Source organism: Embiotoca jacksoni, unplaced genomic scaffold (assembly GCF_022577435.1).
Source record: "Embiotoca jacksoni isolate LCO1_2020_lvr unplaced genomic scaffold, fEmbJac1.0.p SCAF_14, whole genome shotgun sequence".
NCBI lineage: Eukaryota > Metazoa > Chordata > Actinopteri > Embiotocidae > Embiotoca > Embiotoca jacksoni.
Genome location: NW_027185274.1, coordinates 8,588,106 through 8,709,771, shown reverse-complemented (window position 1 = coordinate 8,709,771; position 121,666 = coordinate 8,588,106). Strand labels below are relative to the sequence as shown.

The window sequence follows — 121,666 nt, the reverse complement described above, 5'->3', positions numbered from 1 at the left end:
GGTGACTTCGGCCATTAGAAACAGTGATTGGGTCGTATGGTGTGACTGAATAGTTGATGGTTGCACAAATCCAGCAAACCAGCAAAAACAACAGTTATTCATAATAAGTAAGACATTGACACCTAGTTTGTTTCTGGAGTTAAAATAAATTTAACCACAGGTGTTTGTGCTGATTAACATTTCACTTACAGGCTGTAGTGCTAATGTTAACTTGCTGCTCACAAGCCTGTATTTGGTTCTCGTTGAATAAAGATTCGACTTTCTAAACTCTGCTTTATCATCATGTGACTCCGTGCCAACGTAACAACCAATTACAACAGAGCCTCCCTCCCGCTGATCCAATCTAACACCAGCCGAAAAAGTCCACCAAATATCCAGCTAATATCCCGGTTATAGGGCACATAATGTACTTTAGGGGTTGTTAAACAGGCGAGTGATCCGTGTTTAGGGTTTGAACTACATACTTATAACATCAGAACTTGGGAGCGTGGAGTTAAAAAGATGATAAGAGTCACTTTAAGGGAAGGGTCGGATTAGTATGGAAGTAGTATTTTTGGAGCATGATTATTTCTAAGGACTAAAGTCAGGATATTTGACTCTCAAAAGACACACAACTTTAAGGATGTGCAATACCAATATTCTAGGATGGCCCTTTAATTCACAAATCAAATAGTTTAGGCTGAGAAACAAGGAAAGTGAACAATGACAAATTCAGCCTCAGTAAAAAAAAAAAAAAAATAAAAAAAAAAAAACACCGGTGTACTGCTTCCTTTCAATATGTAGAATCTTAAATTACAGCAGTCCACAACAGTGTTGTGTTTATTTCAATCGCACTGGCTGGTGTAAGATGGACAACTTAAGACGAGCGATAAACATAAAACCTGGTAGTTAATGACATGTCTGCTTAATAGTCCAGCCTCAACTTTCTCATTTCCACGACTCTTCCCGCAGTGCAGTCACCACCAGCTCACTGTGAACACGGGTACTGCAGCACACGGCAAACTCCTGCAGCCTTTTGCTGGTTGATTTCAGAACAGACCACTCGGTCCATCAAGACTCACTTTAGAAGATACTGGAAATGTTTTCTGTTGTTAACAATAAGAAACAATTATTCTGTGTCAGAGAAAATCCATTAGGGTCAAAGTATTAAGTCAAGCTGAGAACAGTAGTCCAGGGAAAATGGGTTTATTACCGTTTCGTATTGCTTTTTTTTTTTCTTCTTTTCTTTTAACACCCACAAACATCTTATGCAATGTTAAATCTGAGGATAAGCTTTCTCTTGTTAGTGCGAGTCTGGAGTGGTGGGCAAAGATCCAGTGTTACGGCCAATAATGTTGTAAAACCCTGCAGAAACCTAAAGAGCAACAGTCCAGGTGACTCAAACAAATAGCTTTTGTCATTATCTCCATGGCAACTCACCTAAACCTGTCCACAGTGGATTCCCATGGAGAACGAGTGTGACACATAAAAAACATACTTTTAACTGATTGAAAACTTCAAAACAACAATGTCCAAAATGGTCAACCTGCTGCAACGTGGCAAAGCAATGAGAAATGAAAGTAATGATGAACAAATATGAGTCAAACAGTTACTTTATTTATGTTCAGGTAAAAACATGAACCTGATGCAGTAAATTATTGCAGATCTTAGAAACCAGCACATGAACGATTGGGCCAAGAGAGCATACAGTGGCGCCCTCCCCTGGCCACAGACTGCAGGTGCACACCACGGTTTGTTCCAAGCCAGCAGTGCAAAGAAAAAAAAAAAAAATAATAATAATAATAATCAACTACAGCAAGAAATAAAGACAATATAGAAAATTAAAAAAAAAAAAAAAAAAAAAAAAAAAAAAAAAAAAAAAAAAGGTAAAGCAGACATTCCCACCTCAAACAGGGTGTGAAACTGCATATATACTTTATTCCATAAATGAACTTGAAATGCTATCTGGCCATGAAACAATAAAATGAGGCCAGCCAAATTTTGTGCCCAGCTACATTATGTGTTGAGGGGTTGCTCAGAGCTTGGTCTACCAAGATAAACCCTACACATCAAGTAGGGCCCAACAGAAAGACACTAACTCTATCAAAATAAGAGCAAAAGAAAATTTACCTGATCAACACATTGGTTACAACTCTTCATTTGAGCTGAAGCTCTCTAGAATAGGGAGGCCAGAACACAATCTCAACTTGGGTAGGGGAAAAAGAAAAAAGATAATGAACTCGCCACTACCCGCATTCAACCAACTGCAACTCTCGTTTCCACAACTTGAAGCAAAGACACACGGGGTGGGGGGGAAGCCGAACCAAAATGCAACACACGAACTGGGGCCAATATAATACAGAACAAAATGCGAACAGACAAACTGAAGGGAGACATGAAAACAAAGAGCTATTCTATCAAATGTGTAGAATGAGCAAAGTCTGCAAATTTGTCTGTACAAATGATCTTTGGAGCTAAAGTAAACCTAGCTTGCTCAATGGACCCCCCCCCTCCCTCCCCTTCCTCCCCGACACCCAGTGACGTTGTCCACCACTCTGGAGAGGAGACATCCCTTTTTTTTTTTTAAATATCACATAGCAATGCAATTTAAAATGTCACCCAGATGTTTTCATCTTTTTAACATTACTCAACTACTGATATAAGTTTTACTCTCTCTTTTTTTTTTTTATATGTTAAGTTCTGAGTCATGGAACACCTTTCCACTTTTTCATTTTTTTATATTTTTTTTTTTTGAGAGACCGGGGCAGCAAATATATATTTAAAGTCTTAATTTTTCTGCAAGCTGCTTTCTCTAACAAGAAGGCTGTACACGTAGCCTTAATGTATGTGATTACAAAAAAACTAAGAAGGAAGTCATGATTTTCATCAGTCGCTGTAGAAGGCATTTGAATGTGAGATGTGGCGAGATCAGGAAAGGTGGAAAGACTGCTGGCCCTCGCGAGCCGCAATCAACAGTTTCTCTCGCATGATCTCTATGCTGGAGTAGTCAGGCAGCTTCAGGTAGTTGACGCAGGTCATGACTGAGGGGAGGAAGTCGTCCGGGTTCTCCGTTGACTCGAATGTCTTCCTCACAATCGTCAGAGGGGGATTCAGGCTCCGGAAACCTGACGGGACAAGCGCAACACCCGGGTGAGTGGGCAGCAAACGTACAGTACAAACATGTCCGAGCCTACTTGGCTACATTCCGGATATTGATCACCTCAATTATTTATTTCAACTTGTGAAAGGACTCACCTCCGACAGGCAGTCTTGGACTTCCTGTGACAAACTGCAGAAAGAGTCTCTGCTGCTCGGCATCGAAGCTGCTCAACACCTCAAACAGGAACCGAACTGCCCGGCTGAGGAAGCGTGGGATGAAATTAACATCAGACATATGGATTAACTTAAAAATCAAGAAGACATATTTTAATGGTACTCTATTCTAAAATTGTGAAAAACATAGTTCTAGTTTTGGACAAGGCTTTCTGTTTGTAGACTGAGGAAGTTACAAAATGTCCCGTTAGTGCCAGAAGTTACTAAATGTGGCATTTCTGATGATGGTTTGCCGTCATCAGCAAACTGTCATACTGTTTGCATAAAATAGCAAGGAATGCTGAGATTCACAGATTTAATCAGAAACTCTTGAGCCACGAAAACGACGGAAGCTTATGTAACTTTGGTATTTCGAGGCAGCTCTTTTCCGTTTGCGGTTCGTCAAGTGCGTCACAGTTTGTCCTCACCTGTCATGTGTGTATCCGTGGTCCGGTCGACAGCACTCCATCAGCGTCTTGACGTCCCACGTCTCGGATTTGCTGCCACACAGCAACTGGTCAAGCTACAGAAAATGGGAGAGATGACGAGCAATTTAAAACGAAGGAACAAAAAGTTTTGGTTTTATCAGTTTGTGAAAATGATTCATTCTTTAGGAACCAGGACAGAGTGAATGAATACAGATATGTCCAATAAAATAACCCGCAAGAACTCTTTAATTAAAACATTAAATGAGCTACTTCGAAACCAAGTAACCTTGTATGCAATGCCCCTTAATTAACACATTAACCAAACCCTTAAATATTGCTGAATGTTTGAGTACAAAACGATTAAAAAGGAAGATTAAAAAAAAAAGAGAATTAACGAGAGAAACTTCCTTACCTCCTCTGGATAGAAATACTGCAGGTGATGCAAGGGGAAGACCGACTCAAATCCTTCTCTAAATGACTCAAATTGTCTGGACACTCCTTCATTTAGAGTCCAGTACACCACCAGCTGAAGGGAGAAAGTGACAAAAAAAAACAAAAAAAGGTTAATACTTGGGAGAACAAGAATAACAGTAAGGAAAGGCAAGTATATTTGTATAGCACATTTCAACAAGGCAATCCATTAAAAGCATCAAAACATCAGGCAAAAGAAAAGGATATTTGAAAACAATTTAAGAATTGTAAGAAAAAGTATGAGAGAGCAAAAAAAAAAAAAAAAAAAAACTTGTATCGCATACCCTGAGGTATTCCTCCAGGTTGTAGATTGTGACCGGGACATCTTTGCCACCCTTTTTCAGCTCAATGTTTGGGAATCCTGGAAGGGTGAAGTCCAAACCCAGGTCCTCCACTGAGCAGCCGTTCATGTTCAGGCTCTCTAGAGCCTGCTGCAGGGTCTCCCTCGTCTGACGAGACACGGACACGCTCGGGTTAACAGATGAAGAAAAGGTGATGGAGAGCTGCTTTAAATGTGAACACGTGAACAAAAATGGGGCCTGAAGTGTGATCTAAAGGATCACTTTTAAGGAAAGCTGCCTTCATGAAACGAGGAAGACGACCAGGAGTGCGCGGGATCGCAGTCTGGTACCAGGGTGTTACGACAGAGCCTTCCTCTGCGCCGTGCGTTACCTGCGAGCGGTCCTGTTCCAGCCTCTTCTTCTGGCGGATTATATCCTCCAGGTGCTGGATGGACTTGGCCACGCTGGGATCAATGTTCACCAGGTCGTGGGAGCTTATGGACATCTCCTGCCTCAGCATCCACTTATAAAATGGTAGCCCTAGGGGGAGGTCCAGCTAGGAACGGGAGGAGGAAAGTGGTCAGCTGAGTCAGTTGAAAGAAAAACATATTGCTGCATAAATTCATTAAATAACATGCGATGGGTTTTTTAAAATGCTACAACGTGTGGTGGATGTCGACTTGGATCCAATAATCTGCAAATACGCGTTTCAAAAATGAACATATCTCTTTAAAAAAAATTAAACAAAAATGCATAAAAAAAACCATTCAAAACATATTCAACAACCATTTAACAGGCAGCATGATTTCAGCTTGTCCATTAAGATTACTCTAACACTGGCAGAAGAGCATTCTTAATTGCCAGTGGTCAGTCTATGAGTCTATTGACAAAGAGCAGAAAATAGAAGTCGTTACCAGTCTGAAGTCCATGATGGCTTTGGCCATCAGCTTCCCTAAGAAACGGAACTTCATTTTGATTTTGGCTATGTGCGCTGGTTTGGTTGTCCTGCCAAAGGGAACGGCAAACAGTCCTCTGGAGCTGAACATGTACTTCGTTCCCTCTTGGTTTCCTGTTGAAGAAGGAGGAAAGAAGGGTCAAATAAATGACTGCATACAGTATACTGTGACATTCATAAAAAAATAAAAATACAAAACACATTTCTTTCTTGTGTACAGTGCAGTCATATTTAGAAAATTGGCAAAATTGATTCATTTAATTACCAATGTCTACAAAAAGCAGTTGGCATCTAAACCCGGTGATCAGTGTGGGACAAAGAATACATCAATAGTGAATTTCCCTGCCTGTCATTATATTTTACGAGTGGGATCACAGTTAGAGGATATACGGTGGTACCTTTAGGATTGGCCAGAGTAACCTCTTCGCCTCTCCACAGGCCGAGATCAGCTCGCTGAAGCTCCTGAGACACCAGAGCATAGAACTCCAGAGTGGGTCCAAGACCTGTGCCCACCTGAGAGAAAAGAAAAAATGATGAGTCTCTTCTTCTTCGGGATATAATACAAGTCTGTTTTTTAAGTATTCAGGTAACAGAAACTAAAAAAAGGTACCTCATTCTCATACTGGATCTCCAGCATTGCCCTGGAGCTGCCAAGGTCCTGCATTACAGACTCTGCCTGTTTTAGGAGCTCGTCACGGTTTATCGTCCTCTGAAAACACACACACACACACAAAAGGGAATGACATAACCGACGCACACTATGATGTAACACGGTCAGCAGGTTGCAGGGCATGAAGGGCATAATTGGACAATTTCATTAGATGTGCCAACACGAGTACAGTAATCAAATGAGGGAACGCCATTCCCTGTTAAACACACGGCACCTTTTTCCTGTCGAGGCGTGGTGCAACCCTACTGTCCTGAGAATCTGATTGGTTGATCTCAGGGTTTGTGTCCAGCAGGCGTTGCATGGCTCTGTCGCGATCAAAGGCAGTTACATAGAATAACATCTGCCGGGTGTCAAAGGGGAAGAAGAAGGGGCTGCAGAGATGGAGAGAAAAATGGGTTGCGACAACCAATCCATATCACCCGAACGCATCCCCCCCCTCCCCCCTTCATCAATATTTGTTTCGTAGTCAAACCGGGTGTTACAGGTGAAAAGATCGTATTCCAGTTCCTCTTTTCATTCAGCGGTATGAAACTCTTACCAGGTCTTTCCAAGCTCGATGAGCCAAGTAGGGATGTTCCCCGTCATGATGACCAGCGGGTCTTGTAGCTGACGGTTGGCTTTGGCTGTCAGTTTACTGTTAATGAACTCGCTGGTAGGAATAATTTCCTTACACGCAGCATTCTACAAACCAATGAAAAACATTCACGTTAAATATTCATGTTACTTGTGCGTTTCATGTCACAAAAGTATGAACAGTACTACGCACACACTGGGACAGCTGGAGTCACTCAGTCTTTAAAGCAATATTAAAATGCACACTTGGGATTCCGTCAACAATTTAAAGTTTTGAATTCAAGGCAACAAAAAGCAACCTGGACAGAACCAACTGAGATACAGTCACTGTGCGAAGGAGACGTACATCATACAGGTAGAACCAGTATCTACTGATGGAGTGGAGGACCCTCAGCAGCAGGTTGACCTCTAAGGAAGGGTCATCAAAGGTTATGGTCTCTGGTGGCTCCGAAGTGAGGTATGTCTCTAAGGGATTGATGACGCTGGGACAGACACCATCTGGAAGCAATAACAATGAACAGCTTTAAAGGGAACCGACTGTACCGATTAAGAGTTGTGACAATCACACAGTAACGACAAGCTGTCAGATCCCAAGGCCTCACTCAGATGAGATATTCAAGGCTCTCACCATGCCACAGCTCATCCTGCTTCTTGGCGTTGCGAGGTGAGGTTTTGGTGGGAGCAGTCTGTGCTCGGCCTCTCTTTCCACCCACGGCGTCTTTGCTTCCGTCCTCGTCCTCTCTCACGGGCTTATACCTGTCAGGAGACAAGGCACAACATTTGGCCTCAGTACGCTTTTATGAGCGGGTTTGTTTAAAGTTTCCCATTTCAATAAAAAAGAAAAACCGCCATGAAATAAAAGTATTTTGAAAGGGAGCATTCTACAGTGCTGCAAGTCTCCGTGAAACAGCACCTGGATATTAAAGATGTGATCGTTCTAACTCTTTACCTCAGTGACTACTGAAATGTTGGGTTCCTCTCCACAATGTTGTTCTGTTGTAAGGACCTCGCTCTGTTAAGTGCTCCGAGATGACTTGTGTTTCGATTTGGGGAAATATAAACCATACCGAATTGAATTAACAAGGATGATACCGTTTTGCATATTCGCACATCCAAAGAAAAGAAACTGGTTAATGGATTTGCTAGAGACCAGGAGAGTAAAGAAATCACAGTTCAAGGTCTGGCTAAGACTCAAACAACCAAACCCGCCAAAAACGTTGCTCTTTTGTTTCAGAAGTCACAATTAAGGTTAAGAAAGATGCGGAAAAGAACATTTAGGAGGCCTTCTGCAAGAAAAATACAACACCCAGATGAGATTTAAAAAAACAAACAAACATTTTTACCATATTGTGTGTGTTTTGGTCCAGATGCCAGCTCGCCCAAGCGGGTTTGCCTCATCATCTGTCGACTCCCTTTCTTCTTCTGCTTGAAGGCTGTACTGCCGTACAGCCTGGTAGACTGTCATGTTGTATGGTAGCAGGTGGTCACCAATGTAGAACTGTAGTCTGTGACGCACGCTGCCAGAGTTCAGGAACTGTGCCGCCTGAGTAACCAAGAAGTGACATATGGTTTGTTAATAATCTTAAATGAAAGTTAGATTAGGGCGTATTTACAGAAGATCATGCACTTATTGTCAGTCGCTTTGGACAAAAGCGTCAGCTAAATGAAATGTAATGATAATCTGAATACAAATAAAAAGATTAGCCTTATTTGGAATTAATAGATTCACTCACCAGCGATTCATCTATTTCGTCATCTGAGCCGTCATCGTCACTGTCTTCGTCCTCTTCCCTGATTCGGCCGTATCCTGTAGAGACAAATTTACAAGTTAGCAATCCAACAAAGCAGCAAAATAACAATAAACATCTCAAAAGGAACAACTTTTGGCCACCTGGAAAATACAGAGGAAACATGAGGTGGTCTACAACCTCTCCAAAGCTGTGCAAACAGTCCCTCACCTCTGACAACAAGGTATCGCTCAATGGCTTGCACCAGGGCCAGCGGGTCAATCTTCACAGGGCCGCCTTTCCACTGTTTAACATTGGTGCAGTCTGGGTGTCTCTGCAGCTGACACTTGAGCTGATGTGTGTTGAAGAACTTCAGTGCTTGAGATCCCCTGCAGAGAGAAACTCATTAAATCAACAGAATGTGTACCAAACCGTGTGACTTCAAAATGATGAGATGTGTAATGTAGGTAAAGCCACAGACCTGCTGCCATTGCCGTTGCCACTGGGGAAGTCATGCACCTTGACAGGGAACTGCTCCATTTGGCTCAGACAGCTGTTCATCTTGTGCACCAGTGCCAGGTAAGGTGCGTTTCCTGTTGGGTCCAGACGACCTACAGGCTCCATTCCTGGGACCTGCAAACCACATAGAAGAGTATAAAATGAACCGGGACAATGTTTGCCAACAAGAGATGGCAAACATGGAGGAGGTCCAGTGTGTGTGCACATCTCCCAGCCGCGCAGAAAACTGTCCACAAACCTAAGACATATAAAACGGCGTATCACATTCAGAGTTTTTTTTATTTTTTTTTATTTATTCTGGCAGTCTAAATATTTTCTCACCGGACAGCCAGCGAACACGTGGAGGAACCTCTTGAGCCGTACGTCGCGACTCAGCAAATCCCTGTCTGCGCTGGAGGTCAGGTAGATCAGGAGCTGCTTCACCAGCCCACTGTGCTGGATCTCAAAGGACGACACATCAGATTCTGATACGATACTGGAGATCTCCACGAGGCACTCCATGCCACCGTCCACCTGGGAAACACATCATAAAAATGTCTTAGTCCCAGTGTGTACCATTATGTAATGTAGTCACCATGAGCTAAACAAATACGATTTCTAGAAGCCTTTATCCATCTTGCATCACCAGGATGATAGTAGTCGCTTTGTTTTTTTACCAGCTTTGTCAATTTTTAAAATTTTTACATTTTCTTCTTTAAATGACAACCTCTAAAACAGCAAGACATGTCCTTTAATTAGTTGGTAATTTTGTTACTTTAAGCTTACTGCTCAATACTGCATACGTTTTTCCACAAAGTGTATATTTACCTGCAGGTTGAGCTGCTCGGTTGCTGTGCAAAGTCTTTGGAGCACATTCAGCGCAGGGTTGCTGCCGTCAACATTTTCAGAGTTGAAGTAGCGCTCCACAAACTTACTTGCCTGTTCTTTGATCCAGGCCTTTATTTTGTCTCTATAAAATATCCAAAAATATACAAAATGTGCTGATTACATACAGTAGTCCACGCATTGGTCAGTGACCGATCATTCAGTATTAACACTGAAAATGAATTACAAGAAAAAGCGAGTAATTTAGATGACGGAGGAGTCTCGTCAGCGTACCTGTTATTTGAAATGGAGTCCTTGGGCGGTGCCCTTGCCAGGCCACTCACCCCCGCTGTGCGTGAGGGCTCCGAGTTGGCGTTGTTGGTCTGGGCACCCAGCTTCCCCCAGGTCTTGGGATTGAGACTGGCCAAGAAGGATGATTTGGGTGACTGGGTACTGGTAGGGCTTTTGGCTGCAAAGACGGTTAAGAGGGGAATATACCGAGTAAGAATTGAACCAAAACCACAAAATGCCATTTCAGTTCATGACCGCTCATCAATCATCAACAATTCACTCTGCCACAAAATACTGAACAGTGACAGTCAATGAAATACTCAGCACTACTAATGCAGGTATTAGCAGGCTGTTGAAATTGGAAGATATGCATCTATATAGTAATTTAATTATGTGGAAAAAAAAAGAAAAAAAAAACATGTAAAAGAAACTAAACAAAATAGTTACAACATTTTGCAACATATTTTGTGATGTCACTCCTTTGAGATGTGTTTTGGATAAAACATGGACCCGTGTTGGCCTTTTCCCAAACTGTTACTCTGCTGTATAGAAAGAATGAACTGTGCTTTAAAGCTGAAGAGGGACATATTGAACAAAACAGCTTGTGTGTTGATGTGTGTCCAAATGTGCCTAGTGGAGATCTTTAGACATAATATAAACAAGGACAGTAACACTTACCCTGATTGTCTACTTTATCATCATCTCTTGGGGGAGAGTATTTGGGTCTTCTGGGCCCTCTTTTAGGTAGTCGTTTCCTCTTGAGGACATCGCTTAACCGCCTTGGTGGAGGAGAAAATTATTTAGGTAATGCTCACAAGATGTAAAAAAAAAATGTTACGCCCTTCATTATATTGACAAATATACATGCATTAAAATACACTGATAGATATCGGCAGTCATGAATAGATGACTAAAACACACTACTATGTCTAGTGTGTGTAGACTTTCAGTTTCTGATAGAATTTGTGAAGGTAATAGTCAACAAAATTAGCGTAAACTGACTTGAGGTGATTCAACACGGTGCGATTTGTGTTTCTGAGCTGAATGTGGGTCTGTGCTCAAAATGTATTTTTAAAACGACTTCTTTAAACAGCCAAACCAAATCCACTCATGGCCTCAGACTCACCCCTGTGGGCTGAGGTCCAGTGAGTCGTCCATGCTGTGCTGGAAGCTGGGTGATCCCAGGTCAGGAGTTGCATTATTAGCAGAGGTGGTGGATGCAGTGCTGATGGTGGTAGTGCAGAGACTAGCGGTGCCACTCTGGCAAGCCTTCGGGGGACTGGTGACGAGAAAGCTCTCAGACTCTGCCAGGTTCTTCACCTGGTGCATTACACCTGGAAGACAAACAACAAAGAAAGGCATCAAAACAAAGCTTTAAAAAGACGACACTACTCAACAACTCTATGGCAGTTAGGCGAGAGTCCCCCTGGATCTGGCGGAGGATTGTGGCTTTTATAAGGCGGGCAAGGCAACAAAAACAAAATGCACAGGGAAGCACATGCAAAGAAAAACTGTTTCTGAACTGCAGGAAACAACTAGTCCAGTGGATGACGGTACGCTTTAGGTAGATAGCTACTTTAGAATATATTGTTAAACAAAACAAAACATCATCTTTTTTTGGTGAATTTTGACAACTAACGCTTATATCATTTGCATGGGGAGGGATGTTGCTTTTAGCCCTTCCATTTCCCAGAAAGATGATTCAATACAAAAAGTGACAGGATTATATCAACTGTGCAATACTTATTCCACTAAAGAGCATCTTTATCATGCATCTCAGAAGATGCTCAGATTAACACGGATTTCTATCAATGCGGGCCATCTACTCTAGCGAGCAGACCGTTGCACGAGTTTTACAGGCTTTATACACTACCTTCTCTTCTGAAATAGACACTGAAGACATCAGGCAGCTTCTGCATAAGGATCTCAGCCATCTGCAGAGAACCCACTACAATCTTCAGGTCCTGGCTGGATAGCATGGAGGCGATGTGACTGTAAAGAGACAAAAGCCGTTAACTTTTAACTCCAAGACTGATGCCAGTAATGCCTTTTTTCTTTCAAATACTGGAAGTTTTATAAGGAGATCATCAACCTCCTCAAAACCTTCTGATCCTGCTTAACGGCAGTGTGACAAGCAGCCAACAACTCGGGCAGTGTTACCTGGACACGGCATGGTTCCTCAGCACATCCTTTAGCAGCTCTGCATCAGCAAAGTAGATGATCCTGAGGATGGCTCTAAGGCACTTGTGTCTGACAGCAGGGCCAGCCGATGAGCTGTACACCTCATACAAGACCCCAAACAGAGTTTTGATAAAGCACTTTGCCAGTTCAGGATCCTCCTTCATCAACTGGGCTCGTGCATCTTCCCGGCGGACCTCTTGGTGACCGCCTGGAGACGGACATTGAACGGGTAAGGTTTATTTCTTCAACCACACTGGAACTTTGGCAGCTCAGCTGCCTCTTTATAGAGAACTTGTGGCAATGCACATTTGATAAACACGTGTATACAACTGGAAAAGACATGTCTTCATGCATGCTCAATAATTAAGGCAGAAAATCCCATAAAGTTTCAAGCAGTTCATGTGGACCTAAAGTGGAAAAGAAACTGCATCTTGCTGCTGACTGCTTCATCTCCGATAACATCAACTTATCCAAGTGTGAGAAATGGGCAAATAGCAAGAAGCTATGTGACTTCAGTCTACTAACTTGCACTCATTAATTGCATAACAGTTAACCTTATTGTCGAATAACTACAAAATACTGTCATTGACATAATAATGATAATTGGCATTATCTTGCCATCATATTGTGTCACAGTTATATAACTGCCACCCTCCTCAGAGAAACAAGCAAAAAAACCACAAAAAAAAAACAATCAGAGTCACTATTTAGGAGCTCAAAAGAACTTTCCACTCAAAGCTGAAGAAACAGGTCAACCCAGCTGGTGTTTCTGCTTCTTCGTATACAAAATACAACCTACACAAAAATATAATTTGTGAAGAACTGTATTACCTGTGTTGGGGTTGGCGAGAGGATTGGGCTTCCTCTGGATACCACGTGCTGTTCCTGTGTCTTCATTGATCTGCTGCATAGAGTTGAAGTCAATTGTGTACACGCGGCCCAGGGTCGACAAGCTGATCTCATCTTCCCCGTTCTGGTGCGCTGTCTGCAAGGCAAGATGATCCCCAAATACATTCAATGCCAGTATCACACATAGAGAAGCCCCACATAATTGTAAGTGTGAATACATATGCTGGTGCCAACAGACTGTAAAGAGCCTGAATGTAGTCAAGTGACATCAATCCATTTATCATCCTACAAATAGTTGACCAGTAGTGTAACCGAGGCCCAGTAAGACGGATCAAAAGGAATTCTAATATTTCAACATTGACCGAAACTAACACTAAAACACATTACAATACGGTAACAAGGACGGTCATTTCTACCTCAATAATGCGGCTGTCAATGCGGTTGTAAGGATGCCAGAGTCCTCGGTCATCCCTCCACTGCCAGATCGCTCCCTCGGTTGTCTGGGCACTTCCCTTCTTCAGCATTACATCAACTGCAAAGATGCCCTCTCTGGGCAGGCAGGGCATCAGCTCACTGTAAGAAAGAATACAAAAGTTTCATAAAAGGTACAAAATTCTGTTTAATCCCCTCAAATGACTTAGAGACGACATGTTTTATTTACAGACTTTGCTTTCTTTTGATTTGGCATTGAACCTACAATAGAGCAAAGTGAAACGGAAATTGACTGATCAATTGTGAACTGATTATTGTGGCTAAATGATCTCGTGTCTGGGGTTCAAGGTCTGGGACAAGCAGGAATAACTGGAACAGTTGTAGGCCACACTGACATGAGGCCCACACTTTCTGTAAATTGTGCAGTGGACAGAATATTTGCTAGGCTCCCATAGCTTGTCATAAAATCAGTTGTCGTATTTCCCAAACCAGATGACACGTTTTCTTTCAGGCTGCCTAAAAATGCCATTTTCACCATACTATCCAGTGTGATCTTAGCAAATAGATGTTACCATATGAGGGAGGTCAGTTCATAGAGTTCCTGGGGGCTCCGGGGGTACCAGTTCAATCTGCTCCTGGCAGCTGCCGTTTGATGCTCCACACAAGAGGAAACGCAGAGTTTCGGCTATGTCTGTTGAGCAAAAATATCACAGAAGACAGTTCAGTTGTTAGTTTCCCTGTTGCCCACTTAGCACTGATGCTAAAAGTCAGTTAGGCCTGTATTCAAACCAAAAGTTCAGAAGCAGTTGAAGAAATGTGAGTTAATGAAGAGACACGAGTTCCAAGATTTGTCTGAACTTAAAAATGGTTTGTGATGATCTCTAGCATGTCTCCACATATTCACAGTAATACACGGTTGATAGAAGTTGTTCGCAAGAGACAAGCTCCCGTTTATAGTGTCACATCTGTCAGCCGTGTTGGATAAGCTCTTAAATTCACCATACAATGAGAAACAACAGTTCCCAGCAGTTTAAATGTACTGCTTTAATGATGATGGCCAGGAAACTTGTCAAGACAACTATCAGTCTATAAATAAAAGCTAATTTCTTGAAGCGGAAAAAAAAAAAAAAAAAAAGTGGTTGTTCTTTCTAAGAATTTGACCGAGGACATTTTGCCTTAATTCAAAAATTAAAGAAATGGAATCAGACTTGTATCCCTTGCTACTAGACACTTATTGTACACCTTATATTTTGGAGGGAAAAAAAACAAACACTCAAAAGTTATCAAGTATAAATCAAGTTTTAGTATTTAAACCATTTAGTAAGAACAACACCTTGTGCGGTACTGTATTTACGTACCGCACAAGGTGTTGTTGACCCACAGTGGGACTCATTGGAGTGTGTGTGCGAGGGTTACTCACTCTGCTTCATAAGCTGGACTGCCAGGCAAGGGCAGTTGGAGCACATGAGCGAAAACATGCGCACGACCATGATGAACATCCCCGAGCTGAGCACAGGCGGCGTCACGACCAGCAGCTGCTGAATGTTGGTCAACAGGTCCCGCGAGGCCACCTCCTGTAACAGGTTCTGTATATTTGAACACATGTATGCACATTATTTGAGGTGCTAGAGTGTATATAGAGGTGTAGAAATATCAAATATGATGATGCCTTTTCTGGGGTACAGACCTCTTCATGTTGAAAGTTGTCTACCAGTCTGGCGAAACAGAGACAAGTGCTTTCGACAGACTTTTTATCCTGCGACACAGAAAAGTGAATACAGTCATCAGCGTGTGAGTATGAATTCTTTGAATAGTTATCAGTCAAACAAATTAAGTTAAATGGTATTTTAAGCACCAACGTAAGGGAGGTATGACACAGAAGATAAAACCTGAATATATCCAAGATGTTGGCTGGTGAACACATGGAAATGAATATGAATGTGTTATTTGGCATAAATATTTACCAATATTGCATGACTACTATCACTTTAGTTTTATTCAAGTCACATCCAGCTGGATGTTCTCCCATTTTGTTCCCCGTGTATTTATTTTCAACTTCATTTCTGGGATGTGAAACTTGCTCCACAGGAACACAACTAAGTACAGCTTTACTTCTGCTGTAACGTTGCTACATCGGACAGTTTCATCATTGTCTGACATGGTGAAAACATACCTGGTGTGTGAGTCTCTGAGTCAACAGTGGCAGAGAATCAGCGACAAAGTGGAACTCATCTGGAGTAATGCTCTGGCAGCAGTTAGCTGCAATGGCCAAGGCATTCCTCTGAGCATTGATGCTGAAGAACTCCAGATAGAGGAGGCAGTCAGCAAGCCCACCCTGTGAGATGACATGTTAACATTAATATGGTGTATAACCGTGGCGAGCGGAGAGGGGACAATTTAAAAGGTACAACAAAAAGACACAATGCAACACTCACAGCCTGCAAAATGGCTTTGCTGTGTCGCCGTGACAACATCTCCAAGGCAGTCAGTGCCTGCTCTGCTACGTCAATAAACTGGATCACCTGAAGCTGCATACAAGAAGGTGGAGCACGGCATTAGCATATCAAAAGGCCACCAGTGTGAAATAACACGAGGTTTGGGATGGTTAGACTGCAGTTTTTTTTTACCTTCTCCAGGAAGACAGGAATAGCATCGACCACCACAGCAGAGGATCGAGGGAGAGCCTCCATCATGTAAGTGAGTGCACGTGACGCATGATTCATCTGTGTGCGTAGAGCGCAGGCATATACATAAAAATCAGTTGCATCACAAAAAAACTGAATGAGCTAAAAGCTCAAACAAAAGCCAACTACATTTACAGCTCTAAAAGTTCATCATACTCACAATATCAAAGTTATGCTCCATTTGTAACAGTGTAATCTGTGAAAGAAAGTTGAGAATATTGACATTCATCAGACAAGTCGTAACTCCGACATGACACAGGTTAAAAAAAAAAAAAAAATGTTTTTCACATTGCTATTACAGAAAGCAATGTGGATGGTATTTTCCACAGCAAATTCATGTGTTGGTGAGGCACAGCTGCCAAAAACACAGGACAGCCGAGTGCCACATCTGCAGCATGGATAGCTTGGTCTCCAAACGAACTTACCAGAGCGGGCACCACACTCTTGACGGGAAATCCACCGAGTGTTTCCTCATTGCCCATCACCAACAGCTGGCACATCTCAATCGCAGCTTGGAGCTGTTGGGACTCGTCACCTGTGGCCTGCAGGCCCTGCAGTAGCTGCTGAGCCTTGGAACCTGAAAATAGGAGCGGGGGTTTTATTCAACTAATATTTAGAGCTTACCAAAAATAATGACGTGAGTGGAAGAAGACTGTACTCACTGGCTCCACTGCCTATGGTCCTGTGAAACAGTTGTGACATGCGGGGTCCTAGGGGCCCAAAAAGATGTGGCGGGAGACCTCTGGCCTCCAATAGGGCTATAGGGAACACAAAGAGCAAGGCTTAGAAGCAGCTAAGTATAAAAGGCCAAATATTGAGTTTTAGTTCCGATCAAATGGGGTTTTAATGTACCTTGAAGCCTTCCCATTTCAGAATCATCCGATTCACTCTCTCCAGAGGTGGTCATACCCACTGCTCCAGCAACTGAGCTTGAAGCTGGACACGGGAACAATATCAAAATAAATTTGACATTGAAAAGGTAAAGAAAGAAAACAGTCTAATGAAAAAAGCCAGACAATGTTTCAGATTCATGGAAATTCCTGATCACCCAAAAGTTGAACTTCCCATAGGAAAAAAAAAAAAACAGTTGGGCTCTGCCCACTTTGTCAGTGTCATACACTGTATAATGCATTTGTCTGTCTGTTCACCTACATTGTCTTTAAGGCTCCTGATGAGTCAAACTGCAGGGGGCAGGCCAACTTGGAGCACCTGCACCCAGTGCTCCCAGAGGCTATAAATGCCTCATCATTCAGCATGGCTCTTTCTCTCAGCCAGCTGCCACACCTGTTTTAATACTTTACAACAATGCACAACTGTTTATGCACCAGTATACTACTGCTTCCACTGACGTTCACACCTCATATCCAACTTTATTTCCGTCATTTTTCAGTTGCAATAAATATTCTTAATTTGGTCAAATTTCCGTGTCCGTTCCTGTCTTGGCCTTGAATCGAACAATATCAATTTGCCGTTCTAGGTACCTGAAGCCCCTTGTGACGCCTCATCGGTACGAGCGGCTGATGAGTTGGCCCCATCTTGGTTGTTGTCGGAGTCGGCCATTTTCTCCTGTCGGCGCGCGTCGGCTGCCCCGCGCTTTCCCAGGCCTGAGCCCCGCCGACTGATACGAGTACAAAGAGTAGAGTACCCACAAAGTGCAGCACATTCACTGTTGTCACAATTAATACACAGAACATACACATATACACATCCGTGTTTCTGTTTTAACAAATGCTTCGCATCAGTGGGAAGAACCTTTCAAGGTTTAAGATGTTGAACAAACTGCCCACTAAACCAGCCGCACACCGTCACGACAGCTGGGGTTGATCTTTGCTCAAATAGCGGACATTACAGGTGCTGAATAATAAAATAAACCGTGTTTCTCATTTGTAGTTCCCACTCGCTGATGTCCACAAATCCCAAAACTAAAAGATTCCCAAACTTGGTATTTCATTTTTTTTTTTTTTAAGGCATGAATACTGTCACAACAATCTCCACCCAGTTTTCAATGTGATTTTGTACCTGGTGCTGGCACAGGAGCCCGTGGTCTTCTGGCGTGTGCTCCGCCGAAAGCTGGGGAGCTCTGCTGGAGGAGACTCGCTGCGCTTCTTGGTGGATTTCCTCAAACCTGAGGAAAAAAAAAAAAGAAAAAAAAGTGACCCGAGTACAACTTGCTGGACTGGACAGCAACACCTCAATAAAATGGAAAACACAATGGGTGATATTTGTGTTGACTTGCAGGTGATATGATAAACAATTTTCACTTCATCACTATAATAAGCATCAACCACAAGATTCACTGAATATTTGAAAACAATTATTAAACAAAATAGCATCATCTAAACAATAGATAGATAGTTACTTTATTAATCCCCCAAGGGGAAATTCTTTAATAGAGCCGACACTTATTTTTCATGTGTACCTCTCTAAGTTCCCGGGAAAAAAACCACAAGGGGAAAAAAAAAAAAAATCTTTGACCGCATGCGCAATATATAATAATTGCAAAAACCTATTGTAAGCTCAAATTATATTATGGAGACACTTTACCAGGTGAAGGGCAGCTTTTCCCCCCACTGCTCCCTCCCTTTCTCCTCGGTATCCGGGTCTATTTCTCTGATCGAGGGTTACAACTCATTACTCGTTGGACCTCAAACATTCAATACTGATGGGCGTTATCAGAGAAACTCATCGATTCACCGATAGGACTGGAAATCGCAGCACCACCCACACCCACACCCACACCCCCACGCCGCAGCTGTGCAGCACGGGAGAGGTAACGCACACACCACACGGGCAGTCTGTCCCACGTGTGAAAATCATGATCAATATAACTGTTAGAGCAAAGAGTGATGCTGAGCACTGCTTAGTATAACTTTTCAATACAGTAAAGGCTCTGGTGTTGCCTGCTTAAGAGTCCTGAGCCACCGACCAGGATGGGTATTAATAGTAACACAACCATGGCCCTGTGACAGCACAACCTTCATGCTAGATCTATGACTCACAATTCAGTGGTACCAAAATAAACATTAAAAAAAAAAAAAAAAAAAAAAAAAGTTAAGACCAAATGAATTGAACATACAAGAACAATGATTTTTTTTTTTTTGAATTCGTTTGACCTTGTCTTTGTGGCCCAGTCGGTATCGAGTTTATATCTGATCAAAGAGCAAGTTCAGACAAACATTTCAGCAAATGTTTCCCAAAGATTTGAAAAAAAATAAAAAATAAGTAACTCGATGCAATCACCCATCTTTCCTTTTGTGTGGGCTGCACCAACACGGCTGCTTTAACACGATCAAAATAGCATTTTGCAATGGAAAGTCATACAGTATTAGCGGATTTAATGCAACAGCATTGCACATGCGTACTCACCATTACAGCTGAAAGCGACACATTCTGTGTGTTAAATTGTAGAAGCTCCCAAAGGACAGTATTGTAAGAGTGATGAGGTCCTTTCCTTTAGACAGAAGCTGCTTATAAGTCCTTCCCCTGCCCTCAAACATATCTCTGGTCAGCTGGTGGGCCGACACGCCAAAGCCAACTTGGGAGGGGTCTCTCCATTTAGGCCTGGGCCCATGGCACAGAGCCCTCAGATACTATTCTTTCACCCACCAATAACAACCTGACCCCTCACTGACCTGAGCGGCTGCCACTCAATCCTCCGTACTCAACAACTTTCTCCTGCAATATATTTGTGAAAATGACCTATTGTCCTACATCTACCTCCTCATTACACTTGGAACGGGTTTCAAACCTTAGTACTTCAGAAGTATAGGCCCGTAACAATTATTATATAACTACCCGATCAAGATTATTAAAAGTTGACCACACACATTCAACACAATCATCTGAATTATTTCCATTGATATGTATTAAAATAGAACCATTAGACAAAAAGAAATGTCGTATTTCATCACTATTTCCACAGTTTTTTTTGTTTACAGTTTTAGCTTTAATGACATCATCATCTGCTGGTGTTTGATAGTGTATCAGCCAAGAACCACAGAACAATGTTAACTGTGATTATTGGTAACCGTCTTTGTCAGTAAATCTTTCTGTATTTCAGTTATAGTTTTGGTTTATCTAAAGTTCTTATTTATATCATATCTGTCTGCCCTGTGCAATTATTGTTTATAAAGCCTAAAAAGAAATAAGAAATATAATTTAGTTCGATGCAAATAAATTTCTCTCTTCTTTATAGGTTGTATGGGTATTATTAAGCTGTGATTATACTTGTACTATAATAGTGGCATAAAATGAACAGAAAGTGATGATTAAATCCATATTTGCAATTTTAGTATAAGTAATTGCCAACTAAAGTTTCATGACTGTGACAACCCTACTTTTGTCTGTCTATATATATATATAGAGAGAGAGAGAGAGAGAGATGTATATATAGATATATCCATCTAGCTATCTATCTAGACACACACACACACACACACACACACACACACACACACACACACACACACACACACACACACACACACACACACACACACACACCACATTGTGCAAATAAATGTGTCACATAAACTTGAACTTATTCTGAATGACATAATTTGTTTCATTCTGTGGAAAGATCTCTGGCAGAGGTATCCGGCCCGGTTGAGCTGCAGACTAGTTTAGTTCCAATGCAGTCGGGTAAAAGAGCCAGACTGCTATTTCTGTCCCGTTTTAAGTTATGACAGATATATTGCTTTTTAACAACATTGTTGCTATTATGTGGTTTGTGCACCAGAGAGAACTTTAAAAAAAAAATGTAAGGACAGTTATATTTTTATGTTAAAACAAAAATTAGAAGTTACTTGTTTTTTTTTGTTTTGTTTGTTTTTTAACTAGCTTTTCTAATTAGGCAGTTACAGAAAAAAAAATCCCTTTCCAAACTCAAAGATAATTAAAAATGAATGCAGTGCTAAATTGAAAATTTTGCAACTAGAATAATCCAGAATTATTATTAAATTATTAAACACCAGAATACATTTTAATGTGATCAAGATGCCACTTTAAAACCTCTGGACAACATCAGATAAACCAAACTGTGCTGCTATCATACGATAACTCAGAATTCTGCATTCATTGTTTTCATGAGTACGGTCAAGACACCAGACTACATGAATACCACCATAAAGACTATTTCACTAAAAGTCTACAGTGAGTCAACCATACCTGCGAAATCCTTCTTTTGCCCCACACTAAGGATTGAGCGACCAGCAGTATTTATGTATTTAGCTACTCTCCAGTTTCAGGCTACTGGTACTTAGGTCTGAAATCTGAGCCAGTTCACCAGCCCCATGAAGCCCACACTCGCCACATGTGAACAAGATAAAGACACAAACTCATGCTTGATCGAATGTTCAAGTGGCACCAACTGTATTTGTACCTGATACGAGTCACACGGATGTTTGGATAAAGGCTTAGTGAAAAAATTTTTTTATCCGCAAGTAATTACACTTTTTTTTGTTTTTGTTTATTTAATTTGATCAGAATCTGAGCATTTTTCTGGATGGCTTTCTTCTGCGGTGTATGTGTGCTGTAACATGCCTCGACGGGGCAGCAGGTACGTTTGATCCCAGCGGTTTAGAGTGAGGTTTGGTAACCTATGCTGTAATACTGCTTGGATCACAGGATGTGTGACATTTAATCCTGGAGATGTAACCTTCATCCAAGCACACGAGAATAATGTGCTGACCCTCTACAAGCCAATCATAACCCTGTTTAAAACACGTCGTGCATTTCAAACAATTACAAAACCGCTAATGCGACAAATTGAAACGTCCCTTCGCCTGAACTGAATATATGAACTCAAACATGAAACCCAAATATTTCTGAAATATAAATAAATGGCACATGAATGTTTCAGCTCAGATTGAATTAAGAACAACATGTCTGCAATGAATAGAGAGGATCCATACACGGGTAACGTAACTCACTTGCTAGTTTAGCTTGTATTCCAGATGGCCCAGGTTTGGAGGTCTCAGTTTTGGAGGATCCGGGCAAGGACAGTTTGGGTTTTGGCAGGTTGACTTTGGGGTTAAAGCGTGCTGCCCACTCAAACTTTGAAGAGCTGGCAGTTTTGGCCTGCTCCTTGTCCCGTGTACTACGGCGTGGGGAGGGACTAGACGCTGAGCGAGAGCGACGTGCCTTGGTCTGATCTTTTCCTTGTTTGACTCGGGCGCCCTGCGTGGTGGCGCTGTTAGTGCCTGTGGTGGAAGAAGAAGAGGAGGTGGAGGCAGAGGAAGAGGAGTCTGTCACGTTGCTACACCCAGCTTTGGCTGAGGCGGCCGATTTAGACGCCAGCTTGGTGGGTTTTGCAGTTCTGCTCTCGGTACGATTGGAGAGGGACCCAGCGGTGCTACTTAGACCGGGGAGAGAGTCTGCTTTCTTCCGTTTCTGGATTGGTGAGGCCCCAGTGGCCGCACTCTTCTTACTCTGACCTCGACCTGACGATGCAGGTGGTTCTGAGGGAAGTGATCTCTTCTTGGACTTAGCTGGGCCTTTCTTGGTCTCCGAGGTATTGTCTCCAGGTGGTGTGAGCGATTTGGGCTTCTTGGCAGGGGTCGGTCCAAAGCTACTAATTTGGTCAGGAGCTTCGCTTCGCTTCAGCCCTCGGGTGCCTTCACTCTTTGACTGGTGGCCTGGTCGCTCTTGTTCAGATGTTCCTGCAGCCTCCGGGTCGTCTTGCAACACAAATGAAGCCACTGACAGAGTAAGACCGCTTCTGTTGGGGAGCAAAACAAAAAACAAAACTACATCTGAGTGGATTACTGAGATGGGAAAAGTAATGAAAAACAATGCCACAGGTCCAAATGTGTACAAAATACATGGCATTAATGGATCAAATACAAACTCTATTTACAAACAAACACACACTGAGCACCAAGTAGAAAATAGGGGTACCTTCTTGAGCTGTGCCCTCTGGACTGGCCAGTGGCAGAGCTGGCTGTGGCTTTGGGAGCCTTAGAATTAGGTCTTCTACTTTCAGGTGGGGAATTTGCTTTATGTTTGACTTGCTCTGACTGCAACCTGTACGGTTGGAAATTAAAGCGCAAGGAACAGTGTGGGTTTCAGTACTCAAACCACATAAAAGAGACTTGATCAAGCCGCAAATCGTTTTGCCTGACATCATCGGCATATCATTAACACTTCTGGAGTAGCATGAAAAACAGCTAAAACAGAGTTAATCACCATTGGACTATGACAAAAGAACATAAAGTAAGCTCATCTTTTGATGAAAGAGACCAATACAATTATTCAATTTTAAGTTAAAAAAAAAAATCATTTCAACTCACTTTAAAACACCACCCATGAACCATGAAGTAAAACCCACCCACCCTCTACTAAAACATCCCTTATGTAATGCTCCCTTCATCAAAGGCCCAACTAATTTTCCCCACACACCATCATTTTTCCCTGACACAGAAGTATATTTGAACTAAAGCTGGTCAATGTGCAGGTCGACTCACCTTCCCGTAACTGTGTGGTCTTGTGGCTGGGCCGCAGCAGTGTTCCTCTGTGAACGGCGCAGTGACCCCCCTGGATTGGAATTAGGCCGGTTGGACATTGGCACCTCTCTCCTGAAGGGACATACCCTTTCTAGACACTACCATTCACTGTAATCAAAAGAGAAGGAAACCACATAAGAATATTGACAAAATGTAATAGTGAGCCTTATATCTACAACCAGTGGGTTGTTCACAGTTTGAAATAGGTTGCTCTGCTGGTGGTGACAGAAAACGACCAACCAATACTATTTCTGATACTTAGGTTTGCTGGAAAGAACACATGCAAGTAACCTGGGAACTCAAAGTTAATACAATCAAAAGCAATGAGCTTGGACTTGAAATGATTTAATAAACCAGACTAGATTTCTATGGTCAACCGTTTTATTGAATCAATAAAACATAAAAACACCAACAAGCACAAAGCTCAGTTTGTTTTCAGCACCCTCACACTTCCTATTTTGCAAGCAGTCTAATAATATCAGTCACAACACTACTTTCCTTATGTGAACCACTTATCAGTAAACCATCTGTATCAAATTGTTAAATAATTGATTTAAGAGACAGATTGTCCAATCCTGTAAAGCTACGCCCAAGTATGCTTGTGAAATATAAAGAAATAAAAAAAAATATTTCTTTATAATATGAATAAAACAGCCCAAGATTCCCATGAGTATTAATGAGCAAGGTCGCAGACAAACCTAAATAAACATGCCATGGTTCAGACTGCAAGCCAAACAGATCCCAACAAACAAGATCATTTTCAAAGTGTCAAACTCCTTTTAACATTAACAGCAGCTCATTTTCTTTAAAAGGGTCACAACATTTAGATGCCAGAGCAATAGAGCTTCCCGGGGTACAGTGCATTAAACCATTTGAAATCAGGACGCCAACTAAACATATTTGACATATAAAGAAGTGCAATTCTTATGTAAACCCTTTTGAGTCACTGACATGAGGGTACTGACAAGAGGAGTGATTGATATGGTTCAAACAGCAGGACGATTGTATCATTTAATAGACAAAAGACCGGCCGCATCACAAACCAAAATACTTTTTTTTTTTTGCCATCTGGAAAAGAGCAATGATCAAATTATCCAATTGAGTTAAGAGTTTACGCCATGATATCATGGATATTGATCATAAAAATACGCCACACTTGCCAAGCTCACAGGGCCATGTTAGGCCTGCACTGACAGTGCATCCTAGTCTTTGTTATTCGTCCAGTCTTGACAACTGCTGCACCACGCTCGGGCATAATGTGATTAATAGTTAAGCCCAGCAAATGATCCGCCGCTTAAAACAGCCGCCGGTGATCACGTTTCTTCTCCTACACCACCGGAGGGGAGGGGAAAAAAAAAGAAAAAAAGCACGAGTGTCCAATTTTTGTTGTATACCCCTGATTTACAGAGGCCTGTATTTCTGACGTAGTTGTCTACCACCGCCGACTAACGTTAGCATGTTTAGCCACTCGTATCCTAGCCAGTCCCACAGATTTGGACAGAAGCTCAGGATCCCCGTGGATCCAAACAAAAAAACAACAACCCCACGTCTCAAAAGCAAAACTACATTATTGTATATAACGATACGAAAGAAAAAAAAGAAAAAAAAAGACGAAAAAAAAGGCCATTAATCGCCCACCAGAGACTAGTTCAAGTTACGTTAGCTAGCGTAGCAGTGGTGACATGGAAATGCGTAGTTGGCGTACCGGTGTGTCAACCTGACAAACACCCGAGACGAGCAGCTACCTCGGTTGTACCCCGTTTAAAGAAACGGATAAATCCCGACTAAAAGGGACGAAGAGGCCCCTCCATCCTCCTCCTCCCTCCCTCCCTCCTTCTCCTCCTCGGGTGGCAAATAATAACGATTACGTTAATTTAAGATGAACCGCACGTCGAAAATGGCAGACATCGACCGAAACGTCTTCGGAGAGGAGGTTTCACGATAATAAAACCAGCAGGCGACGAAGTGAACCGACGCAGAGCCGACTTGGTTTTCTGACTCACTGGTTGTCTGTCTGTCTGTCTGTCTGTCTGACCACCGAGTTTAGAGAAAATACACGAGCATGTTCCTCCCGTGAGTCACCTCACCTCCTGTTTGGTGATCAGATCCCCCCAGAAAAGAGAGAAAACACACACACACACACACACAACTGTCAGGTGGGCCGGTACCGACGCAGATCCGGCGGCCGGTCTCGGCTACTGTCGAGGCCGGTGTTGTGTCCATAAAGTCCGGCTGACTCCTGCTAGCCAGCTCGGAGGACCACCGATGTTTTGTAAGCTGACTTTAGGCCTCTCTCTCTCTCTCTCTCTCTCTCTCTCTTAGCTCCACGTTAGCCGGACTAAAACACTTAAACACTAAAACACTCCTCGCGACTCGACCGCCGACAAACAAACAAACAAAAACAACAACAACACGTAAACAAAAGCGCACGGTTCGCGTCGAGAGTCGGAACCAAACGTTAAACCCTCAAAACACACGAACCGGTTCCTCGTTCAGGATCGACGACGAGCACCGAGAGGCTTTTTAAACGACTAGCACGCCGCCGCTAGCTCGGTTATTTAAGACGCTTCTCCCAATGACCTCACTGACTCACAACACCTGGCTTGTCCACCGTCACCGCTCCGTCCTGGTTAAATGACAGAAAGCTGCCTCCACCACCACCACCACCACCTCCGGGAGGATAAACAAACCGACCTGATCCGACACCGAAGCGGGCTGCTCGCGGCTCAAAGTCACGCAGCTGATGTGAAATCAGCGGAGCTAACCTCGGCTAGTTCATGTTAGCGAGGGGGGCTTGTTGACGCGGAGCTAGCTAGCTCCTCTCTCTCTCTCTCTCCGCCAGCTCGACAGGACATCTACAACAAACTCAACACCTCCCCGTTACCGATCACCAATTCAGGAGGTGTTTTGTTGTTTTGTTTTTTTTGGGGGGGGGAGAGGAGGAGAAAGAAAGAAAGAAAGAAAGAAAGAAAGAGGGGGTGAAGAGCAAAACAAAATTTGTCAAATTTGGTCAAACAAGTTTGTCTCTGCTAGCAAGCTTAGCACGGTAACGCTAGCTAGCGAAAAAGAAATGGCCTCTGATACCTTTTAGACACACACACAAAAAAAAAACAGGAAAGCAGCAGGAACGGGATTCGAGATATTTTAGCAAACACCGAATCATAGTTCCTCCGATGTATTTCGACACTGAATAACCTCGGCAGTCTGCTGGCTCGGTTGTCACTGAAGGACGGTCCAGCTGTGGTATATTGTTGTTACCTATTTGTTCCAGTGTTGTAGTTGTAACAGACAGTTCACCAGCTCCGCTTTTCTCTCTCTAGCGCGGATACTTTCACATCAGCTGAGGGGACCGACGACCGCAGTGTACATCCGCGGGATCCCTCCGCTCGGCTCAGGAGAGACAGACCGACGGAGGAGGAGGAGGAGGAGGGACTACTTGTTTCTGATTTTTTTTTTTTTTTTTTTTTTTTTTTTTCGGCGTCTGACATGTTTTGACTCACAAAATGCTGCCGGATGTGTTTCTCAATAAATATATCGGCCTTTTTTTTGTTTGTTGTTGTTGTTGTTGTTGTTGGTTACATAAAAGACAACAACCTAAAACACTTAAGTCATTTGGTAACGTTAAAGCTTGTCATAAATATTAAGTATCAATCCGCTGGGTCGTGACCTCCCCCTCCTTCCTCCTCCTTCCTCCTTCCTCCTTCAATACCAACACATTAAACATCGGCTCTCTTCTAATCTCTCCCCGGATAAATGTGATCTCCTCGTTACATCTCGTCGTTACCTTACAACAGCGTGGCGTGACATCGAGCAAAACAGTTTCTTCCGCCGTTGAGTAAATAAATACTTGTTGTAAGTTGCTTTGCAGTTGTCATGGTTACAGTTCTGCGTCCAAAATGGCATCCTTGCTGGAGGGACAACTGTTTCAAATCAGTGGTCAGGGTCCGCCGCCTGCAAAAGACTTTTTCCAACTTGCAATCACCAAAAATGAGGTTGAGTATTTGTACAAGTTCCTATATTTAAAAAAAAAAAAAAAAAAAAAATGTAGTCGCTAAGAATAACTCAACAAGTGTGTTGATAGAAAAAAAAAAAAAAAAAAAACAACTAACGTACATATGAGACTGTTGCTTATTGTTGAGGTTTAAATTGATGGGCGGCCACGTTGTACTTTGTTGGCTGCTTTCTGGCAAGTTGAGCAAATACTTCACTCCCATCCAGTGAATTTGTTACATCTCAAGTTTAACTGAGTGGTAAAGTAAACAGTGAATTAATGGCCAGATGATACAGTCACTTTTAAAACGAATAGGCATGTAAAGTAAATGCTCCAGTAGGTTTAACCTGTCAAGCCATACAAAAACAGTTCTATGAATAAATAGTATCTAGGTTTCATATCACCATGTTAGTCAGAGCATCATAAGACTGTCCTTAAATTTATTATATCATTAATCTGACCTCACTGTTTCTTTTTCTATTTATAGATAATATGGACATCTTGGAAGATTTCTTTGAGACTTGAAAATAGAGGCATTCCACCCAAACAGCTGAAGATAACGCATCATGATTTCCAACAACATAAAATGCTACAGAGTGAGGGTTCCCCATCAGAATCAAATTCTAAATAGATAAATCCCGTTCAACCTTTTTGGCATTAATCTGCTCTGAATCGTCTTTGTGCTACCGTACTGCGGTCGGGGTTCGGTTCATCACTTCAATTAAAGTCATTTGACGGAGAATGCTTACGTAAGTTTTCCAGAGTCTGATGCTCAGGTTGTGCTTTGTCGTCTGTAGAGGAAGTCTTTACTGTTTTTGGGCAGAGGATCCTGGAATACACAATATCCCTTTGCGAAGGAAAGTTTGATTATCTGGAGCGCTTATCTGATGAGATATTGTGCAGAATCCTGTCCTACCTACAGCTGAGTGAAACAGCAGTGGTGGCACAGGTTTCCCAAAGATTCAGAAAGGTGAGAGCCTCGTTTATTAGATGATGTTTTTGTGCTCATATATATATATATTTGTATGTTAATAACCACACATTTGTCTGCATTGTGTTTTGACTGGACTTTATCAGCTCTGCAACTCAGAGATGTTTTGGAAGCAGACTGTGAGGACTTGCAGTGCTGGGTTTACCAGAGACATGGAGGACATATCTAATGCCATGGGCTGGAGGACAACCTATTTCACCTTCTTTCACGTCAGCAACATTAAAGAACAGCAGTAAAAACAAGAAAATCTCAGCAGTTTTATTGCCGTTATGACACAACTGTAATACAAATGCAACTACAGTGGGTGAAGAGCCGATATTCATTTTGCACTTCATGAAACAAGAGCTGGTGTTTTTAGGAAGATTTAGTGTGTTCTTAAGTTTTGTGCAGTTTTTGTGTAATTTACAAAAAAATGTGCCCAATATTTTTTCATACAAATCTGTATTTTTGTGTTGTTATGTTGTAGCGACACTTTGGATGACTAGAATTTCAAGTATTCAGTGGATAGCTGCTGTCTCTTGAACATTATGTGCGTTTAAAAGAGTGTGCGTTGTCTTATATCACTGGTAAATTAAAATAGCATAGTATTTAATAACGCGTTTAGTGTATGATTATAAACTGGTAGAACATTGATCTAAAAAGTATATAACTAAAAAATCCTTAAGCAACTGGAGTCCTACTGACATCACATGAGGTTGATGGTCAATTTCAACATATACTTCCTGTTTACATTTGCCAGTGAACTGTGTTTGCGCCCTCTGCTGAAGGCCCTCAGATCCTCAATGCTGTCTCTGCCTTGCAGCCAGCCTGGTTTGTCTGATCTCAGTGCTGTGTTCACGGTAGCAGCCAGCAGAGGGAGCAACATGTCAATGAAAACTAGAGTCAGATGATGTGAGGAGGAGGAGGAGGATCAAGCAAATAAACCCTTGGGTAACGTGTGCAAAACAAGTGCTGTAGTTCTGGTTACCATATCCAGGCCTAAAGACAACAACACATTCTGGATTTGAAGCCTTGTACATGTACGTGTGTAAGATCATCTAACAACCTGGTCCTCAGCCGAAACCTGTACAAGCAAGCTACAGTAAGACAAAGGTATGCACTGCTTTTTTTTTTTTTTTTCTGTTTTCAGGTACCTTAGTAGACCAGAGTCAACATGTGTTATTATAAATGATGACAACATATATACATACTAAAGTATTGTGTTTGTTTATTATTGTTTCTTACGTCACATAAGAATGACAAGTTAGAAACAAAACAGAAGTAATGTCCTGTGTTCACACAGCAAGGAACAGAACAGTCTAAAATGCAAGTAGTTTCCATAAAGGGCTGTTCCCCTAAATAGTGAATATTCCTCTGCCCAAATGATAGCTGGGTGTCGGTGTGATCTGACACACTGCATACGGGCCTGACTGGTAGGTATCATGTCCTATTATTAGCCTATGGTACCGCCTTCTCAGCTGAGTTTAGGAGGAAAAATATTCCTTACGTAACAATAAAGGATCTGTCTCCCAGACTCACTTCCTGAATACCACAGCTGCAACTAGGCCTCATAGTGAGGCAGAGCGGAAGCCTGATCCATTCGTTTGTTGGAGCAGTGTCGGGCAGTGCTGGTTGTTTTCTGCTTATCCTTTTACTCCACACATTCACCACACCACCCCTCCTTCTCAGCTCCTCTTTGTGGGTCAGTGATGCAGCGGGAGTGACGCAGCAGTGGCAGCAGCCTCCTGAAGGCAACTATGCACAGCAGGAACAGGGAACCTCTGCCAGAACCATAGTCCACAGACAGCAGTGACGAGGGAGGATGGCGAAGGCCTTCATCTAGGCTACAGGAAGAATGGGGGCCGGGTAGTCGCTCTCCTTTCCTACTCCTAAACAAACACCAGGGAGACTTCTACAGCGGCAGAGGCAGGCCCGGCAAGATCTTCAGCACAGAAACATTTTGGTAGGCAACTCCAAGTATGAGTGCTTTACGACTGCAACAGAAGTGCTCCCAGGGATGAGTGTCTTTGTATGCTAAGAGTGTGAATGCTTTGAGAGTGAGGATGAGGCCTACTCAGCCTTGTACTGCAGTCTATGCCTCCCTGCTGATGAGCGTCCCTACAAGCGGCAGCTGAGCTCAGAGCACAGAGGCGCAGAGGCCTGCATACTTTGTCCTGTGTGTTTGAGCACATCCTAGCTGAGAGATCAAATCTAGATGGCAAAAGGCTGCATACAGCACAGCTAATATGAGCCACTGAACAGACTAATGTCGAGGCGCTTTAAATAAGGATAGGGGATCTTTTTTCATTTGCAGTTTTGATTCCGGTTTAGCTTGAAATCTATTTTGAAAGCTTAATACATAAATATAATTTCAAACCCTGTAAACTGTAAAACATTGGTGCCCAGTTATAAAAACTTATGAAGGAAGGCTTTTGTAGTTAAAAGTAGTACACTGGGTAAAATGGTCCACTATGATATAGTACGATGTTTGGGAGTTAAAAATGATTTCAGACCATTGATTTTATTGGCTTATTACCACAGATGTGTTTCAGCCTTCATGCATTTATCAGGTAAACAGGACACAGTATGCTCACAAATGTATGTTTATGCTATGTTATAGGACAATAAGGACACCATGAGAGGGACTGGATCGCATAAAGATGAAACTATTAGTTTGCCCACCATCGAAAAACCCGCAGCCATTTTAAGTCATTAAAGCTACTGAGGAAAACTTCCTACTTCTCTTTTTGCATCCAGAAGAAGTTAGGGTTTTATTTATTATTTTGACTTCTTCTTCATTGTCTTAGCTGTGAATTTGAGAAACACACACACACATTTGTCTTTCTAACTGTGAGGACACTCATTGACATAATGCATTTCTTAGCCTCTCACTCTAACCTTAACCATCCCGACTAAGTGCATAACTCCCAACACTTCCTCTCACCTAAACCGAACTCTAACCGTAACCACACAACTAAGTCTTAACCCTAAAATGACCCTTTAAAGCTGTAAGGACCAGCCTAAATGTCCTCACAACAAGGTTTCAAACCAAAATTGGTCCACACACACACACACACACACACACACACACACACACACACACACACACACACACACACAAAACAACAGGTGGCGGCTATGAATGGACAGAGCTGTGATGCCAGGAAGAAAATAAATATCTTGAAAGGTAAAGGCATCGCAAACAAGGTTACAAATTCATCTGTTTTATGTAGTGAACAGTATGTAGATTTAGATGTTGAAACGTGGACAAAATTGAGGTTGTTGACACAGCCATACAGTATAAAGTGCAAAACCTTGTTACACTTAACAGCCTGTGGGGATAAAGACACCAAATCCTGTTTTAAAATAGGATTTGTAAGCATGTGTAAACTAACACTGTTTCTTTTCTCTTCAGCCTTTTTCAGTCTGTAAGTTTAGTTATATCTCAAATAGTTTGCACAGCTCATTGGACAACAACTTGTAATGATTTCTGCATGACAGAAGAATCTCAAGAATGTTCTGACAAACATGTCAGCAAGCAATAAACAAACACGCAAACTTATACACGTCCTCTAAAAACATATGGATCACAACGGATTCTGCAGATTTGAGCTTATAAATATTCTATATGGCGAACATTTAAAGTTGCTCAAAGTAAGAATTGGTTGATGTTTCTCATCTCCATCTCTGTGACATGAATCTATTTCTTACTCTCAACATAGGGACTTATTGATATACTGTATTTGATGCAATATATCAGCCTGTCTCCGCATGACTGTTTTTAACAGCTTTAGTATTCGCCGTGGTATCGGAGGAACAATCAGCGACCAGTTGGGGTGGCTGAATGCGATAATGTTGAAGTTTGTTCCAACAGTAGAGTTTAAGCGCACAGCATTCAGTATATTGTGGTCAAAACTGATTGGTTAAATGCTGCTCCAATAGTTTCTAAAATTAACATCTACGCCTATTAGGATACAACAACTGAAAACAATCCTCACTGGAACATTGAGACACCCAAATATTCATGCTGTGAATTTGGCCCAGGCCAGTGATAAATGTCTTCATGGTCCTTTATGTAATAACACTGTGGCAGACAGATTGCATCCTCGAAGTGGATGCTTTTATTGTTACTTAAATGCAACACTTACATTTATGAACCCTGGTGAGGGTTGAAGCGCAGTAGTGAAAAGTAAATAAAATAAAAGTTTATTAAACAATTTTCACTTCCAAAAATTATACATAATTAATTTGCAAGTTAAATATAAGACATTTTACCTGCTGTACGTCTGTGCTTTTCGAGGGCACCCTTTTAAACCTTTGAACTTCATTGGGTCCTTGGTCTGTTTACTCTGATTTCGTGTAATCTCTCAGATCTTTATGGTAAAGTATTATTCTTTTAGTGTTACTTCAGCACGTATTTGTTTTACCGTCATGTGTGAAGCATAGTTACTGAAGGGAAATTAGGGTTGTTGTCCATGAATATTTAGAGTGCAGTGTTCAAAAGCCTTAATGGATTAATGTAAACACAATGGACCAAAGGACTGGACCCTTCTGTGTCTCTTAAATCAATTAATCGGTTATCTTTATTAAGGGACTCACACAAGACAACAACTAAATTCAAGTTATTAATTTCTGACACAGTTAGCAGAAAGCTGTGGGCCATCTTGCCACCCAAAAACTGTCAGAATCAACAATAGAAGACTGAGCCTGTGGTTCACTGTATATTCATTAAACCAATTTGATGTAATATACTGATCACAGAAAAGGGAACTGGACAGCAGCGACAAAGATTTTAAGGTTTGGGTGATCAGTGAGGGTATTTTAGGAGGACAGCACAAACCACGTGAAGAGCACATTTCCTTCCTTCAGGGCCAAAAGTAATAATGATATGGCACCTGCTATTTCTTGTCTTTTGAAGTCAACAGTACCATGAAATTAAATTGATTTGAAACTGGTTTAAAGCGGGTCGTCGTCAGCATGAGGAGTCATATGACTCTCGACTCGGTCGTGTAAATAAAACAGTTGCCTCCGTCCTCAGAGGCTGCGAGAGGCTCACAGAGCCATGTCGTGTTTGGCTTCCTCCCCTCCCCCTTGTCTGCAGTGCTGACGCATCTGCTGCTTTTGCATCAATCAGCAGCCTCTATATAGGTATACCCCACTGATGGCAGGACTCTTTTTCCACTCAGCCTCGCATTCAGCTTGCATGCTCACATGAAATGTAAGAAAAAAGGGAGTGATGAACATCTGTCCTGTGACCGCTTTGCTACAGCATCGGACAGCAGTCTGTGTTCTGCATTACCTAACCACAGTGACTGCATAAGCATGAGACGAAGGGCTCTGGTGTAATGTATTGCTGCACAGGCAGAGACTGTGTGCACAAGCATCAAACAGATGGTCTCGCGTTATGCATTCAAGGTGCATCTTTGGACGTGGGCTCGAGATCATTTTGTTTCATGCAAAGACTATTTTCCTTTTTGGTCGCCGTCGAGCTGCATTGGGATCTAGCTGGTGTGGCGCCGGGGAGATTTAATACAGCATCTGCTGTAGGGAAGAGCACTCCTCACTCTATGCTGCTAACAGCAATGCAGCTTAGCGTTTTCTCCTCTGACGGTGGAATCGAGCACAGAGCTGGTGTGTGATGTAGCACCCTGAATCGCTCCGCTCTCCCTACAGCCCTCTGCCATGCTTAATAAAAGTTGCGTTTCCTGCTCAGTGGCTCCAGAGCGAAAGCTTCAGTTGCCCAGCTAGCACGAAGGCAGACTCTCACTCTGGTTTAGCTACACGCTGTACACTGTGTTATTCCTATAGATGTAATAGCACAGAAGAGGGACAGTCAGAGGAGGGCAGGGCAGATCTAGCCCAGGACCTGGGCTGCATGGATAGAGGCAAAGGACGTTGGAGCTGGAGTCATCTGCACACAGAGAGGGAGGGAGAGGAAGAAAGACGTCAGAAAAAGCTCTGCTTCTGACAACACCACTGTTCAGCGACCACCATAGAAAAAAAAAAAAAAAATACTTTCGCCCTGCTCTCACGAAACTGCTTTTCATGTATAGTTGGGTATATATAGGGCTACTGCATGACTGGATACTGCATGACATTGCTTCCTGTTCGCGTTGCATCATTTTCTCTGATTTACTAAGGTATGTTTTGCATGGTTTCCCTCAATTTCTAACCTGTTTTGTTGCGGAAGTATGCTTTGCTGAGGTGCGTGAAGTGCCTTTTGCTTAGACATTTCGCTCTTTGTTTAACACTACTGTATGTATGCTGCACTGTCAATTCTTGGTTTGTGGTTTGGTATGTGGGGATTTTTACTTTACAGAAAAAGATGTAAAAAAAAAATAACTTCACATAGGCTTTGATGGTAAACTAAGGTTAGGTTGGGTGTGGCAAAATTCATAAGAACGGGTGACAAATTCATACATTTCCGCTCAGCATGTGGTGGCAAGAAAACCACAACAATTGATTCAAATTTTGCAAAATGAATGTGGTAAAGTAAAATAGCAACCTACAAGACATGATGACACTGTTTTGCAAAAGAGCACAAACTGAGAAATTAGTACAAATGCATGGCACATCACTCGTACTTATGATGATGATGTGATAGATGAAAAAGTCCATTCTCTGGTGCAGACAAAGACACACAGAGCAGTACACACACACACACACAAAGTATACTCAAGCGGAGACAAAAGCAAACCTCGATTGCTCTGCAGATTGCTGTGTGTTGCAGCTTCTCAGAATCGGCAGGATGTTAGAGAGGGCACCGATCACCCCGACAGCTAATACAGTCAATTGCCATCCAGCCGAATCCCAATAAGTGCTGCGCCATAGCATGTTGCCATGACAACGGAGGCCTGTCTGAGAAAGAAGGCAGGAGGGTGGTTGTGCTTCATCAGTCTGAGAGGTTTTAAAGAACGGCGGCCATATTGTATTTGTTGCACGAGCACCAAATAAACACAAAATGACATCAGTGATTAATCACCCACCCCCCACCTGCCCTTGGAGTAAACAATACTGTGCATTTATCAACAACAACATAGCTCCAAATGGTGCATAATACCCAAGATAAAAATGAGCAAACATGAAGCAATATTAAATATCAAACTGAACTTCCCGTTAATTGAATATAACTGATATTGTTGGATAACGGATTAACATCTTCAAAATATTATTTGCATACACAAAATCTCATATGGATCAAGGCAAATTAAACCTTTTCCTTTTTTGTTTTTATAAGAGAGAGACATTAAACACAGCACCGCTGCCTCCATTAACAGTTACCCAAAACATCGTCACAGAAAGACAGTAAAGGTCTCATGCTAAATTGTACAATCATTGTCTGACTTTCACTGCAGCCATAAAGATGAAAATAAATAGTAATAATGCGCTCGAGTAGCTTCTGAGCTTAAATTCTACATTTAAATAGCACTGATGCAGGTTTGGTGATTCATCAGTGATTTTGTCTTTTACAGATACAGTCAGCCTGCTATGTCAGGCACGCTAACTGACTCACTATAGACTCAGACCACACTGACGCTGATATGAGTAGGCCACAGTTGGGACATCATACTGGGTGATACATCCTCTGGGAGTTCCGTAGGAATGAATGAACTTTACCTTCCTCTGTGAGATGCAGTTGGCAGATGACTTTATTTTACTATCAAAATCAAACTTAAGCTACAAAAGCTATTTTGTCAATATACAAACGGTATGCAAATCCCTTCCTTACCAGACATGAGTTTTGCCTGTATTCTCAGGACAGCTCTGTGCTCCAGTGTGGGGTGACTGAAAGACAAAGATGTGTGTCCCAAAGACAATGTTATTCTCTTTAACTACAATATGATTAGCAAGTCAACTGAAAATGTTGTAATGTTTTTGCTTTTCAAAGCACCGATTATGTACTATTTAAATTACATTTCCGTCTTTAAACATTAATGTCTCCTTGTAGTTAAGCATTGACAGCAACTTCATGTGACACAAGTGAAAAAATGCCACTGCAGACTGACAGACAACTAAAGAAGGGAGCGACTCATCAGTGCATAATTGTCCGTGTGTCGTTTTCATATTAACCTCGGTATTTAGAATAGGTTGACAACTCTACAACAGGTCCTTTTCCTCAGCTGGGACATCACACAGCTGTGTACCAATAAATTAAATTATAATCAGTGAAATTTTTTGAAAAAATGTTTGTCTGAGTGAGAATATCAGGTGCACACCAGTGTTGTTTGCAGAAAAAACAGTATTCTCATGACTGTGTTGTAGGATTAGTACTTTATCAACTTGACCTGTTTATGACACGTCATTTTCATGTATGAAAAACAAGTTAATCCAAGGACATAAAACAAGGGATCGGATATGAGATTACAGAGAGTAACTGAGACAGTGTCATACATTTGGTCGAGGCTTTATGGAAAGGAATCCATCACAGTGCAATTTTAGGTCAATGGCAACTGTTTTGGCACGTATTTAGTCACACCCTTAAAAATAAACTCAAGTTAAAATGCGCTATTACGGTAACTACGTGATACTTTCCCACCAGACTGTTTTGTAGTGCACCCAGCAGGCCACTAAACAGCGCCGGTGCAGCATTTGGGAGTTCAATGTCTTGCTTAAAGCATGTTCTAGTTTTAACATGGCTTCCCACATATTTACTGGGAGCTGGGATTTGAGTGAATTTCCTCTCAAACACAAATCCATTTCTCAAAGTAATCATCCCTCCGCACTGCAGCACTGACAGACGGTTTACAGCTCCAAATATCAAAAGAGTCGTTACTCTTCGACACAGGAGAAACAAGAAAAAGAAGGAAACGGAGGAGACTTCAGATAGTGACGGCACAATCTTGAAACAGTTCAAAAAGGCATCCACAGTTTACAATACAGTATGTAGTTTGCATTAAACTCAGTGTGTGGTTTAAATTGTATATAGGGACTTTTACATGGGATGGAGGTTGTGATGGTTTGAGCCACCAGAAGTGTTGACCAGACTGTTGACAGCGGAGCTCAACTGCCAGGACATTACTGCCATCTAGTGTTCAAACACAAGAAGAGCTCAAAATATTTTCAGACATAACATGTACAAACTTCTGGATCTTTTTTAAAACAGTGCGATTCTCCATTTTACAGTAATCTGACGTAGTTATTTTTTGTCCTTTTTTCCAGATGACTGTGGTGTCCCCATGCACTCAGAACCTGATGGATAGCGCTCATCCTCTCACTGTACTGAGCAAGCTCAATGAGCAGCGCTCGCAGGGCCTCTTCTGTGACGTTACCATTGTGGTGGATGATGTCAAGTTTCGGGCACACAAGAACATCCTGGCAGCCTGCAGCGGCTACTTCAGGAACGCTCTGACGACCTCTGAGACTTGGAGCTCTGGCCAAGTGCTGGAGCTGATGGACCTGAAGTCTGAGGTTTTTGCTAGTATCCTCAACTTTATATACTGCTCAAAGGTGACCCCATCTGGTGCAGAGGACACAGGGGGGCTAGTAGCAGCTGGAAAAAGACTTGGAATTCCTTTTCTAGAGAAGCTTGCTGAAGAGAGGCAGGATGAGTGTGTTAAATCCACAGACTCCAGCACAGGCCCAGTGTCTAAAACGACAAAGAAGGAAGCGCCCAGGCCGGTGGAGATAGACAGTGCCAGAGGCCCACGCATCACCAATGCCTTCTCTATCACTGAAGTGTGTCCTGGGAATGATCCTTTCACCCCTCTGGTTCAAACAAACAGAGAAAGGCAGTCGCCAGATGTGGGACCGCTCCCACCCAGTTGTCCTACAACGTCCTGCTTCAACGGAAACAACGAGACAACCCATGCCCTCTCAGAGCACTCGTACGCAGTCAACAAAACCAATGAAGGCAAAGATGGCAGCCAGTGGGACAACAAGAGGGTCTGTAAGCCATCTGTGTTGCAGCCAAAGCAACTCATTTACAGGAACACAGGCCCTCTCAAAAAGCGCCACAGACTGAGAGGCATTTTGGGTAGAAGTATACTTCCAACACCAGCTGAACCACAAGCAGATAAACCAAATACAGGGACCCCCACATTAACCGATGGTGTCAATGCGGCACCTGCTGCAGTCATGACACCACCTCCACTTTTTTCAGAGGCAGAAAAGGAAAAAAATACAGACACAGGACTACCTATGGCCACCGACAATGCTCGAGTGGAGCTAGGTCCACCAACGCTTTCCCCTCACACAGAGGACAGCATTTCAATCTACGGCTGCGAGCACTGTCCAGAGATCTTCACAAATAAAGCTCTTCTCACCATTCACTCCGAGGTGCATAAAAAGCGCTTTGTTAGTCATTTGTTTTGCAAGTTTTGTCACAGAAAGTTTATACATCTTAAACGGCTGCGCAACCACGAGCAGGTCTGTCCCAGAGCCATGAGAGGCCCGCCTAAACTAGACATCCGGGACATATCAGCTAAAGAGGTGGACCACCATCCAGACGACGGGTCAGACACGGAGAGCATCATGACACAGCTTCCTCCTGCTGACGTCTCCAGCCCTTGCACGCCAAAGCCCCTTAAACTGGACGAATTTGAGCCTCCGCAGCAGGAGAAGGCAGTGAAGCCAGTGAAGCCAGTGAAGTCAGTGAAGCCAGTGAAGCCAGTTGGTAGTCACAGGAGATACAACTGCAGTGTGTGTAAACGGGTCTATGTCACCCTATCCAGTCTGAAGCGGCACGAGAATGTACATTCCTGGCAACGGGCATATCCCTGTCATTATTGTAATAAAGTGTTTGCCTTGGCAGAGTATCGTACTAAGCACGAAATCTGGCACACAGGTGAACGGCGATACCAATGCATTTTCTGCCTGGAGACATTCATGACATACTATATCTTGAAGAACCATCAGAAGTCCTTTCATGGCATTGATCCCAGCCTCGCTGTTAAGAAAAAATCTGCCAACGGCGGACTGAGAGCCAGTGTTTATCCAATCAAGCTCTACAGGCTTCTGCCCATGAAGTTTAGAAAGAGACAGTACAAGACGTACAGTCAGACATATTCAGAGAATGTTGAAAGAGGGGATCAATCCTCACAAGACAGCAGCTCTCTCATCCCTCCGTTTGAGGACAACGGTCTGATCGGCCACACGGACACTGCTTCGTTCCCTCTGACATTCATGGCGACCACAAAGATGGTCTCACCTGTCATGCCTCGCATCAACTTTGACAAGCCGTGTGACCAAGATGTTGACCCTGGTCCGAACAGCGAGTTGGAAATTCGGGGAGGCACACGAAAAGCAGCTGAGAACAGAGATCCAACCTTTATTAACTATGACAGCAACTTCTCTGTGCAACCCAATACAGAGTCTCCTGCAGGTTACAAAGATGATCCACCAATGCAAATGAACTCAAAGCACATCAGTCATAGTGTGCCATTCTTTAGCTCCTTCAGCACTGTTAAAAAGTTAGGTGAGCTGTCAGCTTCTGCAAAGAAAGTTGAGGATATGACCAAGGAGATACTTAAGTCAGGCACAGAGAATCTGGTGCACGATAAAATGGTGGGGGCAAAAACAGAAACGTATATTGCCAAACCGGCGTTTCCGGGTCCATCTGTGGCCAGTGTTGACATGCCACTCTGTCAGATAACAGTGAAAATAGGCAATGAAGCCATCATCCGCCGGCAAATCAAAGGATCTAAGCTCTTCCCCAGAAAGAAAAGGAGAATCAGAGAACTGGATGAGGAGCACAGCCCAGGTCAGTGCACTCCAACCAGGGAAAGCTCAGCCAGTCCAAGGCGCCGCTTCAGAGCAGAGGCCACTGCCACCGCAGACACATACGATGACTCCAATGACTGCGACACGGCCGATAAGCTCTGGCGCCCCTACTATTCTTACAAAGCTAAAAAGAAAAGGAAGAAGCTTAGATACAAGCACAGAAGAGCTTTGTTTCACCATTATCCGGAAACATTGGCAAACAGAAGTGCTGACAGCGCGGTCCACCTTGATAGAAGTAGTTGCCTGGCAGAAGAAAGCATCTCAGGCAGTGGCACAGGGGTGAAACACAGTCTTAGCAGGAACTGCAGCCCGAGGGCCACCTACAACTGTGACATCTGTGACAGCTCTTTTATCACAGAGACCGGTCTGAGAGCTCATGTTATTGGTTCCCACCCATGTTTCTGCCGCACCTGTGGAAAACAAGGACCCCCCGGCGAGGCACCTGCCGGTGGTGACTACATCTGTAACAGCTGTATGGAAAACGGCTCCTGCTTTGACAACACGCCACGGAGCCCGAACCCAGAGAAGAAGTATCGCTGCTCGTTCTGTCCTCAGCGTTTTCTCTACCTGGCGACCAAGAGAAGCCACGAGAAAAAACACAAGGAGGCCAATGAGGAGGGATATCATTCTGACAACTTCTCACCATGTTCTAAATACTCAGCACACCTGAGTGAAGACAGCAAACAACACACCATCAAAACAGAAGACAGTGACAATCTAGAGGGCACCGACGTACAGTGTGAGAGGGTGGAAGGAGAACATTTCTCCATTGATAAGAGTAAGCCTAAAATCGAGGATACGACTGACGACATGTCTTTGACTACCCACCAAGATGTGTCATATTGCAACATTAAAAGTCCATGCATTGACCCGCTGTTTTCCCTGACACCCTCAAAGGTGAAACATAAAATAGCAAAAAAGCGGACCAGTGCGAAGCACTCTATGCATCTCATTTCAAAAAAGCCAGCCTGTGACAAAGACAGTGAAGGCAACAAGGATACATTGATGGGACCAAGAACAAACAGTCACAATGACCGTGAGAAGTCCAGTAAACTGTTTAGAAGAAATGACTCTGAAGCTGCTCACATTTCTATACACACTCCAGAGAAATGGGTGTGCAAAGAGGAGCCATTTTTTTAAGGATCTTTGAGGACTGCAACCAACTATGGCAACAGAAAAAGGGAATGACATTTGAATTCAAGCCACTGCTTTGGTTAGGAAAGATAAGATTTGTAATGTTGTCCCTACAGCTAAGCTCATTAAAGTGTTTTGAAAGGACACGACTAGACACGATGATCTAATATTAGTGTAAGCTGTGATTTCTTCCCTCTCAAACCCGATGACTCAGTGATTTGTTTTCACCTTTGTTGAGGATATTGTTTGGATAATATAGCACTTCCTGACACTGACTGTACTTTGCCCATTGTCTATGCATGTAAGGCAGACTCCGTAAAAACAAGACGTGACTCTTGGTGACGCCTCTTTAAATGGTGTGCGGTATCAGAACAGCATTTGCAATGTGTCGGACAACTGAAAAGCTACATAGTGTGGTTCCATCTTTACCTTTTGAAAAATAAGTCTGAAGGAAAACTATGAATTTTATGATTAGTCACATTTCTCAATCTCCCATTCAGTTAACTGGGCATGGTGAGTTGCACTTTATAGGTAGACTATGCTGATTCATTCGTTTAAAACTTTGATAAATTAATTTAATTTGTAAGCACCATTGGTATTATGCTAATTTCTAATTAACACACGGCACCATTGAGAGTAAAGTTACTACTTTTGTGTGTTTAATATGTATAAAACCTGTACAAATATTTAAATAAATACTGTTGATATTCTAAACAGTTACATACTGTCGTCCTTCACCAAAAATACAGCAAATGCTTGACTATCATTTCACAGCATTCAGTGACCACTGATGAACACGACAATAAAGTGAAACTCTGACACCGCTGGTAATGATATAATTACAGAGATATCACCCAGTTAAAGTGTAGATTGTTCTTGCGCAGCCATATTGGTACAAAACCTGTTCAATGGCAAGTGCAGTGTCCGAAATATAAAGCCACATGGTGGTTATCTGCTCCTCGTGGCACTTCAGGGACCTGCAGCCCATCTGAAAAGTTCATTCCCTTATTCCTCCACACAAACTGCATCTGTATTTAGAGTTGGTGCCTCCAGACACATTTTCCAGATGTTTCTGAATTCCTTACCTCTTTCTAAGACTGGGCGTGTGATGTAAGGAATGGATCATACATTGTAGGTACGATGTTCTGCTCTACACACCAATAATGCCACAGACGTAACCCTCCTTATTGTTTAATAAAAGATTACGTATTAAAAACTCTTGACAGCAACAATTCATGTGATGTTACAGATGCTACTCCGTTCAGATTTGAATGGAACTGCACTTTAGGATAAGTAAAGGATAAAACTGCACTAATGTAATGTCAAATCTTCATTATAGTCGTGTAGCAAGGAGCGATATCGATTTCAACAACTGCAAGAGTGCACATGTCCTCTACATAGCTTTTATATATTTCTATTGTCCTTTATTTTGTTTTTAAGCTTCTAGCCTTTTAAGATATGAAATGTAGTCTTATTTGTGTCTGAAGTGTTAGAATGTATTGTCTATTTTTACGTGAAGTGCAGTCTCTTATCCTGTAATACATTGACTAAAATGTGTTAAGAACTATTTCTGGCACACATGTGTATCTTATTTTATAAATACTGTTGTGTTATGTCCAAAATGCAGAATTCTATCTAATGCAGCAACACTAGGCCAAGAAACATTTCCCCCACAGGGACAATAAGGTATATCATATTGTATCTTACCGTATCATAATTGATTGACGACATTCATAAAAAAATCTTTCCAAGTCATCAAATAATTTACATGAATAATCTTCATGTCACTAAACTTTAACAGTAAAAAGCAACTGCAGACTAAAAGCACTCACATAGCTTTGAGTTGATGCACCATTAATAAGGAATAACGTCTAGGTCAGAGGTTATGGATATATTTTGTGAGGCTGTTTGTGCAATGTTTTAACAGGAGACTAAAATAATACATAGAACCTGATTCTAAAAGTTATATTGCGTACCTGACTGCCTTAAAAGCTCCCTGCTGCTATCAGTGGCGAGGATTTGAGCCAACCAAGAGCAACACCTTGAAAGAGAGGAGAGGAAAACCGTATATGCCTGTTCATTTTAAGGACATATTTGAATAGGATTAAACAGATTAGATAAATGCATTGTGTTTATAAATCTAAAATCTTGGGCTTTGGGAAATCTGTGCCCACAACTTAGTTTACTAAATGAATTCACTGGTACAGAGTAAATTCTACAGTAGGTCTAAGTATCATATTAGGAATCATCCAATTAATTATACCACTAAAAGTTGTAAACCTGGCAAGACACAACCACAATCACACGTGACAATTTGTTCTGTGAAAATGCCATTACAGGATGCTCTTTTAAAAAAAAAAAACATGTATGTAGGCTATCTGGTTTCACATGAGAAGCTAAACAAACCAGCTACCTGTGTGGATTTGAATGTTGGCAGACATTTTAATGATAAGGGTCGTTCTCCATTTTGCTATCACCTTTGCAGCTTTTGCTCTAAATGTTGTTGTTTTTTTTTCTCCCGGCTTTCTCTTCGCAAGTTCTTCAAAATATAAAATGTTTTGAATCCGCCGTGCCGGCGTGCCTCGGGGAACAACGAGTCTCCAGAGCAGTTAAACTCCCCTCTCACCTGGTGACACACTTTACATCTGTCTCTCACCAGCTCACAGACGGGACAGGGTTAAACTTAAAAAAGCACTGCTATCCGAGATGAGCTCGCTCCACAAAGTCAAAGTATGTGTTCTCGGCAGGCGTTGCGTAATGAACGATACCACACGGAGACCTTAAAAAAATAAAAATAAATAAATAAATAATAATAATTAAAAAAAAAAAAAATCCCTCCTGTAACTCCGACCACCTCCAACACTGCGGTGTTGGCCCAACGCGACTTTTTTTTTTTTTTTTTTTTTTTTTTTTTTTTTTGAGGAAGCTCGATATTTCTCCAAACGCTTTCAGGGGCAAACCGAGTGAGTACGGGACCTTTTGGCGTGACGCGGCAGTGGGGCTGGCTCTCCTCCGCTCTGCCTGCATTCATAAACGGATATGATAAACCAGCGCTGAAGCGCACCGGAGCCGCGACGAGCAGTCGAGCCCTGAACCATGGCGGAAGAGGACGACGCTGCGATTCGGATATTACAGAGCCTGCGGGGTAAAATATGTAAGTCTGACCGGCGAGCCGACGTTAACCGTGTGTCACACTGGGGGGGGGGGGGGGGTGGTGGTGGTGGTGGGGAGGTGGGGTTGGGGTGGTGGTGGTGGGGGAGAGAGAGAGAGAGAGAGGGGTCGGTAGAAGAGGCGAGACGGGAAGCCGGAGGGGCGCGGCGTGCTATCGACAGCCGAGAGAGAGAGCGAGAGAGACGGGCAACCTCAGCTGGTCGCTCCGCTGGCTGGTGCCTCACGTCAAGTTAGCCTAGCATACTAGCGGGGTGGCGGGGGGGGGCTACTAGCTTGTTGCGAATGATTTTCATTCATCGAGCGGCGTTTCCACACAAGGCGGTGAAGCTCGTCGAGTGCCCGTTTCCCTGTTTGTTTGTTGTTGTTGTTGTTGTTGTTGTTGTTGTGTTGAGCTGCTCTGTACGCTAAGTTAAAAACGCTGGTGGCAAAAGTGGGCTAGCATCGTCACAGAGCTAACCCATTCAGCTCCACGGCTGCTCGCCGCTGACATCTGACCGCCTGTCAGGTATCTGACGTCGGCTCCTGATCTGATCCGATGTCGGCTCCTAATAACACGAATTACGGCGAAAACGCGAAAGCTTGAACGATACGCACGGATAATAAAGACCCAACCTCGGTCGCGGTCGCTCACCGTTTCAGGGTGAAGCTACTCTCGCCTCACAGTCAAAGACACCTCACGTTTAACACCTACGATGTCCGAAGCTGATAACATACAAGTTCACACGCTTACTAACGCTAATTATCGCGTTAAAGCTTGTTAATATAATGTTAACTGATGGTGGGTGAGTGAGTGAGTCCGGTCTCGTCAGATCGCCTCGTTGCAGGTCTGTGAACACTCAAGTCTTTCCTCTCCGACCTGCATGTAAAAGGAATTAATCAAGGAACATTTAAATCAAACTAATGTATCGTCATCTGCCTCTAAATTAATCATTAAAGCACTAATGGGAAATAGTAAACTTGTCTTACCTTGCTGCACCGAATACTATATCTTTCAAGCATACGTGTGGTCACTAAAATCTTACAATAATCCCACTTTTAATAAGAGTCCTAATACCTCAGCAGGCAGCATCTTCATCCTCATCCACTGGGCAGGTGTAACTTGTTACCTGCCAGGTGGCTGTGCACCTGTTTGAATCAATAATTGTTGTTTATGCCAAAAAAAATAAATAATTGGATGTCTGTGGCTGCCGCCCGTCAAACGTTTCAGCCACTGCTAGTATCAGGATACCCAAATGATTTATGTTGAAATGGTTTCCATCATGCTCTTTTATTCATAGATATGATTATTATTATTCTCTTATCTATTAGTCTACATCCACTGCTGCAGTGTCCTTGCTGTGTTTGAGGTGATTTGATTATGGTTAGTATTAAATTTGCCCAAATTCGGTCATCAAGAGGAATCAGTTTGAAAGAAGCTTGTTTTCCTTAATAAACCAAAAAAAAAAACAACCCAGTTATTATTGCTCTTGTCATTTAAAATATATTTGACAAAATATCATTATTAATATGTGCTTAGGAGACATTTTATGTGTCCAGCGTAGAGGTAGACTGTCATACATGTGGCATGGGTGTGTGTAGTTACTGAAAGTGAATATAAGCTAACCAGTACGCAAGTCTTGTTTGCATATAGGCATACAATAGGAAGACAAATGTCAGTTTCACTACTATGAATTAATGAGAAAACAGTAAGCAGAACAAAATAGAGGAACCAGCATGGCATGTACTCACTTTGCAGTCTTACGAAACTTCATTCTTCCTTGTTCACATTTTGTCCTTTTTCCTTCAGCCTACATCAGTAGAGGTGGCATTGTTCGAAGATGTTCTTACAGCAGTTTTTAGATGGCCAGTGCACTTTTATATACTTTACGTTCTGTGTTTGCTTAATTGTCAGAATGAAATCACAAAAAGGCCTGTTGATAAACTGACATGGCAGTCCTTCAGCTCAAACGGGTATTGTGTAGCCGTGCTGTTTGACCCTTTGGTTCATGGTTTTCACCGGGTAACATGCTTCTGTTTTAGTGGAAATGTTATGGAAAAGATGGCAGCGGGACTGTTTGGCCAAAGTAGGCTGCGTGTTTGTGCCGGCATGCATATGTGCTTGTGTGCTCTACTCCCACCAGGTCATCTTCGTCCAAGCTTAGTGGCAACTTGACTGTATTTACTGGCAGTCCCTAAGATTAGCCATACACCATTATTAATAGCTTGTTAAAAAGCTGATCTCACTGGTGGCTTCTCTTAATTAGGTCCCTGCCTGGGCTTAGGGTACTGGTCCAAAGATAGAGGACTAATTTTGACTGCCATTGTCCTTCTTATCCACTAAATCGGACTCTTAAGACTGACTCGGGGTGAAGTTACTGATAGTGCTGCGTTCGAGTGACTGTTAGCATTTCAGGTTCAGTGTATCTGGCACTCATTTGGTGTATTCTGTTGTGTGTTTGTTGCACCAGACTTGGAGGTTTACAATCTGGGTTGGCCTGTAATATATTGGATGTGGTGTGTGTTTCGATGGTGTTTGTCATTTGTGAATCAGCGCTGTACTGTCGCCATTGGTTATGGTGAGGAAGTCAATGTTTCATCTTTTTAACCACATATGAGTCTCAAGTCTACTTGAGCTACATCCGCTCTGCAGCTTGCCCCAACAACTGGCAGCACCCTACGTCCCCAAATGAACATGACGATGTCAAAACATCAAACCATATTATAAACGTGTACTGATTATTATCACAGTCACACATTATATTGATTGGGATTTAGTTATATTGATTCAGAAAAGCTTCTTTTTAAATCTGAAACCTGATTGCATGAATTATGTTCTCAGAACCTGTTAAAGGGTATACTATACATGTTCTAAATATAACTTCCTTCAAGTTATGTCCTTGTTTAATGTAAAGTGGATACATTATTTATAACTGTAAAGGTAAAGGAGTGATAGAAATGGAATCGTTTTGTTGTTATTATTAACAGTATGGTTGAGGATTTTCTAAAATCATCGATTGCATCCAATGTGTTTTCAGAATTAACTGGTCTTTTTTCTTTTTCTTCATTTGGTTAAGACTAATGTTATTTTGATGCCAGCCTGGATGATAATGATGTTCTCCTCTTGGTGCTGCAGGTGAAGCTAAGAACCTGGGTCCAGTTTCGGGTCCAAATCGTCAAAGGGATCTCTGCACCTTTTGCACCATAAGTCTGGATCAAGAGGAGGTGTTCCGCACTAAAGTGTTTGACAAAAGCGTCAGGTAAGCAGGATAATCCTGTGACATGCATGGAGAAATGTTCTTGTTGATTAGTGCTGCCGAGCCCAACGTCTTAATTGTCTTCGTTCCAGTAAGGGTTGCCGTTTGACAGCTAGACTTTCAAACATTACACTTTTATTACGTCCATAGATATAAATTAAACATGCATACTCTGGTTAAATACAAAGTGCAAATCCTTAATTATGCGCTAATTATGTCTTATGCAATAGTCTTTTTTTCAAGGGGGTGGACACACAAATATTAAGTTGACAATCTCAAGAAAAGTACTGTCTTTTTCAAATATGATATGCCATGTCTTAGCATATCTAGGCTATTTATTTTTTGGATGTTGAGCATAGATTAGTTGTATTCTAGTTTAAAATGTTATCATGTTACAACATCAGAGATACTTACTGACGTTTTATCGACGAGAGCTTTGCGTATCTTTTTTGAAATTGAGAGGTCCACAGGAGTTTACAATCTCTGTAGTCATAAATTATTTTTTTTTGTTAAATGGCAAGTTGGCAACAACATGTCGCACCTCACTGTCTAATATAGAACAATAGAAGAAGTATAAAGTGCGAAATTACCAATAGTGACGTAGTTTAAAATGCACACTGACACATGTGGGTATTCAAAAAGAATGCATGAATAGTATGAAAGCCTTATTTGTTTCCTGGTCAGTGCGATGCTTGACGAGAACTTCTCACAGGGAAACCATTGCATTGTTATTCACAATGTTTTGGAGCCTCGGCTTTTTTCACGTCAAGTCATTGAACACCTCATTTATTGCAGGTAATGCTGGCTATACAAAAACATCTCAACATTTTTCTGTTTATATGCAGGCAAAAGGTTTCAGGTTTACCAGGTTATTTATGCCATTTCCTCCTCAGGGCAGTTATTATAACTTTGCAGTAAAAATGTCCAAATCAGAGGACTTGCTGCTCTTCCAAAGCTACCATTTATCATGACACATTAGATTTTTTATTTTTTTACTGTTCATGTGTTGAAAAGTTGGTCATCTGTGATTATTTTTAACGCAGTATTTTACTCCTTAATTATTTTTTTTAGCCCCAGTTATGTTAATGTACAGTTAAGAGTCATTTTGTGCTAGAAAATAAGAACGAAACACCATTTAACAGTGTATATTTCCTGTAACCTATATCTGCTAATGCGATGGCTTCTCAACTGCCATTTTGGTGAAATGAAGATAAAGATAACCTCCCAAATTATGTTACAGGAAGAAGAGTAATTAAGTTATGCTCATATGAATTCATAATTCAAACTGTTCACATAATTATTAGTGAATAGTATAGTTTTCAGTTAGTTTTGAGAGTAGAGGTCAAAACAAAGCTAAAAAACCGGAAATATCCTGTTGATAAAATCTCTCGTGGAAACACTTGCACTAAACTGTAGTCCCTTTATATTTGTTGTATGGCTGTCATGGAAGAAATTTCCATTTTTAATGCAGTCGTTTGATTACGTCTTAGAGACTGTCAATACGTGGCTCAGAGCTGTGAACAGTATGTGTGTGGGTTAGAGCAGGTACAGGTTCAGCACGGAAACACTGAGTGATTCGGACTGAAGTGAGCTATTTTACCGATAACTACATGTTCACAAGCAGCTCAGAGAAAGGTGTGAGAGATCAGGAAACCTCTCAGGTTTACATTGACATCATTGCACATTACACTGTAAACACAGGCCTGCCTTCTCTAGGTATTTCACAACAGCTCTTTTTTTTCCTTTTTTCTTTTTTATCTCTCCTGATTTCGGTACCGTTCAAAAGGATTTTACAGTCTCTGAGGATGTGTGTCCTCCCACGCGCTCCCTGCCTTTCTCTCTGTGTCACTCTCAGCTACCTTAGCCACTGTTTAGCACATCTTAATAATCACTTAAATTTGGCCCACTGTTTATTTGATGGTGCTTGACTCATGCCTTTTGTTTGTGCTCCTGACTCTAATTGTTTCGAGGCTGTAGGGAAGCTCTAATTGTAGCTAATCTCTTGGATAAAGTAGGCATGTTCAAACTGCTGTGGTCAAGTGGCTCTGGCGTTCTCACATTATTCAGAAACCAGGATGACAACAGAGGTAAAGGTAGCATAGTGGGTGTATGTTTGAGTGTGTACAGAAGAAGGAGGGGATGGGAGGGGAGGCGGGGGGCTACAAGTGCATAGTTCCATGTGATGTTGAGGAGGATGTGTGGGTGCACACTGGACGTGTTGACCAAGCCCAGTGTGGAAATGTCAGGCAAGATACTTCGCTGTTGAGGGAGGCATCAGTGGAGAGACTGATCTATAGGACCAGGTTCCCGTCATCACTATTGACGAGCACAGACCTCCTCGGCCAAAAGTCCCTCTTCTATGTAGATCTGCGACCACAGCAATTATATATCTCTGGATATATTTACATTGGTGGCGATGTTACAGTTGTACCAGTTGTGGTTCTCCTCCATGAGACCACTGTCCCCCGAGTGCTCCACAGAGGTATGAACGTATTTTTCCTTGACCAATTTTCATGAAAATCAGATGGCAGTTTCTCCGTAATCCTGCTGACAAGCAGACAAATTTGACAAATAGACAAACATACAAACAAGCCGCACCAAAAACATAACCGAGGTAAATATTAACGCAGACAGGGTTACTATCAGAGAATACCTTGGTTACACTCTCCCCTCCTAAACTGCATGAAAACTAACGATTTGTTCCCTAATGTGTTTTGTTATTTTCTTTTCATGAAAATGGATTTGATAAAATAGGGATGGAAAAAAAAAAAAAAACGTTCAGGAGCCGGTATTGAAGTCAAGTTATCGGTACCAGTATCAAACATTTTAGAACAATGGCAACCCTAAACACGCATAATCCTGTTTGCCAGGCTCATTTGCATTTCCTGATTTAATTCTTTAAAATGTAGGAAATGTAACTGTGAATAAAACTCATTAAGGCATATGACAAATGAAAAATTAAAAGAAATTTCTAAGTATTTTTGTTTTTTTAATTTTATAACTGGCCTACATTTACACAAGGCAATTGTCCACCCAGTTGTGTACATGTTAGCTGTCCGTTACGTTGATGCTGCATTTTCACTCCATTTACAAACTTTTGTCAACTTAACGGGAATTTTAATTCAAAAGACAGGGATTGCAGTTTGACTTCAGATGAACAGTTTGTCCAACAGTGTAAGTACTGTTCAGTCTGTTTGGGACAGGTGGTCCATCTGCAGGCAGCACGTACATCGAGGTGGTGCTTAACCTACAATTGGCTATGTCAGATCAAGCTGTCTGGCTCACGGTCTTGGTTGTGAGGTAGTTATGTTGGCAGGACTGAGTGGCACAGATGCTTGGGCCCTCTGTGTTTCTGCCAGCTCCTACCGGGCAGTCCACCCTGCGCCGAGCAGAGGATCTCTAACCGCTCTGCTGCTCGGAGAGGTTGTACAGTATCGTAGCGCATGCTGTTGGAGTTTGGGTCTGACGAAGTTTCCTCTGGGTTTTCAGGTTTCCTCTCACGGTTTAAAAACATGCAGGTTAGCTGGATTGGAAACTCTAAATTTCCAATCCCAGAAATAATATTGCAACACCTTCATCAGTCGGGCAAAACTAACCTGTCAAACAACGGTGTAATCCCAGCTCACATTTCCATTCGTAAATTTAGAGTTTCCAGTCCACCACATTTTCACAATGTAATTGTGACTAGCAATGGGCTGTGCAATAAGACGCACACAGTATTAAAACAAATATTTTTTTATGACTTAGATTTATATCCTAACATGGTAAATGTATGCAAAATTATTGACAAAATACTAAAATCAATGTTTTATCTGGTTTCACTCAGAATTAAATCAGACAAAACTCTTCAAGTGTAAAAGAAAAGACTCAATAACAAATTTAATCAGTTTTACTATTTGTTTTTTTTAAATCATCTGTGTACAGTAATTTGCAAAATAATGGTATATCGTTACGAAATTATCCCACTGAAAGTCTTCATATGACAAGTTTTTACATTCCTTTTTCATTTTAATTTCATTAGGGCACACGACTATAACGCAAGAGATTTCACAAATAACTGGTCCACAGTTTGCATGATGTTTGACCGCATCTTATGGAAATGTCAAGACAGGTTTTGGGGAAACTAAACGGCAAAAGCGTTAGATTTAAACCTGCAACATACCAGGAGCATTCCCCTCAACCCTGATGAGTCATAAGAGCACCCTGTTGTTCACCTTCTGCTCAGACCGTTCCTTTAACAAATCCCTTATAATCGTGAGAGAATAAGCTGGTCAGTTTGTCACAGAGTACACCAGCCGTTACACATATTCTCTCCCCCAAAAGACAAAACCTTGTTTGCTAATTTAACCCTCTGTCTTTATTAACAGCCCTTTCTACGGAGAGGACTTCTACTTTGAGATCCCTCGCCCGTTTCAGTGTTTATCCTTCTATGTTTATGCCAAGAGCGTTTTCCAAAGGGACCTACCTGTTGGTAAGTAGCGTACAGAAAGGCACTTAAACAGGTGTATTTTCTCACATGAATGGATGTGTTGTAATTTAATGTGCGTGTGCGCTTGCTTGCCCTTTCAGGCAAGGTGTCCATCAGGAAGGATGACCTGTGTAAATACAGTGGGAAAGAGCACTGGTTCAGCCTTCAGCCAGTAGATCCTAACTCAGAAGTCCAGGTAATTTCTTGGAAAGTTCCGTGTTTTGGAAAATAATTAACATGTCATGTCAAAATGTTGCTCAATTTATAGCTTGTCTGATCCTGATTACAGTTTATAAAATTTTGGGTGTGATTATAATTTCCAAATGCTTGGTTGTTGGGACTAAAGTTATTGTTACTGAGCCTCCACCACTCTCCTCGGACACAGAGAACGCATGCTTTTACAGATTGCAGAACCCCAACATAACAAGCAGGAAATTCAGTTGCATGTGGTCTCCAATTTGCATATAGATAAGATCATTTCCACGTTCAAATACGGTTTAATTGTCTCTGTCCCAGCTGATGCGTCTTTACAGCTTGAAAACAAGACAAATTCACCTGTTTTGCCTAACAGGCCGAGGGCATCGGCAGCTCAACAACCCACTGTCGTAGTCTGCTTACAGCAAAGTGAAATCCAATATGAAAGATTGAAGCTTGGAATGTTTCAGGCTGACTCTTAATGTCATGACATGTACGTTGAAGAAAGTGAAATATTTCTGCGACTAAACCAGAATCCTATATCTGATAAGAAGGCAGTGCAACTTTTTGTACATTGTAAACACTGTAGTGTGTATTGTGAAAATAACCCGAGGAGGAGATTGTTGTCAGCATGTGTTTTTTAGGCCCACAGCATTGGAAAAAAAACACAACTAATGCAAAAAAAAATATATTTTTTTGTGCCATTTTAGCATCGTTTTGTCCCTGAAGGGATTATTCGTGCCTCCTGCAAGTTTAAACTTGACCAAAACCAACATTTAAGATCTGGTGACAAATACTGTGTTCAAGAATTTTATCCAGACTTTTGAAATACTACTTCAAAGTCCAGCTTCAAACTCACTCCCACAATGTTTTTATCATGCAAATGTAAGTGGTCTGATGTAATTTAATACAGTTACTTAGAATTTGCGGATTACCTAAACATAGGTGGTCAATGTTTTGTGTCAACTTGCCCAAAGCCGAAGATACTACCCCGATGAATTCAACGCTCCAAGGTTTGAAAAAGTAATGACTAATGCCACTTTGTTTTCTGTGAATGATTTCATGAAGTCATTTCCTGCTAAAGTGAATGCAATGATTTGTTTATTTTTTGTAAAAATGGGTGCAGCTAACTAAAAAAAAGTTAGCTTACCAGCTACAATCTTTTCTTATCAGGTGTTTTTAATCCACTGTCTGCCTCATGTTTGGACACTTTTTTCCTGTCAGTATTTTATTGCTCATTATTTTCAGAGGGCGTAGTTCTGGTTTCTGTCGCATATAGAGCATGTATGTGGTTCGTTTTAATTCAACTGTACATTTCTTTCATCAGATAGTTGTTGTTTTTTGTGGTCTGCTTGTGTGGAATGAAAGTACAGCACACTACCACTTCTGTGCTTCTGTAGCTAACATGTTGACTCTAGCTGCCATTAGCCCACGCTAGACTATTCTGGGTATGTGCCGCTACACTGATTCACTCACAAGTAGACACTTTCAACTGCAAAGTTACATCAGTGAGTGATGGAGGTGTTATTGCAGTGCCTTTCTCACTTGGTTTGCAGCCAGACAAAGGCTGCTCATGCACCCGGTGAGCAGTATTATCTCATATTCCAGTAAAATCGCTCAGTTAATGGAGAAAACTACAATGTTTTTCCGACGGTGCACCGTTTCGATCATAATATAACCCTGCAGGTAATGGGTCGAAGTTATGATGTGAGTGTTCATTTGCTGAAGATATTGGCTCATGTGGACCCTTGCAAAGTAGTTATAATGATATTGGCTCAAAGGCCTATCTTGCATCAGAAAGAACTACCATCTCAGCCAAATGCTGAATTGCAGAGACAGAGTGCAAGTGTGGGGGCGTTGTGTTTAGCTCTCTCTCTCTCTCTCTCTCTCTCTCTCTCTCTCTCTCTCTCTCTCTCTCTCTCTCTCTCTCACACTCTCTCTCTCTCTGCTGCTCACTCTCTCGCTCTGCATGTCTCTCTCTGTTTCTCTCTGACACTTCCGAAGAGGGGACCAGCAGTCTTCACCACATCCAACCCCGTAAAGATCTCTTCGAGTGATGACAAAATTCACAGCTGTTGTGGCTCTTGTCACACGTGACACCTTCGTTAACCTAAAACAAGATGAAACACGAAGTGGAGCAGTGCCACAGGTCTCGGACTAACACCAGAGAGTAAAAAGAAGCAATTTGAAATACAACCCTGAGAGATGTGCAACTTGGAACAAACAAAATGCGTAAAGAAAAGCATTATTATAAAGCTGTTGCACTACAATCCACACTTTTATCTTCTTTTACAACCCTCACATTAACTCAGGATTTGACTTCAAACTTTTGACTTGTGTCTTGATGTAACACTGACATCTCGTGATTTGAGTAATTTGTGACTTCTCAAAACTCTGTCTGCTCTCCTCATGATTTACAGGGTAAGGTTCACCTGGAGATGCGATTGAATGAAGTGATCACAGAGAACGGCTCAGTCGGTCAACACTTAGTAGTCCGGTGAGTTTCAAGATCCCTTCGTTGCCAATCCAGTGCGCTCTGATACAGTTGGTTGTCTTTTGCAGTCTGAAACTTTGAAAACTGGCAGGATTTAAAAGCCGAAAATTGAACAAAATGAGTGTTTCCTCTGGCTGAATATCAAACCCTGATAGCGCAGTGTTCAAGTTTGTTTTTACCGCAACAAGTTTGTGCTGAAGTTACCTAACAGGGTTACGTATACATATATTTACATGTATCTTGCGTATATATATCTTAAGTACAGAAAGTAGACAGAAAACGTAGGCTACATTCAAATGTAAACAAGTCACAGAACTAGACTGAGGCTGAAATAATATAATTAAAGGGGACAGTTAGAGAGACAATATGAGACACATGAAGAAGGGGATACATAAGGCGAACAGTCAGGACTCAAACAAATAAATACTGACTCATGAAGGTAATTGTTATCGGCTTTGATGTTTCTCAGACTTTATTTTTTTATGGTTTGATGGGAGTTTACCAAATCTATATTGTACTTTTATGTCAGAGGCAATAATAACTGTAACTGTTTCTCCGCTCTTCTGAGCTGCAGTGACCACATCCAAACTATTTTGAGTCGCTAACATTTCCCCAGTGATTACAGGCACAAGTTTATAACTTCTTATTGTCTTAAAATCTGTCAGGAAAACTATGGTAAATTTATTGTTTCAGCTGTATGCATATTGGAAACATATTTGTAATAGTTAGAAAGACTTCTATTGATAAGAAACCAGTGAGAAACGTGTTAAAAGTCATTATCAAAAATAGTATATCACTTGCCAATCTTAGCTCTCAGTAGTTTGTTTTAGGTTGTGTGTGTGTGGGTGTGTGTCACAATATTACTTTATCTGTCACCTTTTACTTCCCTGCTATACATTTCACATTAATAAGTCGTTACAAACAAACTGATATGGGCAGATGATGACGTGAGAGGACGTTAAAAGAAACCGCTGATTGAAGGATTAGGTTGAGCTTGTAAACTGCACATTAGTCGTGCTGTTTACGTATGTTGTTTTGCACCTCCTTCATTCATGTTTGGAGAGCAAGCGGATGAAGAGGAAGTGATGGCATCTGAGCCGGAAGCCTGTGCTTCTCACACTGCAACTGTTGTGGTTTTCTGCTGCTGTCATTCACTGTGTCACTCAGATTGTTTGCCTAAACCTGCTCACTGTCAGCTCTGACCACCTGTGCACAGGAGATAAACCATGCATGCCCTTACATCAGCTTGATCAGATAAGGTAGCGAAGTGGAAATCAAAGGTGAAAAGCTTATCATTCGAACGCCTCGAGTCTGCAGTTGCAGTGTTGATTAGTCACCAGGGATGGTCCAAACAGAGCTTAACTGGCTTGAGTTAAGACGGATGTAAAGGAGGCTGTAGGGAATATTGTCATGACACCCCGGTAGATGATACACAAACATCCTGACATTCGGCTGCTTGACTTCTCCCTCTGGCCTCACTTAGCGATGGTCTGCATTTATTCTTATTCCCCGGGGGCTCCTCCTCAGCAGCCACATCCTGTTTATGGTGCTTGCAGTGTCTGTTTGTTGTCATCTGAAACACCTGTGAAAAAAGCAGTGCACCCTGTGTGACACAAGTCAAACATGAGGGCAAAGCGCTACTTCTAAAGGAAGGCTGTTTTATATTCATGCACACTTTATACTCCACCTACCAGCCTGTTTGAGAATGGAGGAAGGGCAGCAATGTCTTTTGAAATAGTGATGCTAGCAATTGATATCAGATTAATGGAGCTTAAATCCATAAACTGGACAACAACTAAACATAGTCATTGTAAACTTCATAAGCAACGTGTTAGCCTTCTGCCTCTAGTGTTGCTTCTAATTTCTTTGATTTAATGCTAAAAAAAATACAACACGCAGTAATTATTGCTGCATCATTAGGAAGGATCCGGTTATTAGAAAATATGTAGGACATCACAACATATTAGAAATAGATTTATATAGAAAGGACTGCGTTGTCAGCAGCATTAGTGGTGGCTGAAATATTGTATGCTTGAGTTAAATCGGATTTTTATTTGGGTAAAAGTAATTTACTATGTCTTTAGATCTGCCATTACTATGCATGTTTGTGTGGAAAAAAAGAGATAATTATGATGATGGCACCTGAGGGCAACATGTCATGACAAAGCCTGTTTTTATGATTATATGTGTGGTGTGAGTCATACATTTCTATTAGGTTGGCATTCGGAAGTATTTATGGTTCCTGAAATTGTTGTAAAGTAATTAAGTTTCCTGTTTTCAGTAAACCTCTTGTTTTCACTTGTTGTGGAAGTGTGGACCTTAGAGGGTTAATAGCATTTCCACTGGGGCATCTGTTGAACCAACAAGAAATTATTTACCATTTACGCTCTCAAGACACAGTGTTGAAAGCTAATCTCTTCCAAGGTCTGGGTCACTTTAAAGTTGTCAACACATAATTGTTTGAAATATTGCAATTTCTGTTCAAAGACAATCAGCAGTTCTACCGTAGAAATTAGAAAAGTGGAATGACTGATATTTAGCTATATAAAAATAGTTCTAAGGATCTTTTTCTAACACGTCCTTCAATAACTGTATTCATTGGGTCCCTCTCTGTTGCTTTGTGAACTCCTTCAGAATAATAGAGTGCAAGGAGCTGCCTTTGATCAGTGGGCAGAACTGTGACCCCTACGCCACCGTGTCACTCGTTGGACCTGCCAGGTAACTCTGAATGATGCATATAGCAACCTTGACTTACTAATTAACATGACATTAATATTATATAAATATCCTATAATTTTTCCAAAGTAAAAAAATAAATAAATAAAGGGAAATGTTTAGGAATAAAAACAAACTGGAGAATGAGACCCATTATTTTTTTTACTTTTAAAGGTCCCATATTTCCCGTGTTTTATTTTCAGCCTTGGTCTCCATAACAAGATATTTTTTGTGGTTTTAAGTACCAAAAACCATCTTACATGGTTTCAAATCTCTCAAGCTTCTCTCTAGAGCGCTACCAAGAACAGGCTGTTTTCTGTGTGTCTTTAAGACACACTGATATCAACGACCCTCTCTTCTGATTGGCTGACTGAGTGACGCATGGCGGCCCCAACCACAGCTTTTCTGTCTTGTAGCTTCCTAGCTCATCAACGAAAATGACTGCTCAGTGTTTGAGGTTTTTTTTTTTTTTACATAAAAGGTTGGACAGTGGATTTTGCTGTGGGCGGAGAAAGGACATGAGCATGGGTTTGTGACATCACAAACTTACAAATGTCCAAACGGCTCCTCCAAACAGCAGAGTTGCTCAATACAGGCTTTGTGATTATTTATATAGAAAGAAATGTAAATCTGAATCTGAACAATGTGAAAATGGTCACATATAGTGATTTACTTACTGATAATTCCCACCTGAATCTGCATCTCCCTTCTGAAATTAGCCATACCTGGCCCAATCAATTATAATGTACGTAACCGTGTCTGTCATGCATCTCCTCAGGTCCGATCAAAAGAAAACAAAGGTAAAGAAGAAAACCAGCAACCCTCAATTTGAAGAGACCTTCTTCTTCGAGGTAAATTCCGTAACTGCACATTTTGCTGTCGAGCCACATCATGAGTTTGAAATTGTCTATTGGTTACATAAACCATAGATTACTGAAAAAGTAAGCTTTGCTATGTTCATTCACAGGTCACACGGTCCAGCAGCTACTCTAAAAAGTCTCATTTCCAAGTGGAGGAAGAGGACATTGAAAAACTTGAGATCAAGTGAGTTTGTTTGTCTTTTTGTTTGTTTGTCTCATCTCTTTCACTCTCCATCCCACTCTGCCTCGTTTCCCTTCTATCGTCTTTACAGAAGAAAAATTATTTATTTACCAAAAAAAAAAGTGAATTTGGATCTGGTGTGTTCTGACTACTGATAGAGAGCCTTGGTTTCTGGTTAAGGATATGTGGGGCTACCGTCACAGTGGACTCATAGCTCACTGGGTAAGACTAGACAGATTCAAAGGTAAACACTCATGCATGGTTTTGAGGTTTGGATTTGAGGTGGTGTCTTTGCACGGGTATTGTATTGGCTTTTATGCACCAAGCAGGTAAGCACTAGTTAGTCGTGACTTTTTTTCTTCTTTTTTTTTTTTTTTTTTTTTTTTTTTTTTTTTAATAAATCCCTTTTGCCGTATTGAAATTGGATGGTTGAATGTTTTGTGTTGAACACACACAGCGACAAAGATTGTGTCTTATTTGTATGTAGTCTGATGTAGTTCAAAGCCGTATATTTATAGATGAAATATGTTGTTTCAGTTGACACCCTCTACCTTTGCAGAGTTGATCTGTGGAACAACGAGAATCTGGCTCAGGATGTGTTTCTGGGGGAAACGCGGGTCCCTGTCAAGATCCTGCGAAATGACCACATCCACGAAGCCTGGTAAGGAGATTTACTAATATCTCCTGTAGGAGTGTAAACAAATACAAATGTTTTATTTGAATAAGACGGGATGATGTTCGTTGATATAGATACAAACAGCAGCCTTTACGTCATAGAGAGGTTCTATCTATAACTTCAGATCTTGGGTTACATCCATCAGTTCCTCTGACTTCTTTTCCCCCAAACCTCCAGCTCTGTTTCCACCTTCTTTTTGTTTTTCCACCGAGACCATTAACGTTAACATTTCGACTTATATTTTTCATTTCTGAAAGCTGGCTTTACATCTCAATGATGCCTTATTGGATTAATTGAGTCACATACTGTAAATGTTATCCTCTGTGAGCAGGTGAACTTGCGCATGGGGGTATGAGGAGTATAAAAGACCGAAGAGCACAATTCAACACAGAAAATGAAGTAGCCTTGAGATATTTAGTAGCAGTGGTTACATCCCCATTATCTCCAATACACATAATTCTTAACAGACGTTTCCAAATAGATTTTGCAGAGCCATTTGTGTTTGTTTGTTTTGTGTGTACTTGATCTTTTTCATACGACTCATAGTACCAGCATTAAATTGTCCGTCTTAAGCGCCATGCACTCGCGTACATAAGGCTGTGATGTTCTGCCATGGTTGAAAATACTACAATAAACCTGTGCTGTTTACACACACACCATGCCTGGCTTGTGTTAATAACCACCAGAGACCAGATTTTCTGTGGTTTCTTCAAATTTGAGAGTGAAAACATGAGGCACGTTGATGGAAAAAAAGTCGAGGTCTTTATCGCTCTGAACCTGATGTGTCTGTCCCCGTAGAAGTGTATTAGTTGGTTGTTAATAAGCAAAACCAAACCAGAAACAATCACTATGCTGTCATGGCCCCGTCACCTTCCTTTTAACCGGATCAGGTCCGGTGGTGCCTCCCGCTCATGTTAAGGAGCCATGAGGACAACTTGTACTGTGAAGTGTTTCTTGCCATTACGAGGTGATTGGAAAAATCTTCCTAGATTTCTCCGTGTTCAGCAGTTTTTCCATTGTGTGGGTGTTTCCTAGCTTTGCGTCAGAGTAGGTGATATGGGATTATGCCAGATAGCAGATCTGTTAGTACATGAGGGCTGTGAGTTGAGTGCGTGGGTGGCTTTTTGCATGGTGGCAGTACCTCATGTCCTGTGTTTGTGCTGGAAGTCGTCCATGTTGTAATAAAAAAAAAAAATAAGAAGAAAAAAAAAAATGCTCGGCCTCATAAAATCAGTTTAGGTGATCTGTTAAAGAGTTTCTGTGTCTGTGCACCATGATTACAGATCAAACAGCTTTAGGACAAACCTCCATTAAGTAGCTGCAGCTTTTGAGGCACAGAGGTTCAACTCTGCATGTGATCATTTAGAGTTTTGCTGCTCCACCTGTTGGCTTCGAAGGAGATGTGCATGCAGCAAAAATATGAAATAAGTCGACTTTTACGGTATTCAAAATATTTAAAATCCTTGGTTTTTAAGTCAACAGTCCTGTCCACCAGAAATATTGAACATCTGGATAAATAAGCAGCCAAGTTACCCACTGTCTGATTTATATGCTGTATGTGATAGACAGGATGGCATTCACTTTATTGGGTAGTACTCGGAGGAAACTTTGCAAGCAGTTTGAGCTGCTTTCATTTTGTCAGTTGGCACTGTTCAAAAAACCTCCTGTTGTTTTAAAGTTTTTGTCATACTCTGTGTTCAAAAACAAAAGTATCCAAAACAACACTGTTTGGTTTCGTGTTCTGTTTTTAGTTTACACGAAGGTTTCAGGCTTAAATGTTAAAAGGTTGTCTCGTAAATTTCTGATGCAGATTTGGTCATTTATTAGCCAACTGTCTTAACTAAAGTCTCCCACATATTAATTACTTTCTATACCGCAGTATGTCTCACATTCACTGTATAGAATAATGTATATTTTCACACTCTACAAGGTGCTTATGCTTTTAATATTAATGTTGCCCACCAACTGCTGGATGCATGAATACTATTAGCAATTCTTTGCTCAAGTCTGCCCCATCACCTTCAAAGATGGTAGCATGTCAATTGTTGGTTTAAAACTTGTTTCCTCTTCCACCAAGTGGCTGGAAATTAGTTATTGCCGGTTGAGATGGTGCGGCATGTTCCTTCACTTGAATTTAGACAAGGTTTTCCAACCACCTTCTTTTTTTTTTTAGATGTTAAAAAAAAAAAAAGAAAAGATGGGCAGTTTTCTGCACCAGTATTTAGGTAAGGTGATGTGTAAAAGCACATTTTGGCTGATGAGGATGCTTCTTTCAGTCTAGAAAAGTTTTTGGAAGCTTCAGCTTTTTCTTCTAGCCGTCATATTTTTTTTTTTTTTTTTTTGTACAAACGGGTACAGCTGGTTTCTGATGTTGATCAGCTGGTTAAAGGCCAGCAGGATCAACCGTCTCATCAGTCTCTATATTAAGCCAGAGTGAAATTAATTTACTTGATTATCTCACTCGTGTGTAATTTTAGGTCACATATTAGTTATCTATTGTGTTATAGTTATTTAAGGACTATTGACAGTAAGCCTTGCTGACATATACACACTGTTATTACGATTGTCATTGCTTATTATAGCTGTCTGAAGACCACAGAGCCTTGTATCAACATATATAGAGTACATTTGTGAGGAAATCCTTGCTCCCACACCTCCCAGCTCAGTTATACAGTGTCTGTCTTACAGGTATCTCCTCCAGCCCAAATGGAACGGCAGCAAGTCCAAGTCTGATGATTTAGGATCGTTGCGTTTGAAGCTGACCTACATAGAAGACACGGTGCTGCCCTCTGCCTGCTACACACAACTCTGCAATCTGCTACTCAAATCCCCAGATGTGAAGGTGAGACGAGAGCCAAAGTCAGTAATTCCTAAAATGGAGGGAAAACATTTGAAAAGAATGTATATCAATTGTATATTTCTATTTCCGTAGATTTTGTTTTTGATAGACTTGTTGTTGAGCATTGTACAAATAAACCTACTTTCCCTCATCTCTGAAATGTAATGAAATATAACAACAGTATTGACACATACTGTTTTCTTTCTCCACTACTTCCTTCTCACTTTCACACTTTAATACCCTCAATCTGTGCATTTCCTGTTTTCACCCTACACTGTTTCTCTTTTCTTTTCTTTTTTTTCTTTTACCCTCCTTCAGCCCATCTCAGCATCTGCAGCACACATCTTGGGGGACATCTGCAGAGAGCGATACGAGGCCGTTCTGCCCACGGTTCGACTGCTGCTACACCACAATCGCTTTGTGCCTTTTGTTTCCGCTGTGGCAGCACTAGAGCTGGACAACACTCAGTGAGTACTGTCAGATGCTTACATGTACACAGTGGCATGTAGATATGTAGACACATGCAGTCATATAACTGTTATGGCCTGCACTGTTACTTCTCTTATCCCAAAGAGTTAAAAGTGAAGTTCCTCTTTTTTACAACTTTCTGGCTGTGATATTGTAACCAAAGACCAATATAAAACAGGAAGCAAGTCCTAAATACAATAGACATTATAAAGGGGGAATCTGGATAATTTAAATGTGACCTTTCTGTTAACTTTGATCAACTTGTTAAGCCAACACGGCACTAGAAAATTAGGATGGAAAATGTCATACACCAATGTTGAAATTGAAGAAAGAATGATGGTCGAGGTCATAAAAACACAGCTTTGGTTCTCTTGTAAAAACTGAGTTGTACTGTCAAACGTTTGGATTCTGAAACACAATAAGTATTTTAATGAAGACTGTGTGCATCAGTCCAAAACTATGACAAAATAACAGAAAAAAAAATGTGGTCAAAAATAATAATATATATAAAATTATAATAATAATAACACTGATGATGGTGGAATATTTCTGTGTCCATGCAGGGAGGCGAACACTATATTCCGTGGCAACTCACTGGCAACACGCTGCATCGATGACATGATGAAGATTGTGGGAAAGAATTACCTAGCTGTCACCCTGAAGCCTGTAATAGAGGAGGTACGAGTAAGAACGACACACACACACACACATACACACACACACACACACACACACACACACACACACAGCATTGATGCCATAGCGGGGCATGAATCACTGACATCAGTATGGAAAAGTCCACATGAACATCTGCCTCAAACAAGCGGATGTTCATAGTACCACATTAACCACTTTTTGAAAGCTTTTTTTTTTTGTAATTTCCTGTAAATGGCTAACATAATTAAAACTGCTATATTTCATTCATGGCTGTTTAATTTGAGTTCCTAGACATGTATAAAAATAAAAAACAAATAGAAAAGCTGAAATTGTGAATGTCCGCAGTCGTCTTAGTCCTCAACTCCTCTTGTTGTCTCTAATTTCCAGAAAATGTGAATAAATTAGTAACTACAGACAACACAAAATCTCAGCCTTTTCTCATGAACTCATCAGGACTGATTAAATTGTTTGATTGTGTTCTCTTTCATAGATTTGCGAATCCAACAAAACATGTGAGATTGACCCCATTAAACTAAAGGAAGGTGACAACGTAGAGGTCAATAAGGTAAACACACTCATCTCTCACAGTCCTGTTCACAGATGAGCAGAATGTCGTTTGCAGTTCATCTGATTTTGTTCAGTAGTAGCAGTAGTAGCAGCTGTAGTAGTAGTAGTAGTATAATAGTACAAGGTATCTGAATGCCATTAAACAGTACTCGCTGTCAGATTTCTTCTTTGGTGTTGTGCTAGAGTAAATGTATCTGCAAATGTAGGACAAAAAAAAAAGAAAAAACTCTTTACCACATTTCAACTTCCCATATGTATGTAAAGTAATGCTAATGTTTTTGTTTCCTCTGCAGGAAAACCTTCAGGTTTATGTCCAGAAAGTCTTTTCCTCGATCACCCAGTCCAGCTCCAGCTGCCCCCCACTCATGTGTGACATCTTCAGGTCTCTGGGACACTTGGCCTGCAAACGCTTCCCAGGTAAAAGATAGACTGTGTGTAAAAAGCCACTGTGGCATCTTTAAAGTTATTTGTTTGCTGGGAATGTCAGAACAGACCCCATCCAGACCTGCAGCATTTTAAAACAAATCTATCTGCCATCATTTGTAAATTGTAAAACAACACACTCCATGGTAACAGATCACCAATTTTTTTTTTTTTTTTCTGTGTTCATTTATTTTTTATCGTGCTTGATTTCGGAACAGATGGCGTTCAACTCTGGGAACTATTAAACAAGCACAGTGATAAATGACTTCTGTTATATGTACTCGCACCAACAGGTGGAGCCACATTTTTAAGATTAACTGGAGTTCCATCTTGTTGTAGCTCTGGGTGTTTTTCTTGCACATTATAGGCCATGTTTTGGATTGAATTAGTTTGTTTTGAGAAGCCAGACTATTTTCTGACACGTTTCTTCGTCTTCTTCTTCTCTCCGTGTTACAGGTGACCCACATGTTCAGTACTCGGCTGTTAGCAGCTTTGTGTTCCTGCGCTTTTTTGCTGTCGCTGTTCTTTCTCCGCACTCCTTCCAGCTCCGTTCCCATCATCCTGTAAGTGCATGACCCTGTTACTACAACTGACCATTTAAAACATGTATTGTGGATTAAGTTAATCTGTGGCCTAAAACAAAGTTGTTTTTGTATACTTCCTGTTACTGCAGGATCCTGAGATTTCCCGTACACTCACTCTCATCTCAAAAACCATCCAGACTCTGGGCAGCTGGGGTAGTTTATCAAAAAAGATGGTAAGATTAACAAACTTTCTAACAATGTGTCATTCTGTTTAGCCAATTAAAGCAAAGTGAGAGGAAGGGTTTACGTGTGCATCATTTATTCTGTTATAATCATGAGGCATTTGTCACACTGAAGAAACCATAGTCAAAGCTAAAGGTGCTACATTAAGAGGAACATTGAATACTATTAAATAAAGTGTACTGTCTAGTGAATGGAAAACATGGGCACTTTACTGTCAGGAAGTTTTTTTTATTTGTGAAATGTTGATTTAATTCTTCTTTTCTCTTTTCAGTCCAGTTTCAAAGAAACGTACATGTACGACTTCTTCAAATCATTCCAAGAAGACAAATGTATAGAAAAAGTTAAAAAGGTATTTCTCTTTTGAACATACTCAGAGGTTCATAGGATGTATTTGTGTATTTGTTTCTTTGCTGATTTCTTTGTCAATTCTATTTTTTTATTTTTTATTTCCAGTTTCTTGATGAAATCTCCTCCAATGTCAGCAAGGAGTCCAGCGGGCTGGAGGACGCCGTGGTTCTCAAGGAGGGGTGAGTGTTGTTCGTTGTGGGCGCACCAGAATCAGTAGACTAAAGCCAATGGCTGCTGCTTCTTTAATCACTCTTTAAAATGTAAGTAATCTGTGGGAAAGAAAGTAAAAGTACAGAGAGATAACGAAGACTAAAAGGAGGCTCTAGTATAAAACATGGTTACAATGCTTTGTCGGTGTGAAGTTTTACTTGTGAAGCAGTGACTGAAGTTTTATGTTTCTCTTAAAAGTTAAACCACCGAGATGTCATCACAGCTTCATGCAGGCCAAATCTCTGAGCCTATCGGCTATCGGTCTGATTAATACTGAGCTTCTGGGAGCAACAGCCAACATTTCAGCGGTTCCAGTGTAGCCAGCAGAAATCCAGGCCTAGATTTCCTCCTCCGTGCCCCAGTCATTATTTAAGGACCGATTAACTAATTAAATGAGAATGAAGTTGGATTTGAAAGCTTGTTAATCTCTATGAACAGAATTATGCTTATGAATGTAGGTAAACTTGTTTTTTTTTTTTTTTTTTAAAAAAAAAGCTCATTTTGGCAAATGTGTTCACCTCTTTTGCTCTGCAACCGGATTCTTTACTTTCATGCAGCCAAAGCCTGCTCTGACATGATTGGTCAATACTACTCTGATTACAAACGGAGAGCAGAACGCTTCCAGAACCAAAATCTTGTCCCCTTGCCTTCAGAATCGGTATTCAAATGCAGATATCTGTTCATGGTGATTGCATGCAGAGCAGATGAGAAAAAAATGGCTGGCCAAAAGTTATGGCTTATTTTTCTCCCTTCAGAAGAAACCACATATTGTTGAACTGTACAAAAACCATCCTACACAGACATAATAGTTTCAATGACCTGCATAATCCATCATAGGAAACATGAAAGGGAGATTGCAGTGATATAGAATTACTCTTTCATGCAATACTACTGATGAAGATATGCTGATTTGTACAACAGTTCAAGTCTGGATTGCCATTTTGAAAGAGTCAAAATAAGTCTTTCACCAAATCTAAAATGAGCGTTTAAAATTGTTAATCAGATATATTCCAATGTAACTGGAGTCTTGTTTCAGGACTTGTATATCTGGACGGTTTACATCAATAACAACCATAAAGAATGCTGGAAGGAAACATGCTGCACTGATGATGTTTATTTGTTTCCCGCCAGTAAAACATGGCTTTGTTTTTTTAACCCCATATCGCGTCTGTCCTGACAGGGAGGTACAGAAACGAGCTCAGGGGAGAAAACGCCTCGGCAAGAAAAACTTTAAAAAGAGGTGGCTCAGAGTGACCAACAGGGAGCTCTCCTACCACAAACACAAAGGTGAGACCCGTTTCAATCGTCTCATACCCCAACCACATACATATTGGCAAAAATAAGTCCATCTGCAATTCGAAGGATAATATCAGATCAAACTGACAGGATGTGGCCACATGCTGCGCTTTTCACCGTCTTCTTTCTGCTACCATCAGATGCTGCCAAAGTAAAGACGCATAATGGACGGGGCTAATTGATTGGTTGAATTTATATGTCATAATTTGAAATGTAAACATTATGTTGTACATTAATGTTAAAAGGCACAAAAGCCGAACGACAAATTAGAGTTATTGTCTTTCACTTGTGGTGTTTAGATGTACGAGGATGTCACTTGCTGACTTCTTACAACAAACACTTAGAAATGAAGTATTACGACATGTGCTGTCAGGAAACATTTGAGTCACCATCAAAAACAGGATATTTGACTGGTCCATTCGTCTCTAACCTTCACATACAGCAGTTTCTTCTCCATGGATGTTGAGTTGTCTTTTCACCATTTGGTGTAAAGAGCACTTGTATCTGAACTTTTTTGTTTCTAAAAAAAAACCCTGCAGAGACTCTGCAGCTACAAGAGCTACACCCACTGAAGTTTATTTTCTGTCTCAATGAGATCAGTTCTCTTCGCTGAAAGCCATGCCCGTCATCATAGTGACATGTTGTTAGTGACGGGGTTCGTCTTTAAAGTTTTTCATTTTGATAATTTGGAGCTGCGCACTGCCAGACTCGGCATTCGTCACAGCAAGCAACTGGCAAATGTTAAGTTCTGCAACAAAAAAAAAAAGGAATGAGACGTCTTTCAGAAAAATAAATATCTTCAGCACTGTAGCGGACACTGTTACAAGAGATACTGAAAGATGTGGAGGACCTACAGTGCACTCATTGACTCACACTTTCTTACACTTCCGAATTTCACCAGAAGCTTATTATTTGACCTAAAAAAAAAAAGAAAAACTTAAAACATAATGTGCTGAGATTGCCGACTGTTTCTGTGTATTATCATTCTTAACATGAACTTGACAGAATGACTTCTGCTTCTCAGGGAAAGAGGCCCTCTGCACCATCAACGTAAAAAATATCCAGGCGGTGGAGAAACTGGATGAAAGTGCCTTTAACCGCAAGAATGTGAGTCAATTCCTCTCACATGCCTCAATCACCACTTCCACTCTGTTGCCCCTTTATGATGGAGGCATCCCCGAGTTAAAGTAAACAAATGATGAAATACTGTAGTGGTTGTCTCGTGAGCATTTATTCACATTTTGCTAAATGAGCACAAATGGTATCAACATCAGAAGAAGTAGTTCAGATGGGGGAGGGTGGGGGGGTGGGGTGGGGGGTGGGGGGTTGTGAAGTTTGGAAACATTGGGAGTTATCAAGTGAAACCAAACTAACGTGGGTTTGTTAGAGGTGAGATACTACGGCCGTCGCACATCTCAGGTCTGCTGTCATTTGTGAGCACCGACCCAGCCGATTGTTTGTCTTCTACATGCAGTGTAGGATATTTCAAGTGACCCTGTGTGGAAAGTCTGCCACGCCTCGGCTGAACCTCTCTGTTTCTCCTGCATCAGATGTTTCAGTTGGTCAACTCTGAGAAGCCTCTGTACGTTCAGGCAGGAAACTGTGTGGAAGCCAGCGAGTGGTTGGAGGTCCTGAGCCAGGTCAGTCGCTGCAACGAGGGACGCCTGGCTACTTTCCATCCATCAAATTACACCAGCGGAGCCTGGCAGTGCTGCAAAAACCAGAGTAACAGCGCTCCAGGCTGTAAGCCCTGCACAGCGTGAGTCTTTCCTCCACGTCAACAGGACGAGAAATAGATCGTCTCTGAAGTATTCAATACCCTTGCCGCTGGTTTGTGGGACGCTTGTTGCAGAAGACAATAAACACATCATAAAAACGCTCAACGCCTTTTCTGAAATCGAGCCATCGCTGTTAAATCTGAGCAACCACGTCCAGAGTAGAGGCGGTTTGAGAACACATGAATAGAAACTTAAATAATTAATAGAACTGTAAAACTCTTGACTAAAAAAAAAAGAAAAGAGCCAACCCTCTCCTCATCGCATCAAAGCAGTTTATTTCAGTTTGAACTTTGACAAATGTCCCTTTTCCACTATAGGAACCTGTCCAGTTACCTTTAAGAGAACTAAACAGAACTTGAATTGATAATTGTTTGATTGCAGTGATCTAATAGGGCATAAAATCACCAAAAACGTTCAGCAGACCTTCTCTGCCGCAGGTGTTTGGCCTTTTTTGATGTTGTCAATCCAGTTTTCCACCTCCGCACGTCTTCTTTGCAGCATCCCTTCAAACTTTATACAGTCACACTACAAAATATTACCAAGATGAGATAGCAGTGTGAATATTGATTGTGGAAACAATAACACGACTGCATTAAAATAACTTTTAGTTCTTGAATCCTCTGTTCTTGCTCAATTAAGGTAAAAAAGTAGATTTCTTTGACCTGCTGATTGTGAATTTGTTGTTGGCTCATGCACTCATTTTACCAGCACTAAATATCCAGTGTGATTTTTTTTTTTTTTTTAAGTATTTACTTTAAACCAAAAGAGAGTCATCTGGGAAATAATTATTAAAAATGAGTTATTTGCCATTCAGGTCTGCACTTTGTTCCCTTCCTGTGTTAGTTGTCAGTTTTTAATAAATAGTGCTCACAGAGAGTGCGGCTCAGTTGGATTGATGTTTTATTGAAACCAATGGATGTATTAATGTATCTGCTCTCCTTCCTCTTTGGTTCTGTCCTGTTTCAGCACCATGCTGGCCAAACTGCAGCTGGACATCGACTGTGACCGGGAAACTGAGAGAATTTTCTCTCTGCTCTCCTCAAACGATACCAAGCTCCAGAACATGGAGGGTCAGTGTCTGTTCATGAAATACTGAGTTTATGAACTAGAGCGAGAGGGACAGCAGGATTTGACGAATGTTCTTGAACAGCCCATTTCCCACGGCGTACACCATTAAAAAAAAAAAACAACCTCATACAACGAGTGATGTGTTTTCGGTTGCTTTGGAGCACCTCCAGCATGTTGGATTATCAATCAAACGTGACTGTGAGATCGCAGTGCTGATTTTCGGTTGTACGGTGAATAGTGCCAGACTATTAGCCCTCTGGTCATTAAATCAAGGCAGCAGCAAGCAGTGAAATGTTCTTCACTGACGTCGTCAAGTCATCTGACTTCAATCCAACGCAGCAAGTGTTTGTTTGGATTCCCATTAGGAATGGCCTCAGCTTTTCCTCCCGGGCTTCGTAAAGATCAAACTAAATACACTTAAGTCATCAAAACAATTCAGATATGAGGATATCCTGTTTTAAATATTCATTCTTTAACACTTCTTTAACGTGCGTGTCATGTGAGCAACTGAGTACAACACTTAACCCCCCCCCCCCCCCCCCTCCCAAAAAAAAAAAGGGAAAAAAAGAAAAGAAAAGAATGACACCTCTGATATCCGGTGTGGTAGGACCACACATGTCACCAACTATCTCCTGATCTGATGTCCTCTCCATAGATGCATGTGCCACGTTGGCGGTGTACCAGGGCCCTCAGCGAGAGCAGGAGGATTACTCCAAGTTCACCATTCAGGAACCCAAAGAGACCTTTCAGACACTCAAACAGCTTCGGAACGTCATGGAGGAGCTGCAGAGGCAACACAACATCAGGAACGACACCACAGCGCAGTACGGCAGCCTGTGAGTCTGCACTGATGTCGCTGCACGTCACGTCGTTGTGTAACATGTGTATCTTTGCGTTTATGGTTCTCACGTGACTTAATAACGATAACATCAACGAGCTTATTTGTGTTTATCTGTGTGTGTATATATATATATATATACTGTAACAAAGTGCTTTACAATATCACACATGATGTCACGTCTAAGAAAAACCGAACTCATAAATATGGGTGACGCCCGGATGGCAATGAATAGCAACGCCATGTTAACATACGGTATGACCACAGAGAAGCATATCCTGTACAATGAAAATAAGACGGGGCCTAAGATTGAACCCTGGGGTGCTCCTTATGTTATTGCAGCCAAAGAAGGGAAACCGTCTTGCTGCAAACCCTGCAAGGCGCTGATGGATCTATCAGGATAACATGTCCCACTGAGTCAAAGGCTGCACTTCAGTCAAGCAAATAGAATTTTGTTACCTTTTATTCTTTTTGTAAATCACTTGTAACTAAATTTCAATAAGTGGCCATACTGCGCTAAAGTTTTAGGCACTAAAAGTAAAGGGAGGGTGTTTGCAAAAATAACGCAATGAGTAGCTTTTGAATATTTACTTCCTACACAGCGCAGTAAACAACAAAAACAAAAAACAAGGCGAGGTCAGAAACGGACATATGGCCGGACTGTCTCTGAAATGCCGAAGAGCTTTAAATTTGAAAGGAAAGACGTGGCAGCAGAAATACAGTCGCTGTAGCAGACTGCAGTGGTGAGGAGGGAGCGCTCCTCAGACAATATGTCTGCTGATCTACATCCTTACCCTCCGCTGCCGTCCTGCACTCTGCAATGACCAAAAGAATTAGATCGCGGAGCCGCTCGGGTTCCCTGGGAACGCCCGGGCCACCTCTGCTTTTGCTGTTGCCGCCGAGACGAGCTTTTCATTTGAAATGGACGGTCGCTGCAATTCGGCCAACTATTCGTTTAACGACGATAACTCGGGTCAGTCGGCGGAGGGATCGTCTGTCGGCTTTTTATCCTGCATTAAACCTTTTTTTTTTTTTTTTTTGGTATACTGGCCCGTAAACATCCATCGGTCTAGTTTTAGGAAAGTCATCTTGGTTATCCTTTGTGTTTCAGTGACAACCCCATCGTGGGGAAAACCTCTTAACCTGGGTGGGAAGGTGTGGCCATACCAGCAGGTGTCAGTGTATCACAGAGAGCCTAAACCGCCAGAAGAACGACCCCTGACCTCCAGACGTCATGAGTCCACTACAGGAACCAGAACAAGCCTGTGAGCTTTTCCAGGATCACTCCTCGGCCCTTGAAATGAATGAACTCTTGGGTGTTCTCTTTTCTTTTTGTCAGGATGCTGCCTCACCTCCTCCCCCCCCCCCCCCCCCCTCTCCTGCCCTGCAGGTCCCTCACAAAGACACTCTTTCGGTGTCTTTATTTGTGTCCCCTTTTACGTCTCCAGCTGTGTGTAAAAGGCATCATTTAGATGGTGTGTGAATAGGCTGCTAATTTTTTTTTATTCACCCAGTTTTATATCAACAGCTGATGATGCTCTCCCCGTCTCTTCACATTTGGCTCGGACATCTGTCTTTTAGAGTTGATTGATTAATCTCATTCTGGAGGATCGTCCTCTCACTCTCTCTCTCTCTCTCTCTCTGTATGGCCCTGGACACTCAAATCTTTTAGCGTCCTTCCTCCTCCGAACAAATGTGTACATATTTTCAGTAGATAAAAACCAATCTGCCTTACTTTGACGGACGTTTCTTTCACATGAAATGCTGAGGGGAATAATGCAGAAGCACTTTAAATATTTGGAGCACTCCAAATAGAAATTATTAGATACTTGGTATCAGCGGTCCCCATTTTGATCAGTTCCATGATCTCGAGTACATTTTTTTGTTGTTGTTGTTTCATTCCTGTACAATAACATTTATAGGCTGTAGATTATAAAGTTATTTTTCTTGACCAAAGATAATTTCGTAGGTTTGAACTTGGGACTTGAAAAAAGAAAAAAAAAAAAAAAAAAGATTAATGTATTTTGAATACAAATGGTTTAAAAATGGAGACAAATTATATATATATGTGTGTGTGTGTGTGTGTGTGTGTATATATATATGTGTATATATATATACATATATATATATATATATGTATATATACGTATATATGTATGTTATGTTTGTAACATTTTTGCGAACATATCTTTTACTTTTTATTGACTTAAGGCAAGCAGTTTGCATGCGTTCAGTTTTGAATCCCGATAGCACGACTGTGGTGAAGAGTTGTATTTCCCTGTGATTGTGAATTGTATCGGTACGGTGTACATCAGATCTGTGCTGTCACGTTAAGAGAGCCTCGCAACATAACTGTAGTGGCGTATGTAAGAACTGATGGTTCGAAAGCAGAGATGGGAAGAAAAAAAAAAAAAAAAAAAAAATCAGAGTAACAAGTCACAAACGTCGTCTCTGAATTAGTTCGGACAATCGCAGCAGCCATCGTTACGCTCCACGCGTCCTTTTTCTCTTTGGTTTTATTTCCCCGAGCCGGCGGCACCCCGCGGCTCCGGCGGTCGCGCGTCGTCCTTTTTCAGAGAGCGAGTTTGAAAACGCGGCACTCCTCGCTGCCGCGACGGCGGAGGACGGCCTTTGTCGTAAAACCGGTCGGAAGGGAAAAGGCGCGCCGCCGGGCCCGAATCCCGGCGAAGCTCGCCGCGCAGCGTCGCGGCTGCGTCACGAGGAACGCGTGCGGTTTACTAAATGAACCCGACTCCTCCGAACTTTAGGCTGTAACCACTTGACGTGTCCTCCGGTTGGTCATTCGCCTTCGCGTCAACGACATTGATGACTGTTGCTCTGGAGAGAACCGATGACCAAAGTTTGATAAAAGTCCCCCGTCTCTCTCCACCCCCCCCCCCCTCCCCCTCCCTCCCCCACCCCTTCGTGTTTTCAATCTTTTACCCATTTGAACAGTGAAGGGTTGAAAAGAGACTTGAATTTTACTTTAACAACAAAAGTTGATGCTGATGTTCCAGGTTTTTAAACGATTTTAAGTTGTTTTCACACGTTTTGTCTTCGGTCCATCAGATATTTCTGACATGCATGTCTTGTATATTTAACAATATATTTTTCTAGGAAAATGTTTTTGTATCTTTGTTTTTTTTTGTTTGTTTTGTTTTGTTTTTTTTTAAACCAAAAAAACAACAACAACAACCCAGCGACGCTGATTTCGTGTGTTGCTCTTCTCGTAACGGTACGTCGTTCTTTGCAGTGCTTCTTTGAGGCTGGCTGCTTTTGTTTTTGTTTTTGTTTTTGTTTTTTTTTTGTCGCTGCGTGTTCTTCTCACTGACTGTAATGTGGCCGGAGCTTGCCGAAGCTTAACGCAGTGTTACTGAAGTGAATATTGTGCGTGTGTGTGTGCGTGTGTGTGTGCGCGCGCGTGTGTGCGTGTGTGTGTGTGCGTGCGCGTGCGTGTGCGTGTGACACGTCCCACCGAGCTGCAGCTGGCTCTCGCTGCGTTCGCACGCTGGCCGTGAGCAATGACCCGTCTGATCGGAGCCGAGGCGCAACTGTAAAATGATAGATTTATTTACAGCTTGGTCACTGGATGAACTTTTGAATTCGCTTGCAAAAGTTTCAGCTGGATGAGACTGCAATAAAACAGTCAGGAGAAACTTTCAACAAAAATCCAGATCTGAATTAGAAAGTAACCGCGGCATAAACGATTGTTCTATACTGTATAAGCTCGCGTGTCAACTCCCATTGCTAGATTTGACGAGGCCAGTAAACTAGAAGTTGACGTGCGCGCGCGCGCTCGTTTTCATATAAAAAGGTGAACTTTTTTTTTTTTTTTTTTTTTTTTTTTTTTTTTAATTTCCCCGTCCATCCCGTCACTGAATTGCGTTTCTTTATTTGTTCACAAGGGAATTATCTTCTTTAGTTTTTCCCATACGGAAACGCCGTCGTGAAACGACAGCAGTCCCTGTCGGGATGTGGGTGAGACGCGCGTGGAAACGCAGCGCCTCTTAACTTTCACATGTTGGGCTGCTGCCAGTTTCACGTCGTGATTTCACCAAAACGCAAAAGGGGAAAAGTTCACGTGTGCCTCGAGCGATCAGGTGATTAACATCAATCGAGTTGTCGGCCGTTGAGCAATTCTGATGAGGGTTACCAAGCACTTTTTTTTTTTTTTTTTTTTTTATTAATCATGGAAATGAGGGAAAAGTTCCGTTTTATGCAGGAACAAAAACTGATTTCAGGGTCTGTAACTGTTGTATTTTTTTTTTTTTTGTGTGTGTGTGTGTGTGTGTGCAAAGCTCAACAACAATGTGTTTCAAATTCAGGCCTATAATTGCAAAACAATCTTCTTCTTTTTTTTTTTCCTGCCAATCATTGTTCTGTGTCATAGCAAAGACAGTATGAAGGCTTTGTGGGATTTTTGTTTTTTTTGTTTTTGTTTTAAATTATAAAGCTTCTTTCTGTCTGGTGTACAGTGAGTAGTTGCAGAAACTGGAGGTTATGTTCTCGTCTCCAGATCGTTTCTCCTGAATGTCTCGGCACAGCTTCAGTACAATGTCTGTTCTTTTGATACACATTAGACATTTTCCGTACATGGTTTATTCTGTGTCACTTCACAATAAACACTTTTCCAATGTTACTCCTGGTTTGTAGAGTGTCTCTATTTTTTACACTTGCATTGATTTAAAGAAAAAAACAAAAAAAAGAAAAGAAAGAAGCCCTAATCAATAAGTTTTATGTTCATTTCAGAGACTTTGTGAAGAGTACCGGGCTTGAGGAGCGACGGGTTTTGCTCTGCCGTATGAAGTAGTTTGAGTTCTTTGTAGGATGTGGGATTTCCTGTGAGCAGTGATGTGATCAGCGCATCATTACTCAATTGGATTTCTGTTTACCTTGGTAATAAAGAATTAACGGGAGGAAAGGGCAATTACTGGATTTGAAAACATCTGCGCGCCCCTGGAGGGGCCTGAACTTTTACTTTAACTCATAACAACGGCACTTAATTCCCAAAACAAGCCCGAATTCCTCCGACACAAACGTCGAGGTAGGCCGAGCTGTCCGAACCGTGCTTGTGAGCAAAAGATGCGTACCAGCTGGAGCCGCTTAAAAACAAGCCTGCTTACTCTTCGCAGCGAAAATGGGTTCATTCAAATTCAGCCACCAGCTGTGGAAAATATTGTCCCACGTTCTCTCAACTCTTTCAGTTATTTGGAATAAATTATACGTAATACTCTCACACGGTCAAATATCTGCCTTTTGATCTGAGGAAACTCGTCTTACGTATTTCTAAAACGCAAATGTGAACGTGTTTTTACAAATGGTCACGCGCATCGATTTCCAGATTGTAACGCTGAGCAACTGTTCTCTGATCTTCTGAACACCACGGCGATTGATGAAGGCGAACCGTGTTTCTTCCACTTTGTTTAATCTTTAAAAAAAAACAAAAAAAAATTATCATTTGGTTTAAAAACCCAACTCTGCCACATCATTCATTACGTTCCATAAATAAAGGTCACGCGACAAACAACCCCCCCCCCCCAAAAAAAAATTAACGACGACGGCGATTCAGACAAACACAAAGTACGCCCGAGTGAGCGGTCGTTCGCCTCCGAGCCGACCAGTCAAATTTCAGAGTTAACATCCATGTGTCCGCCATGACAGTACGCCGCGTTGCGAAAAAGCTAAACTAAAACGTAGATGCCTCGTGCACATATCAAACCTGCCACCGCAAAAGATTTTTTTTTTTTACAACCACAACAGTTTCTAGGTGGACGCCCAAGACTCGTGTCTCAAGGTTGCTGTCGGATCAAATGGAAAAACACTGGTCACAATCTCCCTTTTTTGTTCCTGAATAACAGCCAGAACAAGTGAAGTTGACCTTCAACTTATAAAATGTCAAATTCCCAAACGAGCATGTATTTTTGACGGAACAATACAATTGCCCAGGTTTAAAATGATGTTGTTTTTGGTCTATTTCCCATTAAATATGGGTTTACATGATTTGCACTAATAGCGTTCCATTTTTATTTCTATTTTACAGCGTCCCAACTTTTCGGGAAACCGCTTCGATTCAGCAGTTAAACCACGCGTTGCCGTATGTGTTGGACCTCGTTGTTTGATGCGCCATTCGAGTGGAAGCCAATATCAGGTTTTGCTAATGAACCGGTCTGCCTTCTTGTGCCGGGAAGGTCTCCAAGGACAAAGGGTTACGCAAAGTCCTGCTCAGTTTTAGTCCAAGGGGGAAACCTTAGCCAAATGGAAGTTTTCCACCATCGTGTTGAGTATTTTCAGTAATATTACAGTTACAGTGAGAAAATCAGGGGGCGGGGGGGGGGGGGGGGGGGCATGTACAAAGTGTAACGTCGGTTTGAAACACCCACTCGTGGACGTTTTAAGAGTGGCTATATGGTGACCACAGGTTGTAGTTTTTGTCGTCCCTGTTTTAGGATTTTAAAGGGGGGTCCTGTGAGGCCCTTTAGATCGAGGTTCTTCGGTCCCAGTTTGGGTTCGAGGTGGTCCTGTGATGACCTTTAAATTCAAGTTTTTTGACTCTGATTTATTTTGTTGGAGGTGGTCCCATGTGACCTTAAATTGCAGAAATTGGAGGCTGATTGTTGTTTGAATAGTTGTCAGAAGTGACTTCAGAGTTACGTGTTGGTGATTTGGCTGATAGAGGGGTCCTGCAGTGACCCCGAGTTAGCGTTTTGACCCTGGTTTGGCTTTTGAAGGGGTCATGTGGTGACCCGTGAACCGTTTTGTTGTCCGTTAGTTGGTTTAGCTGGTGATTTGATGAGCTACCGTTCTAAGCTGTAGTTTTTGGTTTTGAAGGGATGCAAACGCTGACCCCACGATCTCACCTCCGACAGGAAGCAAAACACTCCTACAGGGATCAATGAAGAACCGATCCAATGTTATTACAGTGAGCCTTTCTTCCTCCATGACATCTATTTTATTTATATAATATGTCAACATTTTGGGAAATACACATATTCCCTTTTCTTGACGGGAGTTAAATAAAACGTTAAATAAAACGCCACAGACTTTTCAGACTTTACAGATTCTGTTCTATTTTACATTCATGTATGACATAAATAACCAGGATGCCAGTGTTTTTTTGGGTTTTTTTTGGAGGGGAAATGGCACCAATGAGAGGGTTTTAACCACGACATTATTATCGTCCTTCATTGTCATCATCTATATCTGTAGCAACGCAAGCTGTCCTCACTTCTATTAGGAAGGAGTGCAGTTTTGAATGTCTCTTGACAGGAAAATATTGGTGAATTAAGGGTCAAATTTATACCACCAATGTCGTTACATTACAAGAGTGCAAAGTTCCATCTGTGAAGGAGAACACACACTCATCAGTACACACTTCTTAAAGAGGCATGCTGCTTTTTGGCCCCTGTGAACAGGCCTTACTGGAGACTGATGAATTACCTTGTGCATGAACTTCCTGTCCCATGTAACCCAAACAAAACTAAACAAACAAACAAACAAACAAACAAAAACCCACATATTATCCACCAAGTAATGTGTAAATATCCTCCTGTGGATTATTCTGCTGTTACACCATAATACAAGATTACCTTAAAAAGCTTTTTTTTTTTTTTGTCTGTCTTGAATTGAAATGATGCAACTGAATTGACCACTGTGAACAGGTATAATTTGGACTATTTTTCCATTTGTCTGTACAGTGAAGAGTACGAGTTTCGGACAGGAAAGCTTTCTGAAATTAAAACATCTGTAAAAAATATCAAAGATTTTGCTGAAAACCAAATAATGTTTACTTTATAGAATAATACAGAAACCATACTATGAGAGGATGAGGATGACAGATGGGAGAAAGTTAATTTTTTTTTTCTCCACACTGCAAGCAATCTGCCCTTTTGCTTGCATAAGTAAATTAGCAGGGCTCTTTCAGTGAGCCCGAACAGTCGGTGATGTCAGCTACATGAATTCTTCAAACACACTGGAGACCATAACATGCATTTTCTGCGTGCATTATTGTTGCAGTAATAATACCCTGAAACAGGCAGTGTTCATCACAAGCGCTGAGTACATGAACAAACTAACGGTGAGCACTGAATCCAGAAAAAGTACGCGGTGATATATTTTTCTGATAGAAAGATTTATCAGACTTTTTTTTTTTTTATGCTTTTGTGATAATCGCGCTACTGTATTTTGAAAGAAACGGCCAAGATAGTACATTGTTTGAAAGTACAAAGCATCACACTTCAAACTTCATACATTTTAAGATAGAAACACCACCGCAACAACGTAATACTGCAAATGCAAGCGCTTTCATTACAAGGCTGCAAGCTCAATCAACATTGTGCTGCTTCATTCAGAGATAGACAGGGAGTTCACACACATTTAAGTAAATGAAAATCTTAACATTTCAGCCAATAGCAGCTCCACAGCTGTAAGGACAAATAAGATTAGAGTCTAGAGATCAAAGACACTTGAGGATTCATAACTACAATAATTCTCTTCGTCCCCATCACCAGGTCTGAGCGGGATGTGAAAAACCTCTACTGATTAGGAAAACTCCCACCGACATCTTTGCTTCCCCCCCCGACTCAAAATCGTAGATTAGAGGGTAAATATCACGCAGGCTTATAACAATGAGTCAGTAACGTTGATGTTATTTAACTTTAAAAAAAAAAAAAAAAAAACGGTCACCTGCTACTTGACCAAATTTGATGCAAAAGAAAGGAAACACAACTAATGGCACGGCCATTTATGACATAGTAGTACTCATGCGTAAATGAAGATGCCCATTGGACACAGTGTTGATCGCGTCTATCCGTTTCTGATCCTCGTCTTTTGTAACTGCTTTGAGTCTGAACCTCGCAGATATTTCTCCTCTCTGGTTGCTCATGCCTGTTCGGTACATGCAGACGGAGTTCTCTGAACCCCGGCTGCAGCTGCCCCGTGACTCAATCATTTTTTTGGCCTCTCTCAGAGTGGTCTGGAAACGTCACTCTACACATTCATAATAAAACCACAAGCATGTTTTGACTTTCAGTCTATAGTCTATATTTTATAGGACTGCTTTTCTGTCCGTCCGTGGAGTCCCCGCAGTGTCACTGGACTCCCTCCAGAGAGAGAGAGAGAGATGTTTCCACATCACGAGCGGCAGTCTTGATTTCTCTCCTGGTATTGGACCTTAGCTTTTTTGATTACCCCCTTTTTATGTCTTACTGGAAGCCTATACTTAAATCTGAATACCCTCTTTCATGTGGTCGCTTATTACCCGGTAACCAAACTGAAACATCAGATGTGGGAGATTTAACATTTTGTGGCTTTGTTTGTTTCCACTATGGGTTCATGATCCAGTTCGGGGTACGATTTTTCCAGTATTTCATGACTCTATTCGGTAACTGACATGTGGTACTGGGTTCAAAAATGTCTGGTGTTAAAATCTTAATTGTTTTTCCTCCTTAATCATCCTCACTAAAGTTGAAGTTGATTGGCAGCATTTTTCGAAAGGTGAAAAGGCAAGAAACAGTCTGGGTCAATATCAGACTCGTAAAAGATGAGGCAAAAGGAAGGAATGCCAACCCAGTGCAAAAATAATCTGACCAGTGTCAACCAACCGTGATTAAACTGCCGTTTTGAAGCCTTGAGTCCGTCACCATATTGGCAGCGTAGGAGCGAGTGGTAGAGCTGACTGAGAACACCAGGACACAATGCCACGCCCACCTATACCATGACTGGGCCCCAGGCATATCAATCAAACCAGACACCCCCCCCCCTCCCCATATTTCTCTCTTTAATATATAAATAATTAAGGAGTATTTTCAGAAGGACAACCAGAACACTGACCAGAGGGAAGACATTGTGATGTGATGACGCCATGCATTGGTCTTGTATTTTATGAAAGAAGATTTTTTTTTTTTTTTTTTTTTTAAACCAGCCCCCAGTGGCCCTCAGCAGTGTTGCACTTTAAGATACTTCCATATTTCAACTTTTCAAACCGAAAGACTACGTCCATTTTCATATACAGTCAACAGATCTGACAAATATTATGAAAGACGGCTGGTATTTAAAAGCGGAAATTCAAAGGGACTGTACCTCTTGTACAAAATGGGAGCACGGCACGGTGACGTGTGCGCAGCAGGGAGAAACTACAACCTTTGTCATAACTATTCCCAAGTTTTGTCGCTTAGTCAACATCAGCGCCTGAGTTCCAGATGTTTTGTGACCACTGGTCCGATCACACTCTCCCCCCCCCCCAAGACGATCATTTCGTCAACTGCAAACACCCGCAAAACTGATCAAATTCCCATCGGCTTCATGCTCGACTTAGTGTTTCAAGCTAATTAAGAAATATTAGCAACACCAAACTAAGACAATAGCCATGGTACCTGATAAACATCACGTTAGCATACTGATATTAGTAAAGGAGCTTTAAGCTACAAGACAAACTGCAGTTTTTCACAACTAAACAGCCACATAAAATGTATCATGATTTAAAGGAACGAAACATTGAATTTGCAGTATATTTGTCTCCCCTCTCGCCACATGTACACAGTGTGTTTTCCCCGGCTCGCTCTTACCTAATTATGTTTTTTTGGGATGTTTATGTTTCTGAATATAAAACAGCACAAGTCTACACTGACATTTATTCAGAAATTTCTCACCCTCTTCAACTGGAAGTCTGAAGGGTGTTTTACAGAGGGAAAGTACCCTGTAATTCCCACAGAGCTGGCAAACTGTCCTTCTTCAACATCTTGTTGCCAGACCTACCTCACAGTCTCTGAAAAAGTATCAAAAAAACTGGTGTGGATGATTTTATTTTCATCTGAGAATAAAAATATATTTTATTCGTTGCATTGGTAAGCTATTAAGTGTCTGTCCTAAGTTGTATAAAGAAGCTCTTGTGTGTATTGGTTTCTATTTATATATATGTGTGTGATAACCAAACGCTGCATCAAAATGTTAGCAAATTGTGAGCCATTGATTGGTGCATATTGTTGTCTATGAAAGTGACTACTGAAGAGTCAACTTTTTTGTGTGAGGTAAAGGATGAGCTGCTGTGAGTTGTGAAATAAGCCAGTTAAATGCAAACGTTAGGTTTAAAAGCCTTGCTTCAGCCCTGCTAATTTTTTTTCCATCTTCCTTCTGTCAACTGTTTACTTCTTAAACCACTCAAGATAATTTAAGAATCCAGACCGATCTGTTTCAGTAAATCATTGATTTATTTGTATGAAATGTATGAAAAATGTTTGCATTTCAGTCTGGTTGAACTTTATGTTGACTGAACATCAGATCTATCATCAAATTACCAGCCTATGATCACAGTGAATTACTGTTAATAAGCAGTTTGACCCGTAACATTATAAAAAGTATATATAAAGTACATTTGTGTAGAAAAAAGAAAATATTCTGTGACAATAGTTAATAAAATATACACTACAATAGATGTATATACATCAAATGTTAGAGGGTCCCAGTAGGACATAAATCAAACTTAAGCACACACACACATTCATGGGCATAATTAATTCCCCAGCCCTTTACCCGAACCTTAACAATCAGGACTAAGTGCTTTACCCAAACCCCTACTCTAACCCAAACCCCTACTCTAACCCAAACCCTACTCTAACCCAAACCCTACTCTAACCCAAACCCCTACTCTAACCCAAACCCTACTCTAACCCAAACCCTTACTCTAACCCAAACCCCTACTCTAACCCAAACCCCTCCTCTAACCCAAAACCCTACTCTAACCCAAACCCTTACTCTAACCCAAAACCCTTACTCTAACCCAAACCCCTCCTCTAACCCAAACCCCTCCTCTAACCCAAAACCCTCCTCTAACCCAAAACCCTACTCTAACCCAAAACCCCTACTCTAACCCATACCCCCTCCTCTAACCCAAAACCCTCCTCTAACCCAAAAACCTACTCTAACCCAAACCCTTACTCTAACCCAAAACCCTTACTCTATCCCAAAACCCTACTCTAACCCAAACCCCTACTCTAACCCAAACCCTGACTCTAACCCAAACCTAATTCTAAATTAATTATTTTCCCTAAAACCAAGTCTTAACCAAGCGGCAACCAACAGTGATGTCTTTGGTTTGTGATCTGCCATTAGACGTCCCACCCACCAATAGTGGAAACCTGACTACACCACAGGCCTGTCAGTCAAACAGACACCTCCAAACATATCGCTTTTTGAGGCTTAATATCTAATTAATGACGGAATGACTGGACTGCCAGACAACTAATACGATGGAGTGACTTCAGCAAATGACACCATCATAAATAGTGGAAAAAGTTTATTGACTTCGTATTTCATGAGAAAAGTTGAGGCTTTTTGGAACCAACCGCTAGTGGCCCTCAGTGGTATTGCAGTTTAAGGCACTTCCATATTGGCCTCACTTGTCAGATCTGGAATCGATGTCCCCTTTTATATGAAGTCTATGGCCTTAACCTCCATAGAAGTCCTTTCAACAGGTTTAAGAAAGTGACGCCAAAATGTCCTTACTTGGTTAAAATGTCCTCACTATGATGGTCAAAAACTAAAACTGGTCCTCACAAAGATAGATGTACAAGTACACACACGAACGCGAACGCACACGCGTGGTGTCACTGATGAGCGTACACGCCCTCTTATACACATGAAGTCGACTGATGAAACATTTATATTACATTTCATTTACAAACACTTGAGACCTTTATGTTTTTGAGCACAATACAGTAAAATGTTCAAATCTTTGCATATAGAAAATAGCTGGAAAGATTTTCATACTAATGTCATAATATTGGGACCAGCATGTCTCTCTTTTAGTTGGACCTGCTTTCCTTCCTCACAACAACTTGTAAAACAATAATAATAATAACGCGTCCGCATCCCTTCCTGGTCTTTGTATTTTGGATCTTCAGCTCGTATGTAGCTGGTTGAGGGGGCTCTGCTGGAGCTCAGGCTGAGAGGCCGTGGTCTCTGCAGGGCAGCAGGCTGGTCAGCGGGGAAAAGGGAGGCTGGCTGGACTCCGGAAGGGAAGACGATGATGAAGGAAAACTGTGAGGGGCAGCTGTTGTTTCTGCTGTAGGAAAAAACCCTGGTGCTCTCTGAATAAGCAAGACAAGACAAAAGGAAACAGTTGGGAAAAGACAGAGGCAAGAGACACAGACAGATGTTTACCACAGACTTCATGTCTTCTTTGACTACTTACGACTGCGATTTGTGATAATCAGTAACAAATGTAAAGAACAATCTCACAATAACTTCAAATATCATGTCATTGTGAACGGTAAAGTTAAAACAGAACCGTCTTGCCAATGATCAAACAAAAACAGATGAACTGTAGAATTTATTCGGTACTTTTCGATGACTTGGATTGAAGAAATCCTCACTCACAGCCCACTTTAACACGCTTCCACCCACACCCTCACGCTTTTTGTTAAATGTCTGTTTTAGATCAAGAATGATTACTGGTAGTAAACACATGGATTTATGACACAGACCAAAAGTGAAAGGCAACTGCCAATAAGTTGATCTGATGTGGGTGGTCAGCAGTGATAACAACAAGTCTTTTCTCACAACTTCTGTTTGTGGAAAAATGCTGATTTCTTTTTTCCCCCTGAATTAAAAAAAAGGGATAGTGTGGTAACTTCGTTTTAACAAACACAAAAAGTTTCCGCTTCCATTCATTGCTTCTCATCTCAACACTTTGTGTGTGGTTTTAACTAACATGTGCACCTCCTCCTTCATGAAATAATGCCAAGGTGTATCTTTAAAGTTGTAATCCTTCAGATTCAGCTCTGGTTGATTTTGTAATTCTCGCGGTTGCTGTTTGTAACAACAATAGTTTAATCTAACAGCAAACACTCCTTTTGGTGAATCTCTGTCAGAAATACAACTAGAGATCAACTATTCTGAGAAAGGAGCAGGATTTTCACGCTAATGTTGAGACAGATGAGTGCATCTATGCTCCTAGCTTCTAGTCAAACAACAGAAGTTTTGACTAAAATTACTTTTTGGTATTGTTTTGGGACAGTCATGATTTATTTCTCACTGAGCTAACTTGTATTGTACGTCACTCTTACGGAAGTAATTTTTGTTGCAAAAAGTCCTTCAACATATATGACCATACAGTTGTTGTTTTTTCCTAACCTCAAATATGACCCACAGTGTTTCCTACATGAATGCCCCTGCTCAGGTTTCGGCACAAAGACTATGTGGTAAAGGTTGAAAAAAAAAATGAAAAAAAAAAAAGACAATGGTTTGGGGAAAATGATAACTTGAACTGCATTGTGCAATAAAGTTACGAATTCCTTAAAGTTATACAACCTTCTTCATCCTGGCAACAGGTTTGAAATACAACCCCGTTTCCCAAAAAGTTGGGACACTGTGTAAAATGTAAATAAAGACACAATGCGCTGATTTGCAAATTATGTAAACCCATATCTAATTAAAAATAGAACAAAAACAACATATCAAATTTTGAAATGGATTGTTTTACGAAAAAAAATATATGCTTATTTTAAATTTGATTGCAGCAACACATGACAAAAAAGTTGGGACAAGGGCAGGTTTACCACTGTGTTGCATCAACTCTTCTTTTTACAACACTCTATAAACATTTGGGAACTGAGGAGGTGAGTTTCTGGAGTTCTGAAAGTGAAGTATTTTCCTTTTCTTGCCCGATACAGGATTTCAGCTGCTCAACAGTTCAGGATCTGCTTTGTAGTATTTTTCGTTTCATGATGTGCCAAATGTTTTCAACTGGTTGTCACCAGTTGAAAACATGGACTGCGGGAGGCCAGTTCAGCACCCAGACTCTTCCACCAGAGACTCATGCTCTTGTAATATATGCAAAATGCAGTTTGGCACTGTTTTGCTGAAATAACCAACGACTTCCCTGAGAAAAAAAAAAAGATGTCTGGATTGCAACACATGCTGCTCCAAAACCTGTATATATCATTCAGAATTAACGGGGCATTCCCAGATGTGCAAGCTACCCATGCCGTGTGCGCTAATGTATTCCTGTATTGTCCATGCTGGTTTTTGAACGGTGTGATGATAACAAGCTGGGTGGTCCCTCTCCTCTTTAGCCCGGGGAACACAGAGTCCATGATTTCCCAAAATAATTTTAAATTTGGATTTGTCAGACCACAGGACGGTTTTTCCTCTTCGCCTAAGTGCATCTTAAATGAGCTCGGGCCCAGAGAAAGCGGCTGCGCTTCTGAATGATGTTTATATATGTTTTATTTAAATTTTTAGCTTGTTTCATGTTTTAATGACTGTTTTTAATGTTTCGATCAATGTTCTTAATTGTTTTTTAAATTTCCTTTTCTTTTGCCTTATGTTTTGATGCTTTTAATGGTTTTATGTGAAGCACTTTGAATTGCCTTGTTGTTGAAATGTGCTATACAAATAAACTTGCCTTGCCTTGCATGGTAGAGTTTTAACCTGCATTTGTGGATGCAGTGACAAACAGTGTTCACAATGATTTCCAGAAGTGTTTCTGAGCCCATACAGTGATTTCCATTACAGATTTGCCACTGTTTTTAATGCAGTAGCAAATCTGCCACTGGTTGTTTCTGGCCTGCCTCTGGTTTTTTGGCCTTTTTCTTTGTGTAAAGAGATTTTCCCAGATTCTCAAATCTTTGAATGATTCCCCTACGGAAATGTGTCTGTTTTTAATGCAGTGCTGCCCGAGGGCCTGAAGATCACGGCCTCGTTGTGACGTTATTTTTATACCCAATCATGTTTCTGACCTGTTACCAATGAGATGTTCGACCAATAGTTTTTTTGAAGTGTTAAACAACATTTCCAGTCTTTTCTTGACCCTGTCCCAACTTTTTGAAATGTGTCGCTGCCATCAAATTCAAAATGAGCATATATTTTTCACAAAAACAATTCTGAGGTTCAACATTTGATATGTGTTGTCTTTGATCTTTTTTTTTTAAATTAAATATGGGTTTACATGATTTGCAAATCATCACATTCTGTTGTTATTTACATTTTACACATGGTCTCAACGGTTTTGAAAACAGGGTTGTAACTGTCCTAACTCGTGGTTGGAAACAGAAGTGAAGAGTTTTTTCTGCTCCCAAGTGCGCTGTAGAATCAAACCGTCCACCGACCATGTCTCATGCTGACCATAGAGAGTATTTTAAAATGGACGTAGTCTCCGAGTCTGAACAGTGCAGCCAATATGGCAGTACTTCAAAGTGCAACACCACTGAGGGCCACTATGGGCCACTATGGGCTGGTTCCAAAAAACCCTCTGGCTCTTCTATTCTAATTCTATTAAAATGTTGTGTGTGGTAAAACACCGAAAGCCTGTATACAGTATAATCTATTGTGGCAGTGGGTTTTCTGTCCCCCTATAGCGCACACATAAGTGATTCATGGTGAATAGGAAATACATCTCTCACATCAAAAATGGGGTTTCATTTCATGAAAACTACATCGGCTCATTGTCATCTTAACCTTGGTCAGGATGCACTGGTAAGTTTAACGTAACATTACTTCTTAAACTGAGGGATGTGGAAAAAGAGTCTTGAGTTTAAAGCAGCAGTGCTGTTATGAAGGTGAACAGAGGACAAATAAATCGTGTAAAACAGTGAACCACTGATCTGATCAACAGTCATAACTAGTGTTCGTTGTTAGAGGTTGACCTCACGTCATCTTCATGTCAGCACCAGCTGCATCTGTTTATTTTCACCTACTTGTAAATTTAACTTTTACATTTCTAAAAGTCTGTTGTGTGTTACCACTAAAGTGTCTACAGTTGTAACTACAGAGAGAAAAAGATTCTAAGTAGTGATGGTGCATGCTAAATATTTTAACTATTTCATGTGATTTATTCACAATGAATATACAAATAGGATTGTCTTATTTATAATCATTGTAGCAACATGTGTTTGGAATTATAATAATGAACTCAATTTTAAGAATTAAATATCTCAAACTAAGCTAAATGTGCTTTCGTTTTCATGTACTAATACTTGACAAAATAATAAAATTACTAATATATAACTGCTTTAAACAAAGTTCGGGTTAGGAGTTCGGGTTACGTTTTTAAAACAAGAAGGGATGAAAAACGTGTGTTTCCTCAATTGCTGGTATCTTTTATCCAATTAAGTCATATGTATTTCACAAGTTCGAGTCACGAGTATCAATCGCATTTTTTTAAGGTGATCCAAAAACTGTTTTCACTTGTTTCATTGGCTATAAAATCGATTGTCTGAGGGTCGATGGAGCTCATTCAACCTCTGAAATACCGTCTATAGGAAAATCAGCAGTGTACTTCCTGGATTACCCGGGTTTCATCAAGCAGTAGTGAGAACGCAATAAAGAAGTGAAGAGGCATGAGGAGGAAGTGACACAGGCACGTGGATATCATTATCTACAATGTCCACCACAAATAAAACGTCCAAAATTACACATAGAAATCATTTACAATTTTTTTTTCTATATTTCTGCAAAAATATAGAATAAAACATCAACAGAATGTCACAAATCCAAAAAGTAAATAAAAAAGAACCCAGATAAACAAATGAGATGAAAATATTTTACTTGGTGATTAGTTGATTGAGGAAAACATTTTTATTCTTCTTTATTCACTCTTTAGTAAAACGACTTGTGTGCTTTGGGATGTTGAGTTGCTGCTTGACCAGCTTTCTCTTGAGATTTAGTTCAAGGACAGACAAGGACATAGCGCTTCCCATCAACAAAAAAAAAACAAACTCTATTTCGGTCTCATCCATCCACAAAACATTTTTATGACAGCCTTCTGGATTGCCTACACGATTATTAGTGAACCGCAGACGAGCGGCGATGTTCTTTTTGGAGAGCAGTGGCCTTCTTGTTGTAGCCCCGCAGAGCACATCGTTGTTGTCCATGTGTTCCCCTGATAGTGGATTCATGAACATTAACATCAGCCAATGTGAGAGAGGCCTTTGGTGACTCAGAAGTTACCTTGAGTGATCTTTGGCAGGCTGCCACTCCTTTGGAGGGCAACAGCGGTCTTACATTTCCTCCATTTGTACAACATCTCTGTGACTTCGGATTGGAGCTTTAGTAACCTTTTCCAGACTGACGAGCTTCGAAACTCTTTTTGGTTTTTTTCCATCCTTAGAAATCTCCTGTGTTTGTGCCGTGATACACTTCCAGAAACATTTGTTGTGAAGCTCAGACTTTGATAGATTCCTCTCTTTTAGGTAGAACAAGGCTCACACTCAGATGATTACCTTCCCACTGATAAAAAAAACAACCCACCTGACTCTAATTGCACCTTCAAATTAGCTGCAAATCCCGTATATACTTTGACCACTCAGATATGTACTAATGGATCATTTTCTTCAAAAAATTAACTACCAAGCATATTATTTTCATCTGATTTGTTTATTTGGACTGGGTTTTTTTTTATCTACTTTTAAAACTTTTGTGAAGATCAGATGATGATTTCGGGGCTATTTATGCAGAAATATAGAGAATTCTTGAGGGTTCATACATTTTAAAGCACCACTGTAGCTACATTACTTGCCTGAGAATCATGGCGCTTTAGAGTTTGTTTTAGTATCAGTGCAATCCTAGGCTGTTTTCTGTACATCTCTGGGCGCATTGCGGACTTCTAACAGCTGATTCAACACACTTTTAATGGTGCCAAAATATAAACAAATATTGGCTAAAAATGGACACAATGGCAACATTTGACTTACGGTTTACATCCTTCAACAGCTCATAAACTGAGAGCTGTAGTTCCAAAAGATTTACAGCACGATCAAGCCAAAACTTTAAGTAAGAGAGTGGATAAGGGGAAGGGTGCAGTTGTCCTGACTTGGTCTGAGGTGGAGCCCGCATTGATGTAGAGGATTTTTAATGGATGCATGTTGGGTGGAGATGAAGGGGTTTGTGTTCGATCTGATGGTCAGTCAGTCAGAGATGAAGACAGAGGGAGAAATAAGATACGTGGAGAAACTACACTTCACACACATTTGTGTGTGTATTTGTGTGCATGTGTGTGTGTGTGTGTGTGTGTGTGTTGGTCAAGCACTGACTGGGTGGAGCTGGCATGCGATGTGTGTGTTGGCGTCCATCAGCAGAGGAGCTGTAGGGGAAGGTGCGGTGCTCTCAGAGGGCTCGGACGCAGCGCTGCTACTCCTCTGACACAAAGAGAGAGGAAAACACACACACACGCACGCACGCACACACACACACACACACACACACACACACACAATGTTATTGTAAATCAAAGAAACAATGACAAACAGACATTTTTGTGGTTTGTTAACAATGACAGAATAACTTTGTAACAATCTGTTTAGTGTGTCATGCATACAAAAATAAACACAGACGTGCACACATAAATAAATAATAAAATTATGTAGAACACTAAGATGATCTGATAAATTCAAAGCAGGGGACAAACCACACGTTGATGACTACAAAACGTTGGCCCCGATCAAGTAAAGTCTGCACTGTCGGACAGTGACCCCTTAAAAAAAAAATATAAAAAAATAACCAAAACTGTTCCAACTATGGCAGATTGTTGTGTTCATGCAGGAATTCATCAGTCATCGTAAGAAGCAGACAGAGAAAATCAACATCAACAAAATGTGACATCAAAAGCAACGTGTTCAAAGGCAAACAGCTGATACAGCAGAAGCCAAAAGCAAGTGCAACTAATGCCAACCTTCCCGTGTTAAACGTGTGGTGCGGGTTGTGTTCACATGTGGGCCGTCCACATAAAATCCAGCTGCTTTAGCTCCGTTTTATCAACTTCACGAAAAGAAATCTATTTGTGTTGCACAAAGTACTTCAGCTAACAGCAAACAACCACAAATATGAATCAAATTGCAGAAAAAGACTGTTTTATTATTGGTTCACTCGCTGCATGCAGTTAGTGATTCATACATTCCTCCCTGGGAAAACGCTGCATTAGTCCAGGCCTCAGCGTTGGGTGGCCTGCCTGCTGCGGGCTGGAGGTCAAATCCAAAATTTGATGAACGCTGGAAACCTATAAATTTTACAAACCGTGTGTTTCCCTGTCTTTCAGATAATCTACTGCAGGCAGAGAAAATATCTGCATAGCAATTCATGTTGTGTTTGCGTTGAAACTCATCATCTTGCAGGTATGCAGCAACTATGGGATGGACTATAACACTATAATAATTCACCACTCCTACATTTATTGGACACATGGGTGACTGATATTAAAAGTGTCGCACTGAGGAGTCATCTTCTCCCACACGTGAACTTTATTTCCAGTTTCTAAAAGCTGCGATGTGAGAAGTTGGAGAGCAGGTGATAGATCAGTGATTAAAATTCTCAATTATATTAACTTTAATAATACCAGGAAAGATCTTTGTACATTCCCACCAGTAAAAACACAGACCAACGAGTGATTCAAAGCTAATTGAGAGCGGTATGACAGTTCAGGGAGTCCACTCCCTATGTCGTTGCAGATAATCTTATTTACTGAAGACTCTTTTGCATTCGAAAGATGGTAGCTTTGGCTGCATGCAGTGACGGATGACAGCCGGACGGAGACTGTGTGGTCTGTTGGAGACATCTCAGGACAGATTAGTTTGATCTCTGGCAGCACAAACATCATTGAGCTCTCCACAGACCACACAAACAGATCTAAGTAGACTTATTTGGTACGTGGAAGAGGTTTTTAGTGCAGGTTTTAGACAGGCTGCACCTTTTAGTGTGAGCTGAGCTCAGGTAACAGCATGGTGGAAGAAGGCTAGTCACTGTAGTCACGCTACACAATAATGGAGGCACTGAATTCAATATTAGTTTGGTGTCAACCGGGTTCGCACTCAACTAGGGCTGAAACTATTTTCATCATTTATTATTAATCTGGCATTTCGTTCATTGTTGTATTAAAAGGTCATTAAAAAAAAAGTCCAAGAGAGTGATAATGTCTTCTATTTGTTTTTTTGTAAGAGATGAAACAGTGAGTTCTTTGGCATTTTTTTACGCCTCCCCGATGACAACAGCCATAGTCAGAGGTATTATGTTCTGGCAGGAACGCCTTGACTGAATTTTTTTTTCAAATTTGACACAAACATTCCCTTAAACTCAACGAATGCCCGATCCCAACCCACACACTCACTGACTCACAGACTTTGAGGTGCTTCCCCAGTAAGTCCACGAGGGCTTCGGGCTGTCCCGCCGTCAAATCGCAGAGACCGTGAGGGCTCTCTGGCAAACATTTTGAGCCCTTTAGGCACACTTTCCCAAAGTTTTCTGTCCTGCATACTTTGCCTGAGGGAATTACCACCAGTTCATAGCAAAACTGGTGACATATTAAACGCGGTTGTCATTCCTATAGTCTGCTGCCCACAAAATGGTAAACAAACCAAGTATTAAGTAATTGATCTCTCAGAGGCAGCTCATGGCTGCTCACCGCTGTGGTTAATTAGTGAACATTTGTAAAGTTGTTTGTAATTTAAGTCAAATGTCTGCATTGGATTTACTGATGTCCATGCCTTTCCTGAGTTTAAGTGTATATAAAGTGTGTGTGTGTATTTAATGTTTACACATGTTTATAAATCTGAGCAAATTAGCAAAACTCAGATTTTTTTTTCCTGGAGGTGTGGCATTTTTTTATTTTCCAGAACGGTACGTCGTTTAAAAGCAGAGTGCGAGTCCTATTTCGGTTTCCACACCATTTCGAACCCTCATGAACTCAAACATTCAAAAACTACAGCTGCCTACGCAGGTGATATCAGTTAAGTCAGTGATGAATTGATTATATTTTGAAAGTCAAAGTTCACTGAGACCACAAATCCTCCCAGTTTCGACAACGCAATTTCTGAAGAAGGCCTTGAGAAATTCCTTAAAATTTGGCACAAACATCAACTCGGACTGAAGGATGAACTGATTAGATTTTGGTAGTCAAAGGTCAGGGTAACTTTTACGTCATGCCTGCCCTGATCTTGTGAATGCAACGCTGTAACTCAGAAACAGAAGATTTGGTCAAATCTTTGGCGTTGGCTCTGAAATCGTGCTGATTGTATAAAGCGCAGTTCGGTTTGACGATGTGTGTGAAGCGTTTTCGAGTTTCTTTGCAGCCACAATCATCGACTGTTATCAGGATCAAATCCATTGGCAAAACTCCTTCAAAGTCTTCACTACATATCTTACATGAGTCCGGACAAACGTGGGAGTGAAATGCAAGTCGACTGGTTGGTGGAGGCGCACATCGTGAGAAAGTAAATCAAGTTGCTTATTAAACAAAGTTTCTTTAACTCAGCATCTCAGCTGAAGGAGAAGCAGTGAAGGAATGTTTCTGATAAAAACCCCACTGACACACTGAGGTTTATCAACCAGAGACAGCCTGCCAACCCCGCTGATACGACCGACGGTGTTTTTCAGCCTCCATTAGCCTTCATGACACACTCTCTCAACTTTGTATTGTCTTTCGTGCTTTCACTGCAGCTCATTGTAACATGAGAAGAAGGGAGTCAGAGAGCACATAACTGGGTGTGAAGTAACACAGGGTTCAGAATATTGTTCTGACCTTTTTTATTTCATTTTCCTAAGAGACCATAAAAACATCCCGGTGCCCAGACAGAGGGAGGACAGTTCAGACAAAGCAGTGGCCTGCGACACAAGAGTGTTACTGCAACACAGCAACGTCTGGACTGATGTCAACTTGTGAACCCATTAACAGTTTAGTGTTTCTGATTTGGCTGTGACTGATTTCCAGCCATCCAACCACCGCGTGTGACAATCTTAACAGTCCCACTTTTTTTCCTTCAATAAAGCAGACGAATTTGTACGTGGTGTCGAGATCATCTTGCTGAATGTTTGTGTCCTGTTGACGGTATTTGGCAAATTAGATATAAGTACTAGAACAAAGGAACTATCTCTGGTCACACACGCTATGTTCCCACAAAAAATAATTTAACACATCTTGAAATCGGGTTTAGTCATTTAATAATTTTGGCACTTGACGGCAAACTCATCTATGCATGGTGTACCAACATGATTTTTCCTGATAGCTGAGACCACACGGCCCATTTGAGGGAAAGAAAACTGCATGGTGGATGACATTTGGTGGTTTAAAATACCAGCAGACATAATATGATGTGATACTGAACTTGGATTACATTCAGATTGTCTCCGCTGCGTCTCTAAATCTACTCTGAGCTGTGTTGCTCAGAGGTCCAGTTTATTGAATACACAGTGAAATATATGACTGATGGGTAAAATTATAATGATAATATTGATATTCGCTTGCAAAATCGGAATGTTCGAAGTAATGGCCGTTAGTTTAGTCCCATTTAAAATCTATACAGAATAAAGTTGTATTTCTGTGGAGCCATCTTTGAAGTTTTTGTAATGAACTCCAGGCCTCTTCTGGGCACACCGCTTCCCTTGTCTTTAGTAATTATTATCAGCTGATCACGGTAGGATGATGCTTACTGGTTTACATTGTACCGTGAGCCAGATACAGTCTGTGGACAATCAGTCATACATTGTGCCTGCATGTTGAGAAAACTGTGGACGGCACGTGGACAAAAACATCTGGAATCTGTGACCCATATCTCTGTACTTCCCCACTGCTTTCTCATCCATTTATCTGTGCACAGGACACCAAGTGAGACTGGCTTCAGGTCAGGGGGGGCCTGTGGTTGAGTAAGAGCGTTTAAAAGTACCGATGTCCACATATGAAGACGTTTCCCGGTTTGTGTGCAACAGTTTGGATGTCTTACCGAGTCCTTGACGCAGCCCAGCACCGCTGTGGTCACGATCCCGGTGAAGAAGGCCACGAGGTTGAGGCTGGCGAGGATCCAAATCAAAATGTACAGAATGAAGACTTCCTCACAGCTTTGTACTCCGACAAACTCGTAGTAGTTGCTGAGGTAGCCGCCACTGTAGAACAAAACAACAGCACCGTTAGACAATAAGATGAAGAATATTAATATCAAAGTCAGTTCTGGAGTGGTGACCAGGACATTTTATTCGATAAGTAAAGTTTGTTCAGTTTGTGATGACATGACAACATGAATATGGTAGGATAGTGATGTGTTGTCTCACTTGGCACAGTCGTACAGGTCGCAGCAGTAACAGGTCCCACTTCGTACCGTCATCGTACAAGACTCCTTCAGATTCCAACATGACACCTGAAAAGTTAGACGCAGGTTCACCAGTAAATACACAAACACAATCACAAGTCCAACACAACTGAAGCTGAAATAGACAGCTGTAGAAATTAAGGTTTTATCTGGAGTCAATCTTAATTTGTACTCAGTTCAATTTCAAATTTTCTAACATACATCAGCGCATCTTTACTCACAGAGGTGTAGAAATTCTCATACATGTAGCTGCTGCCGCTGCTGTAATACTGACATCTCCCTGCTGTCAGTGGACGCATGTCCTGGCAAAAGTTAATACATAAAGAAATATCAACCACAATGTTTCAAGAAAATATACATTCTGCATATATATTTTACAGGAAAATCTGGCAGTATGTACTGTGCGGTTGTTATATCCCTCTCAGATAAGAACAGAGACTGCAGATTGAAAGTAATCTCCTGCTGCATTGAGAGGGACATTTAGTCAGAGTTTCTCTTTGTATTACATCTAAGAAACAGGATTATAGATTTGCTTTTCTAAAACCTGTCAAAGGATCTTTTAGGGAGGCTGACTGCTCTCTGTTGCAGCAACATCAGTCACACTCAGTAACTATCTCTTGTTATTCTCAGTCATCAAAGACATCAGACATCTGGACACTTTAAACCAAAGACAACTTGACTTTCTTTAATTCTTCCACACTGATGAAGACTACAAGTCCTTCACATATTCTGCTTTGGTGGAAGAAAAAAAAATAGAAAAGAGGCAGGCTGGCAAATGTTACAAAGACGGGACTATAACTTGTGGGAACTCTTTTCATGGACAAAAACTGTGTAAATTGTTACTATTGCCAACAGGGTAATGCTGGCTCACACCGCGGGGCTAAGAGGCTGTCCAGGTGGATCTCAGTCAACCAGCACAGTGGTCTATTATTGCTTCACGGTCTACTGTTACTGCCCTGTTCCATCATCCAAAACAATCCTCTCTCCAGTTACAGTCTTCACATGCAAGTGTAGATAACTCACCATGTTTAAGACAATATAGACACCATCGATCACCAGGCACAGAAAAGAGGTGATGACCCCGAAGCTGAGGAAAACAATGGCAGCCGTCAGCTGGAGGACAAACACAGGAAAAAGCACAAATGAGATCATTTTATATAAAATGTTAAGAGTAGCGGATACAAAAAAAGAGTGTTATTGGATAATGATGCGAGCGCCTTTCAGGAATGAAGGTAAATGGCTGAGGTTGTTTTTTTTTTCCTTTCCGTCCAATAAAACCTTTATTTTGTGATCACAGGTCTGAGCACAGCTCACAAGACGGTTGTAACCATTTCTGCTGAAAAAACACACGTTATGAAAATTTGCATAGACTTCCTAAGTGTCTATATGTAGGTGAATGTGGTTGTGTACGTCATATTTAAAAAAAAAAAAACAGCTGTACTCTTTAACTAAAATAAATAACTTAACCAAATAAAAATTACCGGTAACTATTTTGTCCAGATATTAGTTAATATTAATAGGAGTTACTGCATTACTATCAGTTTTTCTACTGCAGTAAACTGTAGATTGGCTCTGAAAGAATATGGACGTGCAGGCTGCTGCAGCTTAGGCTTTAATAGCATCTCTCTGAAGGCCTGATATCATTCTCACAACAGAAATATGATAGTGTTGTTACTTAAACAGTGACTCTTCCAAGTCATAATATTATTTCTGCCAAAGCAAAAGAATTTTGATAGCACGCTGTATGTGCTGAGAGTCTTAACAGTCTCAGTATCTCACCTTCATTCCTGCTCGTCATTAATCACAAGCTAAACTCACCACATCCTGAGAAAAAAAGTTCACAGATTGAGTGAACGGAAGATGAAAATTCCAATGTGAAACATTACTTTGCACTGAATCGTGTCTGTCAACCCCTCGTTCTCCACACCCCGAGGTAATAGTGAGTGACAACACATGTGGACACGTGGACTCTGATATTTCAAGGTTTTGTCCAAAAAATCTCATCTCGCTATCTCAACTGGATGAAAGAGCTGAAATCTAAACGTGATATCAAATCCAAGCACAGCCAGCTCTATCCAGAAACTCCTCTTGGCCGCAGATGCCCTTCGTGCATCGGATGATCTGTTGTTTTTGGCGTGAACCAGGGTTGTTTATACAGGATCCTTTGATAGAACATCAGGTAGGGAAGAAGTGATGAGCATGACCGCTCTGCTCAGTTCAAAACCTGGGTCCTCGAGTGTCCCATAAGTATGGACAGCACCTCCAGAAAACAATTTATCGTCCGTTTTAAATCTCTTCCATTCCTGCTCGTGAATCTGTGAGCTTTTCTCAAGTCTTGTTTCAGCAAGTTCCATTAGTTTCACATATTTTGGATGAGTATCAACACCGGTGAAACTGTAGTTTGTGTGAAATTATTCACATTTGGCTGCAAAGGTTTATGTACTAGTGCAGGCTGCGTTGTTTAACCGTGTTGTAAAGTTTATGATTCTCCACATGTAAAAATCAGCACTGGGTATCACATACACTTTTTAGAGTTCATGTAAGTGCAGACAAAAGCTGTGATAAGTCTGAAATCCATAGCTGCCCCTCAAGGATGCACCGTTAGCAGGGGGGGTAAAAAAAACAACAACACGTGTTTATCGTCTGCAGACAGACTCTCTTTGCTTCAGCTGATAAAACTCACATTAGATCATGTGTACGATGTCTGTCAACCCCTCGTTCTCCACACCCCGAGGTAACAGTGAGTGACAACACATGTGGACACATGGACAGGTTACGTGACACACACGAGATGTCAATCAGAACCACAGTAGTTTGACCCAGACATGATGCCAGAAACCTGGACGAATACCCAGTTATCTATTCTTGTCTATTAGGGAGAGATTTATAAATAATTTGATGACAGCAGACCAGTCCAGATTCTTCAGTAGCAACATACTGTGAATGCTTCTAAAGGAAGGTCAAATTAACGAATTGGCTGTTCACAGTAAACAGCCACGTGTTTTTATAACGGGACATCTTTTAAGGATGAGACAGTAAGAAGACGCAGTACAGGTACTTTACAAAGTCTGAAATTGTAGTGGCCTCATCTAAAGCTGTAGTAAAATGAATGTATGCTGAAGGATTGGACAGTAGATTAGCATCTAGCTCTGTTTCCCCTCTTACTTCAGTGATTTACTGTAAGCAGCATGTAGGATTGACACATAAAAACCACTGAACATGCCGCAGTTTGTTAAATAACCATTAAATATGCCCGCTCCATTCAGGGGCAACACGATCAAACCCACATGTCACAGACGTGCCAAATGCTGGCTCTTTTATGTATTCGCTGTCAGATTTGTTTTGCACTTGAGAAAAGTTACCGTCATTAATCAAAAACAGATCACATGATCTGAACAAATCATTTCAGTTTATATTGGCAATGGTGGCGGATTTACCACCCATTAGTTTGTTTTGAGTATTTCAGACATTTTAAAGTAGCAACCGTTTTCTGGCTGAACGTTCAACATGTCTACGTACAGTCGCAGTCAAAAGGCTTTTTCATAGTTTTTATTATCTTTCAGGACAAAACTGAATCTATCAAAATGGTTAAAAAAAAACACATTTTGGTTTATGTTACAGGCAAAAAGTGTTTGTTTTAAATTTATGATTCTTCAAAGTCACATTTTGCCTTGATAACAGCTATTAACGCTGACTGTCTATCAATAAAACCATAGAGTACACACTCATTATGACACACCCACTGACCAAGCTCCAGTGCACATACAAGCCAAGTAGGAAGTATTGATGTGCTCTAATCTGAGGAGATGTTAGTTGGTCACACAATGGCTACTTTAAGGAATCTAAAATATAAACCATATTTCGTTTTTTTCTCACTACATAAAGTAAAACCTTTGACTGAGGAGGGTACGAGGGTCGGTCAAAAAGTTCTGAGACGGCTCCAGTTTCACCTGAACGGTAATATAGCTTCCCCCTGCTCCGTCCTGCTACTTACTGTTCATGTGCAACAGGAAAAGTCCCACAACATTTTGATCCTCCCTTGTATATAATAATGCTAAATGACTGAGGATAAGCTGTATCACTCAGACAAGAAACAGTCCTTGGTTACTCCTGTGAAGTTGCTGCTTACATGAATGTAGTAAAACAAAACGTTTAATCCATTTCTCAGACTTTAACTGAGTTGTTTTTAACTTTGGAAAGGACACCACCCTCCAAACTCCCACTGTGCTCCATTTCATTTGAGCGTCCGAATTCTGAAAGTGTGACTTCAGTTACTGAATAGGGAACCAGAAATGATAGAGTGGGATGAAATGAAATGAAATGAAATGAAATGATGTCTGCTACGTAAACAGCACTGCGTCACACTGCGTCCGTCTCGGCTTATGTGCACTCCCGGGTCAGGGCTGGGTGATGGAGGATGGAGGTGATCGTGCATGTGTGAGTAGATGTTGTAAATGTGTATCTGTTAAGAAGATAACGGGAGAGCAGAAGAATATACCAGCTGCTTGCGGTTTTCTTTCAGGCAGAGTCCCAGAAGTCCAAGGAATGACCCAAGTGTTAACTGCAGAGGACACAATTTAATAAAGGGTTAAAAGAAAATATAGAAACGTAATTCATTTTCATAAACACTTTGTTTTTGTTTGGCTGTCTTTTGAGGTAGGAAATGAAGAATGAATTGACACCATTTGGACTGTCAGCTGTGAAAGGAGATCTTGTGGTCCAATGTTTAAATCACATGTTTTGTTTTGCTGTTGCAAAAGGTGTTAAAGTATTAACTCAAATCTCGCCACAGATTCCTCCAAAAACGGATTTTTGTTGATACAGTTTAGGTCAAATCTGACATAACCTCGTGAAGACCTGTTATATCCTTCCATGATCAAAATGAGGGCAAAACCCGAATGCCGGCGGAGCCCCTGTCGGCACCGCAGGAAGTGTTCATGTTCAACAACACGACTGACGATCATCAGTTTCACTGCCTAAAATTGTGTCTGTCTCAAGGAAATACCTGCAAAACTATAACGAGTGAAGCAAAACTTTTGGGTGTCACAATAAGACTAAAGGATTGCAGCTTCAACTTGAGTTGTCGCCCATGTTTTCACATCTGTTGTAACAGTTGACTGGATAAATTATCACGAGGATTTAACTTACAGCAACTCCAGAGGCGTAGCCAGTTACGTTCAGGCTTTCTGTCCGCGTCGTTATATAGACTCCCAGCACCACCAGCAGCAGGGACAGACTGAGCATGCCCAGTACCAGCCACAGAGCTCTCCTGACCCTCACCATGATCTCTGCCACCCACACAAGAAAATTTTTTACTTTTAGTATGGCACACAGGAAAATAAATAAACACAACAAACTGGCCTGCCATCTGTGAGCCTCTTGACAGCTGCTGTCTAACTGCACATTTCAAGTCAACACACGAATTTCGATTGACTTGGTTTAATTTAATTTATAATAATTGTATGATGAAAAAAATTATCCACAGCGCGTGTCTTTATTTTTGTTCAATTTAAATGTCACGAAATGTTTACTGAGGTAAAGTTGATTCAATTTACCGAACAAAAAAAACCATCGAAACAAACAAACAAGCATAAGAAAGAAAAAGAAAAGATCAGAGAAGAATACATAATGTGACTCCAAAATATCCCACAGCTGAAATCACTTAATCACTTTGTCCAAATTGTTGAAGACAACTAGTTACTGTCCTGTTAAATTCTCTTCAAGGCAGCAGTTGCAAAACATATTAATCCACTTTTGAGCATATTTTAGAAATATGACAACAATGTCTGTGTTGTTGACCTGCAGAACAAAATTACAGCATGAAACAAGGTCAAATAAGCATTTAGCTCCATTAATGAACTTTTATTCTAAAACTTTAAAATTTGCAGAACAACTTTTTTAACAAAGCCAATAAATTTACTCTAAATTCCCAACAGGTGAATCAACATTATTAACTCGCAGACACATTGCTAAAGAATTTCTTTAAAAGGTTAAAGCAGAATCTGCCTCCCTAAAACATATTTATGGCAAAAAAAAAAAAAGACCAAAAAAAACACCAAAAAAAACATGTTGAATATATTAATTACTCTCACACTATGAGCTTCAGTTATCATTAGACTGCAACACCATTATTATGTTTTGTTATGAAGCAGACTTTAAAAAGTGACACAATGAATGTGGGACACTTTATATTAACCATTGAGCTTCTGCAAATAGCTAAAACTGTGTGCTTAAAATAATGAAGTAACCGACACATGGACGACCGAAATATCACAATTGATCTATTTTCAACTTTTATGAATAGGTCATTCTGGTAAAAAAAGGACCTACTTCTGAGATTATGGTGAGACCCCTGACTCTTATTAATAACGAGAGTTTGGATAACAGGTTGTTGTACAGCTCCACAAATAATTTGAAAACATGCATGTACTTGCAAATGAATCTAAGCGATGTTTCAGCTACAGTATCCTGACTACAGTTAAATTAATGATCAGATCTCCGCAGAATGAAAACAGATGGACTACAATTGAAATGCAATAAAGTAAAATCTTACCATATCTTGAATATCAATATAAGTAGGATAATTAAAGTAATACATATTTAATCTGGCTGTCCCTCTCGGTGTGTATCTGACATACCCATCGGTGCACCTTCACCATCTCCGCCCCGGTAACTCACCTGTTGCTCGGCCCGTCGGCGCTGGTTTGTCCCGGCCCGCCGCTCCCTGGATCCTCGCAGTCATCACAGATCCAGTCCTTGGAAACACAGACTTCCCTCTGACAGCTTCTAACTCCTGATCCGCTGCTCTTAGTGCAGGCAACAACAAAAATAATTCACAAATCCCTCAGAGTCCTGAACAGCACAGGCATTTGGTGTGCAGATGTTGAAGGTTCACTTCAGTATAACTCTTTTGAAAGAGCGCACAAAGGTCCGGGCTGTGCTGCATTCAAAGACAGTCGGAAACGCGCTGACTACATTCTCTTGGCAATAAACCAAGGTGATAAAAATCCAACGACACCACGCAGGTTGGTCATAAACTGCAGCAGCAGAGAGAGAACATGTTCAGTGGGATGTACCGTACTGTACGTCAACACATTTGTAGAGGGGTGTCCATCAGTGGGAGTTTACCTACAGGCAGGGCTGGATTCATTTCCTGTGAGGTCAAGGGGCCAAAATTAGCATATCGGCCCCTCTCCCCTCCCATCCCTCCCACTCTGAAATGTGTAGTTTTTCTCACTGCAACCCTCTTTGCTCCCATTTTACTTTGTGATAGTTTAATTAAACACTTTCACTTGGGAATAAACAACAAGTGAAATGATGTCTTAAATATTTTAAACTATAGATTTTAAGTCTAGACAAGCTGTCAAATTTGGTACTAAAGCCACAACAATTTGTTATAAGGGAAGTTATCACAATGCGACTGAATGTTTGGCATACAATGGAAATAAAAACAAGTTAAAAAGTTAAACATGATGATACAATGAATAAAAAGAAATTCATGCTATGATGCATTAACACTATATTTATTCTAATGACAGTGATGTTTCATTGTAGATTTTTATCAAGAGTTCATGTTCAGATGTAATCAAAAAATGTTTGTCCTCTTTCACAACAATAATCAGTTTCCACTATCATTCATGCCATGTTTAACAAAACAAACACTTTTGGTTTTCAATGTAACACGTTAAACTTCTTCTCAGCTGGACGTTTAACTCCTACTGAGCAAACTGCTGCAGTTCTCACAGGTTCGATGGGTGGTCTTCTCCCAGCTGCCTGTTTCAGCTCTTGCCTTGAAATTTAAATTAAATTACGACCAGGAGCCTTAGCAGATCACCACAGAACGGTCCAATGTTTTCTTCTCGTCTATCCTTGGGTGCCTTTGAATAGACGTCTCGGGTGATTATCTTGGGCAGTGAAGTTGGACTGGGACTGAGCACTGTTGACAATGAGCAGTATGTTTCCCACCCGAACGCTTGTTAATCTGTCCTGCGCGGAGTGGCTGTACGTGCCAGACGAAGCAAAGCAGAACATCGTAACTCAAATGAGCTCCTCCGGCTTTAGAGTGATGATGATGATGATGATGATGATGATGATGATGATGATGATGATGATGATGATCTTTTCTTCAAATGTTGCACTTTAAGTTCTTCTCATCATGTATTTTATCAGATTCCAGTCAGGCATTATCGTACTTTTCTTTTATAAGTGTGCTCATCATGATTTTTCTCCCGTGGAGCCAACAAAAGACAATGTTGTCCCTCCGTCTTGGAGGTCAGCTTGAATCTGTTTGAAAGTTTTCCTTGGTCCTTTTTGGATCCTTTGAACTGTTCTGGTCAATCTGGGGTCAGTTTTCCTCTCGTGGCCACATTCAGGGATGTTGGCTGCAGTTCCATTAATAACATCAACAACTGTGGTCACAGGAACATCAAGCTGCTGGGAAATAATCTTACAGCCTTTACTTTGACAAAGCTTGGCAATTATTTTTATTCCAGATCTCCTTAGACCACTCTCTTAATTTCTTTCTCTTGTTCTCTTCAGTATGGTGCACAGTAATACACAGAGACATGTTGTCATATTTAAAAGGCTGAATGGCTGATTATGAGATTGAAGAAACCTGTGATACTAATTAAATATAAAAGTAAAATCTACTTTTTTTTTATCACCACTTTGAAGGGTGACGCTACAAACACATGATCTTACGCAGTATGATTGAAGTATGATAGTGTAACACTTATACACAAGCACTTAATGCATAGTTTGTACTTTTACTTTCAATAAGTTAAGTAACTGTTGATAATAGTTATTCACAGTATTGTAATAGTACTTTTACTGAACGACAGATATCACATATATGCATCTGCAGACAATCTCAATAAACTCACGCATATCTCTGGCCCATGTTTTTCACTGTGGGGATTACAGGGGACAGATTAATGTTTTTACTGAAAACACAGACTTCTGTGTGTTACAGGTTTTGTTTTCGGAGGCGGTGAATTCAGTGAGTGATGAGCACCCACACACTCATTATCAGGGATGATTTGAAAGTGCACTCCTGTTTGAACTGACCTCTGAACTCGTTTCTTCTTTTCAGGTCTGTTTGAGAACTTCTTAAGAAGAGCAGACGTTTCCGTGTCTGCTCGGTTTCCTTTCACAGTCCTTTAGAATAAAGTTAGTGATGGACGGCAAAGGTACACAAGATGCTCCCAGGGTACTTTAGAGCTTGGACACTGACAAGAAAAAAGTCCTGAAATACTCTATTCATATTTCCTTTCTCGTGATGAGTGAAGAAACATATGTAGCTATACAGATAATTTCTTTATCTCTGACAGGCTAGAATCAGATTGTCCACGACGACCTAATTAATGTCACAATCGACTAATAATACCAACTAACACTGATGGTTTGTATATAAGTTTTTAATTAGAAGTTCTAGTTCTTTAATTCTTTTATTCTTATTGTTTACACTTTTTTTTTTTTTCATGCATGTAACAAAGTAAATGGGGGTTCCCTACATTTCCCTGCTTTTCCTTTGCATCAATGTTTGGCATCAGGCTAAAGGGCTAAAAGAGAAAGTGAGCCGGTGTGCACGACCCTGACATTGTGAAGGAGAAGAACTTTGTAGTCTCATTAAAGACTAAAAATTTGAATAAAAGTAATAGTTTTAAGAGTAAAGTATTATATAAGCGTGTGTTATCAATATTCATTTATCGGAGAAACCTAAATCATTAAGTTAACAAGCTCTATTTCACCCGAAGTAATGTATTGTTGTCGTTTCCATGCAATATAATTGTAAATATCTAAAACGGGGTTTGCAAAGTGCTTCACAAAGATAAAAGCAATACCATGTATTTAAATTGGGTCATAAAGCACACGCAAACACACACACACAAACAAAAAAAAACCACTGTTCAGTAGAGTCACGTGTGTTTTTTGTGAATCCAGGTGAACAGCGCCCTCTTCTGTCGCTGCGGACATAACACACCTGCTCGAGCGACTTGGCACCGCCACTAGCATGGCTCCGGCCGCTTCATCCATTTTGTTTAGCCTGGTTAGCTCCCGGCGGCTAACGTCACCGTGTTATTACGCGCAGCAGAGATGGATGACGGTGACGAGCCGGGTATCGTCCTCTCTCACAACACCTCTTCGGGCTCCAAGTCGGGCGGGGACAAGATGTTCTCCCTGAAGAAGTGGAACGCCGTCGCCATGTGGAGCTGGGACGTCGAATGCGACACTTGTGCCATCTGCCGGGTCCAGGTGATGGGTGAGTCGGGGAGCTCGGCTCGGGACACCGGGCCGGTGGAGCTAACGTGCCTGATATTACGAAGAATGACCTGACTGGGACTGTGACGCTTCTTCTTTCTTTCTTCTTCTTTCTTTCTTCTTTCTTCTTGATTTACAGACGCTTGTCTCCGGTGCCAGGCAGAAAATAAACAAGAGGACTGCGTCGGTAAGACGAGATAGCAGCACCGACCCTCTGCAGCGAGCTAACGTTAGCGGGTCTGTGGGAGGGATGTTTATTTGATTTATTTTTACAGTTTCATGTCGGTCACAAAATGACCGATTTATTTACTTTGGATATAAAATGCAATAAAAACTAATATAACAACGATTATAATACAACTGAGGTGGTGTACAGTGCTGCACCTTAAACCAATGATTTAAGATTACTACAACTAACAAAACAAAGATTTATTTTTTTTGGGACTGTCAAATATAATAATAATAATAATAATAATAATAATAATAATAATAATAAAATCTGTCATATTGATGTCATATATTTTTTGTTTCAGCTGTTCATAAATGTCCATTTCTTCTCCATATGTCTCACGTTGTCACTCTTTTTAATCTCTCTTTGCTTTGTCTGTCTTCCAGTCGTGTGGGGAGAGTGCAACCACTCCTTCCACAACTGCTGCATGTCCCTGTGGGTGAAGCAGAACAACCGCTGTCCCCTCTGCCAACAGGACTGGGTGGTTCAGAGAATCGGCAAATAAAGCTCCACACGTCCAGGTTGGACTGCACTTGTGTGCACCCAAAAGTGGCGACAGACTTGGCAACGGTGTGCTGCAGAGCCACGGCCGTCCTCCTGCTTATGATTGCATGTTTCCTCGTATTAAAGGAGGACGATGGACAAAATTCAGACTGCACGGACTCGTTGATCATCCATCGGTTGACGCGGCCGGAGGGATCAGGGGTCACAAAGAGACGGGGTGACGTGTGTTGCGGTGTTTGGTTTCATGTTAGCTTTACATTATTGTCTGTGGTGACGTTCAGCACATGTTGAGTATGTGACTGTCTTTTTAGAAATAAAGAATTGTGAATAACTGATATCAATTTTTTTTTTTCATCAATTTCTTTTGAGTATGCTCAGTGTACAAATACTATAAACAAGTGAAAATGTGGAAACTGGTACAATAGCAATACTTTTTTTTTTTTTTTTTTTTACTTTATATTGAGGGAAATGCCAAAGAGAGGGCTGTGTGTCAAACCTAAATATTTGATTACTACTGACAGGAACGTGTGCATGTCAAGTAAATCATGGCTTGAGTACATGTTATAATTGTTATCCTTTCATACAGCTGGGTAATTTAAACTGTACAGTAACCAGACGTCTCAATCTGTCCAGTTTAGATGAATATACTTTACATACCATCCCACCATATGAGAGACTGTACTGCTCTCTGTCCCGTCATGGGGTTCAGCTACTGAAATATAATCTATGGATCTGATGGGGAGCAAACTTGGCAATGACGAGTCACAGGATGGACTGACCTTGATGCCATAAGTACTTTGGCTGCCAAAGTGCTCTACCTGGAAGGCCGTCATGTTAACCACTCTGCAACAAGCACTCGTTAAATGCAGATGGTCAGACCGGGGCCTGATCCAGTTCCTTCAACTTCCTGTTGACTCGGACAAATTCAGAACCATCTGTACGATTCGTGTGCTAAAATTCATGAAATTCAGATGGGATTTGTTCATCTTTCTACTGTATTTCATCCACATTATATAAAAAAAGCAAACTGTGGAATTTCTGCAGTCGTATGTAAGACAGTTCACTAAAATACTAAACAGTTTACTTGTCAAGGAATATTGTAAGTGGAGAAGACTGACCAGGGTAATTGACTTTAACATGAGGCTAATAATTGAAGGTCGCTGCTTTAACCTTCTTAAACATGTCAGAGAAAACGAACAAGAAGCAATGTCTTAAGAGTTTTCCAGCAAAATGCACACAAATAGGACACTTAACGTGATCCAATTTTCACATTAGGGCAGCAAGTAACAACCATTGTCTTGAACAAATAATCAGCCAATTATTTCACAATCATTTGGTTTATCAAACCTCAGGAGACGGTGAAAAATGCGCCTTACTATTTTGATTATAAAACTAGATGGAGATCTCCTCCTCGTCATGGTTTAAATAGATTTTTTTTTTCACTAATCGTTGCTTTCCTAATTAGTATCAACAATTTCCCATTAATAGGACATAAATAGCCATATCCATGCAAAAAGTCAAAGTAATCATTACTATATTTATAAAGATTATTATATTCCAATGTGTGTCTGGGTCAGAGAGTTGTTGATTTAACTGAGCAGTAACTTTAAGTCTACTGAGGTACACGTTTATATGCAATGCATTTTTACTACTGGCCTGACAACCTTAGCAGACCTTAAACCTTGTCGGGATTGCAAGTGGGATATATCTAACGACTATTTCATTTGCACGTGTGCATTTTTTTTTAATTTTTTTTTTAATGTTATTTTGTCCCATTATCTGGAAGTGAAAGTGGCATTAGAAAGTCTTGTCTTATTTTTTTTTCAAATCGTCCTTAAGAAGGAGTAATAAGGATTATTACACATTTCAGGGGCAATTAATTCCACCAGTTAAACTGGAGTACATCTCCATTAAGTCTGCAGCTTCTGCAGAACAAAATGGAAAGGAACGTGATTTCTTTGGCTGCTTACTCAGCCAATTTAGTGATTTCTTTGTTATATTCCCTCTAATAAGCCATTAAGTGTGCCTGCTAAACAGCATATTGTTCATATTATGGACACTTAGCTCTATGAGCTATAATCCACCATAGCGTCATGATCTGCCCAGCTCACAACATCTAACTTTCAGCCTATTCACCGCACACAGGCACTTTGTATCTCCTAAAAATAGACGAACCTAAAGCCTCTTAAGTCCAAACCACATAAGTTGCTTTCCCTGAGTGCCATCTACGACAAAACGTGCAGAGACAATTAGCTACTTACAAGTCCCTGAGGAAGGTGGTGCCTTTAAGGCTCACGTACTGTAGGTGTGGTACAAGAGGTGGAGTGTATTCACAACGCGGGTGCTTCAGTTGCTCATTTATGCCTGGAAGCTACAGATGGGTGAGCTCTATTGTTTTTAGGTCATGCAGCTGCGGGGTACATCCGGCATGGGTGAGCTGATGGGACTGGATGACTTGGTGGCCAACACGGCCTACCTGAGGGCTCAGAGGATCGATCGCAATGAGCTGAGAAAACAGAGCTTCACCCTGACGCTGCCCCAGCCAAAGAACTACTCTGCTCTCCAGGCAGCAGCGAGAAATAAGTACGAGCTCCTTTGTGAGCAACAGCCTATTGGTGGGAAGTTGTTTCAGCAGTTTCTCCTCACTTATAACCCGCAGCATGTGGCTGCTGCAGAGTTCCTGGACGAGCTGAGTAACTGGACTTTCGCTGAAGATGAAACCAAAGAAAAGACCAAACAGAGGATCCTCACTAAATTCTGTCAACCTCAGTCTTGGAGTTTCCTCTCCTACCTCACAGGAGCAGCAGCTGAAACATGCAGGGATTTATCAGACAAGAACTTTGATGAGGTGAAGATGGACCAGTTAAGAGAAGCCACAAGGGACTTCTTGAGGGAAAAACCTTTCCTGGAGTACCTGAGAAGCCCCTTCTTTTACCGGTTTCTGCAGTGGAAGGAGTACGAGAAGCAGAAGATCACTGACAAATACTTTTATAAGTTCAGGACTTTGGGAAAAGGTGGCTTTGGTGAGGTATGTGTCAAGAATCCGACAGCTTAATGGACTTAGAACTGTCATTTAATTTCAAGTTGGACTGTGTAAGTTTTGAAAAAGGAGCTATCATCCTCTCCCTAGCAAATGAAAAGTTTAAATCATGAGCAGTTAAGTGCACCCTTGTTCACTTCAATGCACTCTGGGATTTTGCTGCAACAGCCCAACTTGGACAACTTTAGCTCGATAGTGCTTTGGTAGGTGACAAAAACCCAGCAAAATGTAGCAGAAACAGTAGCAGTATAATAGATACTACAAGAGGAACAAGCAAAAAAAATAAAATGTCTTAATCATTCTAAAGAACAGTTTCTCTGTGTGGCAGGTGTGTGCAGTGCAGGTGAAACACACAGGCCAGATGTATGCCTGCAAGCAGCTGGACAAGATGCGCTTGAAGAAGAAAGGTAGCGAGAGGCTGGCCCTTCTGGAGAAGCAGATCCTAGAGAAGGTCAACAACCTGTTCATCGTAAACCTCGCTTATGCTTATGACAACAGAACCCACCTGTGCCTGGTCATGGACCTGATGACTGGAGGAGACCTCCATTTCCATATCTACGAGTTAGGGGAGAGGGGCATCTGTATGGAGCGTGTTGTTTACTACACGGCCCAGATAGCCACTGGCCTCCTCCACCTGCACTCCCTGGACATTGTGTACCGTGATTTGAAGCCTCAGAACGTCCTGTTAGATGGTAAAGGACAGTGTAAGCTGTCGGACCTCGGACTGGCTGTGGAACTGCCAAAAGGGAAAATGATCTGCCAAAAGGTTAGTAGGGTGACCTGTTGCTAGATTAATTTGCACTGTCACTGTCCGACATTTGTATAACAAGGCACCATGCAAAGCCTTTTTGGGGTTTGTAGAAATCCTAGAAAATAGCTTGGTTATTATCCTTCATGTTATCCTTCATGGCCCATATACAACCATTGATTGAACCGTTGATTTTTTTTGGTTTTTGCCTCACTCAGAAAGGCTTAATAACATTAAGTCCATTCTCAATTTAATGTATGTTCACCCACCACAAGTAATTTACCAGGAATACATATGATGGCGTTTAGTACATCTCTGACAGACAAAGCTGAGAGCATAACCCAGAGTAACCCAAATTAATCTTATTAAAATGTACTTGACCTAATGGTCGACGCGCTGTCTGAGAAATGTTTGGTAGCCTGACCAAAGCCTGTGAGCGTTACCTTGCTGATCTTTGTTTTGTTAATCCCAATTATATCTTCCACTTGTCTGTCCAAGAAGATGAGTCAGGAGATTCACAGCAGGCATCAACTCACTACAGAAGGCGTACAAAATGGGCAAAAGTCTCCAATCAGCTGACCAGCCTGATAGAGCGCCTTCACAGCAGCATTAGTTGCCATGACTGTCTTATTGTTTGGACTTTCACGTGGGACTCTTGTGTTTCATTATTTCATTTTGCAGTCCATCATGTGATAGGAGGTCAAAATAGTCTCATACAGATAACTGAAAATGTGAATTATATAATCGAAGCCTGTCAGGTTTGGTGTCAACAATATTCCTCCTGTTCCGAGAAGAGATCCTCATAATCATTCCAGCAAAACAAACCCTCCAAAAATACATTTTAAAGTGCTTTGTAGGGGAGTCATGACCACGTTCAAGACAGAAGCGTTTATATCTGACATTTATGTGGAATCTTTGTCTTCAGCATCTTTATAATGCTGCAGTTTGCAGTGTTTTCTCTACTTTTTATGCCTCCATGTCAGCGACAGCTGTAGCGAAATAAGGACATTTCTTCAAATTAGGAACAAATGTCCGCTTGACCCCATAGATGAAGTGATATATTATGTGTTGTATTTGGGGGGTAAGAGGTCAAGGTTACTGTGAACTTACGTCCATCCCATCCCTTTGTCCCATCCTTATGATGGCCATCTCAGGAACGCCCTGAAGGAACTTCTACAAATGTGGTACAAACATTTGCATTGACTCAAGGAAGAACTAATTTAAATGTGGTGTTCAAAGGTCAAAGGTCTCTGTTACCTTGCAAATTGTTTTTCACTCATTCTTCTTTCCCCTTTGCCCCTCTCCCCTCGCTGTATTAGGCGGGTACGACTGGCTACATGGCCCCTGAGGTTCTGAAGCAGGACTACTACCGTACGTCTGCGGACTGGTGGGCTCTGGGCTGCAGCATTTACGAGATGGCGGCGGCCCGTTTGCCTTTTAAAGACTTCAGGGAGAAGGTGCAGAACGAGGAGGTGACTCGTCGCACTCTGGAGGAAGAGTGCAAGTTTAAACACAAACACTTTGATGCCACCACCAAAGATATTATCAGCTGCTTTCTCAAGAGGAAGCCTGCGCATCGCCTTGGGTGCCGGTAAGAATAAAACTCTCAGTCTGTCACGAGGTGAGTTGATGTTAGGCATCATGGCATAAATCTCCTGACAGAAGGAAAATGAATCAATTCTTTTACACTTGTGAAAACATACTCTTATTCTTGGAATGAAACAGTTCCCAGAGAAACAGGCCAACCAGTCCAGATCACTGGTTCCCAACCTGTGGGTCGGGACACCTTGATGGGCTCGTCAGATAAATATAAGCGGTACACTACAAACAACTTGTCTGTTTCAGACAACGATTAAAAGAACAGCAAAAATGTCAAAACATACAGTAGTTCTGTTTTTCAAAAAGGTGGTTTCCTACTTCTCGTTTTTGGACCATTTTTATAAACTCCTAAAATGGAACTGTGGCAATCGCTGGTTGAAGTGCTCACAGCTCACTGATATGTTCGATGTGTGACAAGGAGTCCTGAGGTACGTTCTGGACTAGACAACAATATCCAGAGTCTGAAGATGACAGATGAACATAGATGAAACACTACATCCCTACCAGCACAAAGAGGCACTAAATTTACGAGGAAACACATTAATACTTTGAAGAAAATCAATGGGTAACTGACTTGAATGCACTTTGTCTTTTGATCACTTTCAAGTATAATTATATATTATTAATATTATGATATAGTATAATTTGATCTTATTCTATGTGCTTCCCTCATATCAGTCTTCTCTTATCCTCTGCTAACAACGACCAGCAACAACACTCAAACGGGGATGATGTGTCTGTCAGAGGAAATGACACTTTTCAAGGGTCATCTTAAGACATTGAGAAGTTGGAAGGAGCTGCACTGGGTTTTTAATGAGATCACCAACACTGCTAATAAGTAAATAAGGATGTAAGCTGTCCTGCCCTGACAGTTGCACCAAATTAAACATGGTTGAGGGTTGAACTTGGGTGATAACGTGTGCTCTTTTATTGCTATCATTTTTGGTGTTGTGCTGCTCTTATTATCTTGCTTGTGTTTCTCGTTTATTTATTTTTACAAGAAAGCTGCTGAGTAATGAAGCTATTATTACCACTGTTAAATTGTCCAATCATGTAAGCTGTATGAGAACCTCCTATAGTACCTGATATCATTATCAAATCAATTTGAAACAACTTTTATTCCCCTATTTTAACACTGTTATTGCTCTTTTTTTCAATATATATATATCATCGTCCTCTAAATCAAACATCTTTCGTGTCTTTTTTCCCCATTAGTGGTGATGACCCACGGAGGCACATGTTTTTCAACGGTATCAATTTCCATCGTCTGGAGGCCGGACTGGTGGAGCCCCCCTGGGTGCCAAAGCCCAACGTGGTCTACACCAAAGACACACATGATTTAAAGGAAAGCTTTGTGGTCCAGGGCGTTAAGCTTGATGCCAACGATGAGAAATTCTTCAGGGAGTTCAGCACAGGCGCAGTCTCCATCCAGTGGCAGAAGGAGATGATTGACAGTGGATTGTTTGATGAACTGAACAGTCAGAACCTGAATGGAGATAACTGCGTGACTCTGTGGGAGTCCAGGATGTGCAACATTTTGTAAGCAACTCCTCATCGGACCGGCGTGAAGAGAAGCAATTTTTAATACTTGAAAATGCACAAATGTCCTTAAATTGATATCATGTTTAACACAATAAGTGCCTGGTTAGAATACTAAATTAAAGCTGGGGTAGGCAGGTTTTTGTTGCGTGTCAATGTCAACGTCCTAAATAATCTTTCAGCATATTATATTTAAAGCGATCCGATGGAACCACCTCTTGACTTTGTAATCGGGTTTTAGAAAATCTAGTTTGTGACTTAGAATTGAGGCCAGCGGTCAACCGTCCCTCCGTTGCTCACCTGCAGCTCGAGCTGATAAGTCGATAATATGGACACCAGGATTGGTTCCTTAGGTTTGTGATGTATGAAATCCTTATTGTCTGAATCTGTGTTTTTGAGACCGTCATTGGCACACTGCCGTTCCGATGCAAAAATCCGCTGTTGATTACTTATAAAAGTTAATTAGCAACTATTGAACCGCACCAGCCCGCACCCCAATGTCAAGTTAGTCAGCCCCGGGAGTGTGCTGCTGGGAGTGGGTCGCGTAGGTGAAGGTGGTGGGGAAAGACAGGCCAAAGAGAGACCCAGGCGACGACGGGCATCACAAAAGTCGAAGGGTAAAGGGCGAAGTGCGAAGGCCCCAGTACCACCACCTCCCCCATGAGCACCCCGACCTGCAGGAAGTGGCACAAGCTGACAGCCAACCTAAACTCCGCCCGAGAGACCCTCTGCAATCTGGAGACACACGGAGACCACAGCTGGCCTGCTTGGCAACCAGGCGCGTGTATAGTCCTGTGCTCATCTCAGATTTTCGAATTCTGCCGGGTTTTTTGTTGTTGTTGCCTTTACCAGAAAACTAACTACCCCAGCTTTAAACTCCTCAGGAACCTTTTTTAAACAGCTTCTTGCCTTTTACACTTTTGCCTCAGTTTATTTCCTCACAAAGGACTAATCACCCTTACAGCAAGACGTTTGTGAATATATCACAAATCAAAATAACAGTTTTAAGATGTCACAGCCAAACAAATAAGGACATTCCTTGCAGCAGTAAAATAAAAGCGCAATTTTTAAGCCCGGATGGGAACACATGCTGACATGCTGCTTTGTACTTTGCCCTTTATTCCTGGTGAGACAGCAGATCTGCAGGGCATTCATAGTTTCCATTACATCACGCAGACATTTTGACAGGAAAGTGTTTACATGTGTTTGTAAACAAAGCTATTCAATGGCTGGGTGCCACTGACTCGCAGCTGTATTATTATCAGCATTTGCAGCAATGTGTTATGTTTCTTACAATGACTGAAGTGTCACTCAATCACCACTATGGCCTTTTGCTGATGTGAGTGGACTCATGCAAGCAGCAGGCCAATGTGAAGCCTCTCAGTAGCAGACGTTCACCACTAAGTGCCGCCAGACACCCATGAAGTGCGTTGCACCTCCTGCAGCTCCCTCCATCCTCATTACCCTGACGGAGCTGCTCCGGTATTTACAAGCAATGGATGACTCGTTCAATCCTTTTAACAAGGGATGCAGGGATACACATTGTCGTACACACAGTTTACCCACTTGAAAAACATAGAGGGTCCAAGTTGAGCTCAAACCTGGGACATTGAAATTAGGCCTCCATGTTTTGTGTTCGCCACCTCCATCTCTACCGGGAGGCTCCAGATGTCATATTTCTGACTCATTTTACTGGTGTTTTGTTCTCTTTAGTGTCTTACTGTTTTTTCTTGATTGATGCATCTGGTTTTTCACAACTTCTGCTTTTTTTTTATGAAGTATTTTTACAAGATGTGATGAAAGAAATAAAACTAATCTCTGAAAGCTCGAGTGAAATAAAGCAACTCCCTCTGCTGCACTGCTGAAGACTTCTGCTAACAAGTGGCTCTTCGGAGCGCCGACATCCGAAGTCACAGGTTAACAGTAATGCAGTTATTTTGATGATCCTCCTGTTGCTCATCTCAAGGCACAGATGTCATCTGTCATCATCTATCCGAAACAGCCAGCGTCAAAAACAGGACGGTGTTTGTGTCTTTAAAACATAAGTAACATTTCATATTACGACATCATGTCGCCACAATGTTTGATTCAGAGTGATTCATCCGTCATTCAGTGAGCCACTCCTGAACCTCAGACACGTCGGGGTAATGAGGGACACGTAAACATGTGTTGTGCTAATTCCTGCGAAGGGGTGACCTTACAGGCTTGAGAAGTAGTTCCGTTCACGCTCGGCTGTCATGAGATTAGAGGGTGGTTCAGATGGAAATCCAAGACGCAACCCGATCATCATCGGCCGTGAAATCCGAGTGGGGAGTCCACTGTGGACGACGTGACGACAAGACAAACTGGCCAGAAGGTCTCCAGGAACATGTTTTTTCCAGGCGCGTACGAGACGCTGCCAGGGCTCAGTTCCCCACGGCCCGACGCTGTGATGCTGCAGCCTGAACAGCTCTGCAACACACGCTGCATGCATGATCACACATGTGCGGTCATGCATGCAGATACACACGCGTGCAAGCTCATTTATGCATCGTCACATGCTTGTGTCGACTCTGATTGTGCAGAAAAGTACACACACAAACTGCACAAGAACACTTTCACATGCACTTGCTGACACACACACACACACACACACACACACACACACACACACACACACACACACACACACACACACACACACACAATCTTATTACCTCTGTGGAAGCAGGCATGGGGTTTTAGAGATCAAAGCAGGACAGGGTGTAATTTGGTATCTGGGTTTGTTACATGCCCATGCTCTGGATTCACATCAAAGGCATGTGCCACACTTCAGTTCTGCTCTGGCATCCTTGGGATGGTATCACACCACTGATATTGCAGCTTTTCCCTTCTTTGGCTGTGAGAGTTTGTCTGCATTTGTGCGTAAATGTATATAGTGTGTGTGTGTGTGTGTGTGTGTGTGTGTGTGTGTGTGTGTGTGTGTGTGTGTGTGTGTGTGTGTGTGTGTGTGTGTGTGTGTGTGCTTAAAAAAAGAAATCATCCTAAAAATGACACTAAATGGTGTATCTACATGTATGTGTGTATGTGTGTGCGTGCGTGTGTGTCTCTGTGAGTATTAAGGATAGGTGAGAAACGGTTAAACAGTCGAGACAGAGAGGCCATTGTCTGCTGAGGGAAAGTGAGAGCCAGCCATGTGGGAGAAAATGAATGTTGCTCGCTGTCTCATATTCAAGGTAAGTGTGAGGTCTTTAGATTTTAGGTTTACAGTTGTTTTTTTTCAATGGTTGAAATCTTGTTCTCTGAGCAATTACCGCACTTTTTCATTTCACAAAACTGCAGAAAAATGACAACGAAGAATTAAAGTACCAGATCAGAAGCCAGAGAGCCTCATCGCACTGATCCACCAGGGCGACCCCTCTGCTGCTCAGGAAGTGTCTCGTTCTTGGTTCACATTCACTTTTCTCAGCTTCATTGCTTGAATTCTTAACATTTCCACAAATAAGTGAATTCCTGCATGTTGGTCCAACAGAAACAGAGTGTGTGTGTGTGTATTCGTGATGTTCTTCCCCACTGAGGCTTGATGGGCAGTTTCCATGGCGCCTCAGACCTCAGACCCCTTCCACTGCCAGGGGCTGGACAGCGTCATGGACTGAGCCCGGGTCAGGCACACACACACATATAAACAGTCCCACAGTCTTGTCTGTCCTACTCTACACCATGTTTGGTCCCTATTTCTGCAAAAATCATCTATTTGTGTCATTTAATCTCACATTCAGACGTCAACATTTTTTTTTCCAACCAGCAAAAAAAAAAAAAAGAGAAAAAAAATGCTGCCATGAGTGGGGCCAAACAATGCAACAGATCCCAAAGCCATGTTTGGGGAATTTTCTGGAAAAGAGTGCTCGTATCTTGAACAATCACTTCACAGCATGAGTATTCATAAATCAAGTTGATTTGTGTTGGAAGCAGTGCAAATGTGACTCAATTAAGGGGAAAAAAAGAGTTAAGAAGGGATTTTTTTTTTTAAAGCAGATTTTATAAATAGATAAATAATTTGAGGCTGCATTACTAACCAGGCAAAACAGGCAACAGGCAAAGTCACCCAGGGGTCCCAGAGGCAAATATCAGGTCCATGATATCAGGTCAGGAATTTGAACCAAACACAACAAATAAGATGAGTACAGGGCGCCTGTGCCAAAATCTAGTTTTAAGACCACAGCATACATATTTCTATTTAGAATCATAACACCATAAATAGTAGAAGTCAATAGGTGCCCAACAACATATTTCTGTCTGTTTCAGCCATTGGTTCACATCTTTTAACAAACCTTTTCAGCTGTTTATACAGTATTTTTAGCTATTTTGTCCATTTACCCTTCACTTTTTGCTGTGTCTGCACCAAACCTTTCAAACTGTTATCCTACTTCTCAACTTTCACAGTTCACCCATTTCCACCATCAGCACTCTACCACATCTCCCCGGTCACCTGTCACTAGGAATAAAGTTCTATCCCACAAGTAGAAAATCCCAAGGAAACAGCTTAAAGTTCAAAAAGTTATAGCATCCTGAAACCGGAGCTGGCCGGAGCGTAAAGCTTTCTGATGTTCCTCACCCCTCCACTGCAGGGTGATTGAAGATCAGCACATCAAACGAAGGGAGAGGGATATAATGATACAGAATACTGTATCAGGGAAACACTTTACAACTCCTCATCCTGAACAGTGAAGGAGGGAAAGAAGCAGTTGTGGTGCATGTGTTAATGTACTTTAATTAGAGTACACACCATGCTGCATCGGGTCACTGACCAAGCAGATTTTGGCATCTGTGTTTGTGAGGACAGCTCTGCCTGCTGCTGTGTGCGTGTGTGCGCGTGTGTGTGTGTGTGTGTGTGTGTGTGTGTGTGTGTGTGAAAGAGAGAATTGCTCAGAGGCAGGTACAAAAGCAATTGCTTCCACAGTGTTGGATGGCGGTGACACAAAAACAGAAATATAAGCTGTGAGCTGGTATTAGTTTCTAAGAGTGTATCCAGTTTGATTTAATTAGCTGGTACTTATTGCATTCTTTGTTAGCAGTGTAATATGACTGACAGTTGGCGCGGCAGGCAGTCTGGACCCAATCCAAGTCCATCTCTGCCATTTATAGTGTGTATACTCCCAGACTCTGTAACCTACCTCTTCCAGTCTGTCAAGATCCCTCTCTGTGTGTGTGTGTGTGTGTGTGTGTGTGTGTGTGTGTGTGTGTGTGTGTGTGTGTGTGTGTGTGTGTGTGTGTGTGTGTGTGTGTGTGACTAAATTCACTCCTCTCCCACCATCTCTGGACATTTGGGGTGTATTGATGCGGCTAATGTAAACAGTTCTGTATCTGTAACAAAGAAAAATGCAGGATGTGTGGCTTCTGTCTGTTTATATGAAGCGCAGAGCTGGTACAGTAAAAAAAAAAAAAAAAGACAGTTCAACAACTCATGCTACGACCAAACTGAGTGGAATTTCCTCAGGTACTCTCCATTATGTGACTCATTTGGTCCCTGTATGCCAGCAGGAAAAGGAGACAGAGGTATATTCAGATTTTTGGCAAAAGGTTTGGGCTGCTAAATGATGCACCTTGTTTAGGTTAGGTGCTGGTGACGAGTCAGAAGGGAGACGTTTCAATTCTAATTTCTGTCTCCTTCATCCTGTTTCTCACATTTTGACATTGTTCCCTGTTGACGAGAAGTTAAGAAGATGCAGTCGCTTCAGAGAGTATTCAAGGCTGTTCCCCGTTAAGATCTCTAAGCAAATAAAGCAGTGAGGAGAATAGCTGGAAGCTAGGGGGCAGGTGGGCAGAGATTTAACCACTGCTGGCTCACAAACTGCAGTTTGTCACTGCTGTTGAAGTTATGTGCCTTTTCGTGACTTTCACTCCAGACTAAATGATACAATAAGTCAAACTACTATAAAGGGTTTGCACTCTTGAATCCAGGCTTCTTAAGAAGCAGTGTCAGGTGAGTGTCACCAAAATCACTCCCATCTCATGGAAAAATTACCCTCATGCTGACAAAAACTCCCAGGAGAGGCTCTTCAGATGCAAAAAAAAAAAAAAAATTATTCCATGTGGTGAAATGTGGAAAATTGTGACGAAAACGTGTCCTCTCCTGTTACCCCCGTCAACACGTAATTTCAGCAAGCGCGAGGATCAATTAAAGCTACAATGCAGAACTTTTGTCTCCCCTTAATTACTACTGAAGGTAATTGTTAAAACACTGTCTCCACCTTCTTACGTCAAGCGCCATTGCAGTCTGCTCTTTAGCTGCTGTTGTGGCTGTAAAACAGTGAATAAATTGTTTAGAATTGTTAAAGTAAGCGTAGCGCTGAACTCCACGTTAGCCGTCTCTTCCCACTGAAGTTTCTGGTGTGCACGCTCTTCCCATTGAGCATGCTAAGTATGTATTCATCTGGCAGCGCAGGAATGTCTCACCAGACACCAGATTTAAAAACTCTGTGTAATACAAAAAGATTTATCTGGTGGTGACAGATTTAATCAAGCTTGTGTGAACTCGTTTGGCTTGAATGTAATGGACGTTCATTTAAATGGAGAAGTCCTACACTATAAAGGTTTAAGACGCCACGATACTGGACATATGAATGGATGACTGATGCAGTGTCGCTTCAACAGAGTACTGTAGTCCAATGAAATAGGAGTTAAATATTAACATTTTATATCCAAATAAGCTCAAAACTCTGTGTTTGTGAGAAAAAAATATGTAAAAATGTTGGTCCCCAGATGAAAATAGAGGTTTAAACACTCTCTGGATGATGGGTCCTCAGAGGTATCTTGTTTTGACAGACGGGCTAATTTAAGGAGTCCTACTTTAGGCTCTTTCTCGTCGCAGACCATCTCTTGGCATTTAAAATCAAACTGAAGCTCAAGTTGCCAGTTCAGTGACGGCAGCCATAACTTCTGTTGAGAATGCTTTCAGTGGCAACACGCCTCAAATCTAAAAACTCCACGCTGTAACCTTATCGCTCTTATTTTTATCTTTCGTGAATGATGTTTTATACTTGCACGGTGGCTTAAAGGGCTGTCCTTTATCTTGGGCTGATCAGGAGGATGTGGTCTGTGGGCTCCCATACACAATTGCACAGGCACACACAAATATGCCGGCGTAAAGACATGGACACACGCCTCCAGATGTCTCTTGACATGGTCTGCTGTGAATCCAGTACATTTGGTTATCCCTGCATGCATAGTTAACTCTCCGTGCCCTGCACACCGGAGCCCTGCTGCACTTTTCCACTGCAACTCTTTTCCACTCTTACCACAGAAATACAATAGTTAGAAACATCCGTCAGCTCATTTGAAATGGTGACAAACACTGCTTTTTCGTACTTTGAATCACTGGTGGGCAGAAAATCCGACTGAAATAGGAGCTGACTGTTTATCACCAACACCAATGGTTTGCCAAGAGATGCCACTTATCTTGTGAAACAACAACAACAATCCAACACATATTTTCATAAATGCATTGCATCACATTGGTGTGACTCAGCTTACTGAAGCTGAAGAGTCTGACACTAGAAGGATGTATTCACTTCATCTGCTGAAAGGAGAAAGTATCCCTGTGCTCACTGAATATCAGATTTGAAGGGGCGGGCCTACGAGCATGATTTGTGACATCACTAATAGTTTAGAAGACAGTCCTGTTCAACTCAGACATTGAAAATTGAAGCCTCCCGCGCACAAACGCTGAGAATAGACTTCAACTGCTGAATACAAGATGTCTCTTACTTCGCTGTAAACTCGAGAAATTAAATATATTTGCATTTTCATAGATTTTCAATGCAAAAAAAAAAAAAAGCGAATTGATTTTTTTTTTGAAGAAAAAACATATCAGACACAACTTGTATGTTTTAACGTGTATATGTAAAATACACTACTTTAAATAATGTGTGGTGGGAATCATTAAGCTGTGTTAGATATAATAAAATTGTAATCACTAAAGTAATCGCTGAGATCTGGAAACACAATAACATTAGGAAAAAGGTCCAACAATACTACAAACCAGAGCATACAGGTCGGGAACAAAATCTTTGGTTAATCATGTTAATTTGTAAAAGGAAACAAAAATTACTTTGTTACACAAGTCGTATAGATGACTTCTCGCTTCAACTTTGCCCAACACAATTTACACACCTGCCTATGGTTTACTTGTGTATTGTGGGATTATTAGCAACATTACCGGTGCACTGACTTTCAGTTTTGCCTCCAAATAAAGTGGAAGGTAATCTGGCTGCTTGTATTATTTTTTTTCTGCCTGACCTCATTTTAACCATGTTGTTATTATAACAGATAAGACAGAGCAGTGAAAAAAAAGTAGGTTTTGATAAACCGTGTCTTATTATTTTTTTCCTTTGAAAAAAAAAACTCCAGGTCCGGTGCTCCGAGCTCCTCGGGTGTACTCGTGGATCGGCATCAGAAAAAGTTCTCGTCTGTCACCATACTCGTCTTCAAGTGTTCATCACCAAAAAGACAAAAACCTTCACACAAGTTTATTTTGATTTTGAAATCATATCGTTTAAAGCTCCCTAATTTTTCCTTGTTAATCTCTCCTGCTTGATATTCTGCAGTCACCTCTGTGCTCCTGTAGGTGAGTGTTTTTCAAACAGCTGCTCTGGGTCACATGCTTTGTCACATTGTTAACACATAATAAGCCCACACTCTCTTGCAAACATCAAAGACCATCCTGTTTTCAGTCGGTGCGATGTCCTCTCTGTTGTTGCTTTGAACACATACTGTACGCCATCATTATGGCCGGTGTGAGGAGGAGATGGAGCATTTCTCGGAAGAAGTGTCAATATTGCACATATTGCAAGTGCACACGCTCACACAATATACAAACACAGTTACACACACACACACACACACACACACACACACACACAAATATACAGCCAAGGCCCTGGCATGTCTGAAAAGAGCCCTTTGATGGTGCGGCCCTCACTCC

At 41.3% G+C, this 121,666-nt stretch overlaps 7 protein-coding genes and 1 long non-coding RNA gene across 10 annotated transcripts; 5 read left to right on the top strand and 3 right to left on the bottom strand.

Moving 5' to 3' along the window:
- Window positions 1-1,574: 1,574 nt before the first annotated feature.
- trip12 (thyroid hormone receptor interactor 12) lies at window positions 1,575-26,074 on the bottom strand. The gene is given in 43 exon segments (XM_069147843.1): window positions 1,575-3,104; window positions 3,235-3,338; window positions 3,720-3,814; window positions 4,132-4,245; window positions 4,475-4,639; window positions 4,863-5,027; window positions 5,386-5,540; window positions 5,825-5,939; window positions 6,037-6,135; window positions 6,311-6,467; window positions 6,635-6,777; window positions 7,016-7,167; window positions 7,298-7,425; window positions 8,013-8,212; window positions 8,403-8,476; window positions 8,628-8,785; window positions 8,878-9,029; window positions 9,237-9,428; window positions 9,723-9,864; window positions 10,014-10,188; window positions 10,689-10,789; window positions 11,137-11,344; window positions 11,884-12,002; window positions 12,171-12,399; window positions 13,023-13,176; window positions 13,457-13,613; window positions 14,045-14,088; window positions 14,090-14,163; window positions 14,893-15,058; window positions 15,160-15,228; window positions 15,646-15,807; window positions 15,908-16,000; window positions 16,100-16,195; window positions 16,317-16,352; window positions 16,582-16,733; window positions 16,819-16,914; window positions 17,009-17,092; window positions 17,638-17,774; window positions 18,176-18,281; window positions 22,087-22,874; window positions 23,054-23,179; window positions 23,620-23,766; window positions 25,746-26,074. Coding segments are annotated over 42 exon segments (6,177 nt in total). The 5' UTR covers window positions 23,718-23,766; window positions 25,746-26,074; the 3' UTR covers window positions 1,575-2,907.
- Window positions 26,075-27,239: 1,165 nt separating this feature from the next.
- Window positions 27,240-28,949, top strand: fbxo36a (F-box protein 36a). Its single transcript, XM_069147849.1, has 4 exons — window positions 27,240-27,650; window positions 28,137-28,245; window positions 28,447-28,619; window positions 28,727-28,949. The coding sequence occupies exons 1-4, from the start codon at window positions 27,555-27,557 to the stop codon at window positions 28,874-28,876; spliced, it is 528 nt and encodes a 175-aa protein (XP_069003950.1). The 5' UTR covers window positions 27,240-27,554; the 3' UTR covers window positions 28,877-28,949.
- A 642-nt stretch (window positions 28,950-29,591) lies between these two features.
- zbtb38 (zinc finger and BTB domain containing 38) lies at window positions 29,592-42,185 on the top strand. 3 transcript variants are annotated; one of them, XM_069147845.1, is made up of 3 exons: window positions 29,592-29,732; window positions 30,309-30,582; window positions 37,779-42,185. In XM_069147845.1, exon 3 carries the CDS (start codon window positions 37,779-37,781, stop codon window positions 41,475-41,477), a length of 3,699 nt encoding a protein of 1,232 aa, XP_069003946.1. In that variant the 5' UTR covers window positions 29,592-29,732; window positions 30,309-30,582; the 3' UTR covers window positions 41,478-42,185. The 3 variants fall into 3 exon arrangements, with proteins under 3 accessions (XP_069003946.1, XP_069003947.1, XP_069003945.1); XM_069147846.1 differs by lacking the exon at window positions 30,309-30,582; XM_069147844.1 differs by lacking the exons at window positions 29,592-29,732; window positions 30,309-30,582 and adding an exon at window positions 34,518-34,759.
- LOC138197199 (uncharacterized) lies at window positions 34,440-43,538 on the bottom strand. The gene is made up of 4 exons (XR_011178192.1): window positions 43,448-43,538; window positions 36,349-36,404; window positions 35,317-35,477; window positions 34,440-34,530 (listed from the first exon to the last, which is right to left on the bottom strand). It is a non-coding gene; the product is annotated as an uncharacterized lncRNA (long non-coding RNA).
- Window positions 43,539-44,437: 899 nt separating this feature from the next.
- On the top strand, window positions 44,438-75,368 carry rasa2 (RAS p21 protein activator 2). The gene is made up of 24 exons (XM_069147848.1): window positions 44,438-44,625; window positions 47,755-47,878; window positions 52,243-52,346; window positions 52,445-52,539; window positions 54,959-55,035; window positions 57,667-57,750; window positions 58,526-58,598; window positions 58,715-58,791; window positions 59,348-59,449; window positions 62,153-62,306; window positions 62,622-62,770; window positions 63,335-63,449; window positions 63,919-63,993; window positions 64,289-64,412; window positions 64,875-64,981; window positions 65,092-65,175; window positions 65,457-65,534; window positions 65,639-65,712; window positions 66,924-67,030; window positions 68,064-68,146; window positions 68,590-68,798; window positions 69,784-69,887; window positions 70,541-70,721; window positions 71,835-75,368. The coding sequence occupies exons 1-24, from the start codon at window positions 44,568-44,570 to the stop codon at window positions 71,863-71,865; spliced, it is 2,469 nt and encodes an 822-aa protein (XP_069003949.1). The 5' UTR covers window positions 44,438-44,567; the 3' UTR covers window positions 71,866-75,368.
- A 7,627-nt stretch (window positions 75,369-82,995) lies between these two features.
- Window positions 82,996-101,869, bottom strand: LOC138197193 (transmembrane protein 255B). Its single transcript, XM_069147842.1, has 9 exons — window positions 101,464-101,869; window positions 99,934-100,073; window positions 99,284-99,346; window positions 95,809-95,898; window positions 95,007-95,087; window positions 94,748-94,833; window positions 94,423-94,582; window positions 89,749-89,853; window positions 82,996-83,805 (listed from the first exon to the last, which is right to left on the bottom strand). Exons 1-9 carry the CDS (start codon window positions 101,525-101,527, stop codon window positions 83,656-83,658), a joined length of 939 nt encoding a protein of 312 aa, XP_069003943.1. The 5' UTR covers window positions 101,528-101,869; the 3' UTR covers window positions 82,996-83,655.
- Window positions 101,870-104,784: 2,915 nt separating this feature from the next.
- On the top strand, window positions 104,785-106,113 carry rnf7 (ring finger protein 7). The gene is made up of 3 exons (XM_069147841.1): window positions 104,785-105,046; window positions 105,185-105,232; window positions 105,661-106,113. The coding sequence occupies exons 1-3, from the start codon at window positions 104,881-104,883 to the stop codon at window positions 105,777-105,779; spliced, it is 333 nt and encodes a 110-aa protein (XP_069003942.1). The 5' UTR covers window positions 104,785-104,880; the 3' UTR covers window positions 105,780-106,113.
- A 2,093-nt stretch (window positions 106,114-108,206) lies between these two features.
- On the top strand, window positions 108,207-112,708 carry grk7b (G protein-coupled receptor kinase 7b). The gene is made up of 4 exons (XM_069148383.1): window positions 108,207-108,806; window positions 109,147-109,584; window positions 110,886-111,157; window positions 112,381-112,708. The coding sequence occupies exons 1-4, from the start codon at window positions 108,207-108,209 to the stop codon at window positions 112,706-112,708; spliced, it is 1,638 nt and encodes a 545-aa protein (XP_069004484.1).
- Window positions 112,709-121,666: the final 8,958 nt, after the last annotated feature.

What these genes read in the sequence shown, in the direction of transcription:
- rasa2 (XM_069147848.1), top strand. Translation starts at nt 44,568, where the DNA reads ATGGCGGAAGAGGACGACGCTGCGATTCGGATATTACAGAGCCTGCGG. An exon ending in TCAAATCCCCAGATGTGAAG is followed by an intron (nt 62,307 to 62,621) that starts GTGAGACGAGAG and finishes ACCCTCCTTCAG; the next exon opens with CCCATCTCAGCATCTGCAGC. An exon ending in GGCTGTAAGCCCTGCACAGC is followed by an intron (nt 68,799 to 69,783) that starts GTGAGTCTTTCC and finishes GTCCTGTTTCAG; the next exon opens with CACCATGCTGGCCAAACTGC.
- grk7b (XM_069148383.1), top strand. Translation starts at nt 108,207, where the DNA reads ATGGGTGAGCTGATGGGACTGGATGACTTGGTGGCCAACACGGCCTAC. An exon ending in GAAAAGGTGGCTTTGGTGAG is followed by an intron (nt 108,807 to 109,146) that starts GTATGTGTCAAG and finishes TCTGTGTGGCAG; the next exon opens with GTGTGTGCAGTGCAGGTGAA. An exon ending in GGAAAATGATCTGCCAAAAG is followed by an intron (nt 109,585 to 110,885) that starts GTTAGTAGGGTG and finishes TCGCTGTATTAG; the next exon opens with GCGGGTACGACTGGCTACAT.
- fbxo36a (XM_069147849.1), top strand. Translation starts at nt 27,555, where the DNA reads ATGGCATCCTTGCTGGAGGGACAACTGTTTCAAATCAGTGGTCAGGGT. An exon ending in ACAACATAAAATGCTACAGA is followed by an intron (nt 28,246 to 28,446) that starts GTGAGGGTTCCC and finishes TGTCGTCTGTAG; the next exon opens with AGGAAGTCTTTACTGTTTTT. An exon ending in TTTCCCAAAGATTCAGAAAG is followed by an intron (nt 28,620 to 28,726) that starts GTGAGAGCCTCG and finishes GGACTTTATCAG; the next exon opens with CTCTGCAACTCAGAGATGTT.
- rnf7 (XM_069147841.1), top strand. Translation starts at nt 104,881, where the DNA reads ATGGATGACGGTGACGAGCCGGGTATCGTCCTCTCTCACAACACCTCT. An exon ending in CTGCCGGGTCCAGGTGATGG is followed by an intron (nt 105,047 to 105,184) that starts GTGAGTCGGGGA and finishes CTTGATTTACAG; the next exon opens with ACGCTTGTCTCCGGTGCCAG. An exon ending in TAAACAAGAGGACTGCGTCG is followed by an intron (nt 105,233 to 105,660) that starts GTAAGACGAGAT and finishes TCTGTCTTCCAG; the next exon opens with TCGTGTGGGGAGAGTGCAAC.
- zbtb38 (XM_069147846.1), top strand. Translation starts at nt 37,779, where the DNA reads ATGACTGTGGTGTCCCCATGCACTCAGAACCTGATGGATAGCGCTCAT.
- LOC138197193 (XM_069147842.1), bottom strand. Translation starts at nt 101,527, where the DNA reads ATGACTGCGAGGATCCAGGGAGCGGCGGGCCGGGACAAACCAGCGCCG. An exon ending in AAGAAAACCGCAAGCAGCTG is followed by an intron (nt 95,899 to 99,283) that starts GTATATTCTTCT and finishes TTTGTCCTCCAG; the next exon opens with CTGACGGCTGCCATTGTTTT. An exon ending in TCGCATGCCAGCTCCACCCA is followed by an intron (nt 83,806 to 89,748) that starts GTCAGTGCTTGA and finishes TTGCTTATTCAG; the next exon opens with AGAGCACCAGGGTTTTTTCC.